Genomic DNA, 144,179 nt, shown 5'->3' with positions numbered 1-144,179 from the left:
TCAGAGCAGGCCCAATACTTGGAAATTCACTCCTCAGTCCACCAGATTCTGGTCCCATCCTACAACCCCACCAGGGCACAGGAGGCCCACATAAAAACAAGCTTTATTTGGCCAAATTAACTCACTTTCCTGGATTACCTCACTTATTGGAAAGCGAAAGTACACCCCATGCTCCTCGCCCTGCCCCTGCCTAAACCTCTTTATCTCTGAAGCCCGCTGTTTGAGACCTAAAAATTAGGGTTCAAGAGAAACGCTGTAGGACTACAGGAGTGACACGACAGTCCGTATCCTACAGTGCACTAAAAGCCAAACTAAAGGCTGCTTCCTCGGTGGAGAGTCTCAGGGTGATGTGGCAGGACTGTTAGCCGCTTCTCATTTTACAAGCTCCTTGTCCACAGTTGTCTGCACCAGCCCCTCACAAAACTGGTTCTCACCTTCTGGTGGGTGCTGGTGTTTACCCCTTTCCTCCCACTATCTGTTCAAACTGAGCCCACCCACCCTCCATTCACACCCCCTCCTTAAGGCTCCCTGAGCTCTATTTACCCTTTTGTAACTCCATCCCTCCATAAGTACACAACTCTCCTAGCTGGTTTCCTAGAGGGCAGATACAGTGTTCCCAGTTGGTCCTCTGCAGATATCTGTGAATAAGTCTCTCCCAGCACCTACATATAAATATGTCTGTTCTAGACAGACGGGCCTAAGTCCCAACGTAAACACATCACAAGATAATTACACCTTATATACATACAGATCTCTCTATAGAGTTATATTTGATAGTGTCTATAACTCTAGAGAGAGATTGAAGCATGCACATATAGGACTATAATTATGTCTATTTTTATAACTATGCAGTTATAAATAGATATGCCTATATATAGTGATAATAATATAGAAATATCTCCATAGCCATATATGGCTCTAAGTGAATGCTCTAACTACTCTATTTCACAATCAATAAGTATATATCTCCTGATACATAATTCTAACGATATACGTTTTTATCTATATAGCTGTTCAGAGATATAAATCTGTCAGGATATCAAATGTACATAAAGCCGGATGGCTGTAAGAGAGTCGTATATTTTCCCATATATAAATCTGCTCCTATAACTACTGTATATGCACAAATACAATGGAAATAATTATATTTCCCTCAAACGTAAATCTGTAAATACAACCACAGCACATTTAGGTACGGTTAGACATAGAGCAATATTTCCTAGACATCAGTCTGTCAGTAGAGCCACCAGTGCCTCCAAACAGAGAGTTATAGAGGGAGTTATAAATAAACTCTCCAGATGTGAACGGATCAGTAGAACTAGATGTAAACATGACTCCAAGCCGTTCCTCCTCTTCCTTCTTCTTCTTCTTCTTTGTAAGATATTCCTGAAGCAAGCCCAGTCATATAACAGGATGCAGAGTTGTCTGGGTACTGGTATTTTTTCCCCCAAGGAGGGTCGGAGGTCGCTGGACTTTGGGAAACTGTGCAGGAGTGGGTAGGGGACAGTGCCCGCTCCCAACACAGCCCAGAAGCCCCTTCCGTCTGTCTCCTGGTGGCTGAGAGCTCGAGCAAGTGGAGAGGCCTAAGGGAGAAAAATGAAAAAGTAGAGTCTGGCTTGAGTCGTTTGGCCCTTCGGCCTAAAACCCTCTCAACAGGGAAGCCCCGAACAGGCGTCGGAGCGGAGAGAGCCCACGAGGCCCAGAGGCTGGGGGAAAGGGGCTGCAGGCTGGGCTGTGGAGGCTGAGCAGAGTCGCCAGCCGGTGTCTGACCGCCCGGCCCCCCATCGCCCGGGGCCGCTGCCTCGCCGGTGGCCTGGAACACAAAACCCGGGCCCTAGCCCTGCGCCCTGTGCTCAGCACTTCCACTGGTCTTATTTTATTGCTGTTTTGTCCAATTAGGTATCACAGCGTCCTCCACCCGCTGTTGTTTTCAAATACGAGTGCACCCAGGGCTTTCTGAATGCGTGTGTTTGTGTGTGTGTGTGTGTGTATGTGTGTGTGTTGGCTTTAAATAAGTGACTCAGTGGATAGTGTATTTCTCTTTTCAGACCAAATGGGTCACCGGCTACTGAAAAAGAATCCAGACCTCTGAAAGGGTTCGTGACAAATTTTTTAGAAGTTCTCACGCTCATTTGTTACGATGATTTCCTTTTCTTTTTTCTCTTTTAAAAAAGTTGGCTAATTTGTGTTTCTATATTCCTATTTAATTTTGTTTTTATTGGGGGTACAAATGTTTTTAAAGGAGGGATTTCGTTAGACTCGAAACTGTGGGGTGGCTTCCTCTCTAGCAAACTTACTATTTCTACGCCTTTGATTCCCATCTCCCTCAAGAAAACAAACTAATTAAATGACCAGAAAACTGTACCTGGAGAAAATGAGGTATATGTTGCAGGATCCAGGACCGCAGTCTTTGCTAGCTTCATGAAAAATCGGCTGGTCTCCAAACTCACGAAGGAAAATTCAAGGCGCCTCAACTCCTCCTTTTAAATTTTTTAATAAAGAGCCTAGAAAGGGAACTTTCCCTGGGCCTGCCGGAGCCCCAGCCTGGCTCTCCCAACTTCCCAGCGGCCACAAGTGTTTTTCTGCTTCTGTTCGGGCACCCCATCTTCCCGGGCATCTCTGAGCTCCTGCCGGATCAAGGCTGTGGTCATCACCCCATTCATCTCTGGCGCTTGGCCTGAGCCTGCACATTTGGCCTCCTTCTTAAAACAGGGGCTCCTAGAGAGTCCCAAAATCCATTAACCATTCCCATATGTGGGATCCCTTCCCTGATCACACAAAGCAAAAGCCTGAGAAAAAAAAGCAATAAAGAGTGGCCTCCTGGCTCTCCTTCCCCTCTTCCGTCCCTTGTCTGGGAAAGGGTTTACCAACCCCAGCCCCGCCAAGAGCATATTAAGAAGCTTTCTTCCTCCCTTCCTTTCCTATCTCCCCCTCAGATGCTGTGATCCTGACTCCTTCTGTCTCCACCTCAAAATATTTCCTCTTGCATTTTATTGTTATTCTGTTATGGAGGGACTGTTAACTACTGTTTTATTATTATTATTCATTATTTATTGTTATTATGATTGTCGTTAGAGATTTGTTCACCACCGTTCAAGGGACAGCAGCCTGGCCCAGGGGGAAGCCTGCCTCTCCCTCTCTGTCTGTCTCTCACACACACACACATACACACCCACACACCCTAACACAGTGCACACTCACGCATATATGCTCACAAATGCCTGCTGTGTTCAGGCCCCTGCACAGGAATCCGAAGAGGCAGGCATCCTACCCCAGCACGCAAATAACACACTGCCCACGCACACCAGCATTCAGGCAGAACACCACCCCCAGACCAACGCCAAAACGCACACGCACCGAGCTTGCAAGGAAAGGAAAATACATAAAGAATCCCTTCTCTCCAAAACCTAGAGGGGCGAGTCAGGCCTCTGTCTCTTCCCCCCAGTCGCTTTCACTTTCTCTTTTTTTTTTCTCCTTGTTTACAGCTTCAGAGAGCTCAAGGCCCATAAATCTTGAGGGGTCTACAGAGCGCAGAGCACATTTGTATGCATCGTTAGGACTCGCTAATACCTAAGCCCATTAAGGAGCGTGTATGCGCGTGGTTTCCGGTGTGTATTAACTTATAGTTAAATTCTGGAGGAAAAGGCATTGTGAATTAACATATACCAAATCCATCATGGGCTTTTGTCATATCAGATTAGTCAGTCATGGGTTTGGGGGAGCAACTTGCCTGGGTTGAGGTGTACCCACCCTTCAAACTTTGTGGAGCAGGCCCCGGGGTCTTGGGAAACACGAAGGCATTCCTATCCAGCCCCAGTCATTCGGATCCCCCAGGCCTAGCGGCTGCACACCTGTGAGATGGCGGAGGGACTGCAGACCCGGGTGCGGGAGGCCAGTGCCAGCGAAGAGAGGTGGGCAAGGGAGGCCCCTCCAGCGTCCTGTTGGGGTTGAGTTGGGGCGACTCGTCCCATGGCCGCTGGGTCGTCTGGTTTCCGCTTTCCGAAAGAAATGAGAGGAGAGGCAAGTGGAGTCGCTGAACTTTGATTAAACCGTAGAGAAGACAGTGGGAGGAGGGAAAAAAAAAAGATCGGAGAAGGAGGAGGAGGTGGCCAAGAGATCGAGGAAAGGAAATCCTAGCGGCTTCGGGGAAATTGGAAATCTCTCCAAGGGGCTGAAAGCTGGAAGTTGTATGAAGGTGTTCCTTTCCCACACCCCAGCTACTCCACCCCAGTCGAAGAGGCTAATTCCGGACCTCTTATAAAAATAAGAAAGAAAAGGTAAATAAAAAGAAAATCTAATTATGTGGCATGTTTCAGCCAGGTGTTCCTGGTTCCAATGACTCAGACCCTATTGGAGCCCTGAGGATCTGGATAATTGGGCCTGCATAGACAGAGATGAAGGATGCCATTTCTAAACGGAGGAAGGGGAGAGGAAAGTCCATCTCTTGGGGTCTTGTAGAAAATGCCAAAGACCAACCAAGCTAAATTATTGTGTCCGTGTAGATCTATTTCCCTATTTACATACAGCAGGCTGTGGGGGTGGGGGGTGAGGGAAGGACCAGGATGGAGCTCGCTGGCAGGAGAGAAAATGCGCCCCCCGGCCCTTTGCGGGAACAGCCAAGGGGCCTCCTCAGCTCGCAGCTCAGGCGGCCGCGCGGCTGACCGGTCCGGGGCCATGGGCCCAGGCCAGGCTGGGGGAGGTGAGGCGGAGGCGGGCCCTCCCCGGGCACTGTGAACTTTAGCTGGGCCGCTGCCTGTCAGCCCCAGAAAGCATTAAAGGTGAAGCAGCCCGCGCCAGCCTCCGCAGCCGCCTTTGTACACGTGATTTATGACTTCAATCTTGGTTCACCAAGAGTTCACATGGCTTTCGCTGCTGTTGAAGGTTAAAAGATGGTCTTCGCTTGACAAGTTGGACTATTGAAAATTCCTTCTTCTTCTTTTTTTTTATTTTAGAAGCGAAGAGCAGAGGCTCAGGAGAGAAAAAAATTGGGGAGGGGCGGGGGACAGGGGTTGCAGGTGGGCCAAAATGGTAGGTCAGGAAGGTTTGTCTTCCTATATTTAGGATTTTTTGTTGTTAGGATTTGCGTGCGTGTTGGGGAGAGGGTAGAGAATAAGAGGGAGCTAGGCAAGAGATGTAAAGATCTCTCATATTTAGAGGCCAAAGGAGTGAAAAAAAATCGTGCTTCCACAGTTAATTATCTGGGTAACTTGGGTCACACCCCCTAACTGATCCTCCTCTAGAGACCGGAAATGGGACAGGTAAGGGAGAGAGTTTGGGTAAAGGGTAAGGTTTGTGTGCTTCTCACTGGGTGTACTTGATCATCCACCTTACCTGGGTAACTACTTTTTTTTTTTTTTTTGGAAATGGGGTCCAGCTCTGTTTCCCAGGCTGGAGTGTTGTGGCACCATCATAGTTCACTGAAGCCTCAAACTCCTGGGCTCAAGTAGTCCTCCCACCTTAGCCTCTTAAGCATGTGAAACTTCAGGCATGTGCCACACCGCCAGGCTGGGTACCTGCTTTTCAATGTGCTTCTGAACCCACAGATTTGGAAAAGGGCATTTTTAGGCAGCAGTCTTTCAACTCTCTTCATCCTGTAAGTTTAGCCTGCCATTTACATTTGATGCACATGAAGAGGCTAATGGGAAGGAAATCTATAGAACTGGAAATGGAAGTCCTTTCAAATCCCAAATTCCCTTGGTCTAAGAGCCAGTCTCTCTTCTTTCTAGCATTTTGACAATGGTCGTGCCACAGCAGAGGTGGTGGTCAAAGATCTCCCCAAGACCAGGATCTAAGGCCCCTTTGTGATCTAAGGCTCTGAGTACTTGGAGAGACAAAACTCACTCCTTCTTTGTAGATTCAGAGAGACAGAGAGAGAGAGAGAGAGAATGAGGAGATACCTTGAAACTGAGGATCTGCTTGGCTTTTCGAGGTTTTTTTTTAAGATATGTTTTTTTAAAATTTTCTGGAGTGGGAATTGGGATTGTGTGCACTGGGAAGGGGAACAGCAGAGAGCTGGGTCTGGAGTTGGGTGTGCCTCCCTAGCCCTATTAAGGCCCCATCTCCATTACCAACGCTAGGTAAATGTCTTCTTAAGAGATAGAGCCAGCCCCTCAAATCCAGATCTGGGAACCAAAGGCATCCACGCTAGAAGGGGCACTCCCTCCTTCTCTTTCTACATAGCATTAGAGAGGTATTTCCCCACCATGTGAGGACTTAGATAAGAGAAGGAGAAGAGCCAGAAAGATGTCCACATCTCGCCGGGACACCTAGCACCAGGCCCTCCTACAGGGGACCTCATATGTAAATAGCAGAATGGGGAGCAGAGAACAGAGAGACCCCAGAAATCCAGAGTCCAGGTTCTGAGGTCACTTTGGCAGGAATGGTCCTCTGGCCTTATGAAGAACAGAGGGGCAATATGGCACTGTTTAGAAGCTCAGGGGGTGGTAGCTGTTAGGAGGAATCAGCCAAGGAAGCTAATGAATGTCTTCCAGGTTCTGGTTTGGAAGCAGAGGGATGAACTTAATGGCCTCTGGAAGTAATGTCTGTACTGAAGTCCCCTTCTCACACTTTCTGACTGTGTTCCTCCCTGGGAAATAATTCCAGTGGGCTTGTGCTTATCTGCAAGTCTGGGGTAATTATGAATTATTAATTCATCATTAAGACTTGATTGTGACCATTGCTCTCCAGTGGACCCATTTATCTCCTTCTTTGTGAGGCAGAGGGCAGCCTCTATTAGCCCGTGGTTTCTGTAACAGGCAAACTGAGGCCAGCCCCTCTTGAAGGCAGTCCTTGAACTCTGCCCTAGGTGGGATGGTTGCCTCATTACCAGTCAAGTCATGTTGCACCTCAGAGTATTTGTGCGATAGAGCCACCTCCCACAAACTTTGGATTTCAAAGTGCTTTGTAGGCTCCTGGAGAGATAGAGTAGGGGATTGGGAGTGAGACTCCAACAGGGGAAGAAACTTGGCCAAGCTGTGTGTGGAGACAGGAATTAAGGTGAGGTAGGAGGACTCCCAGGCACAGTATCCAAGCAATCTGGGATCAGGAATGGGCATTTTGCCTTCCTTACCCTAAGGAGATGCTAGTCTCCCTCAACTCCCTGGGGACCCCTGAACACACATCTGGCCCCTTTTCCTGACCTCTCTTCCCCCACCAGCCTCTCAATCGAGAAGCACAGGTTTCAAGACACATCATCCCCTCCAATGGTTAGGGGTGGGAAAGTCAGATCTGCCAGTTGTTTCACATCTGTGAGAGGCCTGGAGAGGGAGAAAACTGCTCCTATCCCATGAGGTATTTCCCATCTAAATCCCTGCTATAAGCTCACCTCCCCCAGCACTGAAACAGTTCTCTTCATCCTTTTTTTCCCCCTCTTCTTCCCTCTGGAACCACAGACAGGGAGATTGAGGGCGGGAGAAGCAGCTCCCAACAGCTGTACCTAGAGGAAGAGACAGAAGTAGGAAATGAGGGGAGAGTGGCTTAAACCTGTTATTTCCCACAAGGTTTATCTCCATTCTTCAAACCCAGGTCAACACCCTGAAACCAGAGCCATGGGAAGCCCTCTCTCCTTGTTCCCCCAACTCTCTCTCTCTCACAGAAAAGGAGCCCTGTGTCCCTCCCTGAGGCCAAGGGGCTGCTCTAAAAACTGCTCTAAGAACACTACCACTTTCTACAGGACACCTGAGGGCCCAACACCCATGTATCTCTCAGTGCCTGTCTGGTCCAGAGGGAGCCAGTGGCTCTTGCCAGCACATCACCATTTTGTGCCCCACGAGGGGGTGGTCCATGGAGTCATCTCAACTTTCAGCCCAGACCTCACTCACTCTTTCTCCAAGCCACGCCAACATTCCTTGGTCTCTTCCAAGCCACGAGACAGGTAGGAAGCCCATTCAGAGGGTCCCCTGGAACTGGCTAATATAGTTTAATTTACTGTTTGGTGGTAAATAAAGAGAACTTGGGAAAAAAGGGAAGGAGCAACTGTGCCTAGCGTCCTTCTCAGCCACCCCTCCCCTGGACATTGGCTTTCTCCTTGAAACAGTGCACTGTTGTTCTTGGACAACCATTCCCCACCATCTTCATTGGAAGGGCTTGAGTTTCACCCTCCGTTCACCCCCATTAATCACCCCAGCAGCTAAACATCACCCATTCCCCTCTGGCCCTTTCTCTTCTTGCCCTTAGTATTCATGGTGGAGCATTCCTCACTACTTCATGCTCACAAAGACCCCTCCTCTGACACGAGGTCCCTCCCACTCCCCAACCACCCAGTCCACGATGGGCACTGCTCACTGTTCTGGATGTTCCAACTGCCGGCACCCACTCCTGGACCCCATTCCCCCACTCCCCAGCTATCTCCATAGCCACTGCCCCCTTCCCATGCACGTGTTGGCTTACCACACCCTCCTTCAGGTACCTCCTCTTAGCCCTACAAACCCTCTTCAGTCTTTCCCAGCCACCATTCTGCCCTCCATGCCCTATGCATCTGTAGCCCTTGTCTGCTTCCCTATACTTCTCCTTGCTTCTCTCTTCTTTCCTTCCCCAAGACATTCCGTAGGCACTTCATATGGTTGACCTGAAGCCCTTCCCTTCTGGCCCTGAGAAAGTGAGAGGCAGTGTACCACAGGGGTTAAAAGCATGGGTTTGTGATTCAAGTCCCTGATCTGACACTTGCTAGTTGTACAAACTTGGGCAAATTACTTAACCTCTCTGAGCCATCCATAAAATAGACATACCCACTGACCTTATAGAGTTGTTCTGTAGATCAGATTGAATTTTATGTGCATAGATCCAAGCATTCAGCAGGGGCTTGATAAGTGGTAGTTATTGTGTTACAAGCTTCTTGTGAAGAAAGAGAGATGTTCTTCAGATTCTAAAAAGTGAAGGAATTGCCTCCTCCAGCACCAGAGAGGGAGGGATAAAAATTACACAGTCTTGCAGATAAGCAGGGCCCATTTACCAGGCAGTGATACTCTTCTATTAGCTCTAGAGGGTCTCAACTTTCACTGCACATTGGAACCCCCAGCGAGTTTTTTTGTTTGTTCATTTTTGTTTTTGAGATGGTGTCTTGCTCTTGTCGCCCAGGCTAGAGTGCAGTGGCACATCTCGGCTCACTACAACCACTGCCTCCTGGGTTCAAGCAATTATCCCTTCCTCAGCCTCCCGAGTAGCTGGGATTACAGGTGTTTGCAACCATGCCCAGCTAATTTTTGTATTTTTAATAGAGACGGGGTTTCACCATGTTTGCCAGGCTGGTCTCAAACTCCTCACCTCAGGTAATCCACCCGCCTCGGCCTCCCAACGTGCTGGGATTACAGGTGTGAGCCACCATACCCAGCCACAAGTTTTTTTTAAAATACTGATGCCTGGGTCCCACCTCCAGGGATTCCAATTTGTTTGGCCTGTAGTAGGGCCTGGGCATCTGGATTTTTAAAACTCCCCAGGTTGCTAATGTGTAGCCAGAGATTGAGATGCAGGCCCTAGGAAATAATACAAGAGATAAGGGGGAGGGCTGACACTTCTGCCAGAGCAAGGGAGGGGAGGGATGCTCAGCTGAGAGCTGCTTCTCAACCTTGGACATCCCCTCACCAGTGGCACTGCTTCAGTCGGGGAGGTTTTCACTTAGAATTAGCTTCTCTTGAGATCCCAGAATTTCAGAGACTCTCACCCTTTTCATTTCCTGTAGCTATTAGAATTTACAAAGAGGCCACCCAAAGAGGAGACAGAGGAATTGACAAATTGACCTCTAAGAGGCTCATCTCTTATCAGAAAAGCATATTTTCCCCAGACCACCAGTGATAGAAGCAGAGGCAGATACCTCCAGTAGTGGGAAAATTTGTAGTTACATAGTAAATGGAGTTTCTACCTGGTTGCTACAATAATAGGCCGAGCGATTAGGATACAAGTTTCCAGGATCTTTTCCTATATTTCCAAAAAGATAAATCACCCCTAGGAACAGAATCTGCATATTGTAATTAACTGATAAATATTTCATGCCTGGCTCAAACTTTCTCCTCTTCTATTTAATGGCCACAAACTTGAGCACAGAGGAAACAGGAGTGAGGAGAGTGGGGGTTGGCTGTAGTGGGGAGGTTCTACCTTGGCTTCAGGGAGGGAGAAACTGTCTTGGTTAATTATTTACTGTCCTCCTGTTCTTTTAAGAAAACATTGCTCACCTGGAGAAAATCAGGTCCCAGGTGGTAAAGGGTGTGACTTGGGCTTGTTGGCCTCAGCCCTGACCTCTCCCAGGAGAGGCCAGGTTTTGGTGACCCTGGGGGTGCTGGGAACTGCAGGCTTTGGAGTCAAGGGCCCAGTGTTTAAACAAGAGCTCTGTTCTGTCACTTATTAACTGGATAGCTTTAGGTAATTTACATAATTTATGTGAAACTCAGTTTCTTCATCTGTAAAACAGACATAATTTTAACCTTGTAGGGTGGCCTATGCTCAGTTGGCTCTCAATGCATGATAACTATTATTATCAACAGTAACAATGAACAATTAATAGCCCATTGGATTGTACTCTTTCCCTTCCTCAACCCTGCTCCAATGTGTAGGGCACCTAAACTACTGAATGCTTACTGTGAGTATGGTGAATGCCTTAGCTCAATTAATCAACATAATTCTTTGAAGGGAATGTCTTATCATCCCTACTTATCTGTGTTTTGCAAATGAGGGAACAGGGCGTGCAGAAGTTAAATACCCTGCCAGGTGTCACACAACTAAGTGGTTAAGAGCACAGGCTCTGCAGTCTGACTGTGTAGTTTCAAATTTGGGCTCTGCCGCTTAATAATAGACTCTCCTTGACTTACGATGAGGCTGTGTCCCGATAAAGCTGTAGCAAGCTGAAAATATTGTAAGGTGGATATGCATTTCATACACCTAACCCACCAAACATCATAGTTCAGCCTCGCTTACCTTAAAGTGCTCAGGACACGTTCATCAGCCTACAGTTGGGCAAGATCATCTAGCACAAAGCCTATTTTATAAAAAAGTGTTGAATATCTCATGTATTCAACATGAGATATTTATTCATCTCATGTATTCAACATGAGATTCAACATGTTATAATATACTGTACTGAAAGTGAAAAACAGAGCGGTTGTATGAGTATTAGAAGTACAGTATCTAATGAATGCATATCACTTCGGCATCATCATAAAGCTGAGAAATTGTAAGTCAAAGCATCATAAGTCGAGGACCGTCTGTGATCACTGCAGGATGGAACATAAACTGCTTAACCTCGCTAAGCCTCAGTTTCTTCATCTGTAAGTTGGGGATATGAATGGTACCTACCTGAAAGGTAGTTGTGAGAATTAAGTGAGAAATGCGTGTATAGTGCCTGTCTCAGTACTGGCATGTGGTAAGTGCCTAGTAAATGTGAGTTGTCAGTACCATCATCATACTACCCAGCAACTCAGTGCCATGGCGTCTCCTGCTCTTTGGTGGTGTTTGGGAGGTGAGTGAGTGTGAGGGTCCTCCAAAGGTCACAGAGCTGCTCTTTTAACTCCCCCTGACAGACACACACACTTCAGTATCTAGGACTCGGGAGAAAGGACACTAAGCAGATTATGACTCCATTTCAGGAATTAAATCAAAACTCAAGACTATCTCAATTTGGCTTCTGACTAGAGGGAAAGGTTAAAAGGGAGTGAGGAGGCGGCTGGGTGTGCGTTCAGAATTGCAATTGGTTCTGGATCCCACCTCCCAGCCCCTCCACAGGGCCAGGCCCAAGGAGTATCCCCCAGGGGTGGAGGAGTGAAGGAGCCTTAGAACCTGTGTTATCTGAATGTGGGTGAGGTGGGGAGAACATGGTCAAGGAGTTGGGAAATTATCCAGAAACATTTTCCAAAGGGAGATCTTCCCGCATACCACCTCAGCCTGGCTCTGGATTGCAGGGGAACCCCAGAACGGATGGGGTCTGGGGGCTTAAGACAGGTAGGTGGCCTCAGTAGAGGGGAGAAAAAGTCCTGCTGGAGACAGTCGCCTCCCTGGAGAAGGACCTGGGCTAGTGTTCTCTTTAAAGACGTCTAAGCAGTCCTGGTATGCTAAAAACATTATGTGTATGTGTATAAACATATATTCTGTGTGTGAGTAGCCACTCAGCTCTTACTTGGCTTTGCACATTTGGCCCAGATTATTCTGAGCATTGTAAACTAAAAGTGAAATTCGGTTTCTACTTAAGAGAGAGCGTGATTTTCCTCAGTATTATCTCCCGTGCCCCCAACACTCCACCAGGCTTTAAAGGCCATTATACAGAAGGGAGAACTGAGACTCCAGGAGATGGGTGGCTTGTTCAGAATCACAGAAGCAGCGTGGATCCAAGAAGGGATCTGTTCCCAAACAGAAACCAGTGTCTTGGGAGAGTGAGAGCAGAGGAAGCCCGCACCTCTGCCCTAACCTGAGGCTTTGCGCCTCCCGCAAAGCCGAGTGAGTTGAGAGCGCCCAGAAGGCAGACGCTGCGGAGGGAGAGACTCCTGGGCTAGCCAAACAGCAGGGCCTCGGGCAAGAGCGTCACCTGCGCGTCCTCATTCTGCGATTACTGTCAGGGGACCATCCATCAGCGCCGCCCTGGACGCTGGGCCAGACTGCCCGCCGCCCGCACCGACAGGGTCTCTCCAGATCGCATTAGCGTGGGGCGAGGGCTCAGTGCGGCACTGGCTGCTGAGGGAGAGGCGTGGTGGGGAGGGGGGCGGGGCGGGGGGACGGGGACATCGCGGTGGGGCCATTGCAGGGGCAGGGGAGTGGCTGCTTTAGGACCCTCCTCCTTTTCTTCCAATCTCCCGCCTCTGGGATCTAAGGTGGATGAAAGGGGCACTAGAATGGGCGGCTTTTGGGGGGCAGGGGGTGCAGAACACTGAAGGCATCAGGGAAGGATAGTGATGGGGGCAGTTATCAGAAGCAGAGAGGAAGAAATACCTGTAAAGGGGAAAGCCAGAGAAATTGTCTGGGGAGGGGAGAGACTGAAAACGGGGGTGCAGAGATTGGGGGTTAGTGGAAGAAAAAGACTTAAAGGGAAAGGAAAAGAGAAGCTGTAGAGGGAAAGAGAATTGGCAAGGAATTGACGAGAGAGCAGGGAAACAGGAAACCACAGATCGTCAGGGGCTGACAAAACCTTAGAGACAATCTACTGCAGCCCCTCATTCTACAAATGAAGAAATGGAGGCCCAGAGAGGGGAATCCCTTCTCCAAAGACCCACTCCACCTGCTGGCTGGGCAGGCTCTTGACCGCAGGCTCATTCATTCGACCCATGTGTTTTGAGCATCTGCTGTGTGCTGGGCACTGGTCTGCCGAGATGATGCAGGATCAGCTCCTGCCCTCCAGAAGCTACAGTCTTTCCTCAGGGGCTTGGAGAGGCTGAGCATCCAGGAAGCTCCCTCACCCCCAGCCAGGAGGGACTCCCTGAGCCCCACCTCTCCTGGCCACTGAACCTTCCTTGCCCTCTGCTGTTCTGCTTATCTCCTCATGGAGGGTGGCCGTTCCCTGGAAGATCTTCCCTCTCCACTTTCCTGGGGACTCCCCAGGTGTGGAGACAGGTACTCGACAGTTTGGCCAACTTGTTCTATCTCCCACAGCCAACAGCGTAGGCCTAAAAGCAAAGTCCATATTCCTTGCTGGGTTTCACCTCTGGGCATGGACAAATCCCACAGGTTGGACTGAGATCCAATTGAGCTGTGGTAAGGAGGATTGAGGCTGGACATGAAGAAGTACTTCCAGGTCCCACAGTGTGAGATCATTTTCTTGCTGGGGCTTTAAAGTAGCTGTCCTTCTGTGAGCACAGTGTTGGCACCATCTTCCAGGGAAGGACTTGTCTTCCTCAGTCTCCAGTTAGCCTTGTGCGAGGCATTATGCTGGGAATGTTGGGGTTGCAGATACCTGGTCTCTGACCATGGGGTTTCTGCTCTAGACATGGGTGAACTGACATCTCCCTGGCATCCTCCCAGTCACTGCCAGCTCTGCAACATCATGGAACCCCTGAGTCCTTCACAACTCCCAGATCATCTCACCCTTCCTCCTTGCTCTGGGAAGACCGTGTCTGAGTAGTTCCAAACAACCTCTCACCTTAAACCCAGTCCCTGATAATGAGAAGTACCTCCTTAGTCTGGACTTGACCTTCCTTGCTGCCATGGTCCATCAGCAATGACCAGGGCTGAAGCAGCACGTTTTTTCTATAAACACCGCTCCCTCCCAGTGATGCTCACCCAATCCTCGGTGGTCAGGCAGGGAGTGGGGACAGCTTCCTGCCAAGAGCTCTGGAAGGCAGCTCTGCCTCCTCTGCCTGAAGCAAGCTACTGTATACTCTGAGATGGTGGTGTTCATTTTAAAGAAGGGACCATCTTTCCTCCACAGCCAGCTTACATTTGGAGGGAGACAAATGTGAGTTTCCAATCCCAGAATCTTAGCCACTGTACCAATCTCCATGGATGCATGGGATTCAGGAAAGGAGAGAAATGAGCAGAGTGAGGACATGGATAGAATCCATTTCCTACCCCTTGTTCCAGCCCAAGTCCCAGGGAAAGGCCCACAGAGGGCAAGAGAGGTGGACACTGAAAATTCCAGACTAAAGACCAACAGACAGATTTCAACATTATTCCTTCTTGTAGGCAAAGTGATACCTAAGGATCTAACCAAATGAAAAAGCCTGGGAAATAGGCTATTTCTGCACCCCCTGACCCTTCATGCAGAGCAGGATATCGGCTTCAGCCCAGGAGCAATGCTAGAAGTTGAGAGGTTTGGAGTAGACTGTGAAGCAGTTCCTCCAAGGGCATGCCAGATGAGGGGGTTGGAGCACCCAGCCCAGAACAGCATCCAAGGAAGGAGGCCTTGGCAGTAACTTTCTGTCTCTGTATTAACTTCACATACATTGTCTTGTGTGATCCTCAGTGCCAGGTTCAGCACCAGGCACAGAATACATGCTTGCTGTACAAATGCATAAGTGAAGAGCCATGGGAGGAAGGTCAGGATCCTCAATTGCAGATGAAGAAACAGACACACAGAAAGGTTAAATGACTTGCTCAAAGTCACATATCTCATCAGAGACAGGGCCAAGTTTCAGTGGAGAGCCACTTTAGTGGTAGAGGGTGGTAGGGAGGAGGGAGGCAGGAAGGGAGGGAATGAAACATCAGACACCACACTGGGGGAGAGGAGAGCTGTCATCTCTTTCTCTTTGTGAAAAGAGATTACTTCCTGGGAAAGGTGGCATTTAAGACCACACAGTTTTAAAAACGACCCATTGAAGGTTGATTTGTAGCATATGCAAAGTTCTGCCAAAAACATGGACAGGTCAATGAGTAGACGGGGTCATTGAGGATCAGAAAAGAAAGACAACACTGAGAGTCTGGACAGCTAAGCCCCAGAATTTTGCTAATCTTAAATGCTGGGTGACATCAGGCCTTCCACACCCCTCTCTGAGCCTCTAGAGAATGGAGATGCCAGACGTGGAGGAGGGTACACATGGGCAATAGGAGGCAGGTCATTGCCTTCAGGGTAGCAATTGGAGGCATCAAGTTCCCACTTCCCTAGACCTATTCTTTGTTGTTATTGTTGTTGCTTTCATCTGATTTTAATTGTTTTATGTTTTTTGAATAAGAAATACACGTACATGGTTCAAAACTCAAAAGGCACCAAAAGTTATACAGTGACAAGTAAGTCTCCCCAGAACCTCAGAACTCCCAGGCCACCCATGTCCTCACTCCATTAGAACTGCAGTAACCACTGAATTGTATAACCTCCAAAGGTATTTTCTGCTTCTCCTGGCTCGTACCCTGAGGCCACCACAAAACCGAGTTGAGCACTGATATTCTGAGGAGATGTGGTAAACATGTTTTGGCCCCTGGACTGGTGGGGCCTTGGAATACTAAATACTCTCAGTTTCCACTCTGAAAAGATGCAGAAACTTGAGGTCAGGAGAGAGGACATTTCTGCGTGCTTAGAAGCTCAGAAGCCTCGCAGGTGAGAGGATGGAGTTGGGAGCCAGGCAGAGGCAGGAACCCTCTTCGGGGCTCTAGTACCACACTCCCACCCCAGAGCCTCACAGTGCCCACTGGGTTAGCCTGGCTCAGGTATGTACCCAGTTAGGTCCTGCTCAAGTTTTCCAGAGAAAAAGGCCCAGTGCTTCCCCTCCACCACCTGTCACATTGTTGGGAGGCCTTTCTTGATGTCTCACTCTAGTTCCTTTGACTTTAGGTGCAGCCCATGGCTTTTGATTCTGCCCTCAGTGGAGATGGAACATGCTCTTGGAGATGATAGCTTCCAGTGACCCAGGCTCTTCCTCCCACTTGCATACACAATTTTCTTTCAGGCCCTCTAATTCCACCTCAATCTTTTTTCCAGACTTAGAAGACACATGCCTGTTCTTTCAGCTACCCTCCCCCACCTGAATTCCCAGTCTGCCTCCATTCCCAACCACCTCATTCTTGCCCTGCACATCCCTTTGGCATTATTATCCCCAAGTATGCTTTGGTCATGAAGATGGTAAAATCCCAACCTAAAGCCAAGTCCTCCACCAGATTCCAGAGGTAAATCCAGCCTAGTCTCTTTGATAACTGAATCTCTCCATTTTGGGTGATGTCCTAGCCCGACTCTTGAACTTGTGCCCAACACTCGGACTCTCAGATCCTCACACATGGCCTGTTGTGAGATAAGGCACAAGTTCATCCCAAGCCTGGGATGGCCTCCCCTCTGTTCTCTTCTCCAAACCCTCCCCTGGTGAACCTCATCCTTTGCATTTACTCACTAAGCAATTATTATTGAGTACTATTCCAAATTCTTAGAATACATTGGTGATCAAAACAGAGAAAGACCCCCCACCTGTGTGGAGTTTACATTCTAGCAGAGAAAGACAGATAATGAACAATATTCTTACTAAATAAGTAAATTATATCATATATTAGAAAATGATAATTGTTACAGAAAAGGAATAGATCACGTACAGAAGGATCAGCATGGAGGGGAAATCTGAGGTTTTTAATATGGTTGTCAAGGAAAGCTCACTGCGAATATGGTATTTGAACAAAGACTTAGAGGTGAGAGAGGAAGTTAGCCCCATAGACATCTTGGCAAGAGTATTCCAGTAGAGGGAGTGGCTGGTGCTAAGGCCCTGAGGCAGGAACATGCCTGGCAAGTCTGTGGGAGTGAGCAAGAGTGGGAGGAGATGGCATCAGAGAGGTAAGGAGGGAACAGACGATGTTCGGCCTCGTAAGTCAACTTAAGGACTTTGCTTTTTACTCGGAGTGAAGTAGAGAGGAAAGACATGATTGGACTTCAGGGTCTTGTTTTGTTTTGAGAGACAGTCTCACTCTGTCACCCAAGCTAGAGTGCAGTGGCACAATCTTGACTCACTACAACTTCTGCCACCCAGGTTCAAGTGATTCTTATGCCTCAGCCTCCCAAGTAGCTGGGATTACAGGCACCTGCCACCATGCCCAGCTAATTTTTGTAGTTTTAGTAGAGACGGGGTTTCACCATCTTGGCCAGGCTGGTCTTGAACTCCTGACCTCGTGATCCACCCACCTTGGCCTCCCAAAGTGCTGGGATTATAGTCGTGAGCCACTGCACCTGGCCTGAACTTCAGTTTTTAAATAGTCTTTTTGTCTTTTGTGTTGAGAATAGATCACAGGGGGCCAAGGGAAGATGCAGGGAGACTTGTTGAAAGGTCATTGCACTAATCCAAGTGAGAAATGTGTGGCTTGGACCAGGATGGCAGCAGTGCATGTGGTGAGAAAGGCCCAAATTCTGGATTTGGTGACAGTTTCCTCTTCCTTGGCTTCCATCCTTTTGCTCTCTTTGCTTCCTCTCTTCTTTTCTAGGTTGCATGTTTTGTCTCTTCTTGAAGACTGAGAGCTCTCTGTGGGTGGGGCTCAATCTCTTTTCCTGGGATCCAGGGCAGGACCCCAGGCAAAGGACAGACAGGCCCCGTGCTGCCTGGGAACAGGCTGACAAGCCACGCAGCTTCACAGCCCTCCCCAATTACAGGGTCCCTGAGCCAAGGGGAAGAGGCTGCTGTTTCTAAAGAGGATGTGATGGACAGTTATTGAAGGTGCTTAGCTGGGGGCTCCACTCTAGTCTTAATCTGAGCCGCCCTCAAGGAAATCATAACCAGCTCTTAAAAACATGTTGAGACCAAAGCTGGTGTGTGTGTTTGAGCGGAGCTTCAGACAGCTACTTAACACTGGGGGCCTCTGGGCTTTTGATTCCTCCACTTCTAGCCTGCCATCTCCCCCCAGCTGGCTGGTGCTTATCAGCCAAGACGTTGTTTAAATCACACTCATTTCCTATAACCATTTCATTTGAAATGCCATCCTCTGCTCCAGAAATTCATCTATCACCAGCCTAGGGGTGTAGTTGAGGAGCCTTGGGGTGATCGCTCCCCATCTCTACCCCTGCCCCCAGTCACCCCTCCTCCCATGACCCATATTCTCAGGTTTCACTCTATAAGAACTACTTCCACTCGGTGTGACAGGGCACTTAGTGCCAGAATTATTTATAACATTGAGATGGCAACAGGGCAATGGAGAGCAGCCCAACCCATGGACACTTTCTCTTTGAAAGCTCGATCAATGGACCTAGATCACTGTTTACTACTTGGTGTCTCGGCCTCTGCCATGTTTCCTGCTGGCTTTGGGGGATGGGGATACAGGGGTCTGGACCAGGTCAAGGCTGTCCTCAGAGTTTATGATGCTTATAAGCCAGGCCTCCAATAAAGTTATGCCTTCACTGTACCTCTATTCCTTGGCCAGGCACTTCCCTGCCTCAGGTGAGCTCTCTTCTTGGAAATGAACCATTCTTGGGGCTTTTTCTCAAACAGGAGCCCTCTGCCTCCCCCAGGAAAGCTGGTATTATGTCCCTACCACAGTGGCAGAGCTAGGACTTGAGCTGAGGAAGTCATCTGATATGGATCAGAATGGGGATGTAGAAGATTCTGGGAGTTCTTCTGAGGAAGGGCTTGAATTGGCCCCACCCAGTCTGGAGTGGAGGTAGAGGGATGGATGAATTCACTTCTTAAGGACTGAAAACCTTTTTACCATCCTCTTCCTCCCCAGCCATAGCCAATTACTAGTTGTCCTAATTTGAAGGCTCTGTTGTCTGGACTGGAGGATTTTTACCCATTTTCCAGCCCCTCTCCCGGTCTCATTTATTTGGGCAGTGTCACATTAAAGGCATTGTCAGACTTCCTAGTCCTTCCCAAAGGCCTGACCCAACTCCTTCCCAAATGGTGAAGCACCTCTGCCTCCTTCCCTTTACACCTGTGGACCTACCACACTGGGGAACTCCTAGGTGAGTCCCAGAGAAAGCCCAGGTGAAAGACTATGAGCCTGTCGGAAGGGATCAGGGTAGAACCCAAGTTGGGACAGGCAGGGGAGGCAGTCCTAGTCTTTAGGGGGGTCAAGTAATTCCCCTTTACAAGCCAAATGAAGAAAAAAAGTTCTAAGGGGAGCATATGACTCCATAAATAAAGGACATAATTGGGAGTGATATCTAATTTATCTATTGAATGCCTCCTACATACTCTTTTATCACTTAGATGGACAGAATATAATTGGTGTGCTGTGCGCCATCAATCTCAGGGCCTGGGCTTCCTGTGCTGGCTACACCTATTACTGTCAGATTATGACACTGTAATATCAAGATCAATGACATTTTAAACGTGCTCCAGTTATGGGCAATTGCTGACAATAAAAACAGTGACAAATTGATGAAACTTGGGCAGCGATTATCTGGTGTCAAAAATAAACCATAAAGAATCTGATTTCCAAACAGAGAGAGGTGCCTGGGACACCAGCTTAGGAAGGAAAGGCCCAGCGAGAAGAGAACTTATCCTGCTCACATGATCTTGGCCACTCAGGAAGCCACCTGCTCTGGAAAACTCCCTCTAGGCTGACCTGCAAGGCCCCAGCAGGAAGATGGAGAGGTGGTCTTTGGTTAAGGCTTGGGTTCCCCTTAGAGAGAATCGTCATCACTGAGACTCTGGGAAGTGTCTGTGTGTGACTGCCAAGGTGGGTGCCACACAAACTCACTGAGATACTGGTGGGTTGTCTCTCATGTCCTGCCCACACTGAGGAATTAGGGCAGACTGGCTGAGACATAGAATCACACTTAGCCAATGTTAAAGCTAAAAGAGACCTTGAGAGTCTCTCTTCATGGAGGGTCAGGCTCTGTCCTCCAAACTGTCCCTCAGCAGAGGGACCTGGATCTTCCCTAACTTGACCCAGGCATTATTTCCCCAGGCTAATCCCCTTCCCCACCCATTGCAGGGAACTCCAGGCCTTCAACCAGAAGAACTATTTAGCGTACATTAAGGTGGGCCTCCTCCAGCTCCTCTTTTTTGGTTTTTTTTTTTTTTTTTTTTTTTTTTAGATGGAGCCTCGCTCTGTTGCCCAGGCTGGAGTGCAGTGACAAAATCTCCACTCACTGCAAGCTCTGCCTCCCAGGTTCATGCCATTCTCCTGCCTCAGCCTGCCGAGTAGCTGGGACTATAGGCACCCGCCACCACACCTGGCTAATTTTTTGTGTTTTTAGTAGAGACGGGGTTGCTCCATGTTGGTCAGGCTGGTCTCGAACTCCTGACCTCAGGTAATCCACCCACCTTGGCCTCCCAAAGTGCTGGGATTACAGGTGTGGGCTACCATGCCTAGCCTCCAGCTCCTTATTTTTAATGGATTACCTTAATTTGTAGTATTCCTTTCATATATTTTTCTCACTTTAATAATCACAGTTTTAAAATATGAATACTTTAGTAGCTTTGCTAATACTACTTTATATAATAATACTTTAGTAGTATTGCTAATACCACTATTATAAGGATAACTACTATTGGGAAGCATTTATTGTGCAACTACTATATGTAAACTCTGTTCCAGGTGTTTCATGTGTATTATTTTTCATCCCCACAGCAGCCCTGTGAGGTGGGTATTGTTCTTCACATTTTAGAAGTGAGGAAACAGGCTTAGAGTCATAGTGATGTGCCTAAGATGACACAGCTGATAAGCAGTGGAGCAAGAAAGGAGCCTGAGATGTGGCTCAACATTCATCTTTTTTCCATTGCCCCTTTCACAGACCTTTATAGTCCCATTTATAGATGGGGCTGAGGGCCTCCCTAAAGAACCTATAGCTAGTCAAAGGCAGAGCTAGACCTAAGCCTAGCTTTTCTGACCCTTCTCGTATTAGACCTGCATTGTATGTATTTTTTTAAAAGACTGGTCAAGTGCAATAGTGAGAAGGGGGAAGGAGCAGAACAAGGAGTTTGATCTGTAACTGACTGTGAACAATCAATTGAGATAAGGCACTACCTTCGGAACACCCCCCACACTCTTTCCAGATGCACCACAACAGTCCTTTCCCCAGGTCACCACCACTCACTCAGCCAGGGGCTTCAGCCTTGGCCTCTAAGAGTCAGCAGGGGGTCACAGTTGGCTTTGAAACCAAGCAGACAGGTGTTTGAATCCCCACTCTGCCACCTTACAGCTGTGTGGCCTTAGGCAGGTGGTTGTGAGAATTTAAATGGCATAAGCATATAAAAGCATTTGGCGTAGAGTCTGGCACATAGTAGTGCTCACTAAATGGTAGTCATTAAAGATACAACCTGGGACAGTGGCAGCTAGTTTAACAAACCACCACACCCCATAGCACCTCTCACCTGGGTGCAAGTGCCCCAGGCCACACTGCAGTAGCTGCTCGCTGAGGGTGTCCCCGGATATATAAGAAGCCTCTCTGAGGGCCACAGAGGTTTTTTGATGGCAGATGGTTTAAAACACCATTTTTATATTAAGTTGTATAAAATATACTACGTTATAAAATGCAAAGTTTGCATCATTTTAGAGCTAAAACTTAAGGCCACAAAAGAATCTGCTATTTTCTTATTAATAAAAAATCCTATTTTTATATAATGCAAATAATGAAGATGAAGTAACCTATTATTTAAGTAAACATGTCTTTTTTTTTTTAAAAAAAAAAAGAAAGAAATAATTGGTCCTTGCTAATGGCCCTTCAGGGCAATCCCCCAGACTGCTGGGGTCCAAGTTTACCCTCCTGCCTCTAATAACTAGGGACTTTGGCAGAAAAGTTTGAGAAACCCTGTCAGGAAGAGAGCCTACACAAGGACCAGGAAATCTGACTTCTTCATTCTTTAAAAGAACAAAACAAATAGCAACATTGTGTTTTCTACCTTCCTAGTGTTTTACCTTCAAGTTTAGCATTAAGAACATGAAATGTTTTGTGTAAATTTGTGATTCTTATTTCTGGTTCCTTTCTGTTTAGTAATTACTAGCTGAATCATTAATCATCAACCAAGTGAATGGTCACACTTTATAGAAGGCTACAAGGTGGAACACAAGATTAGTTGGATTCTTAAGAAAGAAACTAAAAGCTGCTTGAGACTTAGATGCTCTTAAGTTTTATGACTGTGGTGGGAATTTGAGCATCCAGGCCTTGCTTCTGATGGTCCTCTCATTCCAGTGCCCCAGTTCTAATCCTCTGTGGGTGCCCTCGGTAGTCACAGCCTTGGGGCTGCCCAGGGCTCAAGGCGTCCATGCTTTTAAAGTGCCCAACAATGGCTTTTGATTCATCAGAAACTCCACAGGACACCCACCTAACTGGGGCTCTGATACCTAATTCAGCAGCACCTACCACCAAGTCTTTCTAAGTTTTATTTTTTTTAATATTACATGCAATATATGTTAATTATAAATAAATGTAATAATTCAGGTAGGTGAAAAGGAGAAGGAAAAAGGCCCAAGTAGTTTCCCCACTGAAGAAGAACCCTGGTTAGTGAGGCAAGTCACGTGACTTTCGGAATCATGTTGAATCTACACCCATTTAAGGTGGAAGTCTATATAGCCTGATTCTTTGATGGTTTAGAGCTCTGCTCAGTTTAGAGTTCAGGGAGGTGGTATCTACAGGGTGTATTGCTCTGATAAAAATTAGCAGCCTGCCCAAGTTCAAGGTATGAGGGGACCAATCACAGATTGGTTTGAGAATCATTATGTTGGCCCTTTGGTGACTTAGGGATTAGATCCAGAGTACAAGGGGCCCACACTTCCAAGGGATCCCACCACACCTTCAAATAGCAGGCTCATGGAAAGGGGATTCCAAGATTCTCCCCCTCCAGCTACGGCATTGCTTTACAATATTTAACATTCCTTGACTAAAGAGCAAGTCTAAATTGCAAGTACTCCTAGGACAGGGACTGGCTTAGATCCATGACAGCTCCCTCTCTGAAAGAAGGGCATGCCTTACTCCACCAGACCAAACAAAACTAAAGTGACTTCTCTGCTACCCCCAGAGAAGGGCACTGGGGATGGTAAAAGCATTTCTGTCCCTGCACCCAGGGATGAAGTAGAGAAATGCCACTTAACCATAGCCAGGACCCAAAGAATTGTGAGTGGAAAAAGTGACAAAAACAGAGAAGGACAGAACTGTGAGCCACTGCACTTCATTTAGGAAGTCAGTGCTAGGGTAACAGGAAGGATCGGGTGGGCTTTCAGGGGAGTGGAACCTGTTAGAGAAAGAACAAAACTGAGTGGAGACGCAAGGCAGGAGACCATTTATAGGTGAATTAGCAGCAGAGGGTGGGTGGTGGCTGTGCCTGGGGCAGGGGTGGTGGGGTGAGGAAGTGGGGGTGGCAGTGACTTTGAGGGAGCTCTTGCAGAAGGTAGCTTTTTGAGGTGAAGAGCCAGAGCTCTGGGTTTTAAGAGTTGGAAAGCAGGTTATATTTCACATCCTTCCCTGAACAGAGAAATTGAATTTGGTCAAGAATAAGTCCTAAGAAGCAGTTGTGAGCACCCCATTTTTCCATCTTGTTGATGGATATGGAGTGGGAGCAAAGTTGAGTGTGGGCATCTGACAAGGTCTTTATGATCCTAGATGCACTTACTATAACTTCCTCCTCCTCCTCTGCCTTGGCTAATGGGCTGTGGGTACCCACCGCACAGAGGGCTATAAGACACTCATTGTGGCTGATGGAGAAGCTGGGCCCTGCCCTCCTGGCCTTCTGAGGAAAGTGATTATTGTTTTTGGCTTGTTTTTCAACTATCCCTTTGCCCCCAGCAGGACTGAACCTTTCCACTCTTACCATCTCTGGGTCCCTTCAGATCTTTTATAGCCTTGAACTACCCGCTACAAGATTTTTTTCTGTCCTAAGAACGGAAGTCTGGTCTGCTTCCTAACATTAATCCCTTCCACACAGCACAGCCTCGTTTCCTCTAGATCAGAGAGATGGCTTCTGGATTCATCTTTCCCTGCAATCCAGCTTCTCTTCCTGGGGCCCTCATAATGGAGACTGGGATCATCATCCAGGCTTTTCCACTGGGTTAGGAATTTGGGAGTCATCCTGGATCCATCTGCCCCTGTCAACCTTTCTCTGTCAACAGATATTTACTGGGCATCTCCAACAGCCAGGCCCTGTTCATGGTGCTGAAGAACAGCATGTATAAAACAACCCTGCCCTCACAGGGCGATCACCAGTGACCTGTGATGTGGAGTCTCCTTTTACCTCTGTCTCCTCCTTCCCACTGTCACCATCCTTGGTCCTCCTCTGTCACCTGGAATACTCCACTTGGTAACCAGCATGATCTTCTTACGCTAGTTTTACCCTTGTCAGCACTTTGCCGAAAACCTCAAATAAAGACTTTTTTAAAAATGTGCGATGGAAAACTAAAGTTATAAATTATATCATAACCATTGGACCTCTTTTTAAAATGCACTGAAGCCTTATAATGTTATCCATGGATATATATCTAAGATAAAAATAGAAAAAATATATGATGGTGGTGCTTCTGAAAGGGAGGGGAATGGTACTGGGGAAGGGACAAAGGGAACTTCAACTTTATCTGTAATGACCTCTTTATTTTGAAAACTCAAGAGCAAAATTGACAAAATTTTAACAGTAACTTAACAAAACCTCAAGTCTGGATAGTGGGTTCAAGAGTGTTACTTTATATGGACAGGCAGTGACTCACGCCTACAATCCCAGCACTTTGAGAAGCCAAGGCAGGAGGATCTCTTGAGCCCAGCCATCCTCCCACCTTGGTCTCTTGAAGTTTGAGACTAGCCTAGCCTGCATAGTGAGACCCTGTCTCTTAAAAAAAAAAATTGACAGCAACTCAGGAGGCTGAGGAAGAAGGATTGCTTGAGTACGGGAGGTCAAGGCTGCAGTGAGCTATGACTGAGCCACTTCACTCCAACCTGGATGATAAAGCAAGACTCTGTCTCAAAAAAAAAAAAGTTAAAAAAAGAAAGTGTTCTTTGTAATCCCAGCACTTTGGGAGGCTGAGGCAGGTGGATCACTTGAGCTCAGGAGTTCGAAACCGGCCTGGCCAACATGGTGAAACCCTGTCTCCACCAAAAATACAAAAAAATAGCCAGATGTGGTGGGATCAGTCTGTAGTCCCAGCTACTCAGGAGGCTAAGGCAGGAGAATCACTTGAACCCAGGAAGCGCAGGTTGCAGTGAGCCAAGATCTCACCACTGCACTCTAGCCTGGGCGACAGAGTGAGACTCCATCTCTCTCTAAAAAAAAAAAAAAAAAAAAAAGGAGTGTTACATTAGTTGTCTATATGTAGATACACTTGTCAAAATTTAAGCCATAAAACCCTCAGTGTCCCTCACTGTTCCCACCCCCTTAGCCTGGCATACTGGGTCTTTCACAAGCTTGTGTCAACCTCCTCTACAGACTCATCTCTACACTGAGGGACTTGCAGTTTCCAAGTCCTCTGGCCTTGGGACCTTTGCCCATGCTGTTCTCTTCTGAATGCCCTTTCCTGCTTTGCTACTTTGTTCTTGCCCTTCTGGATTCAGCTCCTGGGAGGCCCTGTGGATTGAAGTCATATGGCTCAAGTAGGCAGCTGTTTAGGATCCAGGAGACAGAAACGTGTCTGGGGAGGACAACACTTTCTTGTCCTGGTTTCTATTCAGCTGCAACTAGAGAAACAGATCACCTGTTTCTTGTTCAAAACTAGGATCAGTGAGAGGAGGGTGGAAAGAGTAAGATCCTCCACAGTGCCCTCCCACCTCCCAGCCTCCCCCTACATAGCCTAGCCCCAAGGCAGAAACTTCCCAGCAGAAAAAGGAAAACTGATAACCTCATTCCTTGGTCTGGCTCTGTTAGGATTATCATCTGTTTTCCCCTGCTGGTATTGGAAACACAAACTCTAGGCCCAGGACACCCTCCCTATGCCATCCCACACTTGACTTCTGCGCACCTTGTGAGCAGATCAGATTTGGTGTTGCTTCTTCCACATCATCCTCACATCCCCTTTCACAGACTCGGATAGATCTCCTCATGGGAACCTATGGATCTATGGCATATCTATGGATATGCCATCCCATGGCAACTGTCCTTTCCCCTTCATAGCATACATCACCCTGAATTATAGCTGCCTGTTTATGTATGTGTCTTCTGCACCAGGTAGTACTCTCTGATGGGGCAGGGATTGGGTCTGCCTTGTTCACAGTTGCATCTCCAGCACCTGCAACTCTGCCTGGCTCAGAGTAAGTGCTCAATACTTTTTGTTCTTGATTAAATGGTAGAATGATGAGTGAACTCTATTTCCCACTAGACTGTGAGCACCATGTTGACAGGGACCATGCCCTGATCATCTCTGGATCCTTAGGGCCTATATAGTGCTTGCCACATAGGAGGTGCTCAGTAGACACTTATGGATTTGAGTGAATGGACTTCAGTTTCTCCACTTACAATCTGAGTAAGAGGAAGATATTCTTTGCCCTCTCTCCCTCCTTCTCCAGCCACATTGGGGGTTGTGGTTGATGCTGTGAGGTCGTTCCTGCCTTATTCAACTTCATGTCCAAATCTTCTAATGGCAAAACACAACATGGTGGCCAAGTCTCAGAGTCCAGGCATCCCTCCCATAGCCCATAGCCAAGTATGGGAGAAGGGTGCTTCAGGGTCTCTCTCCATTCACTTTAGTCTCCAGCATTAGCCAAGATCCCACTGTCTACCCTGAATTCTTCCTGCTATTGCACAAGGCTTCTTTCATCTTACTGTATTGTCAGGGAAAATATAGCCAAGATTATCTGCTCTCAACCTGAAGTAAAATATAGATTCTGCCTAATTTTAGAACCGGTGTTAGCCAGGTGTGGTGGCTCATGCCTATAATCCCAGCATTTTAGAAGGCCAAGGCAGCAGGGGAATCGCCTGAGTCCAGGAGTTCAAGACCAGCTGGAGCAATATGGCAAAACCCCATCTCTACAAAAAAAGCAAAAAAATTAGCTGGGTGTGGTGGCACACACCTGTAGTCCCAGCTACTCAGGAGGCTGAGGCAGAGGATCATTTGATCCCGGGAAGTGGAGGGTGCAGTGAGCCAAGATCGTGCCACTGCACTCCAACTTGGATGACAGAGTACGATCCTGTCTCAAAATAAAAATAAAGAATAAAACCAGTGTTTCCACATCTGGAACTTTCTTTTCAAGTTTATATCACCTCTCCTTCCAAATCAGGTCTCCCCTCTTCCAGGAAGTACTCCTTGATTAAGCCAAAAATGTTTTAATTTTCACCACTTGTCCTATTACTCTGCATCCCCACAGCACTTGTAGTTTGTACTTATTCCCTATCCTGTTTAAGTGTGTTCATCATCCTAACCATACTGCATAAGCAGGCACTATTTTAAGAAGGCTTGATAGATTATCAGAAATTGACAAGAAAAAATACACACCAAGAAGAAAGTAGAAGAGGAGTTTTTTCTTTTCTTTTCTTTTTGCTTTATCATAGAATTTCTTGTCTTTGTGCTTACAAGCTGTGTAGCACAATGAGAGGAGAATGTGATTTCTGCAAAACATTTCAGGAAGCACAAAGAAGTATCTGTAAATACCCAGGAATAATGACCATGTCTTTTATTTGTATTATTTTTCTAATTCCTCCACTCTATAGGGTTTGCCCAAAGTCCTTGATTTAAGCCCTTGAGTGTTGATTGGCTGACTTAGCTGTGGATTGTGGTCCACTGAGATCGCTGGATCTTTTTAAGCTTTAGAGTTATGCCCTGCCATGTGGATGCAGGTGGACGAAGGACTTCTCAGTGTGACCCATGAGAGGAGTGCCTCTCCTGGGCCCCAGGCCCCAGGCTGCATGCGTATGGGAGGGAGGAGGAGAAGCAAGGAAAGCAGGAGAGACAGAAGTATATACTGAGCTGGTAGTTGGGGGAAGGGTTGGCGGGTGGGGAGAAGGGAAGAGAGGAGTCTGGGCCAAGGCCAGATGTGTCTCCCTGGGGAGTCCTCAGAGCGGGCAGCCGGACGTCGCTCCATCCTTCCCGCCTGACGGATGGGTCTGCTGCGCAGGCACAAGCTGTCGGGCCAGGCCCTGCCAAGGCAGAACAGTGGCGCTTCTGTGCGCGCTGCTCCGCTCTGCTCAGGAGGATGGGGCCCGCCTGGGAAGCCAGGGAGTGATGGAGAAAGCAGACGTCCCAGAACAGGAGCCGCGGGGTCACAGAAGCACAACTGCCTCCCGAAACAAGGAGCCACAGGATGAGGTGGGAGGGGACCGGGAATCAACGCGGGGGAGCGTTTGGGGGAAGTGCTGGTCCAAAGAAGAGAGGCAGAAGGACGCGCGCTGAAGGAGCCTGGGGATGAAGAGCTAGATGATTTGGCCACAAGCCCCCTCACCTTTAAGAACAAAGCGTCCTGCATTCAGTTGCAGAGTTTTGTTTCCCGGTCAGATGCTCAGAGACCTTCCAACCTGTCCCCCACCCCTCAGCCTTGCCCATCTCCACGGGCATCTTCTGCGCCCTCGCCTGGGACTCGGAGCCCACCACCCTCCGCCTCCGCCTGGCCTGGCCCGCGAGATCCCTGACGCTCCAGTTCGGAATCTGGGATCCGCAGGCTCCCAGATCCGCCGCTGGCCCGGCTCCGACCCGCCCGTCAGCCGCCTCCCCCTCAGGGTTAATTAAAACTTGCGAGATGGAAAGGCTGGCGCGGACGGCTCCGTTTAATTTGCAGCATCTTTCATGCTGCTGACGATCGTAAAGGGCTTTAATATTGAAATATGGGCCATTTTCCCAGCTCCAGCCCTCGCCGCGCGCTCCCCGCACCCCCACACCCAGCCACCCCGCGCTTGATGAAAGAGCCCCTGCAAATCCATTAAGGAGAGATAATTGAAAACTCCGGGGTGATATTTAAGACCGCGTGCCGACGCGGGGTGGAGGGCCTGACTGCGCCCGCTTTGCCCCTCAGTGCTGGTGCGTGCCAGTCCCTAGCACTCTAGGCCCACCAAAGCCCCGCGGACGCCCAGCCAAGGCCCGCCGTCTTAGCGGTGCCTCCTCACTCCCTGCACTCAAAGGGCTGGCTCTGCGCTAACCTGGCTCTTCCGAAGACTTGCCTGGAGACCCGAGTTCCAAAAGGAGCCACAGGGCATGCTGTGTGACAGATGCATTAGGGCCAGAATGCACGGGGGCCAAAGCATCTTGTCCCACTCCTTCAGCTTCGGTTTGATGTACTAGCATCAGGCACTGCTCAAGCTTCTGAGCACAGCATCCCCTCTGCCTGCAAACTTTTCCCTCCAGCACTTTCTACTTGGGGAATTGCTGTTCCTCTTTCAAAACCAACCCAGTTCCACCCCAAGTAATGGTGCAGTGGGGTATGGAACGTGGGTGGGAGTATAGACACACCAAGATCCTGGTGTGACCATTGTTGCAGTTGCATGATGAGGACACTATACTGCTCTGTTTTCGTATGTTTTCAATGTTCCACGACAAACATGTTTAGAAAGCAGCTGAAGCATCTTCTTTTATGCCTCCCTCTCCCATAAATACAGACTACCTGTTATCTTGTACATTGATGTTCCTTAGCACATCGTGTTGCCATTATCTGTTTAAAGTCTTTCTGCCTACTCAGCTGTGACATCTTCAGGACAGGGATCAGGTCTAATTTCACTCCTTAGCCCTTGCTCCAGGCCCAGTGCAAGGCACATAACATGTGCTCAGTAAACATCACTGAATAGGCTGCTCTCTGGGTACCTAGAAGTCTCTAGGGCTTAAGGTTAGGATACAAGCACAAGAAAGAGGGTAGGGCAAAGCGTGGAAGAGGGGTGGGGTCTGTGAGGCTGGGTTGGGGGTCATGTCTCTCTCCCACAATGACTGGCTTCAGGATGTTCCCAGAATGGGAAAAGGGTAGAGGACCCTGTTCTGCACTGTGATTTAGGAATCCTTAGGTCTCTACCTGGGACTTTTGGGGATGTTTCTCCACTTCACTCCATTTGGCTTACTCTCCCAATCAGGTTAGACACACACACACACACACACCACCACCACCACCACCACACACCTTAGACAGGGAAAGAGTGGGAAAGAGGGAAGCAGAAGAGATTATTTGAAGACCTACTTGTGCAAAAGGCATGAGTAGTTCAGGCATTTCCATGGATACCCAGCTAACCCCCTACCACAGGGCCTTTCCTACTTACCCCTGTTGCACAGTCTTCCCCAACACTGTGTCCAACACCCACACAGGGATTATACTCACAGGATGGCACTATCGAGGAAGAGGGGGCTGTTCTGACTCAGCCCCCCTAACCGCACATTGGCCCTGAAGCCACAGTTGCAATGATGCCCTCTCTATGGCCAGAATGAGATCCAAACCATTCCAAAGTTCCATTTCCAAATAAGGACTCCTCATTAGAACCACAAAACATCAGAGCTGGAGGCAACCAAAAGAGCACTGTGTCCCCTCTTAGTATCTGTGGAGCAACTAAGACTTAGAAAGGGTCTGTGATGTGCCCCAGGTCACAAAGCCATTGGTAACTGGGCGGGCGGGGTGGCTCACGCTTGAAATCCTAGCACTTTGGGAGGCCAAGGCGGGTGGATCATTTGAGGTCAGGAGTTCAAGACCAGCCTGGCCAAAGTGGCGAAACCCTGTCTCTACTAAAAATACAAAAATTAGCGGGCAGTAGTGGAGCATGCCTGTAATCCCAGTTACTGAGGAGGCTGAGGCAGGGGAATTGCTTGAGCCTGGGAGGCAGAGGTTGCAGCAAGCTGAGGTCATACCACTGCACTCCAGTCTGGGCGACAGAGTGCGACCCTGTCTCCGGAAAAAAAAAAAAAGCCATTTGTAACAAAACCAGTGCTAGAATCCCAGAAAGTTAGTGGTGGAGTTGGAATTAGAATCCCAATCTCTTGACCCACTTAAATATATACAATTGGTATTCGAAGTGCTTTTCACAAACATTATCTCATTTAATTCTCTCTCTCTCGATAGGATCTCACTGTGTCACCCAGGCTGGAGTGCAGTGACATGATCATGGCCCACTGCAGTCTCAAGCTCCTGGGCTCAAGCAATGCTCTCACATCAGCCTCAGGCACATGCCACCACACCTGGCTAATTTTTGTATTTTTGTAGAGACAGGGTTTCAGCATGTTGCCCAGGCTGGTCTTGAACTCCTGGGCTCAAGAAATCCTCCTACCTTGGCCTCCCAGAGTGCTGAGATTACAGGCATGAGCCACCGTACCTGGCCTCACTTAATTCTCACAAACCTATGAGATAGCGTCACAATTCCCATCTACAGATGAGAAAAATGAGGCTCAGGGAGAGCCATGATTTGTCCAGTGTCATACACGGGTGGAAAACAGATCCAGGATTTGAACCCCAGTTTGACTGGCTCCAATTCCAGTGCCCTTTCCACTCACTTCTCCAGTATCTCCCCCTACACCCCACCCAGCCAAGTCAGGCCAGTTTCCCAGACACTCACCCTTCATCACTGGACATCTCCAGCCAGAGGTCTTTTTTCTCCTTAGCCCAGCTTCCCCCACCCAGGGCAATGTTCTTTGCCCCAGATTTGGAGGTGGGGGTGTGGTAGTCTCCGTGGTGGTTCTGGGTACAGGTCTCCATGAACTGAAGCCATGCACAGCCTGGCCTCCTTTGCGCAGCCCTACTCCTGTTCGTGGCCACGAAGGCCTCAGACATAAATCCCCAGGTCTTGGCTCATAACCATTAGCAAGCGATTGGGCTCATCAGGACGCCTTTATGAGACTCGGGTCAAATAAATGGATTGCCGGAGGTCAGGAACAAGGGATCTCCTTGCCTTGCCTTGCTTCCGAGATGCTCCCACCGCCCAGAGGTTGGCAGATTCTGTTTGACTCACAGCTGTAGGTGGAAGTGGGGGCATTGTCACAGTGGGATAAAGATGTACAGTATCCCCTGGTACTCCACACCCATGGAAGGAAAAGCGCTTGGAGATGCACATCCTCATATAGCCCACAGTCATTAGGGCTGGAGGAACACACACACAGAGGCACATATACACACTCAGACCCCCATCTCTGATTCAAATCCACTCTTCAGCAACCAACCCCCCAACCCCACCCACCTCACATCATCTGATGTCTTCACACTCCATCCCTCCTGTGAGGTATTTCCTGAAACACTGCTTCTCAAACACCACTGTGCATACAAATGACCTGGGACCTGGTTAAAATGCAGATTCTGACTCAGTAGATCTGGTGTGGCACCTGAGCTCTGTTTTCTAACCAGCTTCCAGGTAAGGCCAGGGCTGCTTCTCCAAAGATTTTAAGCAGTGGTCCTCCCACATTAGAAGGGCAGGTGCTTTCAAAATGTAAAAGAGATAGGAGAGTGCAGTTTGGGAAATCTCCTCTCCCACTCCCATCCCCCAAATGCTGCTGTGCACACCCAGGTGACTGAACTGTTTCTAGAATGCTTTTACCTCACTCTTTACATGGCTCCCTCTCATTCTTCAAACCTCAGCCCAAGTGTCACTTCCTCAGAGAAACTTTCTCTGACCACCCAATTTATTTTATTTTATTTTATTTTATTTTATTTTATTTATTTTGTTTTTTTGAGACGGAGTTTTGCTCTTATTGCCCAGGCTGGAGTGCAATGGCACGATCTCAGCTCATGGCAATCTCCGCCTCCCGGGTTCAAGCGATTCTCCTGCCTCAGCCTCCCAAGTAGCTGGGATTATAGGCATGCGCCACCACGTCTGGCTAATTTTTGTATTTTTAGTAGAGACAGGGTTTCTCCATGTTGGTGAGGCTGGTCTCAAACTCCTGACTTCAGGTGATCCGCCCGCCCCAGCCTTCCAAAGTGCTGGGATTACAGGCGTGAGCCACCATGCCTAGCTGACCACCCAATTTAAAGGGTCCCTGCTCCACCCTGTCTGTGATTACCCACTTCACAAAAGGTCTCAAAATTGCATGTATCTATTTGCTAACTTGCTTACTTATTTTTTTGTCTGTTTCACTCTCTGAAATGTATGGTCCTTGAGTTCAGGGATTATGCCTTTTCCATTTATTCATGAATTCTTGGCAACCTGTGCCCAGTGCATAGTAGATACTCAGTAAATATTGCTGGATAGGCCAGTCACAGTGGCTCATGCCTGTAATCCCACCACTTTGGGAGGCTGAGGGGGGCAGATCATTTGAGGTCAGGAGTTCGAGACCAACCTGGCCAATGTGATGAAACCTCGTCTCTACTAAAAATACAAAAATTAGCTGGGCATGGTGGCACAAGCCTGTAATCCCAGCTACTCTGGAGGCTGAGGCAGGAGAATCACTTGAACCTGGGAGACACAGGTGGCAGTGATCCAAGACTGCCACTGCACTTCCACCTGGGTGACAGAGGGAGCCTCTGTCTCAAGAAAAATAAAAAATAAAAATAAAAATAAAAAAATAAAAGATTATCTGAAAGAGTATCTGAATCCAGGACTGAGGCTGTAGGTAATCTGAGAAAGTATCTTGGAGGAAGGAAAATGGGAGGAAAAGAACATTGTGTGAAGGACTTAAGAAAGGTGACTCAAGAAAAGTGGGAAAGCAAGGGTATCCAGATAAGATTGGCCCCATTGGTCCTGGGTTGATATGACAGGGGTGAGGAAGGGTCCTGGAGGGAGAGATCCTGGGGGTAGCAGCAGATGCCGCAGGGTCTCGGAAACCATGGCAGGCACTAAGAAGACACGTGGGCTTCCCTCCACCTCATGGACAAGGACCTTCATTTATTCATTCTTTCCTACACTTGACAAATTCTTACTGAGATCTTATTAGGCACCAGGCACTGTGTTTGGTGCTGAATATTCAGGAATGAGCACAATGGGTCTGGTTCCTACCCTCCTAGAGATTACAGTCCAGTGGGAGAGACTGACAGTAAACATATTAATATGTTACAGTTGGGCCAAGTCTACAAAGGATAGGGTATGATAACAGGTATGATGGGTGGTTCCCTAGGGAGAAGTTTCCCTAGGGAGTGACAGTCACCCAGAGTGCTGATGGGTGGAGGTCTTTTTTGCCAGCCCCCTGCCAAGCTTTCGTCCTGGACTTTCCTGCATTCCTCTGCACTGTCCCTTTAAGAGGAGCATCTCTTCCCTGAGCAAAGGCAGTTCGGGCACACAGCCTGAGCCTGCCAAGGTTGTGGACCATAAATCAACGCTGGCACTCCCTTGGCAGTGGGCTCTCCTCTGAGCTGCCCAGATGGCAGGCAAGCCTGGGGCTCCAGGGGCAGCCAGGCACTCAGGAGGGGGGAGGCGGGCAAGGGGTGGACACAGCTGGGCCCCAGGCTCCTGATGGCAGCTGCCCACTTCTGTCTAAGGGCCCTAGGCCAGGGAAAATGCCAAAGTCCTTCTATTCTAGTCCCAGGGACCTTCTGACTCCCAAGTCAGTCTAGCATGGGGCTGTTGAGATTATTGTTCCCACCCCAGCCAGGGACCAGGGCCTCATAGGCATCCTCTGAGACCAAGGGTCTTGGATGATCTCTTGGGATCACAGTCTGCTCTAACATTCAACCTGAAAGTTCTGCCTGTGGTTTGACCTTCTTTCCTCTTGCTGTAGCCAAGGTGTCTTCTTTTACCCTGCATGAAAGATGAAAGACAGTAGCTCCCCATTTAGTGGGGGCTTTGGGACTGTGTGATATCTCCCTCCGCCTTCACTTTAAGCCTCCCAGAAAAGCAGGATAAAAAGATGCTTCAAAGTCAGTTGGAGAGATGGAACTCTGCCCTCTTGGGGGTTGCCATCCCTCTGCCACCCTCACAGGTGCTGTGACAGAGGGAACATATGTTGCTCCTACCCCAGAGGATGGAGACAACATCTTAGCAGCCACAGCCCCACAGAGCTGGGCTCAGCAGGCCTTGACAGAACTGGAAAGGCATCCTCTCTCCTGGGCCTGGGCCTGGCCTAAGCCTGGGTTGTGGGCGGAGGGATGGAAGCAAAGCCTGTAGACCCTTCCCAGAAAGGAATCAACAGGCTTGACTGCTCTCCCCACGCTCACTCCCAAACAGTAGAACAGTGGAAAATTCATGGGTTCCAGAACAATAGAGATTTCCTGGGATGTCCTTGTCCTCAGATTCTCTGTGAGAAGTCAGAGTTTACAAGTCCTTAGAGATTCTTTCTCACACACTCATCATACAGATGAGGAAACTGAGATGCAGAGAAGTTCACCCAGGTCTTTTTCAGGTTGTTTTTACTACACCACATTTGCCACATGAACAGAAACTCCCAGAACTACCACTAAGCAGGATGTATTAGACTCTAAAGGTAGTAGCATAGATGGAGGTTAGGTAACAAGTAGAACTTTCTCAGAATAGTAGGTCACAGAAGAAGATGAGAAGCAAAGTAAAGAAAGTGCATTCTCTAAAACAGTGGGGTGGGGGTGGGAGGGATGGAGCCAAAGAATCAGGTTAGAATTTTGCAAAAAGATAGAAATATAGAGAACACAGGAGAGGGAGCTGGCATAGAGCCCAGAGCAAGGACAACTGGGGTGTGGAGCTTCTGGGGTTCTTCATTCAGGACCCCTAGATTTCATCTGTCCCAGGCTTCTGGGTATCACCAGTAGTTTAAAGTCAGGCCTTATCTGGGCTGATTCTCTTGGCTTTCTCCTTGCTCTCCCGGGATGGCTTATCTGGCTGCCAGAGTCATTTGCCATCTCTAATTTGTGTTTAAATTAAAGTTCCCACAAACAGAGGTTTAATGTGCTGTTACCAAGAACTCCCAGGCCCCCTGCAGCTCTGGGAAGTTGAAGGGGCTGGGGAGAAGAGGTCAGTCTGTGTGCATCCCATCAAAGCTGATCCCACTGGCATTGGACCTGGAGTGGACAGCCCAACTAAGTGTCTCCGTCCTTGCTGCTCCATCCAGAATGGTGATGACAGGGGGCAGGGCAGGGAAAAGCATGCTCACAAAGGGCCTGGGACAAACATGCCCATTCAGGTGCTCCTGGGTGGCTGTTCACCCTTTTTCAGGATGGTAAGGAGAAGGCAGGGGAGGTGGGCAATGAGAAGAGGGCAGGAGGTGGAAAATAAGGAGAGAGCAGGAGGCTCCATTCTTTAACACTTGTGTATGGCGCTCACTGTGTGCCAGCACTGTTCCTGGGCACCTCACAACTACAAATTCAACCTTCTACACAACCTGTAAGGCAGGTGTTATTATCATTAGCCCCATTTTTATAGATGGGGAAACAGAGGCATGCCCAGTATCACACAGCCAGTAAGAGGCAGATCCAAGGAGTCAATCCAGTGCCATCTATCTCCAGATTCCCAGTGCTATGCTGACACTTAAGCCAAAATTTATCTGTCACCCTCCCAATCCCTTGATCACAAGGTGAGGCTTCTCTTTGCCAGAGCAACTGAGAAAAAGTGAAGCTCCCATCCTGCTCCCCAGATCTTTACCTCTCTGGGCCACAGTCTTCTCATCTGTAAAATGAGGATAAGATACTAGGAGGGGTTGAGGGTCTGGGAAGGTTTAATGAGGCAGCTTGTCAGTGACCAGCACAGGGTAGGTCCCCAGCAGTGGCTGTTTCCTTCTCTGTAGTCTAACCATGAGCCTTCCTGCTGTGCCTTCCTGCACTGCCTCTTAATTCTGCTTTCAAAGGAGCTAGTGGCAGTGACTCTCGCCCCTTAAAGAAACTCTCAGGAGAGCATTGTTCCTCATTCATTTGTCCAAATTCTCTCTCTTCCTCTGGGAAACCCTGAAAAAGAGGGATAACAAAGCTGAACTGGAGCCCCAACCTGCTCTGTCCCCACCTCCTCTGCACCCAGGTGAGCCAGTCAGGGTGGCAACAGAAAATAAATGACACATTCGAGAGGGTTTCACTGAAGGGTTTAGTGATGTGGCAGTTTCTAAAGGCATAGACCAGATGAAGAAAACTAATCCTGGTGCTAGTGTGGCACCAGGATAGAAATATCTCTACCAAAGCCCAATGCCAACTGGGCTCACGGGACACAGGAGAGAGGCCACTCAGCAAAGCTGTGACCAAGGAGGAAACACAACCACCATCAGAGCTGCAAGCAGGCAAAAAAGGGGGCTGACAGGGAATGGAGGAAACAAATACCCTGACTCCTCTCTCCCCCTTCTCAGCCGGGAACTCTATTGGCCGAGAGATCAGGGGGCCCATGTGACACAGTCTGAAGAGGTCAGCCTCCCTGGGCAGAGCAGCACAGAGAACACAGTGGGGCAAACATAAAACCATCCCCATCCCATCCCACCCGTGAGTCCCTGCTCGGATACCAAAGCCTCCTCTCTGCTGCTTTATTGCCACCACTGTCACTGCCTGCAGCCAAACAGTGACTGACAGGGAAGGAGAGTCAAGACTCCCTCAAGCAAATACTCCAGCTCACAAGGAAGGTGGGATCCAGGCAGAGGGCAGCTTGAGGGAAGAGGGCTGTGTCTGAAGGGCAGCATAGCAGGGACTGCCCACTCCCAGCATGGAGAGACAAAGAGAAGGACCGCACTGGGGGTGAGGATGCCAAACGGTGATAGTAAATGACTCTCTTTCCTCAACATATGATACAAATCACTGTGGATCTCCCTTCCTCCTCCCCTCTCTAGACCGGGAGCCCTTGTGGGGAAGGTATTTTGTCTTGTTCTTCCTTGATATCTAGCACAGTGCCTCTTAGGGGCATAATCAGAATTTATTGAATAAATAAGCAAACAGATATGTAAATGAATGAACAAACCCATTTGCAGCTCATATGCACAGCCCTGGGACCTGGTCAGGGAGCACTGTTGAATGAATGGCATGCAGCATTCCTACAGAAGTTTTATTTCAATCAGTTCCATCACCTACCACCTCAGGTTTCCTTTCAGCCACTCAGTCACGGGCCACACAGCCCACGTTTGTCTCCACACTGGCCAGAGGCTGTGCTTTGATAGCACCCACTCAAATGTGCAGTGACCTCATCTAGCTCCTCCTGATGGAGGAATAAGGGGAGTAGCAAGTGACTTCCTTTCTCACAGCAGCCTTTCTGTGAGCTCTTTCTTGAGAGAAATCTTGATCCATGGCAAACCGTCTGTGGTATTCTCCCTTGGTGGGAGATGGGAGGAGGGAATGACAGTGCCAAGGATGCAGCTGAAGGATCATCACCCTGGGAGCCACAGCTCTGGCTTACTTTTTCCAATGGGCCATAAAGACTGAGGGAGGCAGGCGGAAGCAGGGGCACCAGACTAACAAACTAGAGTTTCAAGTGTAGTCCCCATGCGATGCCCACCTTGCGAAGTGGTTACAGATGCTGGGGCTGGGCTCAAGATCCCTGTTCTACCACCTGCTGGCTGTACAACCTTGGGTAAGATACTTGATTACCATGCCTCAGTTTCTGCATCTTAAAAAATGTGAATAACAGTAATGCCTACTTCACATGGTGGTGAAAAAGTAGATGAGTTAATAGTTATGAGATACAGCCAGGCCTGGTGGCATGGGCCTATAGTCCTGCTATTCAGAAGGCTGAGGTGGAAGGATTGCTTGAACCCAGGAGTTCAAGACCAGCCTGGGTAACATAGCAAGACTGCTCCCCCCCTTTTTATTTTGAGATGGAGTTTCACTCTTGTTGCCCAGGCTGGAGTGCAATGGCATGATCTCAGCTCACTGCAACCTCCACCTCCTGGATTCAAGTGATTCTGTTGCCTCAGTCTCCAGATTCCAGGGATGAACCACCACACCCAGCTAATTTTTGTGTTTTGCATTTTTAGTAGAGATGGGGTTTCACCATGTTGGTCAGGCTGGTCTCGAACTCCTGACCTCAGGTGATCTGTCCACCTCGGCGTCCCAAAGTGCTGGGATTACAGGTGTGAGCCACTGCGCCTGGCTGCAAGACACCCATCTCTCTAAAAATGAAAGTTTTGAACTATTTAGGAGAGTACATGATCCATGGTAAGCTCTATATAAATTTTGTTACATAAAATTAAGGTTCTAGTCCCATAAGCTTTTTTCTGTAATAAGCTGCTCAGCCTTAGATACCTCTCATATTTGCTGTGAGAAGTGAACAAATGCATGTGAAAACTGTAATGTGTTTATAATTTTTATTATTTGTCATCAAGATCATGTAAGAAAGGTCCCCTTCTTGACAACATAATCAGCTCTTTGGCTTGTTCAAGTCTTTTGTTGACAATATCCAGGCCTCTCATGGTTCCTCCCACACACAACGGGCTGCACAGCAAGGGCTAGAAGGAAAAAGCCTTTGAAGGCAAAACCGGTCCTTCCCTTCCTTAGCCTTGAAGCAGGAATAACCACTAGACAGAAGGCTGTGAGGGAGGACTCAGGCACTTCCACTGTGGCTGCTTTGCCTTTGGGCAGGAGGGGAAACTGATCAGCTCCCTCTGTGGTAGGGCCGCAGGAAGAGATGTTGGCATTTGTTATGAAGTGCTAGGCATAAAAACACATACATGGCCGGGTGCAGTGGCTCACGCCTGTAATCCCAGCACTTTGGGAGGTCGGGGCGGGCGGATCACAAGGTCAAGAGTTTGGGACCAGCCTGGCCAACATGGCGAAACCCCGTCTCTGCTAAAAATACAAAAATTAGCAGGAGTGGTGGTGGGCACCTGTAATCCCAGCTACTCAGGAGGCTGAGGCAGGAGAATCACTTCAACCCAGGAGGTGGAGGTTGCATTGAGCTGAAATCATGCCATTGCACTCCAGCCTTGGCAACAAGAGCAAAACTCCATCCCAAAAACAAATAAACAACAACAACAACAAAAACAGAAACAAAAAACAACAAAGAAACCCATACACACATACTTATCCCAGTGTCCAGAGCAAATGTTCTGCCACTTACTGCTATGGGTGTGATTTCAGATAGCTACTTAAACCCTGAGTTTCGGTTTTTCTCATCTTCAAAATGGAAATATTGATGCCTAATTCAAAGGGTGAAAATTAATGAACTATAGAAACCCCTTGGTGTATGTCTGGTCCAATAAATGGTGGCTCTTTTTAGCTAACATTTTGTAATATCTGCCCACTATCTCCTCCAAGGGATGGAGAAGTAATGCTGACTTCCAGACTAGGAAAGGTAGTGGTAGCAGAAAGTGATTTACAACTCGACATTTTTCACATTTTCTTTCCAGAGCACATAGTAAGTTCTTGTTAGTTCATTCATTCATTGAACAGTGTTTAGAAGTTTGAACAAGCTTGAACAACTTGCCATCATTTTGCTCACTTGTATTCATCTTACTCTCACCACTAGAACTGCAAGGTCCATGAGGGCAGAGGCAGTGTCTGTTGCTGGGTGAGTGACTGGATTGACCTCAAAGCATGTCTGAAGACTGAAATGGGCCAGGCAAGGAGATGGAAACTGGAGGCCTGGATTCTGGGCTCAGTCATACCTCCAAGAACATAACTTTCCCTCGACCCTGGAGTCTTCACAGACCTTCCTTCCACTGTGAGGCACTGGATAATCACTTGAGACCAGACTCAGGGAACTCCTCCCTCATGGGAAGACATTCATTCATCCACTCCATGTCTCTGAAGCCCCAAGAGAAGGATCTGAATCCCCTAGTCTGAAGAGTCAGCAAGTTTCCAACATAGCAATCATGATAAAAAGGGAGAATTGATAAAGGAGGGAGCAGCCCCAACTCAGTAACAACAGAGGGAGGAAAATTCCAGCTAGTACATGTACTTAATATGAAAGCAGACATGTGCCAAGACCCTGCTTTCATGGATATTAGGTGTTCCCAAATATAAGAAACACCCATTCTTGCCCACAGCCCTCACTGGATACTATCCAAGATGTCTAGAGAATAAGAGGAAAGAGAGAATCATAATATCCAAAAGGTGGAAAAAACCCAAATGTTCACCAATAGATGAACGGATAAACAAAGTGTGATATATCCATACAATGGAATATTAGTCAGCCTTGAAAAGGAATGAAGTACTGATAAATGCCACAACATGGATGAACCTTGAAAACACTATGCTCAATGAAAGAAGCTAGTCACAGTAGGTCTCTTATTATATGATGCCATTCATATGAAAGTCCGGAATAGGAAAATCTACAGAGACTGAAAGTACATTAGTATTGTTAAGGGCAAGAAGGAATATGGGGGGATAGGGAGGTGATAGCTAAAGGTTACAAGATTTCTTTTTGAGGTGATGAAAATGTTCTAAAATTAACTATGGTGATGGTTTGGCATACCTGTGAATATACTAAAACCATTGAATTGTACATTTCAAAGGGTGAATTGTATGACACATGCATTATACCTCAAGAAGGTTGTTTTTTAAAAAGACAGCGTAAGGGGTAGGGGGAAGTTGAGATGAAGCAGGAAAACTGTGATCAGAAACAAAGCTCAGGGGCTGTCTGGCCTGGCTGCCCCAAGTCAAAGCCTGCATTTCATACAAGCAATGTTAGGGTAGCCCCCAAGCCATGATTCGGAAAGATAAATTGACCCCAGAAGGTATAGGGCTGGGTCCCTTCTCCCCTGACAGCTCCCTTTCTGTGTTTTTTCTGGCACAAGAAACTCTGTCATCTTGTATAAATAGGAGAAATTTATGACAGTTTTCCCTCTTCTTCTCCCTGGTGGGCTACTAGGAAAGGTCCCGGGGGAGGAGGGAGCCTGAAATTCCAAAAATATAAATGTGGAAAGACTGGAGGGGGTCGAGGAGTCTCTTTGCCTGCCTTGACTCTGGCCCCAGCTCTCCTTTCCCTTTGCATGTTTGACCATCTGGGTGATGCAGAGGGTAGAGAGCTGGTGCAGCCCGTTCTCTCTGCAAGCCCAAAAGAGATGGGTCCCAAAGCAGATATCCGACAGGAGGGGCACAAGGGAAATCAAGAAAATAGGCTTGGCTGTCTCATGAAATAATTGGAGGAGACACAGACCACTGCCCTCCTTCCTGGATTTGGCTATTTTTGTACTTCCCTGTTTGTTGAGGCAGCCTGATACAGTGGGAAGAGAACTCGTCCTAGATTTAGAAAGATTGACAGAGAAACTAAGTGTGTGACCTTAAGCAAGTCATATCTTCTCTCCGGGCCTCACCTGTAAAAAGAGGGAGGGGACTGAATTTATCAGGGGTTTTCAAATGAGTTTAACTCTGGGGTCCTTCCTTCAAATAAAACCGTATGTAGTGACCCAACATGAACACGAGTAGTAGCCTGCTGAGCTTCTTGAAGGTAGGAATGGGAGTCAGGGCCCTGTGGTGACTGGTGAGAGGCTTGTCCAAGCACAAGATGATCTCCATGGCCTTTCCAGCCCTGTCCTCAGGAGGGATTTGCCCCCATGGTGAAGAGGCTCAGTTCTGCACACCCAGTGGGCTTGAAATCCAGCTCCACCCCCTCTTGTGTGTCCCTCAGCACATAACTTACCTTCCTTGAACCTGTTTCCTCGTGTTTAAATTGGAATAATAGTAACACATATCTCAGAGGATTGTCACATAGATTACACTAAATAATGTGCATAGAGTCCTTTGCATACTATCTGGCCCAATAAATATTATTATAGTTATTCCGTGATCTGATGTAATCAGTTTTTTATTTTGAGACAGAATCTCATTTTGTAGCCCAGACTGGTGCACAGTGGCATGATCTCGGGTCACTGCAACCTCCACCTCCTGGGTTCAAGCAATTCTTCTGTCTCAGCCTCCCAAGTAGCTGGGATTACAGGAGTGTGCCACTGTGTCCAGCTAATTTTTGTATTTTTTAGTAGAGATGGGGTTTTACCATGTTGGCCAGACTGGTCTCGAACTCCTGGCCTCAAGTGATCCACCTGCCTCAGCCCCACACAGTGCTGGGATTACAGGCATGAGCCATCGCACCTGGCCTGATATAATCTTTTTAATTTGAAATATCTGGTGTGAGAAGGTGAATTGGAAAGGATGACAGCAAAACTTCTATAACACAAAGGCCCCCAAACACAGTAGCATATAGAAAACAGAAGTTTATTTCTCACTTAGTCTGGGAGGAAGTTGTTCCGGATAGCAGGCAGCTCTGTTCCTCCTAGTCAGTCAGGGACGTGTGTTCCTTTCATACCTTTGCTTTGTCTTCTCTTAGGGATGTCTTTTCAGTTGCCTGGTCAAACCTGTCTCAGGCACATCTGCCCAGCTCATGAAAGAGAGAACACAAAGGAGAATTTACCCAATCCGTCAGGCTTTGAGGACATGCTCACCTCACATTCCCCTGTGTCTACACCTGGCAGTAAGAGCAGCTGGGAAATGGAGTGTCCAGCTGGGTGTCCCTCCACCCTCGTGCAGCAAGGAAAGAAGAGATTTTAGTGGACAATGGGCAGTCTTAATCCAGGGCTCAAACCCACACCTGAGCTGTCCTCTTCCTCTTCTCTTCCCAAAGGAAGGGAAATAAAGTCTACAGCCCAGAAAACAATGTGACCACCCATCCCCTACCCAATCAGGTCCCTGCCATTCATCCCAAGATCAGCTGTCTTTCTTGGGAAAGTGGCTTGGAAGCCTCTCTCCAGAAAGACCACCCTTCTGTCCATCTTCTTCACATGGGTGGATTTGAGAAAAGTTTCTGTCCCCACTGCCTGCCTGCCACTCCCTGTCTCAGTTTCAGCTCACGCTCTAGCCCTTCGTTCCCAGTCACCAAGAATGACTACAAATGCGGGGGAACAGGAGGACTTGAAACAGTCATGGAAATCGAGACTGGGGCACAGAAGCCATGCTCAGAAGCAGCGTAGGTGAGGGTTCTGATGCCAGGAAATCTAGCTACTACTGTGTAACCTAAAGCGGGGATTAAGCTCTCAGAACTTCAATGAACTCTTGGAAATAGGGATAAGAAACCCACTTGTCAGGGCTGTTGTGAACATCAAATGTGATCATGTATGTACCTAGTACATAGTATGCCTTCAATAAATGGTAAGGCAAACCCAAGGCAAATTGAATTCATGTCCATTACTCTGACCCAGCCTTTGCATAAATTCTTTTTTCTTCTCCTTCCTTGTCAATGCATGGCTCCCTCCCTCTTCTTTACTTCCTATCCTCATTCCCCTACCATCTGAACCCTGATGTGGAATCTCTTTTCTCAGGAAATCTTCCATGATTGAAACATTCCTGCTTGGCCACTTCCCACTCCAATACTCTATCTTCGCCCATCTTCCATCTACCCCATGGTCCTGGCCCAAGTTTACACGTGTCCCATTTCTCCCTTCAAAAAGCATGCAGCAATGGAAGGGCTTTAAGTTTGCCATCAAGCAGATCGGAGTTCAGATGCCAACTCTGCCAAGTTCTAGCTTTAGGACTTTGTCAGATCACTTCCCCTCTTTGAATCTCTGTCTTCCCAACCCTCTGGTGAGGTCAAGTGTGTGTGGGCTGGTACATAAAGGATATTTAATCTCCTCTGCTCTACCCAACCTCCCCCAACTCACACTCCCAGGACTAACTCTCTACTAAAGGGAGTTATTAGACCAAGAAAGTAATTCTCCCATTACCAGCCCCACCCCAACCCTGCCGAGGGAAAAAGAAGTGACTTCGAGTCTATGGGTCTTGGAGGGACCACCAACCCAAGAGCTAGAGCAGAGGAAGGACTTGGATATCCCAGATTCCAGGGTTATAGTATCTCTCTCCAAGCCCTCATATGCAGCCCCAGTTGCAGGACTAGCTTCAGGGATAGGAGTGAAAGAGTTGATCTGATTCCAGTCTTAGCCTGTAAGTAGTAGCTCACCTGTGCCTCTATTTTCAACCTTCCTAGATCAGAAGAGCAACAATATCAGTGACAACTAATGCTTACATAGTGTTTCCTGTGGGGTGGGCATTGTTCTAGGCTCTTCGTACATATAACTCATTTAATCCTGACAGCAGCCTTTGAGCTAGGTTCTATTAACCCCATTTTACAGACAAGGAAACTAAAGCACAAGGGGTTAAGTAACTTGCCTAGGTCATACAACTCACATAAGGCATGACTGAGATTCAAAATCAGGCCGTCTAGCTCCAGAATCCATCCTGTTAACCACTCTGCCATAAAAAGAGCTAACATTTACTGGCAGGTTCTATGTGTCAAGCACTGTGGAAAACACATGGCATGTATTTCCTCTAATTCCAAATAACCCCCTGAGATAAGTTCTATTATTAGTATCCCTGTTTTACAGGTCAAGAAACTAAGGCAGAGAGAAAAGTTAAGCAACTTGCCCTGAGTCACACAGCTAGATATTAATAGTTTCAGAACTCCTAGCTGTTTTGCCTCAAATCCCACCTCCCCACCCCTGCTCAAAGCCCCTCCTCTTCTAGGTGGGTTGTTTAGTTCCTATCACCAGTTCTTCACAAATTGGCTTTACCCCCCACAGCCTACAACCCTTGTTCTCCAAAACTCCTGTTGACCTCCGTCCCTTTCCCTTCCCACTTTCTCCCTAGACCCTCTGCTCCCCACAAAGTCCCCCAAACCATTCTGTCCCTCTCCCTCTGCTCCCCACCCATCCTCCCCCACAACTCCTGCTAAAACAGATGAATTTCACCAAAAAAGACCATCAGACCTTCCCCAAGCAGGCCCCCACTGTGCCTGATTGCACACCCCCAGGGGAGGCACCACAGTGGCTAAGCTGGAGAGCCAGAAATAAAATCCTCATTCTAATTCCCTGCCCCTTCTTCCTATCACTCATCTGGGAATCCAGGGCAAAGAAGGGAGCTAAAGTGCAGAGCATTCATTTAATATTAACAAATTGAAATGAATTCTTTTAATGCCAATTAACTTGGAGCGGCCCCTTATTAATAGTAATTTAGATTCATACTTGGGAGAAGCAGGGACGAGGGCTGGGCCAAATGTGCCCAGAATGTCAATGTGACTGGGGAACTGAAAGGGGAGGGGTGGCAGTTTTACTTCTGCCCAGTTGGGTTCTGTTTCCCTGAGAGAAATGGACAGTCACTGGAGGCGGATCTTTGGGAAACATAAATTACTCTTGTAAGTTTATTTTTGTTACTTCAAGGAATCTGAATAGTTTGAAGCCATGTCACACCATTTTAAGAGTTTATTTTCACAGTAATGCTAAAAAGAAGAATTTCCTCAGAGCTGGGATTTACTTCAAACTCTCTCCTAAGCCAAACCTTACTGACCAAAGGGACAAGTCCCCAGGCCAGCTCTCTACCCTTCTTTGTTCAGAGCTAGAGCCAGAGATCAATATGGGCTTCCCCAATCCCTGCCCCTTCTACCTTACCCAAAACTAAAAGGAAGAATCAACACTGTGTGTCTCTCTGAGAAGTCTCCCTCAGGAGATAAAAGACCCAAAGGGCTGACCCCTAAGCTAACAGCTTACATTTAAGGAAGAAAAACAATCTGCCTGCACTTTTCTTAGAATTTAGGGAAAAAAGGAGAATTTAAAATTCAATTTCATGTATCAGAGTTCTCCGGAATACAGCCAAGTGGAAAGAACTTAGTCCCAAATGAAAAAGTTGAGCAGAAATTCTTCTCTCACTCGTTTTGCCGGCTTGGAGGTCAGACTGGAGGTGTCCTGAACTAGAACCAGAGCATAGGTTCTGACCCAAGAAGGACACTGTCTACTTCCCAGGCATCCCTCCTTGGCTGGGAGGAGAGGGGAGGATGAGTCCATTGGAAGCTGAGAATTGTGGAAGCTGGGGATGGGAGTTTTGAGATGGAGGAGGCAGGCGTGTGAAGGAGGTCAGGGAAAGGCAAGTAAATCTACTAACCATTGCAGTTTATAAAACAAAAACCTTAAAAATGGTTTAACATGCAAAAGGTTAAATTTTAAAAAGAGGCCAGGTTTTAAAGAAGGTAAAATACCTCAAATTTAGACATAATAAAAATGAGGAAAATACTCAAAACATTTCAAGCAAATTGTTCTTCAGAAGAGGAGAGGTTGGAATTAATCAAGAGACCTTTTTTACACACACATCCCCCAAGAATTTCCCAAACAATAAATTCATTTACAAAACAAAATAGGAATCAACACAAAACCTCATCCACATACAGAGAAAAATAAATTGTGGTGATTCTGTAACAGCTGAAAAACTAGTGAGGGAGGAGAAAAATGAATAAACTCTAAATCCATTAGGTGATATTTATAAATAGCAAAATTGGAGGATGGAATGGATAAAGGAGTTGAACTTATCATTAAAGAAGTAACACATGTGAAAACATAAGGTGTAACTCATCCCCAAAGAAAAGTAAACTCTCCATAAAGTAGCAAGTATAGAAATTTATTGAAAAGGAGGAAAGTACCACTCACCCCCCCAATATAAGTGTATTAATTTGAATTAAAATTTTCTCCAAATCCGAGATAGGTTACACAAAAGAATACAAAAAGATTATTTTTCTTTCAACTAAGAGGAAAAACAAAATCTGATTTAAATTCACTAATGGGACAGGAAGGGAGGCTGTGGTTTGCAGGTGCTAGTAAACGGGATGAGGGTTGTGAAGAGTTTGAGGGGTAGAGGACCAGCTTACCTCGCTTTGGAGCCGCAGCGGCCAACAGGAGTGGGCAAAGGACCCTGCCAGTGCCTGAGTGATAGGGGAAATAAGGAATAGGGGATTCGGGTGCCCCTAGACGAATGAGGAGGATGGAAAGACTGGGGGTGCCCATCTCCCCTCCTCTGCCCGCCTCCCTCCCTCCGGTACCCAGGCCTAGAGAGCTACTGAAAGTTACAAATTGCTTCCATTATTAGCTCATCCCAGGCGGCCTGGTCATTGGCCAGCCCCTGGCCACGTGGTCCCTCGTACCAATCGATCGAATTTCTAGTCGCAATTCTCTGTCTGTCCCTCAGCTCTGGGGAGAAAGTGGGGGCTGTGGCGTGGGGGCTGAGGTCCAGTTTGGGGCGGGGTGGGAGAGGAGTCCTTGAGTATCCTGTCCCAGGGCCAAACCCCCAGGAGTCCAATCTTCAAGACCTCCTTGAGCCGACTTCCACCGATGGAGGGGGATCTTCAGGGTGCCTGCTGGGTTCTCAGGACTCCTCTTCAGATCCTAGTTTGGACCCCTCCGGGTTAGAAAGGATGGGCTCAGCACATCTGGTGAGGCAGGCAGGTCGTCGCTGCAGCACAGAATGATCCCATGGCCCTCAAGGCGTGGTGTCAGCTGAAAGTTCACTGATCTGTGAGCCCTCTGCCTCCCTCCTCCGTTGAAAGAGCAGTGGCGTGCCCCACTTCTAAAAGCCCTGGGGCTCCTGCAAGTGGACACCGCTTTCCAGGACAGGTGCAAACAGGGATGGTGCGAAGCCGAGGTGGAGACAATGCGATCACGTGTGGCACTGGCGTATCCCACAGCAGATGGTGTGAATGTGTGTCACCGGAGGCATATGGGGTGATGGCAAAACCAACAATGGTGTCCAGGCATGTGCCCGGTGGAAAGGGGGAACAAGTGGCCTTTCCCTGAGTGCCAAGGGAATTCAAAGAAGACCTGGGAACCTGGACGGGGCCTTTGCCTCAGTCCAAGCCACATTTTGAAATGCCTGCCAGAGGAGCACAGAGGTTTCTGCAACATTCACCCCACCCCGAAGCCTCCACCGCCCAGGTAGCCCTGACGCAACTTCCCTGCACCCGGCCCCAACCCCATCCCCAGGCCCAGCCCAGTTCCTTTGGTTTCCTGACATTCATTACAGACAAAAGATTCAGGGAATCAGTCCACCTATGAGCAGAGGAGAGGATATCCCTCATTTGTGAGACAGGACATGCAAAGGAAATGGGACACCACCTGTCTTAGAAGACAAGGCCAGTCATGATAACCTAGCGCTCATTCTAGGCAATCCACCCACCGATGAGGTGAAACAAGGAGACCAAAGAAGCTTCCCTGTCTGAGACACGCATGGAAGCCAAGTGTTCCAGGCTTATCAGACCTGCCCAATCCAGCAGAAACAGGTTTGGAGAGAGAAAGAGTCATGTCGCGGATCTCCAGAAAGTGTCTCCCTGATGGACTGGGAAGCGATCTTCGTAGAAGTTATTCAGCCAGACCAAGAGGCAACTAGGCCCCTCAGAAACAGGGGAGACAGAGCAAGAGGGAGGACAGAGCACAGGCCAGAGCCCAGGCAGGTTACAGAACCTTGCCACCGCCACAGGCATAAGGGGAGGGGTGCGAAACGCATGACTTGTCCAGAGAGGCCAGCATTCCAGGGACAGGGATTGTTGCTGTCTCCCATTCCCGGCTTCCTCTTCAGAATTGTATCGTGGTGTGGCTTCATTGCTCAGAGAAGAGCCGTGCAGGGGTACAACCATCTTCTTGGAGGTGTGTCTGCTCCTCTCCTGCCGGACAATGAGCTGCTGTGGGGTTTTGTCCTGGGTTGGAGTGTGGTCCTCTTGATCCTAGAAAAGAGGCCGCTCAGGATAGGGATGAGACTTCGATTGCTCCGGGACCGACGCATCTCCTCACGTGATCGAGGACTTCACAAACCCAGAGTGGAACCGCCATGAAAACGATGGACAACCGGCCACGGGACCCAGACAGAGACACAGAAAGAGGCTCAACAAAGACTGGCCGACATGCAAAAAATCGCATTTTGGCAAACAGAGCACATTCGTCCAAAGACACACACACACACAGGCATACACACACACACACACACACACACACACACACAGACAAACAGAGAGAGGGAAAGAAACACACAGAGGGTGAGAGACAGAGAGAGAAGAGAGAATGGGAGACACACACACACACACAGTCCTACAGTGGTGGCACAGAAACACGCATTCCCAGGCAACCCCTGAGGTTAACTAATAGTGGAAAATATGTATCTAAGAATACACTTGGAACAGAAATGTGAAAAACCAAAAGTAAGAGATATTATGAAGGAGCAAATATAAAATGACCCAGTGCTAAAGAGGCCACAAAGAAAATTGTAGAAGAAAATGACAAGAGGCATTGTGCCTTAATGAGTTTGTGCTTCTATATAAGAAAATACACTAGGCTGGGTAATTTCTGAAGAACAGAAATGTATTTCTCACAGTTCCATAGGCTAGAAGTCCAAGATCCAGGTGCCAGCAGGATTGGTGTCTGGTGAGGGCCTGGTCTCTGCATCCAAGATGGTACCTTGTGCACTGTGTCTTCAGGAGGAGAGGCACTGTGTCCTCACATGGCAGAAGGCGGAAGGGTAAAACAGGGGAAGCCCACTCCCTCCAGTCCTTGTGTAAGGATCCTACACCCATTTGTGAAGACTCTCCCTTCATGACTGAATCACTACCTAAAAGCCCTACTTCCTAATCCTATGACATTGGTGATTAATTTTAGGGGGACACATTCAGAGCATAGCACCCTATATTCAATTTCTTAAAAATTATTTTGTTGTTTTGCTTTTCTGTTTTTCAAATGGCTTAAGTGCACAAAATTGGATTAATCATAATCCTTGGCTCATAGTACACCTTGGCTCCTATTTCACCCTTGTCTGTGCCTGGGCCTCTGTGTAAATGTATTTGAACAATATGGTAATCACTTGTCAACTTACAACACAACCAAAGAACTAGGGTTCTGACCCTAACATCTGCTCCTCCTCTGTCCTTTTTCCTGATTTTCACCCTTCAGCCCGAGGGTAACTACTACCCTGAATTTATGTTTAGGATTCTCTTCCTTTAAAAAAAAACACATTGTTTTATTGCATACATATGATTACCCTAAATGACATGTTACTTAGTTTTTAAGGGTATAATTTATTTACCCATTCTCCTATTAATTTACCCATTCTCCTATTAGTGAACATTTGGCTTATTTCCAGATTTTTCCTATTATGAATGGCATTACGTGAGCATTTTTTTTTTTTTACTACATCTTGTACATATGGGCAAGAGTTTCTCCAGGGCCTGTGGTAGAGAAATTACTTTGCCATAACATATGAGAATGCTCAAATTTATAAGATAATCCAAATTGCTTTCCAAAGTGGTTGTTCTAATTTAAACGCTCACCTCCTGTATTAGTTCGAGATGATCTTGTTGATCCACAGTCTCTCCATATATGGTGATATGGTTTGGCTGTGTCCACACCCAAATCACAGCTTGAATTCTATCTCCCAGAATTCCCACATGTTATGGGAGGGACCCAGGGTGCGGTAATTGAATCACGGAGGCCAGTCTTTCCTGTGCTATTCTCATGATAGTGAATAAGTCTCATGAGATCTGATGGGTTTATCAGGAGTTTCTGCTTTGGCTTCCTCCTCATTTTCTCTTGCTGCTGCCATGTAAGAAGTGCCTTTTACCTCCTGCCATGACTCTGAGGCCTCCCCCACCATGTGGGACTGTAAATCCAATTACAGTTCTTTTTCTTTACACCTCTTTTTCTTCTCAGACTTGGGTATGTCTTTATCAGCAGTGTGAAAACAGACTAATACAGTAAATTGATACCAGTGGAGTGGGGTGCTCCTGAAAAGATACCCAAAAGTGTGCAAGCAACTTTGAAACTTGGTAACAGGCAGAGGTTGGAACAGTTGCGAGGGCTCAGAAGAACACTGGAAAATGTGGGAAAATTTGGAACCTCCTAGAGACTTGCTGAATGACTTTGACAAAAATGCTGATAGTGTTTTGAACAATAAGGTCCAGGCAGAGGTGGTCTCAGATGGAGATGAGGAACTTGTTGTGAACTGGAGCAAAGGTAACTCTCGTTATGTTTTAGCAAAGAGAATGGCAGCATTTTGCCCCTGTCCTAGAGATTTGTAGAACTTTGAACTTGAGAGTGATAATTTAGGGTATCTGCTGGAAGAAATTTCTAAGCAGTAAAGCATTCAAGAGGTGACTTGGGTGATGTTAAAGGCCTTTGGTTTTATAAAGGAAGCAGAGCATACAGTTTTGGAAAATTTGCAGCCTGACAATGTGATAGAGAAGAAAATCCCATTTTCTGAGGATAAATTCAAGCTGTCTGCAGAAATTTGCATAAGTAACAAGAAGCTGAATGTTAATCCCAAAAACAATGGGGAAAATGTCTACAGGACATGTCATAGGTCATCACAGCAGCCCCTCCCATCACAAGCCTGGGACCTAGGAGGATAAAATGGATTTCCATGCTGGGCCAGGTTGACTGTGCTGTGTGTAGCCTAGGGCCTTGTTTCTCTGCGTTTCAGCCCCTCCAACCATGGCTGAAAGAGGAAAACATAGAACTCAGGCCATGGCCTTGAGAGTGCAAGCACCAAGCCTTGGCAGCTTCCATGTTGTGTTCAGCCTGCACATGCATAGAAGTCAAGAACTGAAGTTTGGAAACCTCCACCTAGATTTCAGAGGATGTTTGAAAACACCTGGATGTCCAAGCAGAAGTTTGCTGCAGGGGTGGTGCTCTGATGGAGAACCTCTGTTAGGGCTGTGCAGAAGAGAAATGTGGGGTCAGAGCCCCTATGCAGAGTCCTTACTGGGGCACTTCCTAGTGGAGCTGTGAGGAGAGGGCCACTCTCCTCCAGACCCCAGAATGGTAGATTCACTGACAGCTTGCACCATGAGCCTGGAAAAGCTGTGGACACTCAACGTCAGCCCATGAAAACAGCCACGAGGTGGGCTATACCCTGCAAAGCCACAGGGGCAGAACTGCCCAAGGCTGTGGGAGCCCACCTCTTAGATCAGCATGACCTTGATGTGAAACATGGAGTCAAAGGAGATCATTTCGGAGCTTTAAAATTTGACTACCTTGCTGGATTTTGGACTTGCATGGGGCCTGTAACCCCTTTGTTTTGGCAAATTTCTCCCATTTGGAACGGCTGCATTTACTCAATTACCTGTACCCCCATTGTATCTAGGAAGTAACTAGCTTGATTTGGATTTTACAGGGTCATAGGCAGAAGAGACTTGCCTTGTCTCAGATGAGACTTTGGACAGTGGACATTTGGGTTAATACTGAAATGAGTTAAGACTTTGGGGGACTGTTGGGAAGGCATGATCGGTTTTGAAGTGTGAGGACATGAGATTTGGAGGGGTCAGGAGCAGAATAATATGGTTTGACTATGTCCCTACCCACATCTCAACTTGAATTGTATTGCTCAGGATTCCCATGTGTTCGGGGAGGGAACAAGGGGGAGGTAGTTGAATCTTTAGAGCTGGTCTTTCCCATGCTATTCTCGTGATAGTGAATAAATCTCACAAGATCTGATGGGTTTATCAGTGGTTTTGTCTTTTGCTTCTTTTGCCTCCTTCTCATATTCTCTTGCCACTGCCATGTAAGAAGTGCTGTTCATCCACCACCGTAACTCTGAGGCCTCCTCAGCCATGTGGAACCCTTAATGCAATCAAGCCTCTTTTTCTTCCCTGTCTCAGTTATGTCTTTATCAGCAGTGTGAATATGGACTAATACATTTTGTATTGTCAAACTTCTTAATATTTGTGGAGAGAATAGATGTGTAGTATCTTGTGCATTTCCCTGATTACTAATGAGGTTGAGAAAATTTTTATGTTTTGCAGGCTTTCTCTTTTGTGAAATCCCTATGAATGCATTTTCCCAATTTTCTGTTGGGTTGCTATTTTTAAAATTAGAAATAACTGTCTTCAATCCAAAAGCTTACACATGGCAGATCCCTTCACACCAGTTCACAGTACAAAGTAACTCCTTGCTTGTAGAAAACATTATTATTATCATTATTATTTTTGAGATGGAATTTGACTTTTGTAGCCCAGGCTGGAGTGCAATGGTGTGATCTCGGCTTACTGCAACCTCTGCCTCCCAGGTTCAAAGGATTCTCCTGCCTCAGCCTCCCAAGCAGCTGGGATTACCAGTGCACACCACGATGGCCTGCTAATTTTTTGTATTTTTGTAGAGACAGGGATTCACAATGTTGGCCAGGCTGGTCTCGAACTCCTGACCTTAGGTGATCCACTTGCCTCGACCTTCCAAAGTGTTGGAATTACAGGCAGGAGCCACCACACCCAGACTAGAAAACATTATTCAATAGCAAACAGTAGCAGTATGCTTGGGGGTTTTAGGATTGATTATTTTCAAGTCTCTAGAAAAGCTCAATGCATTACCTTAGGCTATAATCTCAGGGCAGAGTCTCATCTGTTAATGTGGGGCTGGTCTAAGGGTCCTTCCACCTCTCAGATTTATGGTTTCCGATGTTGAACTGCTCCCTGTCACCCACCCATCCTCGGTTTTGTTTGTTTGTTTTTACAGAGACGAGGTCTCACTATATTGCCCAGGCTGGTCTTGAACTCCTGGCCTTAAGCGATCCTCCTGCCTTGGCCTCCCAAAGTGCTGGAGTTACAGATGTGAGCCTCTGTGCTCAGCCCATCCTTGGCTGTTCAAGTGTAGAGGTAAGTAGTAGATGCCAAGTTTACCTCCAGGTAAGAAGGGGCAGATGCCCCAGGGCAGAATCATAACCATAATCAGGCCTCCCACTGCATGAAGACATTATGTTCTGAAGCTTAAACCTGGACAAAGGTCTGACCAGTAGCACTGTGTTCATGAATGTCAGGTCAAAAATTTAAAACTGGGACTATCCAGAAGAACCTGGTAGATGCAGGTGCAGTCCACAGTCCAATGGTCAGCCTTGATAACAGGCCACCTGTACTTTCTCTTTATCATGGAGGCCTTGATGTAAAAATTGATGACACTTTCTTGCTTCTGGTGTGCTTCCCTTTCTTCTTCATTTTCCATAAGTAGTTTCCTCCATCCCACCTCCCAACAGGCCACAGTCAATTCAGGACATTTTAACCATGAAAATGAGTCTCCATAACACGAATTTAGAGGCCAGACAGGGTGGATCACGCCTGTAATCCCAGCACTCTGTGAGGCTGAAGTGGGGGAATGGCTTGAGCTTAGAAGCTTCAGACCAGCCTGGGCAACATGGTGAAACCCTGTCTCTAACAATAAATAAATAAATAAATAAAAATAAGCCATGTATGGTGGTGCATGCTACTAGTCCCAGCTACTCAGGAGGCTGAGGTGGGAGGATTGTGGGGCCAAGGAGGTCAAGTATGGAGTGGGCCAAGATCATGCCACTGCAATCCAGCTTGGGTAATGGAGTGAGACCTTATATCAAGAAAAAGAAAAAGATTTAAAGGACAGGCTGACTTTCTTGTTACAAGCCAATGCTCATTTGCTATTCCATAAATCCTAGGGCACCTCTTAAGAATTATGCTAAATCTACACTACCCAAGCTCTATAAATGGAACAACAACACTTGGATGATATCAGAGCTGTTTACTGCATGGGTTACTGAGTATTTTAATCCCACTGTTGAGACCTACAGCTCAGAAAAAAAGATTGATTTCAAATACTTCAGCTTTTTGACAGTGTACCTGGTGACTAAAAAGCTCTAATGGAGATGTACAGGGAAATGCATGCTGGTTTCATGCCTGCCAACACAACATCTATTCTGTAGTCCATGGATTGAGGCATCATTTTGACTTTCAAGTCTTATTATTTGAGAAATATATTTCATAAGGCTGTTACTGCCACAGGTCATGATTCCTTTGATGGATCTGGGCAAAGTCAATTCAAAACCTTCTGGAAAGGATTCACTATGATAGATGCCACTAAGAATATTCATGATTCACCAGAGGAGGTAAAAATAGCAGCATTAATAGGAGTCTGGAAGAAGTTGATTCTGACCCTCATAAATGACTTTGAGGGGTTCAAGACCTTAGCAGAGGAAGTAACCACAGTTGTGGTGAAGATAGCAAGAAAACTAGAATTACAAGTGGAGCCTGAAGATGTGAGTGAATTGCTGCAATCTTTTTTTTTTTTTTTTTTTTTTGAGATGGAGTTTTGCTTTGTTGTCCAGGCTGGAGTGCAATGGTGCAATCTCTGCTCACCACAACCTCCGCCTCCTGGGTTCAATTGATTCTCCTGCCTCAGCCTCCTGAGTAGCTGGCATTATAGGCATGTGCCACTGCATCCGGCTAATTTTGTATTTTTAGTAGACAAGGAGTTTCACCATGTTGGTTAGGGTGGTCTCAAACTCCCAACTGCAGATAATCCATCTGCCTCAGCCTCCCAAAGTGCTGGGATTACAGGCATAAACCACCGCACCCGGCCAAATTGCTGCAATCTTAATGGAAATAAATGGAATTAGATGGAAAAAAGTTTAGTCTGGGGCTCAGAATCGGCTCTCCCTTTACTACGACATTCGCGTGCAGCGCACCAAGGAATCAGAGAATTCTACACTCGACTTTGACCTTGTGGGTTATTATGGCAATACATTTATCATAATATACTGTGAATATTTATCAAAGTAGGAGAATAGAACATATTTAACTATTTGTTAGCTTCATTTATAACTCATAATTATTTAGACATAATGCAAATGTGGGCTGGAATTCATGTTCTGATTTTTTGTGGCCTTGAGCTAAGGAAAAGGGACCCAGGGAAATGGGCTTTATATGCTTGGATGGCTTCATGGAATCCCCAACTTCCTTAGCTTCTGTGACAACTCAAGATTGTTACTAAAATCCACTTTGTATTATCTTTAAAAACCAAGGGATATCATTTCTGCTTATATAATATATAATATTATAATACATATTATATTATGATAAAATATATAATATAATATAATTAATATAATAATATACAATATATAATATTATATAATATAATTAATATAATAATATGCAATATATAATATTATATATTATTATATAATGTTATATAATATATAATTTATATTATATAATAATACATATATAATATATATAAAATAATATATTATTGTTGCTTGTTATGAATGAGGAAAGAAAGTGGTTTCTTGCGATGGAATCTACTCCTGGTGAAAATGCTGTGAACATTGTGGAAAGAACAACAAAGGACTTAGAATATCCCATAAACTTAGTTGATAAAAGAGTGGCAGGGTTTGAGAGAATTGGTTCCAATTTTGATATAAATTCTACTGTAGGTAAAATGCTACCAAACTGCGTAGCATGCTACAGTGAAATCTTTTCTGAAAGGAAGAATCAGTCAATGCGGTAAACTTCATTGTCATCTTATTTTAAGAAATTGCCACTCCCTCTCCAGCCCTCAGCAACCACCACCTCGATCCGTCACTAGCTATCAACATTGAGACAAGACCATCCAGCAGCAAAATGATAATGACTTACTGAAGGCCCAGATGATGGTTAGCATTTTTTGGCAATCATGTATTTTCAAAGTAAGGTATATACATTATATTTTAGACATAATGCTATTGCACACTTAATTGACTACAGTAACTTAAACATAACTTTTTTTTTGAGATGGAGTCTGGCTCTGTTGCCCAGGTTGGAGTGCAGTGGTGCAATCTTGGCTCATTGCAAACTCTGCCTCCCAGGTTCAAACAATTCTCCTGCCTCAGCCTCCTGAGTAGCTGGGACTACAGGTGCGCACCACCATTTTTGTATTTCCGGTAGACACAGGGTTTCGCCATGTTGGCCAGGCTGGTCTTGAACTTCTGACCTCAGGTGATGCACCCACCTCGGCCTCCCAGTGTGCTGGGATTACAGGCGTGAGCCACCATGCCTGGCAACATAACATTTATATGCACCAGAAAGCAAAAAATTTCGTGTGACTTGCAAAAAATTTCGTGTGACTTGCGCTGTTGTGACATTCACCTTATTGTGTTACCTAGAACCAAACCTGCAATATCTCCAAGGTGTGCCTGTATCCCTAGAAGCAGAGCTGGAGTAAGGACTTCGGTGTGGGTGGTTTATTTGGAAAGTGATTCCAAGAAGCAAGAGTCAGAAGTGGGAAGAGTGAGCCAGGCAAGAAAGAAAAGCCAAAATAATGGCATGCTATTGAGGCTCCTGCCGTGCAGTTTTTTCTGCAGGACCTTCCGAGAGGCTCCAGAAAGTTATCCAGAAATGTCCACCTGAAACATGAGCCTGGAGCATTTGTCCACCTGTCCCACACTGGTTGAGGTCTTCCCCTGAGGCTGTTAACCTGCAAGTGTTTCTGGGCTGTATTTGTGCTCAGGCAAAATCCTACAATAATGGAGATTCCCTAGGGCAGAAAGTGTACCTTGAGTTTGCTGGCAGCACAAGAGAAGCCTGTGCTTCCATGGAACTTCTCACGGTGGCTGAGACTGAATGAAAGGTGAGCTGAGAAAACATGACGCAGGCGCCATTTAACTAAGCAATCATAGCCATCGATCTGGGCAAGAGGACCCCTGCCCTGAATCCTGCACTTGAGAAGGTGCCTCTCTGGCCCTCCACTGACTGTACCCTTGCCCACTCAGAGCTTCACCCTCTCTTCTAGGGCACACGCTGGGCACTCAGGGACCTGGCGAAATGTGCCTGAGCCTGCATGGCCTCTTCCCTGGGTCCATTTCAAAGTGCAAACTGTGCTTGTCCAAATGGTGCCCAAGGATCTGCTTTCTGAAGGGGTGAGAATTGTGGATGGAGCTTGCATGGGGCCTAGGGAGTTCCCCACACAAGGGTATGCAAAGCTTCTCAAGTGAGGACAGGGCTACCTACGATGAAAGAAAAAAGTTTAGCCTGGGGCTGATGATCGGCTCTCCCTTTACTACCACATTCCTGTGCAGAGCACCAAGAAATCAGAGAATTCTACACTCAACTTTGACCTTGTGGGTTATTATGGCAGTATATTTATCGAAATAGGAGAATAGAACATATTTAACTATTTGTTAGCTTCATTTATAACTCATAATTATTTAGACATAATGCAAATGTGGGCTGGAATTTACGTTCTGATTTTTTGTGGCCTTGAGCTAAGGAAAAGGGACCCAAGGAAATGGGCTTTATATGCTTGGATGGCTTTGTGGAATCCCCAGCTTCATTAGCTTCTGTGGTGACTCAAGATTGTTACTAAAATCCACTTTGTATTATCTTTAAAAACCAAGGAATATTATGTAGATCAGTAGTTAGAAGGTACTTGACTCAAAATATGTATGAACCAAAGGATATAAATGACTAAAAGCAGGAGGATTATTACCTGAAGTGGTGGAGGGTTGATCTCAGGATATGACCTGTGAGATCCTTCCTGCTGGCTCAGTGCTGGCTGAACGGGGGGCAGGAGAGCACCAGGAACAACACACATCTGGGACAGGAGGGAATGCGGGGAGGAAGGAAAGAGAAATAGGCCTTTTTATTTTTATTGATACATGACAATTATACATATTTGTAGGGTACATGTGATATTTTGATACATGCATACAATGTGTAGTGATCAAATCAGGATAATTTGCATATCCATCACCTCAAACATTTATCATTTATTTGTGTTGAGAACATTCCACATCTTTCTTCTAGTCATTTTGAAATATATAAGTTATTGTTAATGATCATCACCCTACTGTGCTATTGAACACTAGAAATTTTTCTGTTCCTTCCATCTAACTGTATTTTTGTGCCCATTAACCAACTTCTGGGAAGGGCAAAAGAGTGGGTGGATGAAAAGGGCCCTATTTAAGGAAAAGTAAATCTTACAAGAAGGGAAGACATCTTAGGAGGAAAAATAAAAAGGTGGACCATGGGCTTAGAGTAGGGACTGCAGAAATTGAATGGCAAAGAAAAAACCAACTTAGCAATGTGAAAATACATCTCAATGTCATTCTTTTCACAGGTCCAGTGTCTGATTCTTTTGGGAAGCTGGATATGAAGTCAGAATCTTTCTTTGAGTCATACATTTTCATGATTATGATTATTATTGAATGATAGCTGACAATTATTGAGAGCAATTATTGAGGACAATTATTGAGCTTTCACAAGCCCTTTTCAAAGGTCTTTACATATATTTTCTCCACTTCTAACTGTTAGATATTCTTATTATTCCCATTTTGTAGATGAGGGATACACAGGCATAAAGCCTATGTGGAGGCAGAGAGCAGCTACGTAACCTGACCATGGCCCAACAGCAAACAAATGATGGAGCCACATGCAAATCCAGGAAGAACCCTTCTATTATATGAAGCTCAATGTTTTCTTGTTTGCAGCTTGTTATGAATACATCTATTTGCAAATGGGTTTTGAAGCTACTTTAAAACATTTTGTGGCTGTGCGTGGTGGCTGGCACCTGTAATCCCAGCATTATGGGAGACCAAGGTGGGCAGATTGCCTGAGCTCAGGAGTTTGAGACCAACCTGGCCAACATGGTGAAACCCTGTGCCTACTAAAAATACAAAAAAATTAGCCAGGCATGTTGGTGTGCACCTGTAATCCCAGCTACTCTGGAGGGTGAGGCAGGAGAATCACTTGAACCCAGGAGAGGAAGGTTGCAGTAAGCTGAGATCATGCCACTGAACTCCAGCCTGGGCAACAGAGTGAGATTCTGTCTCCAAATAAAAAATAAATAAGATTGAATTTTGAGCTCCTGACCATGTCCCTAGATTGTACTCATATGTATTTTGATGTCTAATAAGATTTATTCTCAGTGCATTTTTTAAGTGAAAGTATTTATTGAGCATCTACTGTATATCATGTGCTGAGATAGGCACCAGTGGTGCAGGGAACATATGGCACAGTCTCTGACCTCAGGTAACTTTCACTCTCATACATATGTATTAGGACACCAACACATGTGTGAATATAAGATAGTATGATAGATATTGCAACAGGTAATTATTTACTGTAAACCTATTTTATAGGATTTTAAACGTAAACTACTTTCACCCTATTTCCAAAAAAGAGTATTGCATAACTTTAAATAGATTCTCAGTTTGAAATCATCATACAAACTGCAGTAGCATCTCCTGGTGAAATACTGCTTTGTATCTATTAGAATAGTCCAAACAATTGGGAGACAACAGCATTATTAGAGCTGTAAAAGTTATTGTCTAGAAATCTCAGAGAAGAAGAGGAAGTTCTATGGTAGATGAATAAGATGACATCTAAACTGTTCTCTTCAGCTACTGAAGTTCTGTGGATATCTCACAGCACAAAGTTCAAGTGTATGCCCACAGCTCCTCATGCCACAAGATGTGACACCTTTCCAATCTCTTTTTGCAAAAGTTTCCAATTATGTCTCTTTTAAGAGTACTTTTTATACCCACATATTCCGGATTTTGTGGTGCATGCAAAGACAAGATGGGAAGGGGCTTCCATTTATTGATGCCAGCTGCTCCATGGACCAGGCCCTGCCCATGCATCCATGTTGGTTCTTTTATCCCCACATCAGCCATAGCCCATAGGCATTAACTGCCATTGCACAGATGAGGAAATTGAAAGTCTAAGAGAATATGCAATCTACCCAGAGTCATGCAGCTTGTGTATGTAAGTGTTGGAATGAAAATCCAATCTGTGTGAGTCCCAAGTCCCCTTCCACCATATGGTTTCCATTTCATTTTGCAATCAGCTTGGCTGGGATATGTCTGCCCTAAAAGATAGTAAGTAGGAATATTTGTCTCTATACCTTAACCTGACATCCATGGGCTTGCTTTTTGTATTTGGAGGTATCATAACATTATAATAATAATTTGATTTTATTTGTACAGTGGATATTATACTACTCACTCTAGAGATTTATGACATCCCAGTCTAAACTGGATGATAGCAATGAAGCTTCTTCAAGGAGACAAGTATGAGTAATAAGGTAGTAATAAGCTGAATTTCTATGGAGTTGCTACTTCTGAATTAAAACTAGTTGAGATTAAGTAGATATTCAAAAATATTGCTATAATCTTCACTTGAATAATAAAAACATTTATTATTTTTACATATTTATTTATTTATGGAACATAGATGTAATTTTAAAACAGAATATTTGCAAATTGTATTAAAATATATTAAAAACATAATACATTATCACCCAATAGAGTTTTTCAAAGTAACTCAGTGTTAGTTTAAAACGTGAAATTCAATCAACATAATTCACCATAGAATACAGTGTGTATGTCAGTATAATATATATATCAAAATTGGAAAGCAGTAAATTTATCTTTGTTTTGTAATAAGATGAAATTAAAATTTTAATGAATTTCAACTTTCATTTTAGATTTCGGAGGGTACCTTTGCAGGTTTATTACATGGGTGTATTGTGTGATGCTGAGATTTGGGGTATGAATGAAGGTGTGAGTGCCTGTTTTGAACTTGCACCAAGAGCAATCTCCCCTGATCAGCAGAGGGTAAACTAACTTGAATTACACTTGAATTTTTTAGTAGAGCAGGTCACAAAGGGCAAATTGTAGTCCAGAGACAAAAGTGCTCAGTGGTCTAAAATGAGCCTGCCATATCACTGAGGGTACAGGTCTTCACAGAAATATATTTCAGAAAGAGGTCAAACCCTTGTTTAAAGATAAATGTAAGCTGGGTGTGGAGGCACACGTCTATAATTCCAGCTACTCAGGAGGCTGAGGCAGGAGGATCCCTTGAGTTCAGGAGTTTAAGACCAGCCTGGACAACATAGGAAGATCCCATCTCAATTTTTTAAAATGAGAAAAAAATAGATAAACTTAAGCATATTAAAATTTTAAAGAGTTTATTTAAGCAAACAGAGATTCATGGATCAGGCAGCTCCAAACTGAAAGTGGTTGGAGGATCTACTGGAGGTGTTTGTAAGGAAGGCTTTTACAGGGTGAATATAGAAGTAAAGTAGAGAAATTATTTGATTGGCAAAAATGTGGGCAGTTGCATTATTTGAACTATCCTGGTGGTAGGTCTCTCATTACGCAGCTAATACTCAGCGGGCCACTTGTGGGTGGGCTAAGCTTGTTTCATTTTGTCTATGCAGGAACCCTGGCCATGGGAGCTATCTCAGCCTAATGCTCTCCCATTACAAAATTTTACACCTTCTTTCTGTATCAGGGTAAGTGGGGATCTTCCCCAGGAGGGTTCTTACCACCCTGTTTCCCTCAGCAAAATGAAACTGTCCCTTTTGCCTCTGTAGGCAATCTTCTGAACAAGGCATTCCTAATATTCTTATCTCATCTTATTTTATCTTATCCTCTTCTCTGTACCTTGTTTACATGCTTCTGGAACACTTGTGTGTCTTGCACCCATCTCCTGCATTATTTAGGCAATCCTAACAGAAGGCCGCTAGGATGGATTGGAAGAGAACTGCTGGCATATTGAGCCCTCTCTCTTTGTATCTGGAACTTTCATAATTACCTTAGTTCTCCATGCCAATTTTGCACTTATCTTTGTTCTCCACTTCAAAATACATTTACCTCTGACAGCAGCTGAGTTCATAAAAGGGACCTTGTCCAGTGGCACTTATGAGGCAGGAGACATGATATAGTTAAAATTATAAACTATAATCACTATATAGTTATATATTATATATAATCACTATATCACTCCAGGGTTGAAGTGATACTCCTGCCTCAGCCTCCTGAGTAGCTGGGATTACAGGCATGTGCCACCACACTCGAATAATCATATATGTTTTAAAATAGGAATAGATTTTCTCAGCTAAACGGAAGGGAAATGCTAAGGAAAGAGTGAGATTTGACTTGATAATTATGTTTCTGAATGAATCAGCCAATTAATAAAATGAAAACAGGCCAGGACAGTGGTGCATGCCAGTCATCCCAGCAATTTGGGAGGCCAAGGTGGGCAGATCACTTGAGTCCAAGAGTTTAAGACAAGCCTGAGCAACATATCAAAACCCTGTCTCTACAAAAAATACAAAAATTAGCCAGGTGTGGTGGCTCATGCCTGTAGTCCCTGCTACTTGGGAGGCTGAGGTAGGAGGATCACCTGAGCCTGGAGATGTAGAGGCTGCAGTGAGCTGTGATCATGCCACTGCACTTCCAGCCTGGGTGACACAGTGAGACCCTGTCCCAAAGAAACTAAACTAAAATGAAATGAAAACAAACACAAGACAAAAATTGATGGACTTATTTTAACACTTAGCATGATGAACACACATAGATAACAATACTAACCCAATGGGTTTTTGTCAGTCAAACTCATGGTCACTAGTCTAAAGAAAATAGGAATAATGACTGTGAATTAACATCCATTTACAACATTAGAAATACAAAATACAAATTATCATCAGATATATCAGACTCACAATTATTTGACCTTTTAAGAATTCATCCTGCTCTCCATAATGAATAAGAAAATACTGATAACTCTTTTTTCCCTTAACTTAATCCTTTGTGCTCCTGAATCTCTGAATTTGTGTTTACATCTTAACACTCTTTTTTTGTAATTATTTTCTGCAGCTTTTTTCTCTTCACTTGAGGCATCTCCTATATTCTCTTTACACTTTTCCACAAATGACTCAATTTTTTTCGTAAGCTTCATTGATGAGTTCCATGTATGTGATGATAGTGTAATGATAAATTATCCATGTGGTTTCCCTCCAGTCTTGTTCATTATTCAAGTGACTCTCCTTGGTTTAGCAACAGGCTAGGAGGTAACTATGACATTTTGTTCAGGTTAAGCAAGAAGAAGAAAACAAAATCTACATTCTCTTTTTTATATTTTAAACACAAGCCAACAAATAATTTGGAAAGACCCATGATTAGACAGGGAGGATTTTATGCTCCTTCAAGAGTAATTGAGATTGTTTAATTGTATGGAGGAATGAGCATATCTCAAGGGGAATCAAGAAGGTATAATATTTGGATGACAGAATCATTAAGAACTGGCTTTGCACCCTGGCTACACCATTGCACATAGGACATATTAAGGTGCAGGGGTGCATGCCTGTAATCCCAGCACTTTAAGAGGCTGAGGCAGGTGGATCACCTGAGGTCAGGAGTTCAAGACCAGCCTGACAAACGTGGTGAAACCCCATCTCTACTAAATACAAAAAATTAGCTGGGTGTGGTGGCACATGCTTCTAATCCCAGCTACTTGGGAGGCTGAGGCAGGAGAATCACTTGAACTTGGGAGGCGGAGGTTGCAGTGAGCTGAGATAGTGTCATTGCACTCCAGCCTGGGCAACAAGAGCGAAATTCTGTCTCAAAAAAAAAAAAAAAAAATCACTGCCCCACCAACTTTTTCACATAGGATGATTAAGGATTCCAGAGCCCATGCTACCTCTAGGGGCTCCTACCCCTGCCACACCACACATATATCTTGACAGGGCCTGTTATAGAGAAGAAAAGGCCCAGTAAATTAATATCACAATCATTGCCACATACCCACCAAAAGACTCAGATTAAAATTTTGATGAAATTAAGTGTCAAGAAGAATGTGAAGATTTGGGAATTATCAGACATTGTAAGACTGTCAGTTGGTGTGTTAACATTGGGATGAAACCCATAATAACCGGTAAAACTGAAGATATGTTTACCCTGTAACCTATGATTTCACCTCTTGGTTTATACTGTACATAAATACACACTAATGGTAACCAAATAGAAATACAAACATGTCCACAACAGCATCATTTGTAACTGACAAAAATGAACACAACCCACATGTCCACCAACAATGAAGGGATACACACTGGTGTACTGTAGTTTTATTTATTTTTATTTTTTATATTTATTTTATGTATATAAATGTAAATTTATATATATTTTTTGAGACAGAATCTTGCTTAGTCGCCCAGGTTGGAGTGCAGTGGTGCGATCTCGGCTCACTGTAACCTCCGCCCCCTGGGTTCAAGCAATTCTCCTGTCTCAGCCTCCCCAGTAGGTGGGATTACAGCCATGTGCCGCCACTCCTGGTAAATTGTTGTATTTCTAGTAGAGATGGGGTTTCACCTTGTTGGTAAGGCTGGTCTCAAACTCCTGTCCTGAGGTGATCCACCTATCTCGGACTCCCAAAGTGCTGGGATTACAGGTGGCAGGCACTGCGCTTGGGCTTTTTTTTTTTTTTGAGACTATCACTCTATTGCCCAGGTTGGAGTACAGGGCGTGATCTTGGCTCACTGCAACCTCTATCACCTCCCAGGTTCAACTGATTCTCCTGCCTTAGCCTCTCAAATAATTGGGATTACGGGCACACAACACCACACCTGGCTAAATTTTTTTTTTTTTTAACAGAGTCTAATTCTGTCACCCAGGCTGGAGTGCAGTGGTGCAAACTTGGCTCACTGCAACCTCTGCCTCCCAGATTCAAGTGATTTTCCAGCCTCAGCCTCCTGAGTAGCTGAGACTACAGGCATGTGCCACCACACTTGGCTAATTTTTTCTGTTTTTAGTAGAGATGTGGTTTCACCGTGTTCGCCAGGATTGTCTCCATCTCCTGACCTCATGACCCACCTGCCTTGGCCTCCCAAAGTGCTGAGATTACAGGCATTAGCCACCACGTGCCCTAATTTTTGTAGTTTTAATAGAGATGGAGTTTCACCATGTTGGCTAGGGTGGTCTGGAACTCCTGACCTCTAGTGATCTGCCTGCCTCGGCCTCCCAAAGTGCTGGGATTATAGGCGTGAGCCATCATGCCTGGCTGGTGTACTGTTTCAATAGAATGCAGAAACAATGCTAAGTGTGAATCTTAAATACTTAGTATTGAGTAAAAGGCACCAGATGCACCAGGATACAGACTTTTACTCCAATTATGTAAGAGAAAAACCAGGCAAAATCAGACTTTACTTTAGGAATATAAAAAATGCATAATAAGGCCAGGCATTGAGGTCAGGAGTTCTAAACCAGCCTGACCAACATGCAAAACCCCATCTCTACTACAAATACAAAAATTATCCAGGCATGGTGGCACATGGCCCATGCCTGTAATCCCAGCCACTTGGGAGGTTGAGTCATGAGAATCGCTTGAATCTGGGAGGCGGAGGTTGCAGTGAGTCAAGATCATGCCACTACACTCCAGCCTGGGTGACAGAGCGAGGCTCCATCTCCAAAACGAAAAAAATATATAAAATACATAATAAAATTATAAAGAGAACCAAGGAGAGGATGGCAGATAACCACAGGTAATGTGGATATCTGTTATATCTGTTACTAATAAGGGGAAGGAAGACTTTAGGATCGGTTAGGGGCATAAGGAGGACTTCTCAGTGGTGATAGTGCTCTATTTCTTCACCTGGATAGGTATCACACAGACGTTTATTTAATAACTGATGTATCCATATCTTTGTCTGCATATTTTAAAATAAGAATGAAATAGAGGAAAGGAAGGTGAATGGAAAGAGATTTCTCCATTCATCAAAATTTTAAAGTCATGTTTTCCCTCAGGTTCTTCTCCAAGCTCAGTCTGAAATGATGAAAGCAGCCAAGCATGGTGGCTCACACCTGTAATCTCAGCATTTTGGGAGGCTGAGGCGGATGGATCACCTGCGGTCAGGAGCTAAGACCAGCCTGGCCAACATGGTAAAACCTCATCTCTACTAAAAATACAAAAATTGGCTGGGCGTGGTGGTGGGCACCTATAATCCCAGCTACTCGGGAGGCTACAGTGAGCTGAAATCACACCACTTGACTCAAAAGAGTGAAACTCTGTCTCAAAACAAAACAACAACAACAATGACAAAGGAAACAGGAAAACATCCTCAATAATAGAGGACTTACCAAATTGGGTGCAGCCACTCATACTGTGTCTTGATTTGTAGATAAAGAAAATGATGACCCTCCCTAGGTACTGATTTAGAGTGACATTTCTGTGAAAATAGAGAAATGCTTACATATCCATAGAACACATATATGCATTTAAAATTGTATACAAGCATGACATATACATACATATTTGTGTGTATGGCATCTGCATCCTTGTATGTTTAAATACGATCTGGCAATTGCATTCTTTGGTATATACCCAAATATTTGAAAACTTATATCCACTCAAATCCTGCACATGAATGTTACAGCAGCTTATACACAACTGACAAAGATTGGAAGTAACCAATATATCCTGCAATAGAGAAATGGATAAACTAACTCTGAAACATTCATACAATGGAATATTCTTCAGGAATAAAAAGAGATGAACTACCAAGGCATGAAAAGACATGGAGGCATCTTAAACATGTATTTCTAAGTGAAAGAAGCCAATACAAAAAGGCCACATAGTATAGAGTTCCAATTATATGGAATACTAGAAAAGGCAAAACTAGGCAGATGGTATTATAAAAAGTTCAGTGGTTGCCAGGGGCTTGAGCAGAGGGAAGGAAGAATAGATGGAGCACAGAAGATTTTTAGGGCAGTGAAACTTTTCTGTGTGACCCTATAATGGTGGATATATGTCCTTAAGCATTTGTCAAAGCCCATGAATGGTAGAACACAGAGAGTGAATCTTAATAATTAGCCATGAACTTAATAATATCAATATTGGCTCATCAAGCATAACAAATTACCACACTAACAAGATGATAATAGAGGAAGTGTGTGTACTATGGTGTGAGGTGGATATTAGAGCTCAATATGCCTTCTGCTCTATTTTTGTGTATACCTACAACTGTTCTAAAAATTAAGTCAGTTATTTATTTATTTATTTATTTTTATTTATTGAGATGGAGTCTCACTCTGTCACCCAGGCTGGAGTGCAATGGCCCAATCTCGGCTCATGGCAACCTCTGCCTCCCGGGTTCAAGCGATTCTCCTGCCTCAGCCTCCTGAGTAGTTGGGATTACAGGCACCAGCCACCACGCTTGGCTAATTTTTTGTATTTTTAGTTGAGACGGGGATTCACTGTGTCAACCAGGATGGTCTTGATCTGCTGACCTCATGATCCTCCTGCCTTGTCCTTCCAAAGTGCTTGGATTACAGGCATGAGCCACCACGCCTGGCCTTATTTATCTTTTTGAGACAGGGTTTAGCTCTGTCACTCAGGCTGGAGTGCAGTGGTGCAATCATGGCTCAATGCAGCCCCAACCTCCAGGGCTCAAGTAACCCTCCCGCTTCAGCCTCCTGAGTAGCTGGGACCACAGGCATGTGCCACCATGCCCAGCACATTTCTTAGACCTCTGAAAAGATGCTCAACACCATATGTCACTAGGGGATTCAAATTAAAACAACGATGTGATACCATTACACATCTCTTAGACTGGCTTGAATGCAAACACCAATACCAAATGCTGGTGAAGATATGGAGTAACAGGAATTCATCTCTATTTCTGCTGAGAATGCAAAGTGGGACAGCCACTGTGGAAGGCAGTTTTGCAAGTTCCTGCCAGACTAAACATATGCTTACCATAAGTTCTGGCAAAAAAATGAAATTTAAAAAAAATATTTTATATACTTGAAACATATACATTTAAATAAATATATATTTTATATATATTTTAAAGTATATGTAGTTTTATTTTTTGTAGAGACAGTCTCTACAGACCATAGCCTGCAGAATCTATTAATTTTACAAGCATTTTAAACTCTTGAACAAGAAATTATTTGAAGAGTGAAAAATAAAATGATAGAGTATTGACTGGTAAATTCCAAATGTTATATATTATATAATTTGGATTAATTTTAAATTCCAAAAAGTGAAACTTTAAAAAATATTTTAAAAATTTCCTAATCCGAGGTCAATCCTGGTTCAACACATTCAAGAGCTGATTTCAGAGGAGAGATAAGTCAACAAGTTCTTAGGTTTTGACTTTGTTTTCCAACTATTTGTGTTTGTGAATGGTGAATTTTTAGATTTTGTTCCTTTCTTCTTAGGGTATTGACTAATATTTTATTAAGCCAGAGAGACAGTAAATTAGAATTATCTGTTTGTCCATTTTATCTGTTATAAGTATTTCCTCCAAATGCACTTATTTAAAGTTTTTGGTTTATTTAGTCAGGTGCAGTGGCTCACGCCTGTAATCTCAGCACTTTTGAAGGCTGAGGTGGGGGATCACTTGAGTTCAGGGGTTCAAGATCAGCCTGGCCAACATGGCAAAACTCGGTGCCTACTACCATACAAAAATTAGTTGGGTGGTGGGTGTTTTGGCTCACTCCTATAATCCTAGCACTTTGAGAGGCCAAGGTGGGCAGATCACCTGAGGTCGGGAGTAAAGAAACAGAGAGCAAAGAATTTCTGAAACCAAACAGTCTGAGAACAGCTGCTCAATATATTCATTCAACAAATATTTGTCTCCTTACCATGTGCATGGTACAGTTCTAGGCTCTAGGGATAAATAGCATTGAACAAAATTGACAATATCTCCTGCTCTCATCAAGTTTACATTCTAGTGGACATAATGTAAGAACAGAGATGATTTGTCAAAAAGCAGTCCGGGCACAGTGGCTCATGCCTGTAATACCAACACTTTGGAAGGCCGAGGCAGGGAGATCACTTGAGGTCAGGGGTTCGATATCAACCTGGCCAATATGGTGAAAACCTGCCTCCACTAAACATACAAAAATTAGCCAGGGCTGGGTGTGGTGGCTCACCCCTGTAATCCCAACACTTTGGGAGTCCGAGGTGGTTTGGATCACCTCAGGTAAGGAGTTCAAGACCAGCCTGGCCAACATGGTGAAACCCCATGTCTACTAAAATACAAAAAAAAAAAAAAAATGTTAGCCAGGCATGGTGGCAGATGCCTGTAATCCCAGCTACTTGGGAGGCTGAGGCAGGAGAATCACTTGAACCTGGGGGGTGGAGGTTGCAGTGAGCCGAGATCACACCAATGCACTCCAGCCTGGGTGACAGAGCAAGACTCCATCTCAAAAAAAAAAAAATGTTTTAAGTGCTATGGAAAAAAAGGGAAGTGGTAAATAGTTTCAATTTCAGATAGGATGATCTCTGACAAGGCAAGAATCATGTTAAGACATGAAGAAAATTAACACAATGATCCTTACAGGTATATGGAGAGAGAGGTTCTTTTCTTTCCTTTCCTTTTCTGTTTTATTTATTTATTTATTTATTTAGACAGAGTTTCACCCTTGTTGCCCAGGCTGCAGTGCTATGGCACCATCTCAGCTCATTGCAACCCCCACCTCCCAGGTTCAAGTGATTCTCCTGCCTCAGCTGCTCTCCCAAGTGAAAGGTGACCAAGAGAGCCATTGAAAATAGTGAGATTGGCCGGGTGCAGTCCCAGCACTTTAGGAGGCTGAGATGGGTGGATCATGAGGTCAGGCGTTCGAGACCAACCTGGCTGAGAGGGTGAAACCCCGTCTCTACTAAAAATACAAAAATTAGCCAGGCATGGTGGCATGCCTCTGTAATCCCAGCTACTCCGGAGGCTGAGACAGGAGAATCACTTGAATCTGGGAGGTGGAGGTTGCAGTGAGCCCAGATCATGCCACTGCACTCTAGCCTGGGTGACAGAGCAATATTCTGTCTCAAAAAAAAAAAAAAGAAAAGAAAAGAGGAAGAAAATGGTGAGAGCACCATGTTTGAAAAGTGGTCCAGGCACTAGGGTAAGGGGTGAGTGTCAGCCAAGTCATCAGCTATCAGAACAGGAAGCCATCAGGTAATATATCAAGCTGATATATTGAGAAGGAGCTGGATCTACCTATTATATAATATAGAGATAAGCACTCAGATATATAGATTAGAAATAGTTTAGAAAATTTAGACATTTGATTATTCAGGAAGCAGACCTGGGAGGATTGGAGAAACAGGGTGGGGGAGTAGACTGCATGGAAAGCTCTTTCTTAGTTTGTGATTTTTCATTTATGCACATAGGTTTCTTACATAACATGGAAAATTCAATTGAAGAAGAAACAACATTGTGTTCTGAGGTCCCAAAAGTTTAGTGATTAATTAGAAAGACTCACAAAACCGAGTGAAGCTGTTTTACTCATAGTTTATTACAACAAAAAGATACAGATTAAAATCAGCAGCAGAAAAAGGTGCACAGGTCAGAGTCCAGGAGAGACAAATCACAAGCTTCCAGTTGTCCTCTCCAAGTGACATCGTGTGGACAGTGCTTAATTCACCCAGCGATATGTGGCAAACAGTATAGAATATACTCCCCAACAAAAAGCTTACCTGAGCCTTGGTGTTGAGCATTTTACTGGAGGTTGGTCACATGGACAAGAGCACCCATTTGGATGACATTAGTTTCTCTGTCTCCACCCTTCCCAAGGTCAAGCTGACACTGCATGGTCCAAGGTCCCCATAATAAATCACGTTGTTAACTCCCAGATAGGCAGGAGAGTCCAAGGACTTAGAGGTTATTTCCCGGGAACTAGGATAGAGTCACACCATTCTTTGGAGTATGCCAGGTTTGGGCAATTCAGGCCTACTAAGTTTCCTTGACTGCACACAAGTGATAGTATGTAGGAAATGAGTAGTCGCATATATTGCTGGTGAAAGTACAGTGTTATATAACCCTTTGGAAAGAAATCAAGTGTGTAGCACATAAACATTATATTTGGTTTGTTTTTGTTTTTGTCTGAGACAGGGTCTCACTCTGTCACCCACACTGGGGTGCAGTGGCATGATCGCAACTCACTGCAGCCTCAACCTCCCAGGCTCCAGCTATCCTCCCAGCTCAGTCTCCTGAGTAGCTGGGACCACAGGCACCTGCAAGTACACCCAGCTAATTTTTGTGTTTTTTGTACAGATAGGGTTTCACCATGTTGCCCAGGCTGATTTCAAACTCCTGGGTTCAAACAATCCCCTACCTCAGCTCCCCAAAGTGCTAGGATGACAGGAGTGAGAGCCACTGCACCCAACCTATATTTGTATATACATTAAATTGTATATGTTAGGCCGGGCACGATGGCTCACGCCTGTAATTCCAGCATTTTGGGAGGCCAAGGTGGGCGGATCACTTGAGGTCAGGAGTTCGAGAGCAGCCTGACCAACATGGTAAAAACCCATCTCCACTAAAAAAACAAAGTTAGCTGGACATGGTGGCAGATGCCTGTATTCCCAGCTACTCAGGAGGCTGAGGCAGGAGAACCAAGCAGTGCAAGTTGCAGTGAGCCGAGATCATGTCACCGCACTCCAGCCTGGATGAGAGAGCAAAACTCCATCTCAAAAAACAAAACAAAAATTGTATATGTTATTGTATGTATGTGTATATAGTAAGTTGTATATACCCATATTAAATATATATACATATATTACACTTTACACACATACACTTGTTTCCTCATGCAATTTGTTTCAGCAGAAGTAAAAACTAACAAAGTTATAAGTAAAAGAATATTTACAGAAGCACTATTTTGGTGGCAAAAGTACTTTAATATCTTAAATGCTCATATAATGAAAGATACTTTAACTCTTACAAAGAATGAGTTAGCATTTTATCTACTATAAAGGTATCCTAATATCTTTATACCTAAAGTGATATATGTGGCCAATTGTTATATTTAAAAAGGAGAATGCTTTATAATTAAAGAAAAAAGAAAGAAACGTTATATAATAGCCCTCCCTTATCTGCAGGAGATGTGTTTTAAGACCCGCAGTGGATGCCTGAAACTTGGGTAGCATTGACCCAATTGCTTTCAATCAGAACATATTTCTGTTTGATTTCCACTCACAAATTTAATGACTTTTTCATCTTAACTAAGCATTTATCACACATGTGACTGTACTTTTTAGAGCTTGGGGTGCAACAAACAAGACTAAGCGAAATTTCTTTCCCTTCTTACATTTTCACTGCTAGAGGATTTGTTCTTACCATCCATCTTAGCAACCTGAGCACACGACTTCTCTCTTTTTCTTTCTTTCTTCCTTTCTTTCTCTTTCTTTCTTTCTTCTTTCTTGCTTTTTCTTTCCTTCATCTTTCTTTTTTTCTCTTTATTTTATGTATTTACTTATTTATTGAGATGGAATCTCAGTCTGTCATCCAGGTTGGAGGGCAGTAATGTGATATTGGCTCACTGCAAACTTCTCCTCCTGGGTTCAAGAGATTCTCATTCCTCCTCCTCCCAAGTAGCTGGGATTAAGGCCCTCACCACCGTGCCCAAATAATTTTTGTATTTTTTTGTAGCGATGGGGTTTCACCATGTTGACCAGGTTAGTCTCGAACTCCTAACCTCAAAAGATCCACCCGCTTCAGTCTCCCAAAGTGCTGGGATTACAGGCATGAGCCACCACGCCTGGTCTGTATATTCTGTTTTGTGCTGGCCAATACTTACTTGAGTCTTGGAGAACATCATGGAAAGATGCTCATCATCTTGTTAACTGGTTATTTCAAGAGTGGAACTGGAGGGGGAATACGGCCTTTCCTGTGTATTTATTTGTAATGTTTCATTTTCATTATGAACATGTATTATTTTAATATGTTTAAATATTAATAAAGACAGGTAAATATATGTAATTTTAATTCAAGCTGAAATCCTCAAGGCAATCACATATAATTAAATAGATGGAGGAAAGAAAACATTTAAAATCCCTGAAGGAAAAGGAGGGAAGTCCGGGCAAGGAGGCTCATGCCTATGTCAGCATTTTGGGAGGCCAAAGCAGGGGGATTACTTGGGGTCAGAAGTTCGAGACCAGTTTAGCCAACATGGTGAAACCCTGTCTCTACTGAAAATACAAAAATTAGCCAGGCATGATGGCATGCGCCTGTAATCCCAGCTACTTGGAAGGTTGAGGCGGGAGAATCGCTTGAACCCGGGAGGCAGAGGTTGCAATGAACCAAGATTGTGACACTGTGGTTCAGCCTGGGTGACACAGCGAGACTCTGTGTCAATCAATCAATAAAAGGAGGGGGGAAAACACAAGTAAAAAATAAGTGATTCAAAAGTAGCAATGCACCATAATGCCTAAATTTGTAGGATTGGCGGGGTGTGATGGCTCCCACCTGTAATCCCAGCACTTTGAGAGGCCAAGGTGGGTCGATCACCTGGTCAGGAGCTCGAGACCAGCCTGACCAATATTGTGAAACCCTGCCTCTACCAAAAATAAAAAATTTAGCAAGGTGTGGTGGCGGAAACCTGTAGTCCCAGCTACTAGGGAGGCTGAAACTGGAGAATCACTTGAACCTGGGAATCAGAGGTTGCAGTGAGCTGAGATTGCCCCACTGCACTCCAGCCTGGGTGACAGAGCAAGACTCCTTCCAAATAAATAAATAAATAAATGAATAAATAAATAAATAAATAAATAAATAAATAAAAACACTTTGTGGGACCAATTCCAATTGAGTCCAGGGGAGCACACACTGGAGACCAACATCCCCCCTCAGGTCCCTTCAGGGTCGAGAGAATGCATCTGGAACAGACTGGGAAACTCCAGCAGGCAAAGTAAGGTGCCAGGAATAGACACCACCTGACACATTCTCCATGTTCCCTCCACCCACCCCTCTCTCCACCGGTCTTCCATCGGGCTCCAATTCTGCACTCTCCCCAAGAACCTCAGATTGAAACATTGCAAGGAAGACACCGATACTCAAAGTCACAGGCTTAGGAATCTGAGCTACAAAGAAAAATGAGTCCCTGCTCCCCCAACTGCATGGTACTCCCCTCAGCACTGCTGCCCTGCACCTGCCCCCTCCTCCATAATTTGAACTGTCCTCACAGAAGCTGGAGAGATGGCCCGCCTGTCAGGAAAGAGAGGACCAGCATGTGGCAAATGCCTGGGATATGTAGGAGCAGATGGTGAGATTAGCACAAGGATGTAAGAAACAAGTGGCTCTCAGACCAAAGAAGACTCTGCGGGAGACGGCACATTAAGCCTTCATAAGTGCGTGCGCTGGACAGCAGCTCCCCAGTTACCGAAACAATTATCTGAGAAAGGCTCTGAGCTGACCCGAAACGCCCTTGGATCCCATGGCAACGCCTCAGCGTCTGGCGGTAATAGGCTTCTGTGCCCAGAATCTCTAGGTCTGGAGGTTCCAACTCCACCAGCCTCTCACAGCTGTGGTACCTCCCATTGGCGCCTGATGGGTTAGGGAGGCTGTTCTTCCAGCTGTGACAGATCCAGCCTTGGAGCGCTCCTGGGTCTTCTTAGTTGTTTCTTCCCGCACACCTGCCACTCGAAGCCACAACCCACTTGCACGCCACCTTGAGGACACCTTAAAATGACCATCTAGTTCTGAACCTCGCTGAGGGAATGGTCAGTTTTACTCCCATTAGATGGCTTGGCCCAAAGGACCTAGCGACCACCCAGACAGAAATTTCTTCCTAAAAGCTGCATGTGTCTGTGGTCTCTAAGAGGCAAAACTAAACCCTAAAGAAAAAGCTAACCCACCCCCACCTCCACCGCAAAACGAAAACAAAAACAAAACCCACCGCCAACCCACCTTTTATGTGAGGAGTCCTTGAGAAGGGCCTCCCCAGCCAGGACAAGGCAAGGGAATCTGTGCACTTGGCCAGACCCAGAACACACAGTGTCAGGGACCTGACAGTCACACTCTGACCCCATAGAATTTCCACGACTGACACACAGATCAGGATGTGTCAGCCTGAGAGATGACTCCACAAATCTGGCTTTCACAGATTGATTAAACACACATCCCATCACTGACACCAGATTCCCTCATCACTGACCCTACATACCCACAATCATTGATTCCATGGACTTCATCACTATCCCAAAGACCACCCATCACTAATCTACAGATCGTCATCTCTCACCCCAGGGAACTCACAGATTCCCCATCCCTGATTCCAGGATCTATAGAACCTCATCTCTTACCCCCACAGACCTATTAATAAAAGGATACATTCATAGGAGACTGTGTTGACCATTTTACACACCCATTGCCTGTGTGTGCTGATTAATGGACTTAGGTAAACTTTAGCATTTTGGTAGGCAATGCAATTTTTCAATGCCTTTTCTTTCTTTCTCTTGTACATCTTTAAAGGCCTTACTCCAGTAAATGTGCATTGCAGTTTATTAATGCCTATCCCTTATTGAGTCCTTGTCATGCATATTTGTTATTAATCATAATTCACAATTCTTATAATTCAGAGACACCAGAGATTCACATAAGAAGAATGGCTTTGGGTTTTTATTTATTTATTTGTTTTTGTTTCTGTAGATTATCAAATTCATTCATTTGTATCAACTCACTAAGTCTATACTTTGTTTTCTAAAAAAAAAAAATTCCAATCAGTTTTTTTTTTAAGACAGACTATCGCTCTGTCACCCAGGCTGGAGTGCAGTGGTATAATCATGGCCACTGTAGCCTCAACCTCCTGGGCTCAAGTGATCCTCCCTCAGCCTATGTAGTAAGCTGAGACCACAGGCATGCACCAATATGCCCACCTAATTAAAATTTTTTTTGTAGATAATGTGTGTCTCACTATGTTGCAGAGACTGGTCTTGAACTCCTGGGCTTAACTGATCCTCCAACCTTGGCCTCCCAAAGTGTTGAGATTACAGGTGTGAGCCACTGTACTCAGCTGATAAAATCTTAAAAAGAGGAAAATACTTTGGGGCCTAAGGTAAAATTTCCACTGAGATGATGCGTCGGAAATTAAGGTAGAATAAGATGGCCCTAGGGCATCAAAACAACAGAAACTAAATCTTGGGCTGGGTGCGGTGGCTCATGCCTGTAATCCCAGCAATTTTGGAAACCAAGGTGTGGGACTCACTTGAGATCAGAAGTTTGAGACCAGTCTAGCCACCATGGTGAAACGCTGTCTCTACTAAAAATACAAAAATTATCCTGGAGGTTGCACTGAGCCATGATTGTGCCAATGCACTCCATTCTGGGCAACAGAGGGAGATTCTGTCTCAAAAAAAAAAAAAAAATAGAAGAAGAAGAAACAAAATCTTAATTTCTTCATCAAATGTAAAAACTATGGACTGGACTCTGGAGGAATAATAAACAAAAAGACACATAGGCACTTTTTTTTTGAAGTTTTATTGAGAAATATTGATAACATACCACAGAAGCCACTGATTTAAAGTGTAAAATTCAGTGGTTTTCAGTATATTTGCACTGTTATGCAAACATCACCACAATAAATTTTAGATCATTTTCATTACCCTGAAGTAAATACCATATCCCTCCATTTCCCCCCAACTCCCCTAACCCTGGGCCACCACAAATCTACTTTCTGCTTCTATGTATTGGTCTATTTTGGACATTTTATTTAAATGGAATTACATAACATGTGGTCCTTTGTGACTGGCTTCTTTCACTTAGCATAATATTTTCAAGGTTTATTCAATCTTGCATGTGCAAAGGGGTCACTTTACATAAGGATAAACCTGGGGTGGGGGGTACTTACTGATTGATTTGGAAACTTCCCTCCAAAATTGTAAAGGGTTTCAAATAGAGGAAAAACCTATTCAGGCTAAAATCCTGTTTTCAGCAGTTTGTAATGTGGGGTTTTATTGCAAAGAATGGCAACATTTTTAGGCTTATTTTCTGAAAATTCTCCCTGTGTTTGGGGAACAGTCACAGAATGTGGAGGAATGGGCTTCTAGGCTCTGTGGCTGGAGATTCGCGTCCAGGAGAACTCAGGTCCCAGGGTAGGCAGAGAAAAACAGTGTAAGAGTGCCAACAGAATGCTTTGAAATGGAAAATTTTAAATGTTCCCTCCAAAAGGAGTCCCAGATAACCACACAAAAGAGGACTTTGCTGGGCAGGTCCATTGCAATTGTTCAATAACAAGACACAGACAGACTGGGCAAGAAGGAAGTTTATTTCCGCAGCCACTTACAGGGAGAAGCACCAGGTAATTCACCAGATCAATTCAAAGTTACAAGTTTTTTTTTTTTTTTTCTAGTGCTTATATACATCTTAAGCTCCACGTGGGATTGCACCTACAAGCAGGAGTGTTTCATTCAATCAACATCTAATCTTTAACTCGGGTCTAGCATCTGGAAAGATTTCTCTAGAGTCTTGGAAAGTTTCTGAATCCTAAGACAGGCCGAGGTGAATGTGTACCAATGCTATCATTATTCGATCAGACTTTAGGGTCTGAGAAAACCCAGGTGGGGTCTCAATGGGTTTGTTTTCACATTCCATCCCTGATACTCAGGCACAAGTTTCTCCATTTCTTTAACTTTAACTTATGCATTCATCAAAATTATAGTAAAGGGTTAGTAGAAACTGTTCTGGTTGCTATTGGAAACCTGGCCTGCCACACTGCCATAGGAACTGAAGCCCACTACAGAACATTGAAAATGCCTGCAAACACTGACTTTACTGACCAGTCAATTAAACTGCAGAAAAGCAAGCTCACGTTGCCTCCCTGATCTGTCCTCCAGAATTGCTAGTTAGAAACGTGCACATTGTCCTAGGTTCAGTTTTGCAAAGATGGAGCCTGGCAGTGAAAGCATTTGTTTGAGTTCATACATTAAGGTTTGCTTTGTCTATTTCTTTTATATTTATTTATTTGTTTTTTTTTTTTTTTTTTTTTTTTTTTTTTTTTTTTTTTGAGACAGAGTTTCAATCCTCTTGCCCAAGCTGGAGTGCAATGTGGCGGTCGCGGCTCACTGCAACTTCCGCCTCCTGTGTTGAAACGGTTCTCATGCCTCAGCCTCCCAAGTAGCTAGGATTACAGGCATGCGCCACCATGCCCGGCTAATTTTTGCATTTTTAGTAGAGATAGGGTTTCACCATGTAGGCCAGGATGTCCTTGAAATCCTGAGCTCAGGCAATCCACCCACCTCAGCGTCCAAAGTGCTGTGATTACAGGCATGAGCACCCTCAGCCGGCCTATTTTATTTTAAGATGGAGTCTCGCTCTGTCGCCCAGGCTGGAGCGCAGCGGCGCGAGCTCGGCTCACTGCAACCTCTGCCTCCGGGATTCAAGCGATTCTTGTGCCACCGCCTCACAAATAGCTGGGATTACAGGCGCCAGCCACCATGCCTGGTTAATTGTTTATTTTTAGTAGAGACAGGGTTTCACCATGTTGGCCAGACTGGTCTCGAACCTCTGACCTCAAGTGATCCGTCCGCCTCAGCCACCAAAAGTGCTGGAATTACAGGCGTGAGCCACCATGCCCGGCCCCATTTCCTTTATTTTATTTATTATTTCGAGAAGGAGTTTTGCTCTTGCCATCCAGGCTGGAGTGCAGTGGTGCGATCTCGGCTCACTGCAACCTTCACCTCCTGGGTTCAAGCGATTCTCCTGCATCAGCCTCCGGAGTAGCTGGGATTACAGGTGCATGACACCACGACCAGCTACATTTCCTTTATTTTATTTTTTTATAATTTACTAGCCTGTTTGTTGATAACAAGACTGGCGGTGCACAAGGTTGGGTCTCGGTGCTCACCGGGAGGCGGGCATGGACCAGGTGGGAGGGTCTCCAGCACCTGGTACAACTCTCCAAGAAAGCGCAGGAAACGGCACTAAGGGTGGTAGTAAAGTTTTGGTTTGGCGAGGCGGGTAGGCGTTCCAGCGCAGAAATGCGCAGGAAAGGTTTTGCTGTGCTTGTAGGGAGGTCATCCCCAAGCTCTTCTTATTGGCTTGCAGTGAGACGAGATCGCGCACTGCACTCCAGCCCGGGCTACAGAGTGAGACTCTGTATCCAAAAAAAAAATAGTGAATGAATATCTATTGATGCATGAAATGGCTGCATTAAAGGAAAACTAGCCAAGAAAAGACAAGGCAAAAAAAAGTCAAGGATCAGTATGAAAAATAAATATATTTTAAAAGATTTGTTTTTAAAGCAACAACACGGGTTTAAATTTTAAAGTGAAAGAAGTAGCTCCAAGATAGAGGAAACAGGATGGCTTCTGAAGAAGGGAATGTTATTCTTTGAAATGGAAAGAAATTATGACAAGAGGGTAGCACAGACTGAAGAGGTGGAGGTAAAAGGGGGTTCTCGGCCAGACACAGTGGCTCACACCTGTAATACCAGCACTTTCGGAGGCCAAGGCAGGTGGATCACCTGAGGTCAGGAGTTCGAGGCCAGCCTAGCCAACATGGTGAAATGCCGTCTCTACTAAAAATACAAAAATTAGCTGGGCATGGTGGCAGGTGCCTATAATGCCAGTTCCTTTAGAGGCTGAGGCAGGAGAATCGCTTCAACCTGGGTGCGGAGGTTGCAGTGAGCCAAAATCGCATCACTGTTCTCCAGCCTGGGTGACTGAGCAAGACTCTCTCTCAAATTAAAAAAAAAATTTAAAAAAGAGTGTGTTTGTGGGGGGGGGGGGTGGTATCTTGACTTTTCTCCATGTGTCTTAGGCCACAACTCTTACGTGGGACCTTGCAGAAGAGATTCCCCAACCAATACCTTTACGGCGCTGCCTCCCTGATGGGCTGGGTTCTAAACAGCAGTGCCTTCCCCATCTGCTCAGTCCTTACTCACCTGGGCACCATCCTCCCGGTACGTCCCTTGAAACCATCCAGGGCTCTTTCCCTTGCTCCAGTAAGGAAATCACATCAGGCTTTGGGATAGAGAGATCTGTTTATAAGAAAAGAAGTAAGATGGACAGGCAGGCATAGTGGCTCACTCCTGTAATCCCAGCACTTTGGGAGGCCAAAACAGGTGGATTGCTTGAGGTCAGGAGTTCAAGACCAGCCTGACCAACATGGTGAAACCCCGTCTCTACTAAAAACACAAAAAATTGGCCAGGTGTGGTGGCAGGTGCCTGTAATCCCAGCTACTCAGGAGGCTGAAACATGAGAATCGCTTGAACCTGAGATGAAGGTTGGAGTGAACCGAGATTGCGCCATTGCACTCCAGCCTGGGTGATAGAGTGAGACTTCATCTCAAAAAAGAAAGAAAGAAAAAGAAAGAAAGAAAGAAAGAAAGAAAGAAAGAAAGAAAGAAAGAAAGAAAGAAAGAAAGGAAGGAAGGAAGGAAGGAAGGAAGGAAGAAAGAAAGAAAGAAAGAAAGAAAGAAAAAGAGAGAAAGAAAAGTAAGACATACTCGTGCTGTTCCTGAATTCAAAGTTAGTCCCTTAGTAGTCACGAAGGACTAGAGGAAGGTGTAAAGGTCTGAAGCATGGAGAAGATGGAGGGACCCCAAAGAGCTGCCCATCTATTAATCTACAAAACACAAAACAATTCCCTAATCAGCAGGTGAAAAGTCACCCAGACAAGTGAAAGCTACACCCAAAATTCATGAGTTATTTGGGGATAGACATCCTTACCTAGTGAGACCAGGCTGCTATAGTTCTCCATCATTACATCTCTGTATCAGTCCTTCTGAGCAGCGTCCAGGCACTCCCATTCCTCCTGAGAGAAGTCTATAGACAGATCCTGGAACATGCCCAACCCCTGAAATGACAAACCCAGGCAGCACTGTTGAAATTAAAGGAAAGATTTTTAAGATGAAGGAAGAGATGGAAGGGTGCTGAAGGATGGAGAGAATACAGTGAGCAGACCAGCTAGGCTGAGAGTGGGGAAGAGTAAAAAAATTAGTGTAACTTCAACAAAGTACCTCCATGTTCATGAATCTTCCTGTTGTGGCCGGCAAACCTCCTTCATAGAAAGGGACATTCCCAGTATTCCATGGTTAGAGCTGGGAATGAATAAATACATTGGTATATGATTTCCCAAATAAATGAAATAGAGTTGAAAAGCACACAGCCTACGCCTGGCAAGGCTTCAAGAATATTACAGTAAACATCTGATATGCAAGTTACTATTTACAACAAAAGCTTAATAAATAGGCACTTCCCCCTTACCATTTTCTTTCTTGTTTTTTTTCTCTTGTTTCATTTTTTTGTTTTTGTTTTTGTTTTCACTTTGAGACAGGGTCTCGTTCTGTTGCCCAGGCTGGAGTGCAGTGGCAAAATCACAGCTCACTGCAGCCTCAACCTCCCAGGCTCAGGTGTTCCTCCCACCTCAGCCTCTGTATTAGCTTTTACTATAGGCATGCACCACCATACCCAGCTAATTTTTTTTGTATTTTTAGTAGAAACGAGGTTTTGCCATTTGGGCAGGCTACTCTCAAACTCCTGAGCTCAAGCAATCCACCTGTTTGGCCTCCTAAAGTGCTGGGATTACAGGGATGAGCCACCACACCCAGCCTTGTCTCTTTTCTTAAAGGAAGACTGTATCTTTCAAAAATATCTACAAAAAGTTTGAAAACCTCTATTGGCCGGGCACAGTGGCTCACACCTGCAAACCCAGCACTTTGGGAGGCCAAGGTGGATGGATCGCCTGAGGTCAGGAGTTCAAGACCAGACTGACCAACATGGAGAGACCATTTTAGTCTCTACTAAAAATATAAAATTAGCTGGGTGTGGTGGCACATGTCTGTAATCCCAGCTACTTGGGAGGCTGAGGCAGGAGAATCGCTTGAACCTGGGAGGTGGAGGTTGCAGTGAGCCGAGATTGCACCACTGCACTCCAGCCTGGGCAATAAGAGTGAAACTCTGTCTCAAAAGAAAAACAACAACAACAACAACAACAAAACCTCTATTGCACTTTGATAATTAGTACTTCCATAAAATAGTATAGATAGTACTTTGATAATTAAATGTACATTGGCTGGGTGTGGTAACCCACACCTGTAATCAAAGCACTTTGGGAGGCCAAGGCAGGTGAATTGCTTCAGCTCAGGAGTTCAAGATCAACCTGGGCTACATGGCAAAACCCTACCTCTACAAAAACATATGTCATATACAAAGTAGCCAGATGTAGTGGGACATGCCTCTAGTCCCAGCTACTTGGGAGGCTGAGGTGGGAGGATTGCTTGAGCCTAGGAGGTTAAGGCTGTGGTGAGCTCTGACCCTGCCACTGCACTCCAGCCTAGGCACCAGAGCAAGATCCTGTCTCAAAAAAAAAAAAAAAAAAAAAGGCCAGGTGTGGTGGCTCATGCCTGTAATCCCAGAACTTTGGGAGGCTGAGTAGGACAGATCATGAGGTCAAGGGATCAAAACCATCCTGGACTACATGGTGAAACTCTGACTCTATTAAAAATACAAAAATTAGCTGGGCATGGTGGTGCACGCCTGTAGTCCCAGCTGCTTGGGAGGCTGAGGCAGGGGAATTGCTTGAACACAAATGGTGGAGATTGCAGTGAGCCAAGGTCGTGCCACTGCACTCCAGCCTGGTAACAGTCAAGACTGCGTCTCAAAAAAAAAAAGAGTGGGTATCATGGTAGGAATAAACTGCACACAGGTCAGACAAAAGTTACAAGGGCATCTGCTAGTATAAACAAGTTTCCTGTGAGACACCTGGTCATGGGTCAGATACTTGAGCATTAGGCTGTGGTCCAGAAAAAAGAAATTTCTGGTGAAAGACTACTCTAAAGACCCACAGGCCCCTCCCCTAGAGCCCCATTAGAGTGAGGTAGAGTTTATAGCCATTCTCCTGAGAGACCTCAAGACCCAATTAGAAGAAAACTATAACATTTGTTATATAGAAGGCATTTTCCAAAGACTAGTTCAAAGATGAAAGATATAGTCTTCCTTTGGATATAAAACAAAATCTCAAGATACACCAAAACTGTTTTGCTTTTACTGAATAATTTTTGTGCATATGTGTTTAGCTGCAAGTGGCTAACAAGCTGTGATTTTCTTTCCTTTCCTTTCCCTTTTTTTTTTTCTTGAGACAGCCTTGCTCTGTCAACCAGGCTGAAGTGCAGTGGCCTGATTTTGGCTCACTGCAACCTCAGCCTCCCATAGCTGGGATTACAGGTGCCTGCCACCACACCCACCTAATTTTTGTATTTTTAGTAGAGATGGGGTTTCACTGTGTTGCCGAGGCTGGTCTCGAAATCATGGCCTCAAGTGATCCACCCACATTGGCTCCCAAAGTACTAGGATTACAGACATGAGCCACCATGCCTGGCCAACTCTGATTTTTTAACTTGTCTTGTGTATTAGGTTCATACTAGGAAAAAAACAGATCAGAGCCATTGGAGCCACGTGAACAGATATGCAGTAGCTCTGCTAGCAACATTGCTTCTTGCTTCAGCTCTTAAGACAGATGAGTTTAGCACGTGTCTGCCCTTGCTCTAGCTGTCTCTGATTCACCCCAACAGATGCACAATCATGTCACTCCATTAGATTCACTTTGGATATCCTATTATTAGATTAAAACCAGCAGGCCAAAACGATAACTTGAGGAAATGATTTCACATCCACAGTGTTCTCATAGGGCCAGTATCATTTAGACATGTCAGGACCATGGTTGCAGGGGAAAGAATGAAGTGTCATCCTTAACTGGCCACCTAATGTCATCAGCATGAACAGGAGGACTTTATAGGATATTATCTGATGTTTTCTGAATATTACCTTACAAATGCTGCTTTATTTATAGCTTAAGAGTAGGGACCCTGTCTTTTAAAGCTTTATACATCCTCAAGTAAAGGTTTTTCATATTAAATCCATTAATAATATCTAAAGGCCGACCTGGAAATTCCATTTCTAAGTATTCATCCAAAGTAAAGATTTTTTTTATTTTTTTGAGATGGAGTTTCGCTCTTGTTGCCCAGGCTGGAGTGCAGTGGTGTGATCTCGGCTCACTGCAACCTCTGCCTCCTGGGTTCATGTGATTCTCCTGCCTCATACTCCCGAGTAGCTGGGATTAAAGGCAGACACCACCACGCCCAGCTAATTTTGTATTTTTAGGAGAGATGGAGTTTCTCCATGTTAGTCAGGCTGGTCTCAAACTCCTGACCTCAGGGGAATCAACCCACCTTGGCCTCCCAAAGTGCTGGGATTACAGGTGTGAGCCACCACGTCCTGCCAAGAATTTTTTTTTTTTTTTTGAGACAAGTCTCAATCTGTTACCCAGGCTACAGAGCAGTGAGGTGATCACAGCTCACTGCAACCTCTGCCTCCTGGGTTCAAGTGATTTTTGTGACTCAGCCATCAAAGTAGCTTGGAATACAGGCACACACCACCATACCCGGCTAATTTTTTTTGGTATTTTTGGTAGACAGCAGGTTTCACCATGTTGGCCAGGCTGGACTCAAACTCCTGGCCTCAAGCAAGGCCACTTTGGGAGGCCAAGGTGGGCAGATCACCTGAGGTCAGGAGTTCAAGACCAGCCTGGCCAACATGGTGAAACCCTGTCTCTAACTAAAATACAAAAGGTAGCCAGGCCTGGTGGCAGGTGCCTGTAATACCAGCTACTCGGGAGGCAGAGGCAGGACAATCACTTCAGCCTGGGAGGCAGAGGTTGCAGTGAGCCAAGACTGTGTCACTGCACTCCAGCCTGGGCAACAGAGTGAGACTCTCTATCAAAATATAAATAAATATAAAAATACAAAAATGCCGGCACAGTGGCTCATGCCTGTAATCCCAGCACTTTGGGAGGCCAAGACAGGCAGATGACTTGAGATCAGGTGTTCCAGACCAGCCTGTCCAACATGGCAAATCCCTGTCTCTACTAAAAATACAAAAATTAGTCGGGTGTGGTGGATCACTCTCTAATCCCAGCTACTTGGGAGGCTGAAGCAGGAGAATCGCTTGAACCTGGGAGGCAGAAGTTGCAGTGAGCAGAGTTCATGCCATTGTACTCCAGCCTGGGCAACAAGAGCGAAACTGCATCTCAAAGAAAAAAAAAGAAAGAATACAAAAAATTAGCGGGGTGTAGTGGCGCATGCCTGTAATCTAGGCTACTGTGGAGGCTGAGGCAGGAGAATTGCCTGAACCTGGAAGATGAAGATTACAGTGATGAGACTGCACCACTGCACTCCAGCCTGGGTCACAAGAGCCAAGAGCGAGAATCCATCTAAAAAAAAAAAGAATTTCTATTTGGGGGACAAAATAAAAGAAATGGAGTGAAAGGGATGTAAAGAAATTGAAAGTCAACAGGCTAATAATGCCAATAAATAATGATGGAGCAAAGAAATCAGTATTGGCCAAATAAAACCAATGTGTTTTTTAATATTTTTTCAAAATTTAGACAAAGCTTTCCAGTACACTGAGACACTTCTCATATCAAGACTTTAATATTGCCTGAGTACAGTGGCTTATGCCTATAATCCCAGCATTTTGGGATGCCAAGGCAGGAGGATCACTTGAGCCCAGAAGTTCAAGTCAAGCCTGGGAAATATAGGGAGACATAGTCTCTGCAAAAGTAAAATAAAATAATAAAATAAAATAAATAAAATAAAAATAAAATAAAATAAACAAAATAAAATAAAATAAAATAAAATAAATAAAATAAAATAATAAGCCAGGCATGGTGGTATACATCTGTGAGCTGTGACAACCCCACTGCACTCTAGGATGGGTAACAGAGCAAGAAAGACCCTGTCTCAACAAAAAAACTAGAATATAGAATAAATGACATTTGGGTAAGTGGAATATTAGGTGTTCAATAAACACAGGTTATTCCCTCCCTATCTCCATAGAATCATCAATTTTTTTAAAGGAGAAGTTTTGATTAGAATCTAAAAATATCAATACTTCTCTTTCCAAAAAAGGAGGGAGAATTTAAATATAACAATTTCTTGGTTATTTCTATTTATTTTCATTGTTGCTTAATATTATTCAGTAATGAAAATGCAATTGCTCTCTTTCAAACATAGTTTTAACTAGTTGCACAAAATGCCACCTTGTAGTCTGAAGTACTTCAAATTTCCCTATCTATGAAAGCTAAATTTGGATATTATCATCTCAAGGATATTATAATCTCTGTGTTTAAATCTATCTAGGGTTCTACCTTTTCTGTAAGCCTTAGTGAGTCTCACTATAGTCCTCCTTCCCTTTAAAAATGCAGTGATAGGCCGGGTGCAGTGGCTCTTCCCTGTAATCCCAGCACTTTGGGAGGCTCAGCTGGGAAGATTGTTGGAGCTCAGGAGTTCAAGACCAGACTGGGCAACATGGCAAAACCCCATCTGTGCAAAAATTACAAATATTAGCCTGGCATGGTGCCATATGCCTATAATCCAGCTACTTGGGAGGCTGAGGAGGGAGGATCCCTTCAGCCCCGGAGGTCAAGGCTGCAGTATGCCCTGATCCTGCCACTGCACTTTTGGAGGCCAAGGCAGGTGGATCGCCTGAGATCAGGAGTTCGTGACCAGCCTGGCCAATATGGTGAAACCCTGTCTCTACTAAAAATACAAAAATTGGTCAGGTGTGGTGGTGGGCACCTCTAATCCCAACTATTCAGGAGGCTGAGACAGGAGAATCACTTGAACCCGGGAGGCGGAGGCTGCAGTGAGCCGAGATTGCACCACTGCAGTTCAGCCTGGGCAAGGCAGAGTGAGACTCTGTCAAAAAAAAAAAAAAAAAAAAAGAAAGAAAAAGAAAGAAAGAAAGAAAGAAAGAAAGAAAGAAAGAAAGAAAGAAAGAAAAAGAAAAAAAGAAAAAGAAAATCAGTGATAGGTGAGACAGCTCATGCCTGTAATCATAGAACTTTGGAGGCAGAGGTGGGAGGATCACTTGAACTCAGGAGTTCAAGACCAGCCCAGATAACATAGTGAGTCTTCTTATCTACTGAAAAGTATTTTTAATTATGCTACAGTGCTAGTGTGTGCCTCTGGTTTCAGCTTATTTGGCAGGCTGAGGTAGAAGGATCACTTGAGCATCGGAGATGAAGGCTGCAATGAGCTGAGATGGTACCACTGCACTCCAGGCTGGGAGAGAGAGTGAGACTCTACCTCAAAAATAAAAATAAATACATAAATAAAAATTCAGCGATGGAGTTGATGGATTTGAGGTTGAGGACCCCCAATGTGAACCCATTTGGAAAAAACTCAACCTGTGTTCTTCCTCTGCTTCACACCAAAACCACAACAATCTACCCAGAAGACTTCTGTGGCCTCAAAATATGAGATTTCTTCCTATCAGCAAGCAAGGAATCAGTTCTGCAACAGACACCAGCTGGGTATCCACCAATTCGATTCTGACACTATCTACCATGAGATAGTGTCACCCCATCGATTGAGAGCTCAGCCCCCAAAACTGCCCCCCTTTCAGACACCAGTCACAAGTCCCAGCCTCTGGAACTTCTGACTGACAGATTTAATTTAGGGTTCCTACGACCCCCTCTTTGGGTTTGATTAATTTGCTAGAATAAAATGGCTCACAAACCTCAGGGAAACACATTTACTGTTTGATTACAAGGATATTCCAAAGGATATAGATGAAGAGATGCCTAGCGTGAGGTATGGGGGAAGGGGCACAGAGCTTCCATCCCCTCCCTGGGCACGACCCTCCAGGAACCTCCATGTGTTCAGCTCTCTGGAAGCTCTCCGAATCCACTCCTTTTGGGTTTGTAAGGTGGCCTCATTACATAGGCATGATTGATTAAACCATTAGCCACTTGCCATCAACTTAATCCTCAGTCCCCTCCACTCCCCAGGGGTGGGAGGTTAGGGGCTGAAAGTCCCAGCCCTCTAATCCTGCCTTGGTCTTTCTGATGACCAGCCCACATCCTGAAGCTATTGGTCAATCCCTAACATATAAAAAGCCAAAGTCTGGGTGCAGTGGCTCATGCCTGTAATCCCAACACTTTGGGAGCCCGAGGCAGGCAGATCAGTTGAGGTCAGGAGTTCGAGACCAGACTGGCCAATATGGTGAAACCCCATCTCTACTAAAAAAGAAAACAAAGACAAAAATTAGCCGGCCATGGTGGCACATGCCTGTAGTCTACTTGGGAGGCTGAGGCAGAAGAATTGCTTGAACCCAGGAGGCAGAGGTTGCAGTGAGTGGAGATTGCACCACTGCACTGCAGCCTGGGTTACAGAGCAAGACTCCGTTTCAAAAAAAAAAAAAAAAAAAAAAGCAAGCCCTTAGGACATTCCAAGGATTTTAGGAGTTGTATACCAGGAAACAGGGACAAAGACCAAATCTGTATTTGACAAAAATCACAGAACCGTATGAGTTTTTAATTCAATACAGACATGGAAACTGGTCCAAGCATTTACTCACAGATGACTGGGCAAATCACTGGTCCTATGGGTACAAATTATTGATCAAACCCCCAATCTCATTCCTACCCCTAAAATATAGCAAAGGGAAAGATCTTATTACCTATTTGGACTGAGATTAACACCATCCCTTAAACTGCATGTCTTTCAATCCCAGGGCTATGGCATGTGATGCCACATAGAATATGCATGAATCTTCTCTCCAGCAATTGAGTTGTTAGGATAAAGGCTCTTGTCTTTGCCTTCTTTCCCTCACAGCCAAGAATGTTAAGGAACGTGGACACAAAGGATGAGGTTGGAACAGAAGTTTAATATGCAAAAGAAGAAAGCTCTCCCCAGCGGAGAGGGGACCCGAAAGAGGGTTGCCAACTAGAAGGCTGAATCTGGGGGTTTTGTGAACTGGGAAGGGGAAGAATGTGCTCACTAGTCTGTGACCTGTCTTGGAGAAAGCACAACTTCGCTTGGCCCGGGACCTTAGCTTGGGACCAACCAGAGGCTGAAGTGAAATTTTGGCCCAAGACCAAGCAGGGGCTGAAGTGAAAGTTTGGCCCAGGACCAATCAGGGGCTGAAGTGATGATTCATAGAGGCTCGGCTCACAGTCCAAAGCATGTCCAGAAAAGGAAAGTGGTCACCAGAGCCTGTTAGTCCAAGCTGCACCGATTTGTAAGCCCCCACCATTTCACAGACCCTGGTCAGAGGGAAACATTCCACTGGGGTTTGGGCTGCGAGAAACATCCTCCCCAACCGCCTGACTTCCTTATCACATCCTGCTGGGGAAAGGCCCAAGAAACATCCTTATCAACATGCTCCCAGGCAACAAGCTATACTGCCCAGATCCCTCCTGCCCAGGCCTATAATTACTCCAGCCTGTAAGCGGCAGTGGGCTCTGGCATTTAGTTGGTCCCCTCCATAGAGCTGCCAACTCTCTCTCTTTCTTTAACCTTCACCTTCCCTTCAAAATCTAACAGAGCCCACCATATACATGCCCACAAAAAAGCGACTATTTCCTGGAAGCCCACTGGTCACACAAAGGACAAAGGCATTTCTATGTTGGGCCTCGGTCCCCTATCAATGCAGCTGAGGAATGTCTTTAGGACAACCCCCTTTGCTAGTTTTCCTTCTCTGTGCCTGCAGCCTGATTTTTCAGGCTGTTTCTCTGTTGAAAGGAGTTTTACCAAGGACCCGCTCTAACTCCCTAAAGGGTTTTTTCTCTCAAGGGGACACACAAATTTCCAATCGCACACATGCCTCCCTATATCCACTTACCCTCTGCCTCACAGCCAATCACACTCTCCTCTCTCACACAGACCACGGGGCCACACAAGTTGCACCTGCACAGCCACAGACCTGCAACTCATGCACACACAGTACTGCACACACACGCAAAGTCACACACCCACCTTGGGACACGCAGCCCCCACTACACAGTCACCGGTTGTCCACATCCGCACACACAGCGCGGCTCGTCCAGGACACACACATCCACTCCGAGCGCGCACAGTCACAAGCGCCCACCTGATCACCCAGAGTCAGCACCACACAGCCACAGTCACAGACCACGAAGACCCACGGCAACCATGGCAATCACACACGCAAACTCCTCTCCTCAGCCCTCCACACACAAAAGGACCAGAGCCGGATTCCTCATCCTCAGCTTTCTCTAGTTCCGCTCGGGGCCGGCCTGGCCAAGTTACTCCGGACTCCAAGGCGTGGCAGCAGCTAATTGGGCACAGCGAAAGATTCTGCCACCTGGCTAAGAGGAAGCCAAAATCTCGCGAGACATGGTATTGGCCCGCAGAATCCTCCGGGAAATGTAGTCCAGAGCCCGACTGCTCCCCTGCTAAAAATACAAAAATTAGCCGGGCCTGGTGGGCACCTGTAATCTCAGCTTCTTGGAAGGCTGGGGCAGCAGAATCGCTTGAACCCGGGAGGTGGAGGTTGCAGTGAGCCGGGATCGCGCCTTGCACTCCAGCCTGGGTGACAGAGCGAGACTCCGTCTCAAAAAATAAGTAAGCAGACATGTCTGCTGCCCACATGAGGTTTACATTCTAGTCTGGAGAAAAAAAAAGATTTTAAATTAAAAGGGGAAGATGAAGTAATTTTATATTGTGATAAATACTATGAAATATATCAATAGGTGGTATAGGCAGTAACTTGAGGGATACTTCCCGTAGCATTGATAGGACGGGTGTCTGAGAGATAACCCTCGAGCTTTGGTGGTGAGGAGCCAGCAGTGTGGAAGGGTATTCCAAGCAGAGGCACAGTTACACTGAAGACCCTGAAAAATCAGAGAGCGCTTGGATCGTTCCAGAAACAGAAAGCAGCCTGGTGTGACTGAAGCTTAGCAAGTGAGTGGGAAATTAGTTTAGATTTAGGATGTAGAAGTCAGCATTTTCCGATTCATATGAGAAAATGATAGTGCTGAGATTACAGGCATGAGCCACTGCACCCAGCCCCAAACCAAGTTTTTATAGCAGCAAGAATAGATACTCTGGTATGGTCAGCGTCTAAAGATTTTACAAACAATATCTCTTCTTTTAGTTTGCAGTCATTATTGAAATAACAAACATGTCCTATTGTCAGGCCTTACTCTCAGTAACTGATTTCATTGATCTGAATAGGAAACTTACTTGATTAATCAGCTACTCTTTGGTATTACCTGACATCTCATTAATGCATCTTTGAATTGAATTATTGCTCAATAGGAGTGATTGTGAAATAGTGGTAATGTGTTACATCACTATTGAAGTTACCGTCTCTCATGTGAGTCTTGTGACAGTTTCAGCAAGTACAAAGCACTATGGGGTTTTACAATGATTTCTGTAATCTTTTCTTTTTTTCTTTTTTTTTTTTTTGAGACAGAGTCTCACTGTGTTAGCCAGGCTGGAGTGCAGTGGCATGATCTCAGCTCACTACAAGCTCCGTCTCCGGGACTCAAGTGATTCTTCTGCCTCAGCCTCCCGAGTAGCTGGGATTACAGGCATGTGCCACCACGCCCGGCTAACTTTGTATTTTTAGTAGAGACGGGGTTTCACCATGTTGGCCAGACCGGTCTCAAACTCCCGACCTCAGGTGATGCACCTGCCTCGGCCTCCCAAATTGCTGGGATTACAGGCATGAGTCACCACACCTGGCCTATTTCTGCAATTTTATAAGGCAATTATTTCATCATAATTTGTTTGCTTATCCTTTTTTTTTTTTTTTTTTATACCGAGTGTTGCTCTATAGTCCAGGCTGGAGCATGGTGCTGCAATCTCGGCTCACTGCATCCTCCACCTCTCAGGTTGAAGCGAGTCTCCTGCCTCAGCCTCCCGAGTACCTGGAATTACAGGTGCACACACCATGCCAGGCTAGTTTTTGTGTTTTTAGTGGAGACAAGATTTCACCATATTACCCAGGCTGGTCTCCAACTCCTGGGCTCATGTGATACACCCACCTCGGCCTCCCAAAGTGTTGGGATTACAGGTGTGAGCCACCTCACCCCACGGCTTGTCCTTCTTAAATAAGAAGTAACAGTGTTACAGTTCAAAATTCTATTTTAAACTTTTTAAATATTCTGTTTCTCGACTTTATCAGGATGTTTCTTTTATTGATGATCCACAAATCTTGATGATTTCATAGCCATTTGTAAAAACAAACAAAAACTATTATTTATAAGAAACAAGCTGTTTTGAGTTAAATGGGGTTTTCAATAAAACTGTAAGCTAGGCTGGGTGCTGTGGCTCACACCTGTAATCCTACCACTTTGGGAGGCTGAGGTGGGTGGATTGCCTGAACTCAGGATTTCAAGACCAGCCTGGGCAGCAGGGTGAAATCCCATCTTTGCTAAAATACAAAAAATTACCTGGGTGTGGGGGCAAGTACCTGTAGTCCCTGCTACACGGGAGGCTGAGACAGGAGACTTGCTAGAACCCAGGAGGTGGAGGTTGCAGTGAGCCAAGATCATGTCTGCATTCCAGCCTGGGCAACAGAGTGAGTCTCCATCTCTAAAAACAAAAACAAACAAACAAAAAAAACAAAACCAGTTGGCCAGATATTCATTCATTCAGATGTAGTCAACACTTTTCATTTTCAGCACTTAACACAATTAATGCTAGGTTGAATTACTTTCATAAGATAAACTATTTTAAATAATTCCCAAAGCACTGAGGATCAATCATAAATACTATCCACAAGGCAGCCAATAGACACACACAGACCACCTCTCATATAACTTTGGGATAGAGCATTCAATCAAGAAAAAGTCTTCCAGGTATAGCCATCAATTTGCCATCATTTTGTAGCACTGATCTTGCAAAGATTTTTTTTTTTTTTTTGAGGTGGAGGCTTACTCTGTCACGCAGGATGAAGGGCGGTGGCACGATCCACTCACTGCAACCTCTGCCTCCTGGGTTCAAGCGATTTTCCTGCTTCAGCCTCCCATGTAGCTGGGATTACAGGCAGGTGCCACCACTTCTGGGTAATTGTTTTGTATTTTTAGTTGACACAGGGTTTTACTATGTTGGCCAGGCTGGTTTGAACTCCTGAATTTCAGTGATCCACCTTCCTTGGCCTCCCAAAGTGCTGAGATTACAGGTGTGAGCCACCGTGCATGGCCTGATCTTGCTTGGATTTTTTATCTTCCATAAAATGATTAATGCTGCCCATCATATATGAGAGAAATTAAATAACAAGGGGTAAAATTTTGTGCAATAGGCCAGGCAAGGTGGCTTATACCTGTAACCCCAGCACTTTGGGAGGCTGAAGCAGGCAGATCACTTGAGATTGGTAGTTCTAGACCAGCCTGGCCAACATGGTGAAACTCTGTCTCTACAAAAAGTACAAAAATTAGCTGAGCGTGGTAGTGTGTGCCAGTAATCCCAGCTACTTGGGAGACTGAGGCAGAAGAATCGCTTGAACCCAGGAGGCAGAGGTTGCAGTGAGCAGAGATTGCAGCACTGCACTCCAGCTTGGGTGACAGAGTGAGTCTCCTTCTCCGAAAAAAAAAAAAAAATTGTGGAAGGCCACAAACCATTGCAACAACTATAATTCATTTTACCTTCAATAACCAATGTTCACCCTCTTAGGGGCAATATCACTCCCATTAAAAATGCTTGGCCAGGCACAGAGGCTCATGCCTGTAATTCCAGCACTTTGGGAGGCCAAGGGGGGCAGATCCACTGAGGTCAGGAGTTCCAGACCAGCCTGGCCAACATGGTGAAACCCCGTCTCTACTAAAAATACAAAAATTAACCAGGCATGGTGGCACGCACCTGTAGTCCCAACTACTCAGGAGGTTGAGGCAGGAGAATCACTTGAACCTGGGAGGTGGAGGTTGCATTGAGCTGAGATTATGCCACTGCTCTCCAGCCTAGGTGACAGAGTGAGACCCTGTCTCAAAAAAAAAAAGAATGCTTCCAGTAAGGCTAAATAAATATACAAATTAGGCATGTGACATGTGTGTTAGTATACGTACAATATATTTCCTAGTTCTGCCCACTAAGAGGGCCTAGAAGCAATGACACACCCATAGCAATGAACACACGTGTCACCCCGATATTGGCGATTTTGTTTTTGTTTGGTTTTTAAAAATAGAGATGGGGGCCTCACTGCGTTGCCCAAGCTTGTCTCGAACTCTTGGCCTCAAGGGATCCTCCTGCCTCAGCCTCGCAAAGTGTTGAGACTACAGACCTGAGCCACCTCACCCAGCCCAAGATTTTGGTGCTTTGTAAATAATACTTTTCAATGAAAGACACCAAGGATCTTTAAATAAATGGTTTATTCCACGTCTGGGTCAGGGAAAATACCAGATGAATCAAAACACTTTATGGTGCCAGAAAGTTGGTAATTAGTCCCACACCCCAACCCCCTGATAAAGGCATGCTATAAATAGAACACAGGAGCCAACCTAAAGAAACGCCCAAGGCCAATTTTTTTTTTTTCTTGACGCAGTTTCACTCTTGTCACCCAGGCTGGAATGCAGTGGTGTGATCTTGGCTCACTGCAACCTCCATCTCCTGGGTTCAAGCGATTCTCCCGCCTGAGCCTCCCGAGTAGGTGGAATTACAGGTGCCTGCCACCACGCCCAGCTAATATTTTGTACTTTTAGTAGAGACGGGGTTTCAGCAGGTTGGCCAGGCTGCTCTCAAACTCCTGACCTCAGGTGATCTCCATGCCTCGGCCTCCCAAATTGCTAAGATTACAGGCATCAGCCATTGCACCTGGCATAAGTTCATATTGTTTTCAGTATCACAACCACATACATGTTCAATTGCACATATACTATGTTCTCTACAAATGTGCAGTTTGGACCTGCCTCATCTTGGTACTCTACAACAAGAGCATTGCATTGTCACACATGTAGACAATGAATTGACTCAGAATCACAAATACTTGTACTGGGGACCTGTAGGGAGAAGTCAAGCCCTAGGAAGAGTACCAGGTCATCATCTGGGAAAGGAAATATTAGGAGTATTTGGGGTGTGAATAGTACTGTATTGAATTCCAATTCATTTCAAAATATATTTCACAGATTATCACAAACCAGGAAATAAGTTGTGTGTATTTTTCTTTGTTTTGTTTTGTTTGTTTGTTTGTTTTTTAGAGAGAGTTTTACTCTTGTTGCCCAGGCTGCAGTGCAATGCCACGATCTTGGCTCACCTCAACCTCCACCTCCCCAAAACCTCTGCCTCCCAGGTTCAAGCGATTCTCTTGCCTCAGCCTCTCAAGTAGCTGGGATTACAGGCATGTGCCACCATGCCTGGCTAATTTTGTATTTTTAGTAGAGATGGAGTTTCCCCATGTTTTTTTTTTTTTTTTGAGACAGATTCTCACTCTATTGCCCAGGCTGGAGTGCAGTGGTGAGATCTCAGCTCACTGCCACCTCTGCCTCCTGGGTTCAAGCGATTCTCCTGCCTCAGCCTCCCAAGTAGCTAGGATCACAGGTGCCTGCCACAGTGCCTGGATAATTTTTGTATTTTTTAGTAGAGTTGGGGATTCGCCATCTTGGCCAGGCTGGTGTTGAATTCTTGACCTTGTGATCCACCTGCCTCACCCTCCAAAAGTGCTGGGATTACAGGTGTGAGCCACCGAGCCTAACCAGTTTGGGTTTTTTGAGATGGTATTACTCTGTCATCCAGGCTGGAGTGCAGTGGCATGATCTCGGCTCACTGCAACCTCTGCCTCCTGGATTCAGGTGATTCTCCTGCCTCAGCCTCCTGAGTAGCTGGGATTATAGGCGCATGCCACCAATCATGGCTTTTTTTTTTTGTATTTTTGGTAGAGATGGGGTTTCACTGGGTTGGCCAGGATGGCCTCAATCTCCTGACCTCGTGATCTGCCCGCCTCGGTCTCTCAAAATGGTAGAATTACAGGCATGAGCAAGCATGCCCAGTGAACTGTGACCATTTTGAAAGCCATGATTTATGGGAATAGCAGTTCTTTCTCTTTGTGTAAATAAACAGAGGCCACCAAAATAAGAACAAAGAGAGGCTTATGCATACAGAACTTGCTACAGAGTAAGGGATCCATTTGTTTAAGTTGTCTATAGATTCTGGATATTATTAGGCCTCTGTTGGGTACATCGTTTGTGAGTATCTTCTCCCATTCTGTAGTTTGTTTACTCTGTTGATAGTTGGTCTTGTTGTGTTTACGCTTTTATTTTAATTTTTTTTTTTGAGGCAGTCTTGCTCTGTCACCCAGCTGGAGTGCAGTGGTGCGATCTCAGCTCACTGCAACCTCTGCCACCTAGGTTCAAGCAATTCTCCTGCCTCAGCCTCCTGAATAGCTGGGATTACAGGTGTGTGTCACCACCACCTAATTTTTGTATTTTTATTAGAGACAGGGTTTCACCATGTTGGTCAGGCTGGTCTCAAACTCCTGACCTTGTAATCTGCCCAACCTGGCCTCCCAGCTTCTGGCTTAATTAGGTACCACTTGTCTATTTTTGTTTTTGCTGCAATTGCTTTTTTGGAATCTTAGCCAAAAATTATTTGCCAAGGCCGATGTTGAGAAGAGTGTTTCCTAGTTTGTCTTCCAGGATTTTTATAGTTTGACGTCTTATATTTAAATCTTTAATCCATTTGGAGTTAATTTTTGTATATGGTGAAAGGTAGGGGGCCCAGACTCAGTCTTCTGCATGTGGATAGCCAGTTATCCCAGAATCATTTGTTGAATAGGGAGTCCTTTCTTCATTGCTCACTTTTGTTGACTTTGTCAAAGATCACATGGTTGTAGGTGTGTGAATTTATTTCTGGGTTTTCTAACCTATTCCATTGGTCTATGTGTCTGTTTTTGTACCACTACTATGCTATTTTGGTTACTGTAGCCTAGTAGTATAGTTTGAAGTGGCATATATGATGCCCATCAGCAGTGGATTGGATAATGAAAATGTGGTAATTATACACCATGGAATACTACATAGCCGTAGAGAAAGAAACCATGTCCCTTGAAGCAACATGGATGCAGCTGGAGTCCATTATCCTAAACAAATTAATGCAGCATCAGGTAACCAAATACCTATGGTCTCACTTATAAGTGGGAGCTAAACATTGAGTACACATGGACACACAGATGGGATCAATAGACACCAGGGTCTGCTTGAGTGGGGAGGATGGCATGAGGCTATGGGTCAAAAAACTATTGGGTACTGTGGTTACTACCTGGGTGACAATATCATTTGTACACCAAACCCCAGTGACATGCAACTTACCCATGTAACAAGCCTGCACATGTATCCCTTAAACCTAAAAACAGAAAAAAATTAAAAATAAATAAATAAATGAGATATAAGTCTAATTGTTGAATGTTGTGAATGGTAACCAATAGAGCCATTGGAAATAGTGAGAGTGGTCGGGTCGGTGGCTCACACCTGTAATCCCAACACTTTTGGAGGCCGAGGTGGGTGGATCACAAGATCAGGAGTTTGAGACCAGCCTGGCCAAGATGGCGAAACCCCGCTTCTACTAAAAATACAAAAATTAGCTGGGCATGGTGGCTCGTGCCTGTGATCCCAGCTACTCATGAGGCTGAGGCAGCAGAATCACTTGAACCTGGGAGGCGGAGGTTGCAGTGAGCTGAGATTGCACCGCTGCACTGTAGCCTGGGTGACAGAGCAAGACTCTGTCTCAAAATAAAAAAAAAAGAAGAAAAGAAAAGAAAAAGAAAATAGTGAGAGCACCATATAAGGAAAGTGGTACAGGCACTGTGGTAAGGGGTGAGTGTCAGCCAAGTCATCAGCTATCAGAACACGAAGCCATCAGGTAATATATCAAGTTGATACATTAAGAAGGAGGGGCCGGGCGCGGTGGCTCATGCCTGTAATTCCAGCACTTTGGGAGGCCAAGGCAGGCGGATCACGAGGTCAGCAGATCAAGACCATCCTGGCTAACACGGTGAAACCCCGTCTCTACTAAAAATAAAAAAAAAAATTAGCCAGGCCTGGCGGTGGGTGCCTGTAGTCCCAGCGGCTGGGGAGGCTGAGGCTGCAGAATGGAGTGAACCCAGGAGGTGGAGCTTGCAGTGAGCCAAGATCGTGCCACTGCACTCCAGCCTGAGTGACATAGCAAGACTCTGTCTCAGAAAAAAAAAAAAAAAAAAAAAACAGAAGGAGGAGGATCTACCTATTATATAACAGAGATAAGCACTCAGATATATGGATTATAAATAGTTTAGAAAATTTAAATATTTGATTATTCAGAAAGTAGACTTGGGACTATTGGAGACACACGGTGGGGAGTAGACTGCATGGAGAGCTCCTTCTTAGTGTGGGATTTTCAATTATGCCTTACATAACATGGAAAATTCAATTAAGAAACAACATTGTGTTTTGGGGTCCCAAAAGTTCAGTGATTGATTAGAAGGACTCACAAAACTGAGTCCAGCTGTTATACTCATAGTTATAGTTTATTGCAACAAAAGGATACAGATTAAAATCAGCAGCAGAAAAAGGTGTATAGGGCAGAGTCCAGGAGAAACCAAGCACAAGCTTCCAGTTGTCCTCTCCCAGTGGCATCATGTGAACAGTGCTAAATTCACCCAACGATATGTGGCAGAAAGTACAGAAAATACTCCCCAACAAGAAGCTTACCTGAGCCTTGGGGTTGAGGGTTTTACTGGAGGTTGGTCTCATGGACAAGAGCACCCATTTGGATGACCTTAGTTTCTCTGTCTCCACCCTTCCCAAGGTCAAGCTGACACTGCATGGTCCAAGGTCCCCACAATAAATCACATTGTTAACTTCCAGATAGGCAGGAGATTCCAAGGACTTAGAGGTTATTTCCCAGGAGCTGGGCTAGAGTCACACCATTCTTTGGAGTATGCCAGGTTTGGGCAATTCAGGCCTACTAAGTTTCCTTGACTGCACACAAGTGATAGTGAGTATGTAGGAAATAAGTAGTCACATATATTGCTGGTGAAATTAGTGTTATATAACCCTTTGGAAAGAAATCAAGTGTGTAGTGCATAAACATTGTATTTGGTTTGATTCGTTTTTGTCTAAGACAGGTTCTCACTCTGTCACCCATGCTGGAGTGCAGTGGCATGATCACAACTCACTGCAGCCTCGACCACCTGGGCTCCAGCTATCCTCCCACCTCAGTCTCCTGAGTAGCTGAGAGCACAGGCACGTGCCACCACACCCAACTAATTTGTGTGTTTTTTGTACAGACAGGGTTTCACCATGATGCCCATGCTGGTTTCAAACTCCTGGGTTCAAAGAATCCCCTACCTCAGCTCCCCAAAGTGCTAGGATTACAGGAGTGAGCCACTGCACCCAACCTATATTTGTATATACATTAAATTGTATATGTTAGGCCAGGCGCGGTGGCTCACATGTGTAATTCCAGCACCTTGGGAGGGCAAGGTCAGCAGACCACTTGAGGTCAGGAGTTGGAGAGCAGCCTGGCCAACATGGTGAAAACCCATCTCCACCGAAAAGACATAGCTGGACTTGGTGGCAGATGCCTGTATTCCCGGCTACTCAGGAGGCTGAGGCAGGAGAATCACTTGAATCCAAGATGTGGAGGTTGCAGTGAGCTGAAATCACACCACTGCACTCCAACCTGGGTGACAGAGCAAAACTCCACCTCAAAAAACAACCAAAAATTTGGGTATGTTATTGTATGTATGTGTATATATTAAGTTGTATATACACATATTAAATATATATACATTTATTACATTTTATACACATACATTTGTTTCCTCATGCAATTTCTTTCAGCAGAAGTAAAAATTAATAAAGGTATAAGTAAAAGAATATTTACAGAAGCACTATTTTTGGTGGCAAAAGTACTTTAGCATTTTAAATGCTCATATAATGGAAGATACTTTAACTCTTACAAATAATGAGTTAGCTTTTTATCTACTATAAAGATATCCTAATATCTTTATACCTAAAGTGATATCAATGGCAAATTGTTATATGAAAAAGGAGAATGCTTTATAATTGAAGAAAAAAAGAAAGAAACGTTATATAGTAGCCCTCCCTTATCTGCAGGAGATGTGTTCTAAGACCCGCAGTGGATGCCTGAACCTTGGATAGCATTGACCCAATTGCTGTCAATCAGAACACATTTCTGTTTATGATTTCCATGCACAAATTTAATGCCTTTTTCATCTTAACTAAGTACTTATCACACATGTGGCTGTATTTTTAGAGCTTGGGGTCCAACAAACAAGACTAACAGAAATTTCTTTTTCCTTCTTACATTTTCACCGCTAGAGGATTTGTTCTTACCATCGATCCTAGCAACCTGAGCACATGACTTCTTTTTCTTTCTATTTTTTTTCTTTCTTTCTTTCTTGGTTGCTTGCTTGCTTGCTTGCTTCCTTTCTCTGTCTTTTTTTCTCTCTCTTTCTTCCTTTTTTCTTTGTTTCTTTCATCTTTCTTTTTTTCTCTCTTTCTTTCTCTTTATTTATTTATTTATTGAGATGGAATCTCACTCTGTCTCCCAGGTGGGAGTGAAGTAATGCGATTTCGGCTCCCTGTAACCTTCATCTCCCAGGTTCAAGTGATTCTCATGCCTCCACCTCACAAGTAGCTGGGAATACAAGCGTCCACCACCACGCCCAGATAATTTTTGTGTTTTTTGTAGTGATGGGGATTCTCTATGTTGGCCAGGCTAGTCTTGAACTCCTGACCTCAAATGATCCACCCGGTTCAGTCTCCCAAAGTACTGGGATTACATGCGTGAGCCACCGCGACTGAGCTGTGTATGCCATTGTATGATTGCAAATAATTATATGAATCTTGGAGAACATCATGGAAAGATGTTTATCATCCTGTTAACTGGTTATTTCAAGAGTGGAACTGGAAGGGGAATACTGCCTTTCCTGTGTATTTATTTGTAATGTTTCATTTTCATTATGAACATGTATTATTTTAATATGTTTAAATATTAATAAACACAGGCAAAAATATGTAATTTTAATTCAAGCTGAAATCATCAAGGCAATCATACATAACAGATGGAGCAAATAAAACATTTAAAATCCCTGAATGAAAAGGAGGGGAGGCCAGGCATGGTGGCTCACGCCTACAATCCCAGCATTTTGGGAGGCCGAACCAGGCAGATCACTTTGGGTCAGAAGTTTGAGACTGCCTTGGCCAATTGAGACCCCTTGACTCGATTGGAATTGGTCCCACAAACTTTTTTTTTTTGAGGGAGTCTCACACTGTCACCCAGGGTGGAGTGCAATGGGGCAATCTTGGCTCACTGCAACCTCTGCTCCTGGGTTCAAGCAAAGCTCCTGCCTCAGCCTCCCTAGTAGCTCGGACTTCAGGCAATGAAACTAAAGAAAGTCAGAGGATGGCTAAAGGTTGGAGGATACCTGGGCTGGGGGAGGAGGGAGAATGCAACGGGTGAACACAGACAGGCTTCCAAAGTGGTGTCCAGGTTGTATTTCTTCACTAGGTGGTGGGCACACAGGCATGAATTTTTCCTTATCTTTAAATTGTACATATTTCATACACTTCTCCGTATGTATTATACATTTCAAAATAGTACATCTTTTAAAAAATCACAGTGGTTAATGCAATCAGTACAGGTGCCAGGCACATACCAGAGACTCCAGGTGATGGCATGCTCTCCTCTTGGGCTCCTCATCTAGGGCTGAAAGTTTATTTCTCACCCCTGCTGCCAGCACCCGCCATGCCAGCCCATGTCTCTAAGTGCTGAGGGGAAGGTGTATGAACAGAGACAGATACGGCCGTGGAGGAACCCGGAGGGAGGACCCTCCACTTGGTGAGGACAGATTGTGAGGCTGGTCAGCGCTGAAGCTGAGTATCTTGCTTACTAGAGCAAAGGGGAACTGTGCTTATAGGACCATCTCTCAGAGCAAAACAAATTGAGTCTCTTGGGAAGCCTGGCATTGAGGATTGTCCAGCTTTCAGAAGCGAGAGTATTCAGCCTGACTTCAGGGGCACAAGGTTCTTGCTGCCTGGGCCTGTTCTGTAGTGTGGAGCTGTCCCTGACTGGCCGGCTTTCAGAAGCATGCAGCATTGTCATTGACTTATTGGGGTTTCATGCCACCACAGCCAAAAAGCAGTTTGTTTTTGTCCTTGAGTTTGGACAGGCAGGAAGCACACAGGAACAGGTAGCGCCAGGTGGCTGCAGGCCGGTGGTCTGGCTGGAGCTCAGTGCAGAAGCACAAGACGGTGGTGAGGAGTGAGGCAGACCCAGGGGACTGAAATGCCACTGGAAAGAAGATTCCACCCAGAGCAGTGGGGTCCACAGAGTGATCCTGAGAGGAGATTTACACAGAGATGCGTTTGAGGAAAAGCAGAGACCAGTGGGAGTGCTGGTGCTCTCTGCCAGAGGAGAGGCGACAGTGATCGGGACGAGATAGAGACACCGAGGCGGTGAAGACGGAGAGGCCATGTGAAGGTGGAAGGGACAGAATTTGGTGACAAGCGTCCAGACTGACGCCCAGGTTTCCACCTGGGGAGACCAGAAAGTGGCAGGGCGAATTCCAATGCCAGGTCTCCGGGGAGAGCACGCTCAGGAGGAAGATGAGAGTCCGGGTCCCTGTGGGATGGACGTGGAACCCTCCAGGGGCATTGAACTCTATAGATCTTCCAGTCAGGGGCAGAGGGGTCCAGGGCAGAGGAGACAGAGATCTGGGCACCACCCACGAAGGCACAGTGGGCAGGGGATGGAGCCCTCTGGAGGGAGCTAGCGCAAGGGTGGGAGAAGGAGCTTGCAAAGGAAGCAGAGCGGCAGCCAGGACAAGGGAAGGCACCCACGAGGAATTTGCCTGCAGACCCCAGGGTTGAGTAGGCTTTAAGGAGGAGTGCATGGGGAGCATTGGGCCGCTCACAGACTGAATGCACAGAGGCTGGTGTGGATGCCTGTGGCCTCTGCCCTTGCAACAACCTCTGTCTTGGGTCAGGTTTCCTGGAAGCAGAGCTGAGATGGAATTCCTGTGGAGGTGATTATGGAGGGGGTGCTCCTAGGAAAGGAGAGTGGGGGTAGAGAGTCGGTGCAGAGAGCTGAGCAAGGCTGTGACTGCTTCAGCCTGGTTGGATGAAGGGGAGCTTGGGAGCACTGCACCTCACGGCTGTCCCTGCCTTGAGGCCAGGACCATTTTGTGTCTCCTCTCCCTCCCCTCATCAATCAGGCACTGGGTTGTGGGGGAGGGTGTGACCTTCTGGGTGAGGCAGTTTTCCCACTTGGCCTAGGGCAATGAGCCTCCCCTATCCTCAGGCAGCCACCATTGCCTGAAGACAAGTGAGACCCCATGTGCTTGGGCAAAACCAGCCCCTTCCCAGCTCCCAGCATTCAGGGAGGGTGTTTGAGTAAGACCACCCTCAGCTGCCTCCTCTGCTGGCAAAATCCCTGTCACTGCTTTCCCCACTGTCTGCCACTGTAGACCCCAGGATGAAGCTCATTATGCTGCTTCTCCCTCTGTATGGAAAGTTCGAGTCCCCCCAGGCCACCCCTTGCCCCAGACAGCTCTGTATATACCCTTCTCAGACCCTTTCCCCCATCCCCAGTTCCCTCAAACCCTTCCACTCTCGAGCTCCTGACCAGCCATGAGCAACGTCCCCCATATCCTAAACTTTTTGTAAACCAAAAATAAAATTCTGAGGGCCCCCTAGCCACCTGAATGGACTTCCTCCTCTGCCAGGGCACTCTTAAAATGTAATCTGAAAGACTGGTTCAGGCCATGATGGGAAGTGGGGATCGGACTTGCATGATTATCGCTCCAGCATTAACATCAACACACTTTAGTCTGATAAGAAATATTTTATAGTCTATTCTCTCTGAAGCCTGCCACCTGAAGGCTTCCTCTGCAAATAAGAACTTTGGTTTCCACAATCCTTTATCTTAACCCAAACATTTTCTATTGATCCCAGGTCTTTAAATCAACTCAACCAATTGTCACCCAGAAAATTTTTAAATCTGCCTATAGCCTGGAAGTCCCCCCTCACCCACCCCCCGCCTTCTAGTTCTCTTGCTTTTCTGAACCAATTTATTTCTTAAATGTATTAGATTGAGGTCTCACATCTCCCTAAAATGTGTAAAATGAATTTGCACCCTGACCACCTTGGACATATGTTCTCAGGACCTCCCAGGGGCTGCATCATGGGCCATGATCACTCAGGTTTGGTTCAGAATAACTCTCTTCAAATATTTTACAGAGTTTGACTCTTTTTTGTTGACACTTTGAGCATCCCCTTGACTGTGCTGTAACTGGAGATGGACACCCGCTCGCCCCTCAAGGACCACATCGCTCTGCAGCACTCCTCCTCTTCTTATAACTTTTGGTGATTTCCGTTTCCAGGGGGTGATCCCTGCAAAACCCTGGCCTGCTCTCCTTTCATGGTCTTGACCTCAAAACTACCCCAGCCCTCCTCTCCCATGGCCACACCCTAGATATTGTGGCCCATAACCATAAAGTCTTCTCTCTCCACGAAGACAATTCCGAGTGGCCAACCAGCAGCAGGAGTATTGCCATCTTGGACAAGCACTGCCATTTTAAGTTCACCCTGATCAAAAACCGCCTAAATCCAAAGGGCATCAGCCTAATGGCTAAGGTCAGCATGACCAAAAACCACAAATAACATCTCAGACCAGAAACATTCCAAACCCCTCCCTCACCAGAGGCATGCCAGCCCCGAGATAATCTCCCCTCCGGCCAGAGATATGTCAGCCCCAAGGCTGCATTTTGTGTTTCTTTCCTCTTTCTTTAACACTTACACTCCTGATTGTGTCCAGCTGACTTCTGCAGTGCCTCACCTAAACATTCCTTCAATGGCTGGCCTTACACTCCACTGATCCCTCCACATTTTCACTGTGGTCACCCCTCTGTCCTCCCTCCCCGCTCCCAGGTATTATGGTGGGCACCAAACATTCTCAGCAGCATATGCCAGTTCCTCCAAGTCTTCTCTGCATTAGACCAACGTCCCCAGGCCCGCAGTTTTCCCCAACAGGATATGGACCACAGATCAGCCATGTCCTAGCATCTTCACCTGGTGCTTCTGTCCATGTCTTCTTGTCCCTGGAAAGCATGTTCTCTGAGAGCAGAGATTGTGTTTCCTGCATCTATGTCTCCTGTTGCCCAGCACAGAATTGGTGCTCAATGAAGATTTGTCCATCCAGATGAAGAATGGATGGGTGGCTGGATGGGTAGGCAGATGGATGATGAGTGGGTAGTTGGGTAGGTGGATGGGTGGGGACAGATGGATGGATGGAGATAGATGGATGATGAATGGATGGATGGATGAGTGGGGGGATAGATGGATGGGGATGGATGGATAATGAATGAATTAGTAAGTGGATGGGTGGGTGGATGGATGGATGGGAATAGATGGATGCTGAATGGGTGGGTGGGTTGATGGACGGATGGGGATAGATGGATGATGAATGGATGGGTGGGTGGGTGGATAGATGGATAATGAATGCATTGGTAGGTGAATGGGTGGATGGATGGATGGGTAGATGGGGTGGATAGATGAATGGGTAGATGGGGTGGATGGATGGATGGGTAAGTGGATGGATGGATGGGAATAGATGATGAATGGATGAGTGGGTGGATGGGTAGATGGATGGGGATGTATTGATAATGAATGAATTGATAGGTGGGTGGGTGGGTGGGTGGATGGATGGGTGGATGGATGGATGGGTAGGAGGATGGGTAGATGGGGATAGATGGATGATGAATGGATGAGTGGGTGGGTGGATGGATGGATAATGAATGCATTGGTAGGTGGATGGGTGGATGGATGGATGGGTAGATGGGGTGGATAGATGGATGGGTAGATGGGGTGGATGGATGGATGGGTAAGTGGATGGACGGATGGGAATAGATGATGAATGGATGAGTGGGTGGATGGGTAGATGGATGGGGATGGATTGATAATGAATGAATTGATAGGTGGGTGGGTGGGTGGATGGATGGATGGGTGGATGGATGGATGTGTAGATGGGGATAGATGGATGATGAATGGATGAGTGGGTGGGTGGATGGATGGGGAGGGATTGATAATGAATTGATAGGTGGATGAGTGGGTGGATGGATGGATGGATGGGGATGGATGGATAATGTAAGAATTGGTAGGTGAATGGATGGATGGGGTAGATGGATAATGAATGGATTGGTAGGTGGATAGGTGGATGAGTGGATAGATGGATCGATAATGATTGATGGATGGATGGATGGGGATGGATGGATAGATAAATGGATTGGTAGGTGAATGGACAAATGGATGGATGGATGAGTGGGTAGCTGGATGGGGAATGAGTGGGTAGGTGGGAGAATGGATGATGGATGGATGGATGGATGGATAAATGGAGGGATGCATGATGAATTTCTCCCTTGTTCCCAGCCTAGTCCTAGAATATGTTGCCTATTCTCAAAAATAAGGTACCACAAAGCCTCTGGTGATGGTGGAGCAAAGGAATAGATGGTGAATGTCTCATACCCACTTCGGATCCAGAACAGGCCTAGGAGAGACTCAGGTGGGATCTGCTGCTGAGGAAGGGGGTTGGGGCTGAAGTTGGAGGAGGAGGGCAGCTCTAAACCACCTCTTCCTGGCTCTAGGCCTCTCAGGCCAGACAGCCCCCACCCGTTTCTGCAGATGCCCGCATCATGGTCCTGAGGGGATGGGGGCTGGCCTGGAGCCTTTCCCCCGTAGTGTGTGGCTATAGCGGGGACGTGAAGGGGGTGTGTTGGGGACGTAGTGACCACTCCCTTCTACCGTCAGAGATCCTGCTTCCCCCTGCCCCCTGCCCCTCCTCGGCTGCCCTTCATAACCCCCCACCCACTCCCCACCTGCCATCTCCTGTGCTTGTGTGGATCCAGAAAACACCTACCTGGGCACAGAGATCATCGCTTGGTGCCTCGCCCCTACACAAGGGCGATTAACTTCTCTGTTATGAACTCCTACTTAGTAATTCTGACATGAAACTCCCACTAGGATAAAACTTGGCACAGAACAGCAATTACTGAAAACACATTTTTAAAAAGGTTGACGTTTTGTAAGAGTTCATCCTCCTCCACTCCTCAGCCTCCCTCAAGGAGACACATATTTAGATCTTCTCTGTGTGAGTCTAACTTGGAGACTGTGAGTTGCAGTTTAAAAGGGGCTCTGGGGCCAGGTGCAGTGGCACACACTTGTGGTCTCAGCTACTCAAGAGGCTGAGATGTGAGGAACGCTTGAGCCCAGGAGTTCAAGACCACCCTGAGCAACATAGGGAGATGGGATCTACCCAAAACATTTAACAATAAGGCTGGCATGGTGGCATATGCCTGTGGTCCCAGCTACTTGGAGGCTGAGGCAGGAGAATCATTTAAGCCTGGGAGATCGAGGCTGCAGTGAGGTATGGTTTCAACTGCTGTGCTCCAGCCTGGGAGACAGGGCAATACTCTGTCTCTAAAAAATAAAAAATAAAAATAAAACAATAAAGGGCTCTGAGCCCAGCCCTCTGGCCAGGGCCTGGTGCAGTGGCAGAGGCTTGGGTCCCTGCCAGGTCTCCTGAAACGTCTCCAGGGTCTGCTGGGGCAGCCACCTGGGTGCTCAGTTGCTCTGTTAAACAGCAAAATTCCCAAGTCCTCATCTCAATGAGCCACTGAGGCCGATGAAGAGGGCCTGTCTCATTTAGGCCATGAGTGGCCAGGTGGGTGCCACAGGCCCTTTTCCTGGTGACAACAGTGCCATTGCATGGCTCAAGGAAGGCCACATCATTTCCCGGGCTTTGTAGGCACCTGCGGGGCGGAAACAGTTCAGCAGGGCCCTCCTGATCACAAGGACGAGTTCATACCGGCTGCTGCACGGCAGGGCTGCACTCTGCCAGGGAGCGTCCTGTGAGGGAGGGGCTGCACTGCCACTTTACTGACGAGGAAATTAAGGTTCAGAGAGATGAGGTCATTTGTTAGAGGCCAGACAGCCTCCTCAGCCCATTTCTAAGGTTGTTTCTGTGGTATTTGCCATAAAGCCATAGGTTCATTGATTTGTTCTTAAGTAGTTCTGAGCCCTTCCTGCATATCAGGCAGGGACAAATAGGAAAGTCCCTGCCTTTGGCAAGTGCGGGGGAAATGAAATGATTCTGCTCAGCCTCATCCATTGGTCTGAACAATCACGTCTCATGACCGCAGGGACGCGGCTTCCCCTGAACGCGGATCCTAGAGGCCAGGCAGAAGCAGCATGGGTTTCCACTCACATGGTAGGCGGCTGTGCGATTTCGTCTGGAGTCCCCGGACCCCTCCTCATCCTTCCCAGGGTTGCTCTGAGGCCATTCCTCGTCATCTAGGAGGGGTCTACATAAAAGCATTTATAAACACCTCCAAATGGGAGCCAGGCGCGCCCACCTTTGGAGCACTTTTCTCTACTGCAGATTTATCTACTGCTCATGAAATCTCTGGATTTAACTCTGATGAAAGACTGGAGGCTGAAGGAGAACTTCAATATCATATATTTTAAAGGTTGACTCACAGTTTGGAGCAAGAATGAAAGAACCACGAACTTCAAGGTAAAACGGGCAACGGCGTTGGGGCAAGCCTCTCTGCATCTGCGTGTCCAGCCTCTCCTGCATGCCAGAAGTCCCCAGGCAGGAGTGTGGTGGGACATCCGGCTGGGGTAAGGACAGGCACCCTCCCACTGTGTCAGGGCCCAGAGAGTGGATGGAGAAGCTCTGCAAGAGACCTGCACAAGGGCGCCTTGTAGGAGCCTGCAGTCCCCACAGGGGTGTTTGTGGATAACACTTGGGGAGCCCTGGCCTTTTGGGGTCACGGAGGGCTTGGCCTCTCACCTCAGAGCTGCAGAGGAGCCACTTCTACATCAGGACCTCAGAAGCTGGAAAGGGATGGCCGGCGAGGGGCCTCTTGTTGGGGTCACAGAGATGGGTCTCAGAGATGGCCCGTGTGGAAGGTTGGATTCTCACCCCACCTCTGCCCCTAGATGTCCTGGTGACCCTCCCCTCTGTAGTCTTTGTTTTTTGCAAAACAGTTATGACCTCCTGCCATACTGGGTACTTTGCCTATGTATTGTGTTTACTCTTTACTGTGTGTCTCCCCTGCTAAGGTCTACGAAGAAGGGTCTTTGTGGGTGGGGTTCTTAGAGGCATCCCAAGTACCAGAAGCAGTCCCTGGACTAAGGGGCTCAAAAAATATTTTTTATTTATTATTTTTTCTTTTTGAGATGGAGTCTCGCTCTCTTGACCAGGCTGTAGTACAGTGGCACAATCTTGGCTCACTGCAGCCTTCGCCTCCTGGGCTCAAGTGATTTCCGGCTAATTTTTGTATTTTTAGTAGAGACGGGGTTTCACCATGTTGGTCAGGCTGGTCACGAACTCCAAACCTCAAGTGATCCACCTGCCTCAGCCTCCCAATGTGCTGGGATTATAGACATGAGCCACCATGCCTGGCCAAATATTTGTCAAATTGAATTTGTATTTCCATACAAATTTTAGTCTGGATGAAGTGCTTCATGCCTGTAATCCAAGCACTTTGAGAGGCTGAGGTGGGCGGATGGCTTGAGCCCAGGAGTTTGAGACCAGCCTGGAAAACATAGAGAAACCCCGTCTCAATATAAGAAGAAGAAGAAAAAGAAAAAAAAATCAAAAATGAAAACACCACAAATTTTAGAGTAAGTATTTTAAGGTCCACAAAAACCTGGTTAGGATTTGGATAGCAATTTCTTTAGTTCTACAAATCAATTTGGAAAAAATTAATTAATTTGGGAAGAATTCATTTTGAGTCTTCTAATCCATGAACATGGTATCTCCATTTGTTTAGACCATCTTTAATGCCTACTAATAACATTTCTGTATAGTGACCTTGTACATTATTCTTAGATTCTTGATATTTTGTGCTATTATGTCTTTTTATAAATTTTATTTTTCCAACATTGTTGCTAATATATAGTAAGAAAATGGAATCTTGCCTATGGATTTTGAACCCAACAACTTTGCTAAACTCCTCTGAATCCTCAGAATTTCCCTGTGGATTACGTAGACTCTTCTGCATACACAACCATATCATCTGTGAATAAAGACAGTTTTGTTTTCTTCTTCACAAACTTTACCCAACTCACTGTGCAGTCTGCCACATCCAGGCTGATATTGAATAGCAGTGGCACTAATAGGATTTTTGTCCCCTTGCCAATCTTTCAAAGAAAGCTTTCAACATTTTCCTGTTAGCTCTGTTGGCAGCTCTGACTTTTTCCATAGATGGCCTTCATCAGCTTAACAACGGGTCTTTTCTTCCCAGAGGGCTGAGCTTTTCCTTAAGAACAGACGGTGAGTGTCATCAAACACTCGGCTGCATCTGTTGAGATGGTCATACGACTTGTGTCTTTTCCTGTGTTTGTGTGTGAACTCTCTGGGTGTCTGAGAGTTCTTGTGACTTTCACAGAAGAACACAATTTACCTTCCGGTGTGGGAAGGGGAAGGAGGCAGAGGAAGAAAGACCCCAAGTCCCCCTCATCCCCACTGACCTTCCTGCTGGCTTCATCCTTGATCTGTGCCTCCTTAGATCCTGTGTTTGAGTACTTGTGGTCATGATGACAGGGCCAACCTCCTGATCAGGGCTGTTGGCACCTCCCCTGCTGCCCAGAGCCCCTGCTCCAAACCACTTCCTTCATCTTCTGTACCCCCAGCCAATATTTCCCTGCTCAGTGTCAACCCAGGCCCAGAACCAGACCACAAGGGACAGCCCCGGAACCCAGAATCAGACAAATCAGCCCGTCCCAAGCTCTCTCCCCTGCTCTGCCCGGCTTTCCAAGGGAAGCCAACACAGGCTGTGGCTTGGCCTTTCCCTCGCTCCTTTCTGCCTCCTGGTCTGCCTGCGGCTTCCCCGTGCCGCCCTGCGGGGCCTGCCACGTCTCTCATTTCTAGCGAATGTTTCAAGAGCAATGTTAGACTTTCCTTTCAATAGCGTTGACCTCTGTTAGGCACCTTTATGGATTAAGACCTGAGCATAGATGGTTTCTTGGGCATCACGACCTGAAGGTGCTTGGGAGAGACGGTGAGGAGGAGAATGCACCCTGCCATGCTCTGCACCGCACATGGATGCGGATTTCACCATGTTGGCCAGGCTGGTCTGAAACACACGGAGCCCAAGCGCCCGGTGGACCCTCTGACGGTCCTCGGGCGTGTGCCATTGTAAGCAGAGTATTCAGCTCTCATCAGGGCCTCACCAGAGCAGAAATGGTCTGTTGATAAATGCATCGTATACAATTACAAATGTGCACCCAGCATTGCTGCTTCCTCTTTTTTTTTGATATAGGGACTTGCTCTGTCACCCAGGCTGCAGTGCAGTAGGGCAGTCACAGCTCACTGCAGCCTCAACCTCCCAGACTCAAGCAATCCTTCCGCCTCAGCCTCCTGAGTAGCTGGAACTACACATCCAGCTATTTTTTTTTTTTTTTTGTAGACACAGGATCTCACCATGTTGGCCAGGCTGGTCTTAAACTCCTGGGCTTAAGTGATCCGCCCAACTTGGGCTCCCAAAGTACTGGCATTACAGGTGGGAGCCACTATGCCTGGCCTGCTTCCTTTTGCAAACAGGAATCTTGTAAATAGAATTGATCAGAACTTGTTGTTTAACGTACACAGACCTCTAGCTGTACTGCAAAGCTGTGTGCACGTGTTAAGTCATCTGTTCTATGTGTTCTAATTATAAATAAGAAAAAACAAATTTCAATCAGCCATGCTGGAGGAAGAGCAATTATGTTTCTATTCCTTCTATCGTAGGTGATGTAAAATTCTCAAACAATGAGATAGATAAAAAGTACACAGCCAAAAAGTGCAGGAAGAAGTGTTATGGAGATGGAGCAGGCCCTTCGTAAAAACACAATGTTGGTTTTCTGGATTTTGTATGTTTGTGTTTTTTTTTCCTCATCCTAAAGAAATATTCACTGTCATACCTAATTTTGTTTTTGTAAGTTTGTATTCTTTTCTTTATAGGGAGGCCTCACAAAACCTGGATCAGACTCGCCCACTGCCCTGTGTCTGCCCTCCCGACCACCTCTCCTGCCCAGCAGGGATGAGGGTGGCAGTGGTGCTGTGTGGAGGGTGGCGGGAGGACCGGGAAGACTGCGACCAGTGAGCCGGGAGGCCTTGGGACAGCCTCTCTCTGAAGCATCCTGTGCACTGCCGGGTGTGACAGAGGCTCCTAGAATCCTGCCTCAAGTGGCCGCCTTCACAGAGGGAGTCACTGACGTCCCTGCTCAGCATAGCCCTGGCATGTGGGGGTCCCTCTACTCATGAGAAACCCCCACCCAATCACCATGAGGTGTGTGACCCATGCTCACATCCAGGGGCCACTCATTCATTCAGGAAACATTGGCCGAGCCCTCAGCAGGGGGCAGTGCTGGATGCCGGGATATAGAGAGTGGGGTGGGCATCAGTGCAGCGGCGGGCAGGGGTTCGATGGGCTGAGTCCTGCAACGTGTTGCATCCACACCAGTGTCTGGGGCCAGCACCACCGCTCAGTCTCTGAACCCACTTATTTCGCCCAATATTGGGTGAGTGGGAAGTTCCACCTTCCCCAGTCGGCTGCTTATCTCGTCTTTCCAATGCAGTTAGGAAGGGAAAATATTTTCTCCCCATTTTACAGATGAAGAAATGGGGCCTGGGGAGGAGCAAAGCCCAGAACTGCTGCCCACCACCCTCCCTGCCTGGTGCTTTCCTGGGAACATCCTCCCATCTGTAATTGCAGGCCCCGGTCTGCCTGTGGGGATGTGGAATGTGTCACTCGGGATCCTGGAGTCCTCCTGAGCTTGTCCAGCAGGGCTACATTCACTGATGTGCTGACAGAGGCCTAGGCTCGGACCTTTAGGAATATCCAAGGCATCTCATTATGCAGAAAACCAACCTCATGAGGTCCTGGGGGCCTCTCTCCATCTTCCTGGAGGTGATGCAATAGAGCGTAACTTCCAGGCTGCCGAGGCAGGCCATGAGGGGTTGCCCCCGTTGGAGGGGCAGAGTGGTATTTGTGGGGTGGTAGGAATCATTCAATGCCCACCTGCAAGCCCCCGGGCTCACAGCACACTATTAAGGCCAGTGCTAGCAGCTCCCTTGGGTGGATAGAGGAGCTACGGCTCAGAAACATGCCCCCAGCTCCCCCAGGACCCTGAGGCCAGCCTGTGGCAGGGCCTGTGATTTAAACCCCTCTACGAGGCTTTAAATCAGTGCTGTTTGTCCTGGCCTCATAAAACCTGGCTGCCCAGTTGGGATTGGTGTCATCTGCCTTGCTGAACTGGGCACTCCTTGGGAAGAGGGTCAGTGCTGTGAGAAGGCAGTGGATCCTGGCTGTGCAACTTTCGCAGGTGGCTGAACCTCTCTGTGTCTCAGTTTGCTCATCTGCAAAGGGGGCTGGGATTCCTGCCTACCTGCATGTGCTCAAGAGGGAAAGCCAGCCAGGCATGGTGGCTCACGCCTGTAATCCCAGCACTTTGGGAGGCTGAGGTGGGCAGATCACTTGAGGTCAGGAGTTCAAGACCAGCCTGGCCTAAATGGCAAAACCCCATCTCTACTAAAAAAAAAAAAATACAAAAATTAACTGGACGTGGTGGCGGGTGCCTGTAATCCCAGCTACTGGGGAGGCTGAGGCAGGAGAATCACTTGAATCCGGGAGACGAAGGTTGCAGTGAGCTGAGATCCCACCATTGCACTCCAGCCTGGGTGACAAGAGTGAAACTCCACCTCAAAATAAATAAATAAATAAATAAATAAATAAATAAATAAATAAATAAATAAAATAAAGTAAAGTAAAAGAGGGAATGCTGAGAGCCGGGCATGGCCTGTGGCTCTGTAGCTACTCAGGAGGCTGAGTCAGGAGGATTGCTTTAGGCCAGAGATTCCAGGCTGCAGTGAGCTATGATCATGCCTGTGAACAGCCGCTATATTCTATCCTGGGAAACACAGTGAGACCCTGTCTCTGAAAAAATAAAATATTTAAAAAAGAGTGAATGGTAGGTCAGGGTCTTCTGTGGTGGGGTGGGTCTGGGCAGGGGTGGAGGCCCAGCCAGAGTCACTGGGGTCAGGGAGGGACTGGTGACAAGAATGCACAGCCCTGACCAGGGAAGCACCCAGGGAGCCTTCCCCGTGAGGGGGGACCTGGCCTCACCCTGGCCTCACCCCCGGCTGTGAGTTGGAACCAGCATGGAGGGAAGCCAGGCCCAGTGCACTCTGCCCAGGGGGATGTAGTTTGGCCAGTGGGGGCTGCCATCAGAGGCTGTCATTACTGTGGGGTTGCTTGTGGACGCTTTCCCTTCCGAAGCCTGGAACCTTGGGTCCCCATGCCCTCCAGCTCTGTGTCTCCTTCGTGGGCACCAGGAAGACACATTCCCTGGCCTCCTTTGCAGTGGCTGGCTGTGGAAGGAGGTGCCTGGGGTCAGGTGGGTGTAGGTGGGTACGTGGCATCACGAGGACATATTTTTGTAGAGGGAATTACATTCTTTCTTCCAATTTTTTATTATTAAAGTTTTCCAATTGAAACCACCCACACCCCAAGCCTGGGGCCGGCCTCCCATCACTGCCTTCTCAGCCCTGGGGAAGGCCTCCTTCTTTCTGCATGGCCTCTGGGCCCATCTGAGCATTCCTTTTTCCTGATGGGAGAAACGCCTGGTGGGGGAGAAGTGGATGTGGGTGTCCAGGCGAGTCTCAAATCCCAATGGCTGACCCGGAATCCCCCCTGCACACCTCTCCTCCTGGTGCCCAGAGGGGGTGCCCACTCTGCTGCCAGGGATTTCCTGAGCAGCTGCTCCAACCACAGCCAGGGAAGAGTCCTTGCAGGAACTCTGCGGGCTGGGCCTGCCCTCCCCAGCCTTGGCATCTTCTTGTTGGTGTCTGAGTTTGAGTCTGTTCTGTGGGCTCTGTGGGAGGTGGGCCCAGCTTCTCACCATGCAGGACCCCTCACCCAGAGCCTGAAACCCACTTTGACTAACATGCCTCTGGGTTCCTTCACTGGCCCTGCCCAGTCACATCCCATGGGAAGAAGGACTGGCTGCTCGGGGTTCTCAGACCCTAGCCTGGGAAAACCAGTCTGAGGGCAGGGATAACCCTTGGCCCTGCCTCTGATTGGGCCCTGAGTTAGGTGGGGTTCTTCCCTGCTGGGGGTCCTGGAGGCATGGGAGGGCTTTGGGGTTCTGTGTGAGAGAGGCCTCAGTCCCTTCAGTTCTCACAGATCCCCCAAGGCTGTGTGTCTGATCCATTGCTTTACATAAGAGAGGAATTGGAGCCAGGCAAAGCCCAGGATTAAAATGGGTGGTGGAGCGGGGAAGCTGTGATTTGAATGTGTCCCTCTAAAAACACGTGTTGGAAACTCAGTCTTCAATGCAACAGTGTTGGGAGGTAGGGCCTAAGGGGAGGTGTTTAGGATGATCCATGGATGATCCATGCAGGTAACAAAAGGCCTCGAGGCTGGGCATGTGTTCTCTCACTCTCTCACACTCTCTTGCCATGTGATGCCTTCTGCCATGTGATGACACAGCAGGAAGGCCCTCGCCAGATGCAGCCCCTCAAACTTGGACTTCCCAGCCTCCAGAATCATGAGCCGAATCATCTTCTATTTTTTATTTTTTATTTTTTTTGAGACAGAGTCTTGCCCCGTCACCCAGGCTGGAGTGCAGTGGCATGATCTCTGCTCACTGCAAGCTCCGCCTCCTGGGTTCACGCCATTCTCCTGCCTCAGCCTCCCAAAGAGCTGGGATTACAAGTGTCCGCCACCATGACTGGCTAATTTTTGTGTTTTTAGTAGAGACGGAATTTCACCATGTTGGCCAGGCTGGTCTCGAACTCCTGACCTCAAGTGCTCCACACACCTTGGCCTCCCAAAGTGCTGGGATTACAGGCATGAGCCACCACACCCGGCCTTTTTTGTCTTCTTATAAGGAGGTGAGTTGTATTGAATCAGGGCCCACTCCAATCAGGTGTGACTGCGTCTTCACTTGATTATATCTGCAAAGGCCCTATTTCCAAAAAGGTTGCATTCATAGGTACCAGGGATTGAGGCTTTAACATATCTTTTAAAATTTTTATTATTTTTTTGAGACAGAGTCTTGCTCTGTCACGCAGGCTGGAGTGCAGTGGCGGGATCTCGGCTCACTGCAACCTCCACCTCCTGGGTTCAAGAAATTCTCTTGCCTCAGCCTCCCAAGTAGCTAGAATTACAGGCACCCCCACCCACCACACCATGCCTGGCTAATTTTTGTATTTTTATTAGAGCTAGGGTTTCACCATGTTGGCCAGGCCGGTCTCGAACTCCTGATCTCAAGTGATCCACCTGCCTCAGTTTCCCAAAGTGTAACATACCTTTTTGGGGGACAGAATTCTACCCACAAATTCTAGATAAGGAGGCATTGCTTCTTTTTTCTTCTGGTATTGAATGTCACTTTGGAGAAGTCTGATGTCAAGTTGGTTTTCTTTGCTTTATAAGATACTTGGTCTTTCTGTCTGGCTGCCTAAAGGATTATTTCTTTATCTTTAAAGTCCAGTGACTTTACAAAGGCATGTTTTGTGTTGACTGTTCTGGGCCAACACACACAAGTATACAGCATGCACTTTTACAGGCAGGCACAAGTCTGCCTGCATTTCAATAAAGAGGTCTTGAATGATAGTTTCAATCCTTGTTCAGCAGGTGCTGTGGTGCACACCTGTGGTCCCAGCTACTCAGGAGGCCAGAAGTTCAAGGCCAGCCTGGGCAACGCTAGCTTATATGAGATCACCTCTCACATAAATCAAGCAGTCAATACTTGTTCTGATCTGTTAGAGTTTTGCCTATCGTATATGTACGCTGGAGCCCCTTTACTGTTTTTTCTTTTTTTTTTTTTTTTTTTTTTGAGACAGAGTCTCGCTCTGTTGCCAGGCTGGAGTGTAATGGCACAATCTCAGCTCACTGCAACCTCTGCCTCCTGGGTTCAAGGGATAGTCCTGCCTCAGCCTACCGAGTAGCTGGGATTACAGGCACACATCACCATGCCCGGCTAATTTTTGTATTTTTAGTAGAGACAGGGTTTCACCATCTTGGCAAGGCTGGTCTTGAACTCCTGACCTTGTGATCCAACTGTCTTGCCTCCCAAAGAGCTGGGATTACAGGCGGGAGCAACCGCGCCCGGCCCTTTACTGGTCTTTTATAGTCACTTTCTCTCTAATCCTTTTTAATCTCTTTCCTCTTTCTTTCTATTTGCTCACTTTTTCCTTTTTTTATGTGATTTCCGTGGTGTCTGTGCTCTCGTATTACCTGTAACTTCATTTCTTCATTTCCGAAATGGTTTTCTCTTTTTCTTCAGTTTCCTTCCTGAATTCTGTCATTTCCCACCACAGACTCCGCTGCCGTTTGGCCACCTCTTCCCTGTGTTCTTATTCTGTGCTTATTCTCCTCTGTTCTTATTCTGTGCTGTAGTATCCCTTCGGAGCTGAAGTTCTTGTTGGAATATTAGATCATGATTTTCATCTGGTTTGTGGCAGTATTTGTCTGATGAGATTTCTTCATTTGTAGGAAAATAGCACTGCTTTTATTTTTTATTTTTATTTTTTAAGACTGCAGCTTTCTCTGTGACCCAGGCTGGAGTGCGGTTGCACAATCGTAACTCACTAGAGCCTTGACCTACAGCCTGCACTCGAGCAATTCTGCTCTGCCTCCGGAGCAGCTGGGGACTACAGGTGCGTGCCACCATGCCTGCCTGGGTTTCTTTTTTTATTTTTTTGAGAGAGGGTCTCCCTCTGTCACCCAGGCTGGAGTGCAGTGGCGCAATCTCAGCTCACTGCAATTTCTACCTCCTGGGCTCAAACGATTCTCCCATCTCAGCCTTCTGAATAGCTGGGACTACAGGTGCACACTATTGTGCCTGGGAATTTCTTCGTTTTTTTTTTTTTTTTGTAGAGACAAGGTTTCATAATGTTGTCCAGGCTGGTCTCGAACTGCTGGGCTCAAGTGATCTGCCCACCTCGGTCTCCCAAAGTATTGGGACTATAGGCATAAGCCACCATGCCTGGCCTTTTTTTTTTTTTTAAGTTAGGCACTTAGGTCTCCTTATGTTGGCCAGGCTGATCTTGAACTCCTGGCCTCATTCAATCCTCCCGCCTCTGTCTTTCCCACAAAGTGCTGGTGTTACTGGAAAAGGGGGGGCTCTGATCCAGACCCCAAGAGAGGTCTCTTTGATCTCATGCGAGAAAGAATTTGGAGCGAGTTCACAGAGTAAAGTGAGAGCAAGTTTATCAGGAAAGTAAAGGGATGAAGAGGAACTGAGGTCTCCTCCCCTCCCTTTTGAGACCTTATAAGGTAACCTCCAGACATTGCCATGGCATCTGTAAACTGTCATGGTGCTGGTGGGGGTGTCTTTTAGCAGCAAATGCATTCTAATTGGCATATAATGAGCCGTGAGGACAATCAGAGGTCACTCTCATGGCCGCCTTGGTTTTGGTGGGCTTTGGCCGGCTTCTTTACTACAACCTGCTTTATCAGCAAGGTCTTCATGACCTGTATCTTGTGCCGACCTCCTATCTCATCCTGTGACTTAGAATGCCTAAACTCCTGGGAATGCAGCCCGGCAGGTCTCAGCCTCATTTTACCCAGCTCCTGTTCAAGATGGAGTTGCTCTGGTTCCAACGCCTCTGGCATTGGGATTTCAGGTGTGAGCCACTGCGCCTGGCCAGCATTGCTTTTGGAAGTGGAGAGTGTGCCCATTTTTGTTACTCGTTTATTTGAATAGGATGGCTGTTCCGGCCAGGAGGTGCTGGGCCACGGCTCCTGGGAGGACCATGTGCTGCCCTGCTGGATACCTCAGCACCACTCGCTCCTGTTGGCAGCTGAGCTGGCCCACCTTGAGGTCCTGTGCCTGGGTTACAGCTGGTGGTGTGTGGGTGCACAGTGATGGCAGGCCTCTGAGAGCTGGGGCGGGCCAGTGTGGCCTGACTCTGCCTGTAGGAAGCTCTAGAACAGGTCACGCTGATCTGCAATGAAAAGTTGCCTCTGGAGGGGGTGCAGTGGGGACAGATGAGCACATATCTTGGAGGTGGTCAGGTTCTTATCTTGGTGGAGTCTGCCTTTGTCAACTCCCTGAGTGACACCCTTGAGACCTGTATAGCATGCTGGGTTGAACTGTGACTCCCAAATTCATGTGTTGAAGTCTTGACCCCTGTACCTCAGAATATGCCAGGGCAGAGTCAGCAAAAAGAGGAAAGTCTCCAGCCAGTTCCCCAGCTCTGAGCCTGTACCTGCCTTGGGGCCAGGAGAGGCTGGGGTGTGGGAGAAATGCGTATTTGGGTTCCTCTGCCAGAGCATGGTCCTCCGTGGAGTCGGCCTCCTGCAGAGGGGAGCAGCAGGTGCTGTTGCATGCTACCGTCTCCCCTAAGCCTCTCAGGGTCTCCTTAGGAAGAGGGTGCATGTTCCCTCCCAGGTGCAGCTCACCCCTACCTCTGCCCCCCACATTTCCCTCCCCCCACCCCAGGCAGCCCCCAAGACTTTCCTTGCCCTGAACTCCCATCTGCCTCCCGGGTCTGTCCTCTGTCCCTGGCTGCTCGGGTCAGCCTGGCCTCCGGTTCTCTCCCTTTCTGTCCCTTTTGCACCCTGCCTCCCTCTCTAGTCTGCGGTGCAAGGCTGTGTTGCCGGCTGTTCTGGGGATGCTGACAACATTAGCGTGGCTCATGTTTATCGTGGGTCTAGCTCCTCTTGTACAGACATGGTCCTCTTCCCTTCCTCCACGGAAGCAGAACCCTGATGCGTGGCGGGGCATGTAGCTGGCCGGAATGAAAACCTGCATCTCCCAGCTTCCTCCCTGACGCTAAGTGGAGCCGAGCTGCTAAGTCGTGGCCAGTGGGTTAAAGGCAGAAGTGCTGTAGGAGACTTCCAGGAAGATGGCTAAAAAACAAGCTGACTCAGCTGGGACTTCCGGGAGGGGCCCTTTTCTGCCATGTACTTTTCCAGCTTTCTTCCACCTGTCCTGTGGTCTTGATGGCTGGAGCACCAGCAGCCACCTTGGACCATGGAGTGGCTTTGAGGCTAGACACCATGCATGGAGGATGAGGAGCAGGACAGCCAGGATCTGGGTCCCTGAGGACATCGAGGAGCTGCCACCTCACCCTCAGTCAGTCATCCCCAGATTCTCCCTTCAGAAAGAAATCTGCTTCTTTCTTGTTTATGCTTCTTTTGCTGGGATTGTCATATGCAGCGAAACCAAACTGTGGAGTCCCGATCAGCTGATAGAAATGAGGAAGGAGTTCCCTCCTCTGCACAACTCCATGGCACCACATGCCCTAGCTGGCAAGAACATGAACTAGGGTGGGGGAGAGCCGTTGTTCTAAGAAATGGCTAACCACAAGCAGCCTGCTTGCACAACCTCCTGTTACCAAATACCTCGCTCTGCAGGTTAGCTCCAGCAGCATGACCCTGTCTGCATGGGGCCTCTCCTGCGTGACCCTGTCTGCATGGGGCCTCTCCAGCGTGACCCTGTCTGCATGGGGCCTCTCCAGCGTGACCCTGTCTGCATGGGGCCTCTCCAGCATGACCCTGTCTGCATATGGCCTCTCCAGCGTGACCCTGTCTGCCTGTTGCCTCTCCAGTGTGACCCTGTCTGCATGTGGCCTCTCCAGCGTGACTCTGTTTGCATGTGGCCTCTCCAGCATGACCCTGTCTGCATGTCGCCTCTCCAGTGTGACCCTATCAAACTTCACCCTGGCCTCTGCCCCTGGGGAGGTGGCCTTCTCTCTGCCATGCTGCCTGCTGTTCTCTTGCAAGGTGTCTTCAGACTTTCTTTACCCATGACTGTCTTGGTAAATTCTTTTACCACCTGTGACACCAGCCCCAGCCAGTTGCACCTGCAACACTGGCTGCAGTGGATTCCTTGTTGCTGATACTCCACATAACCTTGCTAGGTGTCATATATGATCATTCTTTAACAGAGGGGCAAGCTGAGGCTCAGAGAGGTTAAGGCACTTGCTCAAGGTCACACAGCAGAGAGGTTGTGGGTAAGCCAGGCTGCTGGCTTAGAACACTGCCATGGCATTTCTCAGATCACCTCGCTCAGGGACTCCTGGCAGTTCCCCCTGCGTCATAGCGGTGAGTCTGTCCAGGACGAGCCACTCCAGGCTACCGAGGGCCAGCTGGAGGGCCTGCCGACACCTGCTGTGGAGTCAAGGTCCACACCATCAGCCAGAAGAGAGGTCTCAGGAGGGGCATTAGTGTTTGTCCTCGCTGTGATTGCACCAACTGACAAATCAGCTGTGGGACAATGGAAAACACAGCAGCAGCTTGTTACTGAGAAGGGAGAACTCAGGGTGGAACTGACCCCTCTGCAGATGGCTTGGTGAGAACGTGGCCTGCCCTGTTGGCTCCTCCCTCTGGGTATTGGAATTGCTGGGCAGCCAGAAGCTTACCTGGGCTTACTGGCACCCAGGGAGGAGAAGCCCTGAGCTGTGCGGCTGCTGAGGAAGGCTGTCTGCAGGGGTGAGCCCGAGCGCTGAAGGAGGCCAGTGGGCTCAGCCCACTGTCTCCATTCTTCTTCCTACAGCAACCAGGGTGCTTTGGAAAGGGTCAATTGCCCCCCCTTACCAGGTACGGATGCAGGAGGGGGAGCGAGCCATTCCTCTAACGTCAGTGACCATGTCTTGGTTCCAAAACCCCTTAAGCCTTGGGTTATCTATCAGCAAAAAGAGAAGGGAGGTGCTCAAGGGGTCTTTGTGGAGATCCTCTGCTCCCCTCGCCTTGAATGTGGAGAGGGCCCCAGACTCCCTAGGGAAGGCAGGTGATATAGACTCCAGGTGTGCCCTGCTCTCTCCTCGGCACCACTCTGCAGCACCACAGGCAGTCTGGGGTGCAGATAACATCTCCCTGGGCACAGCTTCGCACCAGGACATGCTTGGGGTAGAGCCACACTTGCACGGCCTGTGGATCCCTGCAGCCTGGGGATTGGGCTGCTATTCCCACTGCAGGGAGGGAGGTGGTCGGAGGTAGGGGCTGCTCCTACCTGGGTACTTCTGGCCTCACCAGAAGAAGGGGGAGGGTTTGCACATTGAGTGACACCTGCTCCATCTTTGTCCCTGTATTTACATCATTATTCTGAAGGCCAAGAGATTGGACCTGCCGGAGCTCCATGCACAGACCCTGGGCAGGTGCATGTGGGCTTCTGGCTTCCTGGTGTGCACAGCCCCTTCTCTCCCTTCTGGACTGTGGCAGTGTACTAGGGACATTGTAGCCACTGTGTAAAGTCTCCCGCTTTCTGGGACAATTTTATTCACTCATGTGTGTTGAGAGCTCATTTTGTGCTGGGGTCCCTGGGGAGAACGCTGGGTTCACTCATAGTTCCACAACAAGGGACCTGTGGCCTTTGTTGTGGACAGGGGCCAAGAGCACGTAGAGAAGGCACTGAATGCTCCTTGGCTTCCAGGGGAAAGATCAGGACTGGAAGGATGTGGGAACTGCCCAAAGCTACAGAATCTGCTGTCTCAATGGCTGAGCAGGGTGCAGAGTGCATGCGGCTGTTTGTTCTGTGGCACTGGTAACGTTGGCACTCCTCCAGGTGTGAAGGACAGCATGGGAGTGAGCCTGTGAAGTTATAGGCAGAGTCCAGGCAGCCCCAAGCCTGGGTGGGTTGTAGCTGTCAGAGTGGCAGCAGGTGGACAGAGGCGATGGGCTCGGGGGTAGGCGGGGGAACCCGTTTGAGTGGGAGTCAGCCTGGGGGCATCTCAATCCCTCTGATGCCTGGTTTGGGTCCCCAGCACTACTTAGCCCACCCCACTGAGCCTGTCTGTGCCTGGCCTGGCACTGGTGATGCAGGGACTGAGTCAGGCAGGGCCCGACCCAGAGAGCCCATGGGCAGACAGTGTTGGTGCTGTATGCCCGGGCTTAAACCAGCAAGCCTGATTCTGAATGTCCACAAGCTCTTGGCTGGTGGGGCCACAGGACTGGGACCCAAGCCTCCTAGCAAGATGGGTGAGGCCATCTGTCATCGGTCCTTCTCTCAGGCCACCTGGTACCCTGTGACCCACTTGGTGTTGACCAGGTGCATGGATGCAGAGCTGAGCAGACAGTCCCTGTGTCCCCAGTCTGGTTGGGAGTGCAGGGGTCTGGAGCCCATGTGAGCCTGGTGAGAGCCTGGGAAGGAACCACTTTTTCCATGGCAGAGCTGAGTGCAAAGCACGCTGTTGCTCTGCTCTGGTGGTGGCATTTTACTCTGTAACCTATTCATCCACACACTCATGTATTTCTCCACCCACCCATTCATCTACTTATCCACCCATTCACCCATCCATCCACTTATCCATCCACCCATCTACACATCCATCCATCTACCCACCCACCCATCCACCCACCCATCCATACATACACCCACACATCCATCACTTATTTGTTCATCTATCCATCCATTCCCCATCTCTCAATCCACCTACTCACCCATCCATCCACCATCCATCCATCCATTCATGCATCCATCTACTCATCCATCCATCCATCCATCCACCCATTCACCCACCCACCCATCCACCTATTGACCCATCCATCCACCCATCCATCTACCCATACTTCCATCTATCCACATACCTGCCCATGCACCCACTCATCCATCCACCCACCCACTCACCTATCCACCCATCCACCCATCCATGCATCCATCCATCCATCCACCCACCCACCTGCCTCGTCCCTCCGTCTGAAGGTCATTATGGAACAGCTGTGAAGCTGAGATGCTGGGGACCCAGTGGTTACTCAGGACAGTCATGGACACTGCCCTCTAGGCTGTGCTTCCTGGCAGGCAGGAGCAGTGAACAGGACCCTTTGCAGATAGTGGTGTCTGCTGTAAAGGAGAGAAAACAGCGAGAGTAAAAGAGTTGAAGAGTTACTGGGGTCTCCTGGGACTCTTCCATTCTGAGTCCTGAGCCCACCGAGAAGTAAGGCATGAAGGCAGGTGCTGGAAACCCAAAACCCTTCTATCAGTGCCAACCCCTCCATCAGGTTGTAAACCAAAAGGTATCTGAGACAGGTCTCAATAAATTTAAAACACTTATTTTGCCAAGGTGAAGTAAGGGCCTGTGACACAGCCTCAGGAGGTCTTGACAACATGTGCCCAAGGTGGTCAGGGTACAGTTTGCTTTTATTTTTATTTTATTTTATTTTATTTTATTGAGATAGAATCTCACTCTGTTGCTCAGGCTGGAGTGCAGTGGTGTGATCTCGGCTCACTGCAACCTCCGTCTCCCGGGTTCAAGCAATTCTCTGCCCCAGCCTCCCCAGTAGCTGGGATTATAGGCGCATGGTACCATGCATGGCAAAGTTTTTGTATTTTTAGTAGAGACGGGTTTTCACCATCTTGGCCAGGCAGGTCTCGAGCTCCTGACCTCGTCATCCACCCGCTTCAGTCTCCCAAAGTGCTGGGATTACAGGCGTGAGCCACCATGCTTTCTTTTATACATTTTAGGGGGACATGAGACATCAATCAATATGCGTAAGATGTACGTTTGCTTGGTCAGGTAAGGCGGGGCAGCTTGACAACTTGCGGGGGTGGGGGACTTCCAGTTCCTAAGTAGGTAAGAGACAAACTGTTGCATTCTTTTGAGACCTTGATTGGCCTCCCATTGAAACACAATTTAGTCTGGCTCAGGGAATCTGTATTTTTATATCAATAATAGGGCAGAGGAAGCCATCAGATATGGATTTGTCTCCGGGGAGCACAGGGATGGCGTTGGGTCCTGTCTGTCATCTGTCTATGAGGAATTTCCTTGTGGGCAAATTTTGAGGGAGGTAGTGGCTTTTTAGTCTCTGTAGCCATCTTATTCAGGAGTGGACTGGGAGGCAGGTTTGCCTGAGCAGTACTCAGCTTGACTCTTCCCTTGGCTTGGTAATTTTGGGGCCTGAGATTGATTTTCCTTTCACAGGGTGTAGCAGGCTTAGTGCCAGGGCCCAAGAGACTTTTAGGGGTCAGGAAAGTGGTTTAATGCCTTCTAAAATCAGAATAAACACAGTGCAGCCTGGGCTATAGTCATCTTTCTACCAACGCAGTTATGAAACATCATTTGTAATACTTTAGCCCAGAGGAGGGGCCCACAGATGCTGTGATGCCAGGCTGCCCGTTATTCCCAATGGAGGCTGGTGGGAGGACGTGGCTCAGAGTGAAGGCCAAGGGGGCCTTCCCTGAACCCCAGAGTGGAGGGGCCACCTGCCCAAAGGCGCAGCCCAGGCCAGCCTCCAGGGAGCCCCCACCTGTTCAGCAGAGCAGGCCACCCCTGCAGGTGGCAGCGGAGAGTGAGCTCAGCCTGCCCTGCAGAACCCGCCTGGATTTGCCAACCCCTCCCTGCGTGGGGGTGGGTGACAAATGGTGGGAGAGAGGCAGGGGTCGGAGAAGTCAGTTTTCTCCACGTGGAAGGAGGCTCGGGAGTTGGGGAGGACACCCCCACCTTCCCCGGCCTTTTGTTGCCCTACCCAAGGGCCTCGTGGTCACACTTGTGGTGAGCTGGGGGGCCGCCCCTAGGGAGAGGAGAGCTGTCGGGGTCCCCTTCATGAAGCCACTCCCAGGACTGCAGGGGGCCGTTTGGGTTTACCCCCCATGAAACTGCCTTTGCAAAAATTATAACTGAGGAAATGATGACAGTGAAAGAAATCAGACCTAACCGACTCCATATTCCTTCTAACCTAATTTAAGCTGTCCTTATTCAATCCTGGGCGTAGGCCGAACTAACTTTGGGAAGGAATTCAGTTCATGGTTTGACTCTGAAACAAAATTGGTAACAGCCCTTTCCCGAATAGACCCCCTTCTTGCCTGAGGACCATTCGGCCTTTGTAGGACTAACAAATTAGCTGCAAGATTAGAAATTATGGTTTAGGGGTCTTGTGGCCTCCGGCTGTGAGAGTCTGAACCTCCCCAAATTGCTTCTGGGGATCACCTCACTATTGTAAAACCTGAGATCAGTGCTGGGGATATTCTGCAGACCCCGCACTCATGGATCAGCTGACACCACCTAGACCAGTCATCTGGCTCAACCAGTTCCGCCATCCCACCCAGGAACAGAAGACAGCAAGAAAAACTCACTTTGACCCCCTATGAGTCCATCTCCAAACGGACCAACCAGCATTCCCCACTTCCTGAGCCCCTACCTGCTAAATTATCTTTAAAAACTCTGACCCCCAAATGCTCGGGGAGACCCTTTTGAGTAATAATAAAACTCTGGTCTCCCCACAGCTGGCTCTGCATGAGTTACTCCTCCCTTGCAATTCCCCTGTCTTGATAAATCGGCTGTGTCTAGGCAGCCGGCGAGGTGAACACACTGGGCGGTTACACCAGGATTAATGAAACTGACGCAAAGCTCCTTTGTGCCAAAGCTGGAACTCATGCCTCCCACCCGCCGTCCACGTGGTATCCAGCTGCACAGTCATGCGGTGTCCAGCTGCATGGTCACGTGACATTGCAGCTCCGCCGTGGTGACGGCAAGACTGTGACACACGGCGGCCCCACGCGGTGTCCACTGCACAGTCACACGACATTGCAGCACTGCCGTGGCAAGACTGTGACACATGGCGGCCCCAAGCGGTGTCCACTGCACAGTCACGCGACATTGCAGCACTGCTGTGGCAAGACTGTGACACATGGCGGCCCCACGCGGTGTCCACTGCACAGTCACGTGACATTGCAGCACTGCCGTGGCAATGGCAAGACTGTGACACATGGCAGCCCCAAGAGGTGTCCACTGCACAGTCACACGACATTGCAGCACTGCCGTGGTGACGGCAAGACTGTGACACATGGCGGCCCCAAGCCGTGTCCACTGCACAGTCACGCGACATTGCAGCACTGCCGTGGCGACGGCAAGACTCTGACACATGGCGGCCCCAAGCGGTGTCCACTGCACAGTCACGCGACATTGCAGCTCTGCCGTGGCGACGGCAAGACTGTGACACATGGCGGCCCCAAGCGGTGTCCACTGCACAGTCACGCGACATTGCAGCACTGCCGTGGCGACGGCAAGACTGTGACACATGGCGGCCCCAAGCGGTGTCCACTGCACAGTCACACAACATTGCAGCTCTGCCGTGGCGACGGCAAGACTGTGACACATGGCGGCCCCAAGCGGTGTCCACTGCACAGTCACACGACATTGCAGCACTGCCGTGGCGACAGCAAGACTGTGACACACAGTGGCCCAAACGTGGGGGGCTCTTCCATTCCTGTATTACTTGATCGAATAAGTCTGTAGGTCAAACGCCCTTGCCAATTACAGTTGCTAGACTTTAAAGTGAAAATGCATTTTCTTGCCCTCACCATTTAAAAGCCAAAGCTCAGAACTTTGAGTTTTAAGTGAAAGTCCCAAATGATGGGATTCAATTTCTCTCCCCCAGGTCACAGCCAAAGGGGCTGTCATGCAGGAAGATGAGGGGCCGCACAGGCACTCTGGGGACCTGGGGCTTTCTTTCCTCAGGAGGCCCAGGGGCGCGGGTGAGGTGTCGGCTGCTTTGCACCCAGGCCACGCTGCTTCCAGGGGCCTTGTGGCTGGCAGAGTGGACCTGACGTTTCCCAGACGCCGTTGCGGGGGGCTCCTGTCCTGGGGAGGGCAGATTTTCTCCTGCGTGTGGGTAACTTGTAAGGTGGCAAGGCTGCGTTCCCCGGACCCCCGTCTGCGAGGATTCTCTGAGGTCCAAGTTTCCAACGCCTTTCTCTGGAAAGGTTTTGCCTTTGCTTCTCCCAGAAGCTTGGGTTGCCAGGACTCCCTCAAACTAAATTTTTGGCCTGGGGTTTTTCCAGTCATCCAGTGAGCATGAGTTCTGGCCACACTGCCCCTGAGGTGGGCTTGTGACTGGAATTTCCTGGGGTGACCTTTTTCTGCTTTTCCCACTGCTTCCAGAGCCAAGGTGACGTGCCCACTGTCTCCCAGCTGGGTGGGCTTCCCCAGGCCATCTGTGGGGCAGTCGCCTCCTTGATCCTCCCGTGGGCAGGTCTCACGTCCCCTTTGCCTCTGGCTCCCTGTGTGCGTGGCTCACTCAAGCCAATGGGAAAACCCCAGAAACTCTACAGAGAAGTAGGTAAAAATCCATGGACAGAGTGTGTAGAACAAGATAACAAATGGCTCTGAAATATAGGGAAAGAGGCTCGTAGTAAAGAAATGCAAATACAAGCTATGCAGAGATGCAGTTTCTCACATATCAGACTGGCAGCGATTCAAAAGCGCGACTGCAGTGGAGGAGGCCGTGGGAAACTGGCTCCCTCAGACACTAGGAGGGAAACTGTCCTTCACCCGAGGGAGCGGAAGGTGGCAGTAGCTAACAAAATTACACTGGCTTTGCTCCTTGACCCAGCGATTCCATTTCTAGGAATTTCCCCCGAGGTGACACCTCTGCAAATAGGGAACAGTGCATGCTTGAGGGATGCAGCACAACCTCATTTGTCACAGCGAGACACTGGGAATGACCTGAGTGCTCATTCACCAGGCAGGGCTGTGCAAATGGGAACAGCCACAGCGTGGGGCATCATGTGGCCGTGGGGAGCCTGGGGAGCCTAGGGGACCTGGGGGGACTGGGGAGAACTCAGGGAGTCAGAGCACGGGAGTACAGACAGGCTGCTCATTGTGGCAGGTGCAGCGCCGAGGGCGTCTGCAGGTGGGTGAGAAGGGGGTGTAAGGGGACACACACACACACCACACATGCACATGCAAACCACACACACAAATCACACACACACGTAAGCCACACACACAAATCACACACATCAGACACACCACACATGCACATGTAAACCACACACACAATCACACACCACACACAAGTAAACCACACACACAAATCACACACATCAGATACACCACACATGCACATGTAAACCACACACAATCACACACCACATGCACCATACACGCACATGTAAACCACATACAAATCACACACACTACACACACACTTAAATCGCACACACAAACCACACACATCAGACACACCACACATGCACATGGAGACCACACACACAAATCACACACACCACATACACACATAAACCACACACACACATATCACACACATCATACACACACATAATCCACACACACACAAATCACGGCACACACCATACACGCACATGTAAACCACACACACACAAATCATATACATGCACACACACCACACACGTCAACTATACACACAAAAATCACACATTCCTTCACTACACAGGCATATATAAAGTACACACAGAAATCACACAGGCAGACACACTACACATGCATATGTAAATTACACACACATGAACTACACACACAACCTATACACACAAATCATACATGCAACTACACATACATATAAATGATACACAAACTATTCACACACAAACTACACACATAAACCACACACACACATAAACCACACAAACCACACACACAAACTATACACACAAACTGTTCACACATATAAAAACACACACAAAGTACACCCCAACTATACACACAAACCACACACACATATAAACCACACACACAAAGTACACACACAAACCATACACATACATATAAACCACACACACAAAGTACACACACAAACCATACACATACATATAAACCACACACACAAAGTACACACACATAAACTATACACAAACTACACACACACATATAAACCACATACACAAACTATACACAAACACATAAACTACACACACAAACTACATACACATATAAACCACACACGCTAAGTACACACTTGTAAACTGCACAAACTATACACACACAAAGTGCACACACATAAACTACACACAAACCACACACACATACAAACCACATACACAAACTATACACAAACACATAAACTACACACACAAACTACATGCACATATAAATCACACACTCAAAGTACACATTCATAAACTACACACACAAATTATACACACATATAAACCACACACACAAAGTACACACATGTAAACTGCACACACAAACTATACACACATATAAATCACACACAAAGTATACACATGTAAACTGCACACACAAACTATACACACACAAATAAACCACACACACAAAGTACACACACATAAAGTACACACGAACCACACACACATATAAACCACATACACAAACTATACACAAACACATAAACTACACACACAAACTACACGCACATGTAAACCACACACACAAAGTACACTTTCATAAACTACACACACAAACTATACACACATATAAACCACACACACAAACCACACACACAAAGTACACACATGTAAACCGCACACACAAACTATACACACACATATAAATCACACACACAAAGTACACACACATAAACTACACATGCAAACTGTACACACACGTATAAACCCCACATACAAAGTACACACATGTAAACTACACACAGAAATGATACACATATAAACCACACACACAAACTACACATACATAAACTACACACAGAAACTATACACACACATATAAACCACACACACAATCTACACATACATAAACTACACACACATAAATCACACACAAACTACACACACAAACTCTACACACACATATAAACCACACACAAACTACACACACAAACTCTACACACACATATAAACCACACACACAAACTACACACACATAAACTTCAGAAACTACACATTCATATAAACGATACACACACAAACTACACACACATATAAACCACACACACAAACTACACACACATAAACTGCACACAGAAACTATACACACACATACAAACTATGCAAACTATACACACCCATATAAACCACACACACAAACTACACACACATAAACTTCACACACAAACTACCCATTCATATAAATCATACACACACAAACTACACACACACATATAAACCACACACACAAAGTATACACACATAAACTACACACATATAAACTACACATGCAAACTATACACACATAAACTAAACACACAGACTACACACATATAAACTACATATGCAAAGTGTACACATGCACATAAACCACACACACAAACTGTACACACAATATAAACCATACACACGAGCTACACACACATGTAAACTACATACAGAAACTACACACACACATAAATAACCACCAGGTGGGAGGAGTGGGTGGAGTGAGAAGTCAGAGAATCCTTTACATATGTGTTGACTTTTGAAACACGTAAATGTTTACACGTTCAGAAATAGAATTAAATTGACAAACACAAAAAATTGAACATTGAATTCAAACAGAAATCAACGAACCTTAAACAATTGACAGCAACACCAGATGGAAACAAGAATGGAAGCGGCTTTCGAAGGGGCCTCTGGCTGTGGGGACCCACAGCTCCGCGTCGCAGGCCGGTTTTGTCGCAGCAGCAGCGCTGCTGTGGTCGTCTGAAACCACTGTCTGTGGATTAAGGGCTGGTCACCCCCAGCAGCTTGGTGGTCCTCCTCGGAACCAGGACTCTTTCTCTCGCTGGGAGGTGGGAGATAGGGATGTGGAACGGGAGACAAAGAGGGTTCCTGGGGGTTTGTGCTTGGACCGGAAGCGGCAGCAATAACTCATAATTCAAAAAAATCCATTTTCTGTCTCTAACCACTGAAAGGAGCTAACATTGGTGCTACCCAAGCACACAGGCACATGGGTGGTTTCCAAAGCTGTGCGGCACGATGGGGCCTAAGTCCAGATCTGGGTGGAGGTGGGCACAGGATGAGCCAGAGTATGGATCGCGTCGCGCCAGGAGGGCGGACGCACTTGAGGACAGACGGGGATGCCTCAACAGGCCAAAAAGGCCAGGTGGAAGGGGCTCTGGTGGCCAAATTTGAGACATAGGATGAAGAGCACTGGATGAACAGTATAGTCCATGGCAGCCCTAGAAGGAGGGAGCACTTCCTCTTAGAACAATCCAGCCAACGTGGGAGAGGCGATGGGTTTGAAAGTCCCCATTTGTGCACTCCCCCTGGAATGAACACATTCAGGTGAAGATCAGCAGCGGATGTTGAAGTCGGCTGAATAGCATCCCCAAGGCAGGTGCCTGTCCTAAGCCCCAGAACCTGTAATCACAGGTCCCCTTGTATGGCAAGAGGGGCTTTGCAAATGTGGCTAAGTGAGGGACCTGGAGATGGGGAGGCCACCCTGGATTATCCAGGTGGGCCCTGGTGATCTTCAGGGTCCTTTTAAGAGGGAGGCAGGAGGGTCAGAGCCTGAGGAGGGGATGCAGTGATGGACGCGGAGCTTGGAGGGATGGGGTTTGGAAACGGAGGAAAGGGCCACACATGTACCCAGGAACACAGGTAGAAGGAATGCAGCCCTGCCGACACCAATCTCGGCCCGGTGTGACCCATTTTAGACTTCTGGTCTAGGGAGAGAACACACCTGTGTTGTTTGTGGTAATCTGTTACAGCAGCCACAGGCAACTAACTCGGGTGCCAAAGCCATTGAGTTAAGGGCTGTTGGGGAACAGGATATTCACGCTCCTAGGACCACCAGTTACAAAGGGGAGGGGGGCTTACGCAGGAGCAGCTGGCGACAGTCCTTCCCCCATGACTGGATGTAGCATCACCTGGGAGGGACAGCTGACATGTCCCCTGCTGTGACAGGCGGAGGACAGCGTCTCCTGTGAGTGTTGCTGCACAAAACACCACACCCGAATTTCATGCTGGGCCAGTCCGGGTTATGCTGCATCCTGCTGGACAGCTGGCCAGACCCTGGAAGCCAGTGGTGTCACTAAAGGAAAAGAGCTCATCTGGTGTAAGAGGCACCGGAGAGCCCTGTCAATGCCTGCAATGTGTGTTTATCTGGGACTTTTGGATCCTATATACGTATATGTGGCTGGAAAGGACAATTTTGGAGAATTGGGACATCTTGAGTATTTGCTGCGCACTAGGCATCATTATCGTGTCCGTGTTAACAATGAGTTATGTTTTAGCAATGCTGGAGATGTGTGTGTCTCTGTGTCTGTGTCTGCCCCACAGCCGTGGGGGTGAGGGAGGAAGCTGGAGTGCAGGGCACCCTGGTGCTGTTCTCGCAACTGTGTTCTGATTGCCTCTCTTGTGTGCGTGCTCCGTGAGCCCCTCTGCAAGTCCCCCGCTAGCATGGCCTGGGGATCCTCTGCCTGCTGTTCCCATGACCAGGATGATTCTTCTTTGCTTCTGGGTCTCACTCTGTTGCCCAGGCTGGAATGCAGTGGCATCATCTCAGCTCACTGCAGCTTCGACCACCTGGGCTCCAGCGATCCGCCCCCTCGGCCTCCCAAGTAGCTGGGATTACAGGTGCACGCCACCACGCCTGGCTAATTTTTGATTTTTATAGAGATGGGGTTTCGCCATGTTGCCCAGGCTGTTCTCAAACTCCTGTCCTCAAGTGATCCTTCTGCCTCTGCCTTCAAAGTGCTGGAATTACAGGCGTGAGCCACCTTGCTCGGCCTTCTCCTTCACTTTTTTTGGGAAGTAGGGAAATAAAAACGCACAGCACCATCTTTTTCCAGTTTGGGGAACTAGCTGGGTGATGAATGGAAGCATATCCGTGTTGTCCTGTGGAATTCCTCATGTGTGTACTTGACGGAGGCAGACAGCAGCAGAACCTGGAGCCCACACCCTGTCCTGGAGGTGTGGGGGATGCTGCGTCTGCATCTCTGGGGGGACCGGGCTCTTGCATTCAGCCTCGGCCTGCAGTGCCCATAGGGACCTGAGGAAGAGCAGTCTGGGCTCCCTAGCTTTGGCTGTATAAAACTCCTTGCACCTGGGTGGCCTAAAACACCAGCTATCTTATTTAGCCGATGCTTGTTGGATCAGGTGACAGCTTCCCTGGTCTCAGCTGGTGGCAGTCTCTCTGGTCAGCCGGTGGCTTGGAAGTTCTAGATGGTCTCCCTCCCTTGTTTGGTGCTGGGCTTGATGTCAGCTGGAGAGATGGGAATGACCGGGCTGGTGTCACCTTCCAGAGCCCCAGCACCTTCACGTGCAGGAGTCACAGGCTTCCTGCAAGCAAGGGGGAGCCAGCCCCGGGACGCAGTCAGAGGTGGTGCCCTAAGAAGCACAGCAGTGCCCAAAGCTTTGTGCAAAGCAGGTCCCTGCCTGGGGCCTCCCAGGCCCATGTGTGGCCTTGTCCCTGCTGCCCCCTGTCTGCCGCCCACCTCCGACTGGATGCTCCAACTGGAGCTCCAGGAATCATCCTGGTCATGGGAACAGCAGGCAGAGAGGATCGTGCCCCAGCAGGCCATGCTGGCAGAGGCACTTGCAGAGGGGCTCACGGAGCGAGAACAGAAGAGAGGAAATTAGAACATAGTTGTAAGAACAGTGCCAGGATGCCCTGCACTTCTGCTTCATGTGAGTGTATGAGGAAGAGAGGCCTCTCTCCTGTGCCTGCGCTTGGTGAGCCCCACTGCGAGTTACCTGCCACCATGGCCTGGTAGGGGGTGATCCCCTCTGCCCTGCTTCTCCAGCCTCTGTGGCACTGCAGGTCGCAAGGCCAGGCTCCTGTCAAGGGGTGGAGAAAGATGGTCTACTCCCCGATGGAGTCTCTGAGTTATATGGAAAGATGTAAAGGGGTGTGCACACAGCATGTGGGGTGGGGGGCTTGCAGCTGTTTTTGCCCCTTAGCACACACCCCACTCAGCCATCAGTGAAGCGTCTGCTGCATGCCGGTGAACCTCTGGGTTCCGGGCTGGGCAATGTTTGGGACAGGGGACATTCCAGTGTGGAGAGCATCTGTCCATGGCTCACAGGACTTGGCTCATGCACCTCCAGCTGCAGAGGGCCAGGCTGAGATCCCACGTCACAGGTGTTCCCCGTGTGGCCGGGACACCAAAGCAGGCCCGTGCCTGGGATGCTGGGACCCTGCTGATGGTCATCCAGATAGCCCTGCAGACCTTCCGCAGCCTCCCAGGGCCCAGGGGCCTCCGCCTGGCCTCCCCGTGTTCGTCAAGGTCTCATGCTCACCAGCCTTCCTGGCCTCTCTGCTGCCACTCAGGTGTGGGTGCATCCCTCCATTCAAAAGTCTCCTTGCACATTTAATCCCACTTGGTGTCTCCTCTGCAGAGGACCTGGAATAAGATGGCATGAAAACCAGAGTGAGAAGGGCTATGAGGGTGGGAGAGGGCTATGAGGTGGGCAGGAGAGGGGTGTGAGGCAGAAGGGAGAGGGGTGTGACGCGGGTGGGAGAGGGGTGGGAGGCGGGCGGGAGAGGGGTGTGAGGCGGATGGGAGAGGGGTGTGAGGCGGGCTGGAGAGGGGTGTGATGTGGGCTGGAGAGGGGTGTGATGTGGGCTGGAGAGGGGTGTGAGGCAGGCGGGAGAGGGGCGTGATGCAGGCGCGAGAGGGGTGTGATGTGGATGGGAGAGAGGTGTGAGGGGGGCGGGAGAGGGCTGTGAGGCGGGTGGGAGAGAGGTGTGATGCGGGTGGGAGAGGGGCTTTACGCAGGCGCGAGAGGGGTGTGATGCGGGCGCGAGTTGAGTGTGACATGGGCGGGAGAGGGGTGTGACACAGGTGGGAGAGGGGTGTGAGGCAGACGGGAGAGGGGTGTGACACGTGGGAGAGGGGTGTGAGGTGGGGGGAGGGGGTGTGACACGGGTGGGAGATTGGTGTGAGGTGGGGGCAGGGGGTGTGACACGTGGGAGAGGGGTGTGAGGCAGACGGGAGGGGGTGTGACACGGGTGGGAGAGGGGTGTGAGGTGGGGTGAGGGGGTGTGACACAGGTGGGAGAGGGGTGTGAGGCTGACAGGAGGGGGGTGTGACACGTGGGAGAGGGGTGTGAGGTGGATGGAAGGAGGTGTGACAAGTGGGAGAGGGGTGTGAGGCGGACAGGAGGGGGGTGTGACACGTGGGAGACGGGTGTGAGTTGGGGGAGGGGGCGTGACACGGGTGGGAGAGGGGTGTGGGGCGGACGGGAGGGGGTGTGACACGGGTGGGAGAGGGGTGTGAGGCGGGTGGGAGGGGGGTGTGACACATGGGAGAGGGGTGTGAGGTGGATGGGAGGGGCGTGTGACACGTGGGAGAGGGGTGACTAGTTTTGGGAAAGTGGCCAGGGAAGGCCTCTCTTGAGGAGGCTGTGTTTATTGAGACTCCTGTCCAAGTGATGGAACATGGGAACAGAAAACCAAATACTACATGTTCTCGCTTGTAAGTGGGAGCTAAACATTGAGTACAGATGGACACATGGACACCGGCCCGCTTGAGGGCGGAGGTGGGAGGAGCGTCAGCATAGAAAAACCACCTGTTGGCTGGGTGCAGTGGCTCACGTCTGTCATCTCAGCACTTTGGGAGGCCAAGGCAGGTGGAACACGAGGTCAGGAGTTCAAGACCAGCCTGGCCAAGATAGTGAAACCCCGTCTTTACTACAAATACACAAAAAAATTTAGCCAGGTTTGGTGAAGGGTGCCTGTAATCCCAGCTACTCGGGAGGCTGAGGCAGAGAATTGCTTGAACCAAGGGGGCAGAGGTTGCAGTGAGCCGAGATCGTGCCACTGCACTCCAGCCTGGGTGACAGAGCAAGACTCCATCTCAGAAAAAACAAACAAACAAACAAAAAAAAACCACCTGTCGGTACAATGCGCAGTGCCTGGGTGATGAAATAATCTGTACACCAAGCCTCCGTGACATGCAGTTTACCCGTGTAACAGACCTGCAGGTGTATACCTAGAATCTCAAATAGAAGTTGGAAGGAAAAAAAAAGAAACAACAAACAAAAACAATCTGAGACTCCCTGAAGGATGAGAACGGGCTGAGCGGGGCCACAGGAGCCCGCACCGGGTCCGCGGAAGGAATTCACACTGCTGCTTCAAGGTGTGGAAGGCGACCCGAGAGGCGGTACACAGACGGCGAGGGAGCGTGCTGTGAGAAGCTCAGGGAGGCAGGGCCTGGGAGGCCAGGTGAGGTGTGGGCACAGCCAGGGAGAAACACTGGTGACCCGAGACGCACGGGAACTCGCAGTCACTTTATCCATCTGCCTTGTCCGCCACATCTCAGGGGGCAAACAGAGCAGGTTTGTGTCAGCCGAGGAAACCCTTGATCTTCTAAGGGGACTGCTAGCCATCTCGCCCCCATCTTTGCCGCAGAAAAGACGGTATCCTTTTGCCGTGGAGGATAAACCAACGTCTGGGGAGAGGAGGGGCCGCAGGTTTATTTCCCAGAAATGTGTGCAAATCTGCAGACACAGCAGGGAGGTTTTGCTCTCCTGCATGTCTCCAGCGGGCTCTGGCTTGCAAGAATGTCTCATGCAGGCATTCTTCCAGTGCCCTGTGCTTTGAAAAATACGCAGAAAAGCCAGAATTATGGAGGGCAGCCTCCTGGGCTTGTGGATGTTGGGCAGGTGGAGGGAGACGTATGGAATCTTCTGGTCTCCAGGCAGCTGTGCAGTGCACCGGTCTGTGGGATCAGTCAAGGAAGTTCAGAGCAGGATGAAGGAACCGCTCCAGGGATTTCCAGCAGAGAGGGGTTTGTTGCAGGGAAGGAGATGGATCCTGGGACCCTGGAGCTCGCACCCCTGCTCTGTCTGCTGCAGTGCTCCGTGGGTACACAGCCCAGCCCAGGGTCGCCCCGGCCATGTGCCCCCAGCACCAGCCCCTGGGCCTTTTATATGTTTCTGGGATGCTGCCTGTCTTCCAGTGCCATCAGGAAAGGCTCGGGGAGCTGGGCCTCACTGGACGCCATACCCCTCCCGCTGGAACAGTGCGTAGGTGTTCCACCCTCCAGGGCAGCCTGACCGCAGGACGTATGCCCCTGCCCCACAGGTGCCCAGCACTTCATAGCTCACAGAGCCCTTCGACCTCTCTGGCCTGGGATGACCCACTCAACACCCCCAGGAGGAGACACTGGTGCTGTCTTCAGCAGGGAAACCTGGGCTTGGATAGGTGCAGCGGCTCCTCCAAGGTGGCCAAGTTGCCTGGCCCTCGCTCATGAATCCTGAGTAGCCCCTCCTGTCACTGCCACCCACTGCTCTCCCTGGAGGCCTGTGTGTCCTTTGTTCTCTCCTGAGGATGGCTGTGGCCTCCTCCTGTTCCTGACAGGGCCTGGTGCCCACTGGCTGATGTCAGACTTCAGGCCTGAGGGGAGGGGCGTTTGTGCTAACAGGAGGCAGAGGGCAGCCTGCCAGTCTGGCCCTGCGGCCACCTGAGCTGTCCCCTGGGACCCGTGGCTTCATGACTCTGACCCAGTGGATGCTGTCTTCATAGTCTGAGTGGGAGCCAGGTTTGACCTCGGAGTGCCTGGGGCATAGAGTCCCTGTCCTCTGGAGGAAGAGATGGTCATCCCTTTTCATGCTGACTGGCCCCAGGGCAGGACCTGATCTTTTGGACCCTAAAAGGGACAAGGCCTGGTGGCAGAGCAGAGCTGGGGCTCAGGAGAGGGAGATGGGTGGGAGGAAGGAAGGAAGAGGAAGAGAAGGAGGAAAGGGGGAGACGAGGAAGGGGGAGGAAGAGGAGGAGGAGGAGGAGAAGGAGGAGGAGGAGGAGATGACTCAGGCACCCACGGCATTACTGTGGCAGGCTGGCCCTCGGTTTCCCCATCAGTAAATGAAGAGATGGGGTCAAGGGGCCCAGGCCCCCTCCCAGATCTGAGACCTGCGCATCAGGCTGTCTGTATTCAGAGGAAGCCGGGGATGGCAGCTCCCAGCCGTGGGCTCGGCCTTCATTCACCGTACAGGCTCATCCATTCACCCAGTGAACCCTCCTGAGTCCCTTCATGAGGGCGGCCTCGCAGGGACTTTGATCTCGGCTCTGCCCTGTCCTGGCCTTGGGACCCTGGGTGAGCTGAGGCAACCCAGTTTCCTGGTCTGTGACTCCAGGCTCTGTCCTCGCCCCATCGCTCCCCATCGTGGCACAGGTTCGAGGATGTTGGCTTGCCTGGCCTCCTGAGGGCCTTCTGGGGTTAAAGTCTTCTATCCTGAGGCTGAGACCAGGGCTGGGAAGGAGGCTCAGCACCTGTGGACTTTCTCCTCCCTCTCCATGGCTGAGTCTTGATTTACAGCTGGAAGGGCAGACGGAGGCATCTTGGTGTATACACAGCCCTGCTGAGCCACATCCCGGGTCTCCTCCCTCTGCGATGCCATAGCAGGGGCGCCTTCTGAAAGCCCTCTGGATTGAGGCAGCAGGATCTATGGTGGAACCTGCCCCGGCGTCGCCAACGCCCCTAGGACCCCAGCACACTGACTGGGGCGCATCCCTGTGTCGTTTCTGCCCGGAGAGGAGCAGAGGCCAGGCTGCTGCTCTGGGAGGTGAGTGTCATGCCTGGGAACACAGCAGGGACCCCAGGGAGGGAGAGCAGGTGTTTGCTCCCTGGGCTCTGCCTGGTGGTCCTGACAGCAGTCCTGACTGTTGCGAAGGCTGTTTTTTGGTGGCTTCCTTAGGGTCCTCGCTGTGCTCCTGGTCCCAGCACCATCTGCTCTCCTTCCTGGTTATTCAAATGACCTGGCTCCTGTTGCTGTGTCCTGGGTCCTCGCCTCCCCTGAGATGGACTCTGTTCAGGCTAGACTGCCTCAAGGGACCCGCTTCAGTCTACTTGTGACAGAAAAGGTTAGCTGGCTCCTGGGAAATGTCAGGGGATAAGTCAAAGCTGGCCAGCGGCAAGGCCCAGTGACGCCCTGTCATTTTATGACTCCCTTTTCTTAATCAGTTGAGGAGAAAAACAAGCAATGAAGGATTTTCCATGGCAACCACCAGCAGGGCAGTGTTCTCTCCCTACCTGAGCTTTTTTTTAAGAGGAGGGGTCTGGCCAGAGGCTGCTGACCCTGGCCCCAGAGGGCAGGGGTCGAGTGTCCTGGAGTGTGACTCCCAGGCACCCGGGCTTGGGCTGGGCCCCTGGAGCAGGTGCAGCTAATCTGGCCAATCTACTCCTTCACACTCATGGAGCAAATGGGGAAACAACCCAGAGAGGGGCAGCCCAGGAAGCAAATTTGTAGAGCCTGACCCTCTGAGAGAGCTGTCAGAAGGATACTAGTCTTCTAAACCAGAAACTTATTCATATAATAATAATAATGTTTATAATAATAACATTATTAATTCCTTCACCATCCACCCACTTACCCTCTTACCCATCTGTCCATTCAACTCATCCACCCCCACATCCAGCCAGCTTCCATCCTATCATACATTCATCCACCTACCCGTCCACCCCTTCTTCCTTCCTTTCTTTCGTCACCCACCCATCCTCTCACTCATTCATTCATCCATCCACCCATCCATCCATCTACCCATTCATCCACCCATTCATTTATTTACTCACTCTCCCATCCACCCATCCATTCATCCTTTCTTTCTTTCATCATCCATCTATCCACCCATCCATCCATTCATCCACATATTCGTCCACCCATTCATTATTCACTTATCTATCCATCCTTCCACCCATCCATCCATTCATCCACCTATTCTATTCGTCCACCTATCCATTCATGCTTTCTTTCTTTCATCATCCATCCATCCATCCATCCATCCACCTATTCCATTCACCCACCTATCCATTCATTCACTCACTCATCCATCCATCCACCCATCCGTCCTCCCTTTCTTTCATCACCCACCCATCCATTCACTCACCCATCATCCATCCACCCAGCCAGCCAGTTTCCATGTCTACATCCAACTACTCACTCATCCATTTACCCACCAACCTAACTAAACTTGTTTCCTCCCATGTAACACAATACTTATCCACCCATCCATCCGTCAACCTACCCAACCACCCCATAACGCGCCCACATCCTTCCCTTTACCCATCTGTACACATACTTATCTACCTCTCCTATACCCATATACCCATGACATCCACCCACCCATTCATGCATGATCCTCCTACACATTCACTCACTTACCCATTGACTGCTTCACCTACTTATCCACTACTCCCCATTCAGCCATACACTCATAAAACTTCTATCCATCCATTCTATCCACCTACTCAAACAACCACCTATCAACCCATCTACCCATCAGACTGTGGTCCACTCACCTATCCATCCACCCATCTACCCATCTACCCACCGACCCATCATCCATTGTCTATCCACCCATCTATCCATCTGTCCATCCAAACACCACACATCACTGGTATGACTTTAGAAGCTTTGTCCACAGATTCCAACTCAGCTTTGAGATTTGGATCATCCAAATTTGCTTCCTGGGCTGCCCCTCTGGTCTGTTTCCCCATCTGCTCCACGAGTGTGAAGGAGTAGATCAGCCAGATTAGCTGCGCCTGCTTCAGGACTCCAGCCAAGTTTGGGTGTCTGGGAGCCACACTCCAGGTCTCACCAGGAAGACTATGCCAATCATGGAGAAGTCTGATAAATGCAAAACCCACTTGAACCCCCTGGGTGGGGTTTATAGATGTGCATGAAAGGAATAGGATCAAGTTCTATATGGGGTCGAGGGCTCAAAACCAAACTCTAAGATCTGGAGTCCCTGTAACAAAACATAAATAGGTTTCTGCAACTCCCGTCTGTGTGGTAGATGAAAATACCATCAGTACGCTGACTGATAATGCTAGTATTTTCTAACCTCCAATTACCTAGATAATGCTGCTCAAATCTCTTAGTTGTTTCCTCAGTGAAAAAAGAAATGTTTAAACCCAAGGGAATATTTAGAATTAGGTACAGAAATGTTTTATGGTATCAACTTCCAGTATTCATAGTTTTGAGTGAAGGAATCTGGGCATGTTTGGTATTATAAGCATTTGTGATGTTTAAGAAATTTGGGGTTATTAGAAGGACAGTTCGGCCTTTTAATTAAAATTTGAAATATATACTTAATTACTTGATTTAGACTTATGACTATCAGTTGAAATCATAAAGTTTATATAAAATGTTGGAAAATTTAAGAGAATCTAAGTTTCATCATATTAGGAAGTTATGTTTTTAAATTTAAAAGAACTACTTAATTTGGGAAGATTTGTCAGGCAAGATCTAATGTATTAAGTTTGTTAATGTAATTAAGTTTTTGAAGGTGTTTTATTAAGTAGTAGGAACTACTGCTAATGAAATAACTTTTAGAAAGAATTTTGAGATTTCTTAAACTTATAATGATAAGATTTGTAGATTTGGCTCATAGTTTAAGGGAGAAAAACATACTTTTCTGATTTTGTATCATCAGTACATACAAATTTTAATTTTTTAAAACCCAAAGCAATTTCTGAATAATCTATCATATGTGCAAAAAAAGCCTTTGAGGACATAAAATAAATATCACATTAGCACCATGCCGACTTATTCTCCCATCCATCCATCCAACCACTCACTTATTTACCCTTTACTCTCCCTTCTCTCTATCCTCCAATCCACCTGTCCTTTAACACTCCCACCTACCCACCCATTTATTCATCCATCCATCCATCCATCACCCACCCACCTTTCCATTCATCATTCATCCACCCATTTCCATCCTCCAATCATCCATCCATCCATCCATCCATTTCCATCCTCCATCCATCCATCCATCTGTCTGTCCGTCCATCCATCCATCCATCCTTCCATCCATCCATCACCCACCCACCTATCCATTCATCATTCATCCACCCATATCCATCCTCCAATCATCCATCCATCCATCCATCCATCCATCCATCCATCCATCCATCCATTTCCATCCTCCATCCATCCATCCATCTGTTGGTCCGTCCATCCATCCATCCATCCTTCCATCCATCCATCATCCATCCATCCTTCCATCCATCCATCATCCATCCATCCATCCATTTATCTACTTGTCCATTCACCCATTCACCTATCTACCTAGGAAATATTTATTAAAGGACCTAGTAGGCAGCAGACACTAGAAAAAAAGTACCTACACCTAAAGGGGAGCTGCTTCTGGACCCACAGACTTTTCTGACTTCTCAGTGTTGGGAGAGACTAGCCCTGTCCCTCTGCTCTGTCATTTTTCCTTGACTTTGCCATCTCGCCCCCTACAGTGATCTGACGATCATGAGCACAGTGGTTAGCATGTGGGCTATGGTACCAATGGCCTGGGTTGAAATCCCACCCCTACTATTTGCTCGCTGGATGACATTGGTCCACGGAGACAAAGGAGCACTGACCTCATAGGCTCCTGGTGAGGGCCACGGGTCAGTGCGTGTGGTTGTGTGTGGGAGCAGAGCCTGGACTGTGGCCTGCCCCTGCCAACACTGCCCATGCTGAGCTACAGCCAGGCATCCTGCTAGATGCTGGCTCATCCCGACATGTGTGTGCATTGAGGGGGGGTAGCCTTTGGGGGTTCTGGACACAGACCAAAGTCCTACTGCGGCTGTGAAGAGAGCTAAGTGGGGCTGAATGTGTTGCTCTGAGAAATGAAGAGAAGGGGGTGGCTTTCCATTTTGAACAGCCTCTGCCCCACCAAAGGGAATCCAGTCTCTCTGAGGGCTTTCCTCTAAGCTCTCCCTGCACTGCCCTTAGGGCCTGACAGAGCCAGGTATGGGCTGCAGGGACTGACCAGGAATAATGAGCTGGCCTTGGAAGGCACAGTAGACAGCCCATTCCCATAGCTCCTCCCAGGGAGCACAGGGTGCAGAGAGGCCTGGGGAGAGGCTGTTTGTGTCCCCAACGTG

General features: G+C 47.2%; 3 long non-coding RNA genes across 3 annotated transcripts in view; 2 read left to right on the top strand and 1 right to left on the bottom strand.

Moving 5' to 3' along the window:
- Positions 1 to 43,041: 43,041 nt before the first annotated feature.
- On the bottom strand, positions 43,042 to 47,735 carry LOC105379447 (uncharacterized). The gene is made up of 2 exons (XR_950680.3): positions 47,523 to 47,735; positions 43,042 to 43,220 (listed from the first exon to the last, which is right to left on the bottom strand). It is a non-coding gene; the product is annotated as an uncharacterized LOC105379447 (long non-coding RNA).
- A 589-nt stretch (positions 47,736 to 48,324) lies between these two features.
- LOC124902170 (uncharacterized) lies at positions 48,325 to 91,178 on the top strand. The gene is made up of 3 exons (XR_007061552.1): positions 48,325 to 48,582; positions 54,136 to 54,275; positions 89,576 to 91,178. It is a non-coding gene; the product is annotated as an uncharacterized LOC124902170 (long non-coding RNA).
- A 48,602-nt stretch (positions 91,179 to 139,780) lies between these two features.
- The window catches only part of LOC105379446 (uncharacterized), a 9,588-nt gene continuing 5,189 nt past the window's right edge, over positions 139,781 to 144,179 (top strand). The window contains exon 1 of the long non-coding RNA XR_950679.2: positions 139,781 to 139,860. This is a non-coding gene — a long non-coding RNA (uncharacterized LOC105379446). The remainder of the gene's footprint in view (positions 139,861 to 144,179) is intronic.

Source organism: Homo sapiens, chromosome 9 (genome assembly GCF_000001405.40).
Source record: "Homo sapiens chromosome 9, GRCh38.p14 Primary Assembly".
NCBI classification, from domain to species: Eukaryota; Metazoa; Chordata; class Mammalia; order Primates; family Hominidae; genus Homo; species Homo sapiens.
This window is presented reverse-complemented; position numbering and strand designations above follow the sequence as displayed.